We start from the raw sequence: 144179 nt of genomic DNA, 5'->3' as shown, positions 1-144179 counted from the left end.
GACTATTTTGTCTCACATTGGTACATATGCAGATTGGAATATAACATATTCTAAAAGTGAAAGACCAAGTGTTGATAGTAGAATGTAACAATCATGTAGTAGTTGAAGAGTCATGAGGGTAGGTGAAGAGTCACAAAGGGGAATGTCAAGGGTCACCCCACCCTTTGCTATTTATAAAATCTCATAACTCATTGTATGGGATTTTGGGAGCCAAGTTTCCTATAGGTGTATCTCAGAGAAAGCTTGGAGTGTATTGTAACACACCTGGCTTCTCCATAGTACAGAGCTAGTATATCTCTTTGGAGGAGCAGGCGACAGTGACTATAACGTTTCGTTGTTGGGACTAGTGGTTGGTCATAGTTGTATGTATGGGTGGAGCTTTCACTTTATTAATATAACAAAGCCAAGACATTTCATGCATATGTTGTTATTGCATTTCAACTATCTTGGCTACTCTAATGATATATGTATTTCCTATTTACTCATGTATGTATGGAATTTTCTATTTTTGTTTATATGAATATTATCAAGATGTGATGTTGGTTTAACCATCACTTTGTATCGTTGGTTGGTCTTCTTTCCAGCTTGTGATTACCTATCTCGTGTGTTCCCTTTAAAGCTGTGTGCTATCACAAGTTTCTAAGGGGCACACTCATACCCCCATTACGTGTGTTAGACCCATTCATGCACTTTCCTTGACTTGCTACGCATGTCACACCCTTGCTACCAACAGGGGCATCTTACTCACCTCTACGTGCAACCATGGTCAAAGCGATACCATACTACCCCACTGCTTGGGCTCCTACATCAAATGGTTTGAGGTCTAGTTGGGACTTCTTACAGGGGAGATCCCCTGACAAGTTGGTGGTTCCAATACCGTCAATATTTCTGGCGCTAGAAGGAGGCCAGATGACAAGATAAGTCCTCAAATCATGTTCTGAATCTTTGCATATCTATCATGCAGACCGTTAGGCTCATCCCTCTATGATGTCTATCTAATTCTGAACCTCTCGACATCACGAGGGAGTTTTTTGATCTCTTGTCAGAATTCACGTATGATGGTGAAGGCAAAGTGGCCTGCCCTGAGTACTTACAAGACTTCTTTGCATTCCTTGAGGATGTAGATGAGTTCTATGTAGAGGAGGTTAACTTGGTGCATTCACACACACTTCATGAATCCCCACAACGATGGTGTAGCATCCTGCCTCACAGTTGTGTGCGCTCACTTGACCCGTTATGTGATCTAATTGAATCTACTTTCCATGATTTTGATCATGAACCTCTTGACAAAAAATTGTTAAAACAACAGAAGACTCCACAACAATCGCCTATGGATTTTTGGCAGTGCTTCCGTGTATTGTGGTTTGAAGCTCCGAAAAACCATATGAAATTCTAATATATTTGGGTCAGATTCGAATAATGCCTTCACAAATCAGTTAATCCCAAGATGAAGTTGAAGGTAAAACCCTGCTCAACATACTTCGGTGATGGGGCTGCACAATCACAAGTGGACACTGTCGCTGTCATAAGTGATTTTCCTCCTTCCCCTCATCAAACAACTTCACCACCACAAAGTGATGTGGGAGAACATGCATACATGTTTGTACAATTTTCATATCCTCCCAGCATCACTTCTATCAATTTTTAGGTAGATTTGATTGCAAATCCCATGGGTTGTCACATGCATTTGTTACCTCAACCTCCGTCTTCATGTTCTGATGATCCTTTGGATTGCACTGTCTTGTGTTCTTTCATTCCAAACTCTACACCTATTGTGAATGAGGATCAAGCCATCGATGGAGTTGGTGTTGCACAACCAACTTGCGTTTTCATTCACGATGAGTACGACTGGGAACCTGAACATCAACTTGTGGTGAAGGATGATCTCCTTCTGTTCGCGCCTCCACTTATTTTTCCTGACATCTTTGGGATTCTGATATCTTTGATTTCCCTTACATAAATCCATCCATGTATGTATCTACTGTTAATCATTTAGAGAACAGACTCGATGCTAGTCCATCATTCAACAACGGAGAGGAAAAATTATTCATTGAAAGTCCACTTGATTTTTCATCTGCTTTTTCTGGAAAAGTAGAGGGTGAACATCTTGCTTATCATCTACCCCTCTATTTGATTTATCTGATCATGAGGATGCCAATGAAATCATCGACTTTTCTGATCGTAGTTTTCGTGATCCATTTATTCCCGTATTCGATCATGATGTTGATTCTATCATTGTTGATCTTTCAAAGCCACCTGTTTATGATGATCTATCTATAGACGAAGTTGAAACCTCGTAGACTGTCGAGGAACTTTAGCCTAAGATGATAGTTATGTCAGGACCTCACTATCCTGAGGTTGGTTTCACTTTCGATTAGGAAATTGCTGAAACACCAAAGGCTCCTCATCACTCATCTGTATGCATTGAAGATCAATCCCACACACATATTTTTCTTCCTCCACTCAAACTACATGACCCCATAGCTCATGAATTGGGGCAATCTTACATAGCAAGCACATGTGCACAACACAAGTTGTCTATGTTTCTTGCGTTTTCTTGCATGTCACAGTCAAGAGAATGCATATGTTTAACATCCACACGCAGTGTAGCACAACAACATGGTAAGTCCATGGATTGCATGTCATTCTCTTTCACTCATTTCTTTTCTGTGGATGCATTTAAACTTGGAGTGTGTTTGTCTTCATTGTTATATCTTTCATGTTTGCTAGTTCGTGCGGTTGTGGTGTCGCAAACCACGCCTTCACCAACATGGGTTGACCAACGTTCCGATGGCTACATTGGAAATATCACTTCACGTGATCAGGCCCATGCACCTTTAGCTTAGGAGTAGGAGTAGTGTTTCCCTTTGTCTTGTTTACTTGCATACATGTTCGCTTCTTGCTTTGTGTTCTTTTTTTCTTGCTCACTTTCTTTGCTTACTTGCTTTGCTTTCACATTTGCTTCTACTTCTTGTTTGTTTGTTTGTTTACTTGTTTACATTCATATGTTAGTTTTGCATGAAAACATGCACAACTCTTGAAATAAGCAGGGTAAGGTACAAGAGGAGTTGTGCAGTTATCAATACTTTTTTATCTATTGTCTAGTCTCTTTATGTGGAAGTTATTGTCTTCAGTCCATGATACACGAATGGAAAATACGTTATGTTTGAATATAACCTTGATGAAAACGCAATGTTTGCACTCTAACTAGGGTCACCTAGTGTAGTCGATTGTTTTTTGGTTAACCCTTGTCAGCTCAGTCAAGTAAAGTAAGGTGAGGGGGGAAAATTAACAAGTATGTCAGAGGTATATACAAAATACTTCTGTGAAGGAACAACCTATTTTTCTCTCAATAAGTCATGATCCCTCTTCCACCTCTGAAATGAATAAGTGTTATGCACAATTATGAAAATGAAAAAAAAAATGAAAATGTGATTTTTTTTTGGAAAATGAAAAAAGAATAATGTGAAAGAAGAGAAAGGCTTCCTGCACAGAGAGGTGATGCACGTAACTCTGTCGTGGTACTGACCAAGCTCACTGGAAGTGGAGCGATTCTTGTGTTCCTGTGTGACTCCGTCAGGTTACTGTCTAGGCCTGCTGGCAGCAGAGCAACACTAGAGATGAAACTTAAACTCGACTATCATATTGCTTGTGCACCAATATACCCCTCATCCCCAATCGAAACAACTATGTTGACTTGGCTTGGAATGTCTGCTGACCGACCAAGAGCATGGTAGGTGCTACATCTTTTAATCAAGCTAGTGTGGAAGCCAAGATGATCTCAGAACTGAACAATACTTCTGGAGGAGTTAGACTTTATTTTCATGAAACAAGGTCCATTCAGAGAGCTGGATTTCTTCTAGTGTGTCACCAAGTTTTGTAGTGGCTACAACCACCCTCCAAATTTTTGCCTTAGCTTCGTTTTGGAGCCTCCCTACCAATCATCCTTAGCAGCATGTCTTGCATTGTCCAAGTACATAGGCTTCATCTAAGTTTCAGTGGCTTACTAGCCTGTGCATGTCAACTTGTTTTCCTCCCATCCACAGGCTTTCATTCCAGACTTAGTTAATGTTCTGGCTGAGATGCTCCCCATAAAAATTGCATAATTCTGGAGGGGAACCAGCCTTCCCTCCAAAAATTGCGCAATCTTACTAGGCTCCATAAATGTGCAATCCATCTACTCGAACTTCCCTCTAAAAACTTCGTAATCCAACCCAACACTGGGCTTCAACTCAAAAATTACGCAATTCTGACTAACAGCCAGGGCTTCAGTCTAGAAATTGTGCAATGCATGAGGGACAACCAGTCTTTCTCAGCCCAAAAACTGCGCAAATGTCATCCCCAGACTTGCAGACTACTGCATGTGCTTTCATGTTGATGGTTCTCTCTAGGACTGAGAAATCCTGATTTGCATGCATGGGCTCCTTTTCCTAAAAAAGAAAAAAGAAAAAAAAGTAAAAAAGCATCCCTAGATTTTAGGGATCTATTTTTAGCAGTTGGAGGTTACATGCAAAGATCATTTAGAAACTTCCCTCCAAGTGTCACTTTTTCCTAGATTTGTAGCATGTGAGTCATAAGCCTCATCGTTATCAAACTTATTTATTCAACATTGTAGAGATCATTCTTCACATCGATCTTAGAGCTCTAACATCCAACATCGCATCTAGGAGTATTCGGCACATTCAAATTAGCTTTTTCTGGGTAAGTTTTCTTTTCATGTCATTTGTTTCTTTTCTGTCACTTTTTGTATTTTGCTTTGTATGAATGTTGTTTTCTTGGTTTTGTTGAATGCGTGTTGTCATTTTAATTCATGTTAGCCTGTAGAAGCATTGTTTCAAGTTTTTCAATGCATTTCAATACTGTCGCATGCATGTCACTATTTCTGCACTAACAGTCGTCATTAGGGAGGCTCGCTTCACACACATGCTTGCTTTCTATTTTCTAAATCCTGCACTCACTATTTGCATGCATGATCATTCACTCTTGTTTACACTTAGCTTCGCCATGCATTCAGAACTTTTCATGTTTTCAGTGGCCTGTCGGTGGGTCTGGGCTACCTTGGCCTAGACCTTGCCTTGCCCAAACAACAATGCACATTTCTGAGAGTGAAAGCTCCACCTTCCTCCTAGAAAATAGGAAAATCTGGCCAGCACTAACCACCAGGCTTGAAATTGTGCAATTTTGGGAGGCAATGCCCTGCTGGCCCCAGAAATTATGCAATGCAGTTTGTGGGTTTTCATGTCATTGCTAACTGAAACTACGCATTGTGCAGTTTAAGTCCTCAGCAGGCTAGGCTGGACTATGCATTATGCAATTCTAGTAGTCAGTTAGCCTCCTGAAATCCCAGACTATGCCTTGATCAGTTTTGGCAGTCAGCCTCCCAGCCTCATGGTAAAAATTGTGCAATATTCCCAATCAATCACCCAGGTATGTTGCATGACAGTCCTCAAATTTGTTTTAGTTTTCAACTGTTAGATAGCTTTCCATGAGTGTTGCTATCTATCCAGGTATCGCATGTGTTCATTCATCTCTCAACGATTCAGGTTCAATGGCCTCCAAGAGAGTGGGGTCAAAGGACACCATTGGAAGTGAAACTCAATATGCAGTTGAATGGGTGTTTATGAGCTTGCCCCTTTACGAAGACACCAAGTTGTTCATAGACAAGGACATCAAGATGAAATGGCATGACATCAATGACACATTGTTAGGCACATTTGAGGAAGATTTGGAAGACCGCAGGGTCTATGTCAATATCCACAAGTTTTGCTTGTACCAGATTGCATGTAGGTATCCCACGTTTCCATGCACAGACATGATCCACTGGATTATCTTGCACACTGATCCTAAGACAATGGTGTTGAGTGGTGTCAGTGGGATAGATATTGCTACCTTCAAGATGAAGGACTTTCAACAAATGTATCACTTGCCACAACTGGTGATCACAATGAGAAACCCTTAAGCAAACCTAGTAGTAGTGCAAACTCAAGAGATATCTTGAAGAGTTGGGCAAAGGAGCCAGCCAAGTTCAGGACAACACCCAACCAGGTTTACAATACAAAGGTATGCGGAAGGCATATCAATACTTGGTCATCTTTGCATACCAATTATACGGCTAAGAGAGCACATAGACCTTCCTACAGAGTTGGGTGAGTGCGTTGGACCAACTGGCCAGTGAAGGAAGACCTTACAATGAGTCTGACATGTTGGCTCTGAGGTTGAAGAAATAGGTGATAGAAGCCCAAAATCTGCCCAAAGGTTAGCAACTGGAGATATACATGTCCTCTTACATTCTGGAAGGAATCTGTGCCCATCAGCAGTTCCTAGGCTTGAGTTGGGCATTGACACCTTCAGAAACCTCTTTGCGCACTCATTGCAGATTGTTCTCTAAATGCAGCTTCCACGGAGTTATCACACAGTTGTCATACCATTTTTTCACCCCAGTGTACAAAATGATATTTGAGCAGGATCCACCCTACATGTCGCAGGTAATGATGGAGGCATTGATTGACATAGCAGATTGGTATGCCTCACCCCTTAGCACCTTCATACAGATGTACATCACGGAGAAGTCTTCATATGTTTTACCGAAGTTTTCCATGGACAATCTCGTCATGCAAGAAGTGTCATATCACATCTTGACAGGGTTGTCAGCAAGACTGCACAGGAAGAAGAAGGCACCTTGGCTCGCTCTTCCTTTGTAGATAAGGTTCTATGAGATTTAGAATCTCAAGCATTCTGAGGCTAAGACAAAGTAATTCAAGAGATTAACCTTTGGCACCAGAAGTTTTAATCCATATGACCCACATTGCTTAGTGAAGGACCACTGTGCAAGGGTGCAATGTCCTTGGATCCACGGGGCGTGCCATTAGCCTGAGGAAGACCCATGGAGATACTGTTATCACTTCTCGAGGTTCAATGAACCAGTCATCATAACTGTAGAGTGGTTAGAAAAGAAAAAGGAAGCAGCATCTCAGAGGGAAACATCGTCAACTACAGTAGAGGGTAACAAATGAACGAGTGACAAAGGAAAGAGAAAGGTTGTTGACAACGCAGAGGTAGAAAAAAAATACAAGTTCAACGCATATCCACTTGTGTTGAAAGCAACTTTGGAGATTGAAGCTAAGAGGTGACAGCACGATAGAAGGATCGAACGAAGGAAAAGAGAGAAATAGAGGATGGAGGAAACAGAAAAGGAGTTGCAGGAGTTGAAGTGGCAACTCGATAAAGAACAAGAGCTGCGCATAAGGGAGAAGGAAGCGCAATAGGAACAGGTACAGAAGGAGGTGCGACATATACATATTGATGAAACTACTCCCATACAGGCTATAAACTCATCTGAGTAGCTGGCACAAAGCAGACAGGGTGAGAAGTCGCATGAGAAGGACTTGGCTTAAGAGATCAAATAGATGCTAGAGAAGATGGACATCGATATGGTTCAGCCAGTGTCAGATCAGGACATTGACCTCATGCCTCAAGACCAAGAGGTCTCCCCATCGTCTTCACCAGATCCAGAAGTAGAGCAAGTCCGAAGCGATCAAGGAGACACAAAGATCCTTGAAGACAATCTAAAGGTGGAGATGCACAACATATCCTTCGACGAATCACAACAAAGAGTTTTGTAGTCGCGCAATATAGTGCCTACACTAGATTTCCATGTAACTCCTACAGAGTTTGAAGAATGAGTGATTGTTTTCGATGTGTGCAAGCATCCAACAACATTGACCAATGCTACCAGAGCATATTCCGAAGCCACCAGCTCGAGTGTTCAATTCTTGATAGCGAAGAATGAGCACATGGCTAAGGAGTTACAAGAAGCCAAGCAGGGAGGAGAAGAGGTTACAATATCCGCAAGAGCAGAGTTGAGGAGGGCGATACTGAATGAAGTATCGTCTCTCGAGACAGTCATGTGGACAATGTATTCCAAATTTGTCATCGTGCATAAGTCAGTTGTCCATCTCAATGGTTGGAAACAACGTTGTGCTAGGAGAGCATGCATCTTGTTAGATCTGCACACTAATTTTGATCACATGCAAACATGGACAATGAGTTACAAGGGAGCCCCATTGTATTTTCCAAAGATGATGAAGCCAAAGGCGGTAGTTGTGAAAGCATGCAGCTAGAGTCAGATCCGAACTATGAGGAACTCCCATAGTTCATCACCAGTTTGTAAGCTTCACATGCACGGGTGTTCAGGAGCATGGATGTCATTGTGTGCATGCATGCGATCCCATCCATTGGCACACTCACCGAGGCGAAGACCAAGAACCAAGTCCGACTGGACTTGGACATGTACTTTGATGAGTTGATGCACGTAGCCACCAGCGTAGACTTGGAGATGAGCGCATACACTATGCATTAATATGTTGCCGGTTTGGATGCACTCAAGACTATGATGCGCATGTTATCAGATGAGTTGGAAAGAGGTGCCAAATCAGTGTACCCAAACGCAATGAAGGCAAGAGTTCACTTTCAGTAGGATGTCACAATTAAGGATGCGGACACCATCATGGGCTACCAATCTTGGCATCATTTCACCGCCATCGATCATTGCAAGGATGTTGAAGGGTTGGTCTTCCCACAACTGCTCGAGTCTTAGTGATAGCTTGCATGGCTTGCTCAAGCCTATTTTGTCTCACATGGGTACATGTGCAAATTGCAATATAAAATCTTCTAAAAGTGAAAGACCAAGTGTTGACAGTAAAATGTAACAGTCATGTAGTAGTTGAAGAGTCATGAGGGTAGGTGAAGAGTCACAAAGGGAAATGTCAAGGGTCACCCCACCCTTTTCTATTTATAGAACCTCATAACTCATTGTACGGGCTTTTGGGAGCCAAGCTTCCTATAGGTGTATCTTAGAGAAATCTTGGAGTGTATTGTAACGAGCCTTGGCTTCTCCATAATGCAGAGCTAGTAAATCTTCTTGGAGGAGCAGGCGGTAGTGACTGTAACATTCCATTGTCAGGACTAGTGGTTGGTCATAGTTGTATGTATGATTGGAGCTTTCACTTTCTTAATATAATAGAGCCAACACATTTCATGCATATGTTGTTATTGTATTTCAACTATCTTGGTTACTCTAATGATATATGTATTTGTTGTTTACGCATGTATGTATGGACTTTTCTATATATCTTTGTATGAATCTTATCAATATGTGCTGTTGGTTTAACCATCACTTTGGATTGCTAGCTAGCCTTCTTTCAAGCTTGTGATGTATCTATCTCGTGTGTTCCCTTTCAATCCATGTGATGTCACAAGTTTCTAAGGGGTACACTCATACCCCCGTTATGTGTGTTAGACCCATTCGTGCACCTTCCTTGACTTGCTATGCATGTCACACCCTTACTACCAACAGGGGCATCTTACTCACCTCTACGCGAAATTGCGATCAAGGCAATACCGTACTACCCCACTGTTGGGACTCCTACGCCAAACGGTCTGAGGTCTAGTTGGGAATTCTTACCAAGGAGATCCCTTGACATGTTGGTGGGTCCAACATTGTCAACATGCATCTTTCCTTATAGGAGGAGGTGTGGGAAGCACTAAAGCCTCTTGATTACCTTGGTTGATTCTTGGCTGTTGGAAGTGTCGTCAGTACTTTTGGGACATGCCCCAAATACCATTCTTTAAGAATCCTCACAAGGCCCAGTTAATTTTGAGTGGAAAGGATGCATAGGTATTTTATGATTTTTTGTCATACACAAAAATATAAAACCTTTTTATTGTTTGATTGATCACATAGCATAAGTTTAAAAGGAAAACTAACCTTTTCATTTTCTCTTTGCTTTATATATGTGCTTCATTTTCTTTGATACAATTTCTCCTCTCACCATATAAAATTAACATTCACCCATAATGGGCACCATAGGGGAACCAAGGGTTACCCATCGCTCTTGTTGCATCCTAAACCTCCCTCTTTTACTGGGAGGTTTACCTCGTCTGTCGCCATCAAGGCATAGAAGAAACCATCCAACCACTGTAATCAAGTCATCCTTTATAGGAGCAACCTTGTTGGGGACACCTCCCCATCAAGGAACCCCTTTTACTACCACCATAGGAAGTCCACATTCTCCTCCGCCAATTAGCTCTGATACTTCCCAAGGGAACTTATTTCAAGCTACATCCCTAGGTCATACCACTATGGCCAACAACATAAAGATCCCATTTGTTTATTCTTTGAATCTACCAGATTTAACTAAGCTCACTAATGATCCAATTGCCCATAATCAAACTTGGACTCCTATTCAAACCAAGCTACCTTTAGATATTCCCAAATTTGAAGGTAAGAAAGGAGAAGATCTCGCTAATCACATCATGACCTATCGTTTGTTGTGCTAATCCAACAACATCATTAAGGACTCAGTTCATCTGAGGCTATTTCAACACACCCTCATTGACCCTGCCATGAAATGGTATGTAAGTAAGGCAACTGGCTCCCATTGCAGTTTTGAATCCCTAGCTCATTCATTCCTCACCTTTTTCCAACTCCTAGTATGACATGACACTGGGTTAGAACCACTGTTCCACTTTCGCCAAACGACCTACACTCATATTTCAAATCATATCCATGAGTGGAAAAAGTGTCGTAACCTATGTAAAGTCAATGTAACAAAATATCTTCACCTAGAAATATTTTTGAAATCTCTTCTGCCAATAATTGCAAAATAGGTGGTTACAACCATACCTCAAACAGAGGAAGAAGCTATCACAAAAGCTCAATAGTTTGAGCACATCTATACTCAATCAAGATACCTATACACTATCTTTCCTAATTCTCCCCATCTTCTTCCTTTCGCCCAAGACAAGCTACGAGCATCAAATTTTGTAGATGGTTTGATTGGAATCATATCCCAAAATCAACCTAGTATCAGGATCCACCAACATAGAAACATACAATGGACCATCCCATTTCCTATCCTTTAGAGTTCCACATACAACCCAAATTCCAACTAGTACGGGGTATTATTCCAATCATTTCATGCATCCCAAAAACCCTCCCATGCAGGGGAACCAATACCCTACTATAATGAGTAACAAATATCCTCCTCACACTATAGAGGCTGGGCCAACTCCCTAAACCCATTACATTAACCTAGGACAAGGAAATCCTTATCACCCTTTCCTTTCACCTCAAAAAACTAACTCCCTACTATAGAAACAAGGGTTAATTTTGCACAACATTCTTACACCCAACAACAACATCCTTTTGAAAGCCTCAACACCACCAATCTACCAAATCCAAATAAGAATAAATGAAAGAACAAATGAAAGGGAGAACCTAGGTAGGGGGGAAATAACCAACCTATGTGTGCACCATTGGGGGGTAATCCCCCCCAATTGGAACCAAACTCAAAATCAAGGTACCGAAAACCCACAAAAGCCAAATAAGAATGCTATTATTTGAACTAACCATTCATATGCTATTTGTGGGGAATATGGGCCTTACACCCATCATTGTCCTCAACTCCCAGAATTGAGAAATATGATAGAAGTTAGGGGGAAAGGGGGCACAACCTAGTAAACTGTAGTCATGTATAACCCTTTCCCCACTAGGGGCAGTAGCAATATAACATGAACCCACCTCTCACCAATACCAAAACCCTATTGGGGGCAGTTCTTAAGGCCATGAAAACCATGAAATTTTCATGGCCGAAGAGGATATTCTCCTACAAACACAAAATCGAGATTATGGAAATCCTCCAGAAACGAACCACTCCTCATCATATAACATTGTTGCTACACCACTATTAACGATACCATGACCTCCTATTGAACCCATTCCACAAATAGTCAAAGGGAAATTATGTCCTGATGCTCATAATTCAAAGGAAGCTGCTAGCTATAGTACCATTTACGATTTGGCACAATCTCCTTCAATTATGTCAGCATTGGAGGTCTTGCAAACTTGTCCAACCCAATGGAAAGACCTACTTTATGCATTAGGTGAAACCAACCCGTCTGATTCATGATTGATGGCCTTTGATTTAAATAATGCTTCACTATGATTCCCATAAATCATTTCTTTTTAGATACCGATCACTATATATAACATCACCATCCATAGATGCATTGTAGATGAGGGGGAATCCACCTATATTATGTCAAAATCAGTTTGGCAGAAACTAGGATCCCATGAAATTACTAATTCTCCCATTAAATTAAGGGCTTACAATGAACATCCTTCCATACCCATCAGACTTTTCTAAAATGTCTCGGTGGAGCTTGCTGGTAAAACGGTGATCACAGACATTAAAGTCCTCGATGCCCAGTTAGATTACAATATATTACTTGGCCACAATTACAATTATGCCATGAATGCAATAGAATCATAAATATTCTGTATCATGATGTTTCCACATGAGGGAAAGATTGTCACTGTTGATCAACTCACATACTATGAGAAATGAACATCTTCAACTCCTGATGGTGTCCTTCCACTCATAACATCCCATAATGAGTCTATCCATTTCTACAATGAAGTAGGCCCAGGGGTATTTAAAACATCATCACTCCTAGGAACGTACCTAGAAGACCCATCCCTAATCGAACCTAGACCCACAACTCTGATATGTATGATGATTTCATCAAACACTTCCTAGTCTCAGGAACCAATTCAGGATACACCCAATGATGGGACAACCAAGTCAACATTCCTACCATACACCATAACCCAAACACCTTTCTTGTATCCCCCACATAGTTTTGCATCACACAAAGTCATTGCAACACTTTCCTTTCCCAACATGGCTCTCACAATCCCTATTTGGTATTTGGTCCCATAGGCCACGACAACAAACCTAGGCATCACTTCAACTAGAGCAAGCATTCCTTTAGCCACATCTCAAGGAACCATACTTGTGGTGACACCAATAGTGACCACCAAAAAGGAGAAACAAAAAGGAAAAAAGCTAGAAACCCCAATCAATTCCTGTTCTAGGGTACCTCCACCATGAGCATTATGTGACATATCAAGGCACCCTACCAATCTATGCCGAGAGTTGGAAGAATTAAAATCCCTTATTCCGGCCCCTCGGGAACTAGTAGCCCCACCTCCAACTTCAGGGGATAAGGCCACACCAATACATATTAAGGAATTATGTAATATCCATCGATGTGCTATATGCACACATCACAGACACTACACACATCACTATCCAAAACTCCCTCGCCATCAGGATGCATTGGGAGATCTCGCCCAAACTAATGTTGTCACCCTAGTGGAAGACGATTTGTCTTAGACCATCTATTGTGTCTTTGAGGAAGAATCTTCATGCTCATATTACTCTTGAACCCATTTCCACACAACTTCCCATCATACAAGGATACAATCAAAATCAATGCCACCTCAACTGGTATACACCTACACCTTATGTGATGAATTTGGGCATTTGATTAACAAATTTTCCCATTTATGAGAAATTAAGAAGTGGCATGAGATTCCTAAAGTTTTCCCTAACACCATACATAGGCATAAGTGCCATAACTGTCGCATTTGTACACGAAACCATCATACTCGGTTGTTCCCACACCTCCCCCAATTTCGAGAGGCATGGACTTGTATCAACATAATGCTAGGACCTCGACACCTCTTCAAATAGATACTTAGCCTTAGACTAGTCAACAACATGCACCTTCCACTAGCACCCTACCAATACCATTATCAAAAACTATGAGAGATGTTGTGACACAAACAATATACCATATTAGCACCATCATTCATGAGGAAACCTTCTTTTCTCCCAGGACCCTAGTCCTTTCCCTCAACCACCCTCAGGAACCCATAAGGGAGATTCTCCCACCACCTAGTGTTGACAACACCCAACACCATATACGATTGATTTCTTCATCTGTAGGAACCTTGATTCATGTCATCTACTCATCATTTTTTGGTTTCAAGACTGCTTCTCCCATTAAGAGGTTTGAGCCACTCTTAACTGTGTAGGCTAATTTAGTCTACACATTTTCCACGTCACTAGGTTCCATGACATTGACCATTGAATCATTTTCTTGCTTATCCACTGGAATCACATGGTGCCAATCTCAGCCTCGTGACTTCTCATAGTCTCTTTCACCATTAGAAAATATTTCTCACTCAGATGAAGATATTTTGGAGGCCATGATGGAACCAAAGTGTCCTTGGGACACCATGCACCATTGTTGGGATGGGGTCCCCAAGGGCAGAATGGAATTACTTAGTCATTTTTTGTAACAAGTTTTGTAAAATATGTAAAATCTCTACGATATATGGAAGTGGAGCGCGGAGATGAATAATATTCAAAGGGGCTTAGACCCTTATTTTAAGTAAAGTTTAGAGTTGGTTTTGAGATTCACCCATGGTCCGCGGACCATGGCATTGTATGGAAAAGTCTATAAATAGTCGAGTCCTAGTGAGTCTTAGGACAAATTATCTATAATATTTGATAGAGAATTGGGTTCATTGAAATTTTTGCGAAGGAGCTAAGGTAGGAAGGCTATGCTTCTTGCGCTTAGGTAGAGAAGGGTGTTGGGTTGAGGGGGCCTGACCCAGCTTCAACATTAATTAGCCAAACAAATCGCTACACTACTGGCCCTTTTGACATCAGCGCGTGGAGCGCGGGCCGAATTCTCAGCTAAAGTAGTATGGGGGGATGCTGGAACCAAGTTTCCATACCCTGAGATGGTTGTGATGTTGTTTGAATCCTTTTATACTTGCCTTCGTGTAGGTTGCTTCAATCTAGGGCTCGCAAGACTAGCCTTCTATTCCAGCCTTCAATACCTCTGCGAAAGGGTACAATCGACCTTCGCACAACCCTACTATGCTACTCAGGTACTTCTACGTTGCTAGAGCAGTGTTCCATGCAAATTCCCCAATTAAAATACGTGATTTTCTTATCTTATCAAATAGTTATAGTTAATATCGCTTTACTAGATATTCGTAAATGCGTCCAATTAATTAATGTAATTGCAGTCTTTCGTGCATCATATAAGCACAGTAAAGGAAATTCATACATAAAATATCCAGATGTATCAACAGAACAAAGACATAAAAATTGCAGAATATCTCTCTTTATTAATATCTTCTTAGTGTTTATAGACTCTACCCACTATACGCACATAGCTGCAGGGGTTCGCGCACTTAGCTGCTGTTATAGACATGTTTGGGCACTACAACCCCAATCACATATGTCCATAAACCAAGGGCTTCTAAACCCCTAAAAGTGTTGTTTCGTACCCTAAAGGAACAAGGTCAACTGATTACATCATTTCCCAGAAGTTCTCCCTGAAAAACTACTCAGAACTGGTCAAAACTGGACCATCTCACTTGCTCCATGGTTAGGGGGTGATGCATCTCACCTATTGCACACAGGGGGTGCGATGCATACTGAAAAGCCCTTCTATAGGGTGTGATTAGTGAGAGTAGACAAATGGTAGAGGCAGTTTTCTAGGTGGAAACTCAAAGAATCTTCTCGAAACTGCTCATATGACACTTGCCTCTCTGAATTCGCCCAGGGATGAGTAAGAGATCATGAAATCTCCAAGTGGAAACAAGAAATATCAGAGAAATTACACTACTCAAAATCCCAGAAGCTGACTCACCCCCTACAAATATCTATATATGGATCCCTCATCTAGAGATCCAAAGGCTAGAATTTTGTAATTTGTAAGGAAGTGTTGTTGGTTTCTCTTTGAGACATTATATTGTTGGGTGATCTAGATTTTCATGAGGTGAAGAGGGCTTTCATGCTGGGAGGATGGCACTGGATCAGAAAACTAGATTGTAATCCTCTCTTCTACTACTTCTATCAATAAAGCTATTTGAGTTTTCCTCCATATACTTGTATATTTCTGAATCTTGTGTTTGTGTATGCATTTGTATGGTTAATGTACATTTGATTCTACATTGTTTATGGTTATAGATCTCTATGCTTTGATGGTATTTTTCTATTTTGACTCTACAGGTATTCTTTGAAGTGGGACAAGTGAGAAAAGAGTGGTGAAAGCTCTATCAAAGGAGAGAGGAAACAAGCAAGGAGCCAAGCGAAAGACTAAGGTTGGTTCTCTCTGCTTCTCTCTCATCTATCTCTCATAAAGGAAAACACAAGTAACTTTGAATTGTTTGTTTCTAAGATAGCTACCCATCTTAATGGGACTAGCAGATCTGAATAGACACTAGTTTTCCCGATAACAAAATGGAGACTCCACTAGGGAGTGAATAGTTTGATTGTTAGTCACTGTTGTTTGCTTTATAAACTACAGACGGAGCCTGAAGTTAAGCCAGCTAGCCTTCAAACTGCTTTTGCTATGCAACTGCAAAGTAGATCAATGCTGCTTTATTCAATCTCCAGGTTAGTTTATGAAGTGAACATCTGACTTGCAAACATCCTAAGTGCCCTGGTGGTAGCTCAAATAACTTCATTAGATCAGCCCCTATACTTTGTGTTTACTGTCTATCATTAGCTCATCCTAAATCCCTGAACTTAGCTGCAAAATGTGAGTGAAAACCAAGCTCAATATTTTCCCTGCACCATCGCACTGTCTCTCATTGGCAGTTTGGATGCATCGCACCTCCTGTGTGCTGTAGGTGAGATGCATCCCTATTTCCCTGTGTTACAGGTGCGATGATTGAATGAGACTGTTTCTACCTCCAGATTTTGGTTTTTTCTTCATTGTTTTCAGCTCTATTCAGTAGTTTTGCTGTCTATGATTAGTATATCACTATTGAAACCTTCTTCCTTTACATTATTCAACCTCCATTGATAAGGAATTGTGAACGTTTTTATGTATTTTTCATCATTTACAGTCCTCCTTTGCGAAAAGTAGCTTAATCGAACTGTCATCTTTCGATTTGAAAGTGTCGCAAGTGTTGTTTTCAGTCAAAGAAAAAAGTGTCATAAAGTCTTCCTCTTTTAGATAGTCGATTATACTTTTGCCATTGTATTTGATTTGAATCATCATTCCTTTGAAGTGTCGAAAGCAGTTTTCAAGTTGAAATTGAAAGTGTCGTCTAAATCTTCCTTTCCTTTTTGAAAAGAAATTGCTAAAGTGTCACTTTGAGGAAAGATAGTTCAGATCTGTACTTAGTTTTCTTTTGTCATTCTCACATTAAGGAAACTGAAAAACAAATACATGCATGTGAATTTTCATTTAGACTGCATGCAGAAATTGATTTAGGATAGTGCATCTTAGTGTGTTCTCTCTACTCTATGTTGAAAGAATTTTACTTCTCCTTCCTTAGTAGCTAGGATTTTCATTGCTAAAAGAGAGTAAACGATTGTTTATCATCTTAGATTGCATATTTAGGAATTGTATATCTACATCACGCTGTGAACCTTAAAGGAAAAGTTCTTAAGAAAGATCAACTGTAAGATAAACCTCAATGAACATAAAAACGCTTCGGAACCTAACGCACACCATCTAGAAGTTTAGGCTAGAGACTTATTCCAGCGTCGTAAAGTCTGGTAACTATCATTTTGATTGTAGGTTGGGTGATTCCTCCTATTTGATACGACAAGTGCCAGTACGGACTTGTGCTCCCATGTACCGTCAATTATATATTGGGAGACCACAATAGGCTATATCCTTTATCCTTAGGAAGCCATGTCTGCCGCCCTATCGATCGCAATGCACTGAACACAACATTCGGGAAGATTGACTGCCGTACGTAAAAAGTGTTCTGCAGTTTTGCGATTGGTTTGGTAATCCATCTATCTAGATTTCCAGAGTAGTCACTTTCATTCCTTTTCAGACTCCTTAAAAGAAAAGATCCATCTGAGCACTTGTCACTTCAGGCTCATTAAAAATCGAAGGTGACTAGAGTCATCTTTAGCTTTTTCTAGACTCTTAAAAATTGAAAAAGTAGGTCGTGTCAAAGCGTCATAAAATTTATTTTAATCGGAATAACATCATTGTTCCCTCGTTGGTCTTAGGTTGAGAAAATGGAGTACACCAATCAAGGATTTCCCCTTGGGGGGAATCCTAGTCCTTTCTCTTCTTGGGGAGATGTTGGTGCTCCACACATGGCTACATTGTCCCTTCCAGAACTCACAATTGGCCTTCCAGTATGGCTTTTCTCGACCTCTGTCATTCAAAACACTGTAATTCCTCAGCAATCAAATCAACAACTAGATGATACTGAAGTCACTCCCCCACCTTCTACTTCGTTTGTTTCTCCCTCTCCTTCTTCCTCTTCACTTGGTGAAGCTAATAACACCAAAAACCAAGTAACTAAGAAGAAGAAGAAAGGGAAGGAGAAGAAGAAGAAGAAGCCAACAATGAAAGGGGGCAACCATGCATCGTCTGGTGAAAACCCACACACTGCACCATCCAAACCTAAATCTCCATGTGTCATTTGCAAAGGAGACCACTATCATTGAGATTGTCCTTGCATCTTGTGGATCTTAAGAGACTGGTCTCCCCACTTCCACAATCCGGTGTCTTCAACCTCTGCTGATCATGTTGAGAGCACACCATCAACTAGTGAAAATGAAGTCAATGGACAGAAAGGAATATCTAAATTTCCTTGTAGACTGTGTGAAGGTGATCATGCCCTCCACCGTTGTCCTTTCTTGGACGAAGCTAAAAGAGTCTTGGATAACCGTCCTGCTTCAGCGCAGCGACTTCCTCCTGGATATAAGAAACTCTTGCTGAGTCCATCGCTAGTTGAAAATCCAACTGACACACCTTTTTTGTCAGTCGAAGCACCTATCATTGAAGATAAACCCTCTGAGTCCACACCGGACCAAAGTCAACAGGTCGAGACGGCAGTCGACCCAGTCTTGTCTTTAGAAGGTCCACCTTCAGATGATACAGTCATCAAAGAGAATGAGAACGACATTGTTCAAATTCTTTTTGTTAACACAGAATCCGATGAACATGGGGGAAATCTACCCATTCCTTTACTGTAGGAAGGAAGTTCATCAAAGATTCATCCGGCCATTTATTCGGTCCCTCCTCCAAGTAATCTAGTTGTTTCCTTCGATTGGAATCTACTAGGGAGACCCCGCCTACCATCTAATGTACCATTCTGAATCATAGTGCAAGCTTACATAATGATCATGGCTGGTACTATCATAGATGAAGGGGCTTCCATGAGTATCCTTTCCTCAACTGCTTGGAAAGCGCTTGGTTCACCATTGCTTCTGCTTGAGATTCTAAATCTGGCAGGCTTCAATAAAGGAACCAGTCGACCTTTAGGGATCCTTCCAAATTTTCCTATAACTTTGAGAAGGAAAACCATTCATATAAACGTAATGGAAGTCCAAGGGCCTCTAGATTACAATCTACTCCTTGGACGTGACTACATTTACAGCATGGGAGCTATTGTTTCCTCACTCTTTTGGGTGATGTGTTTCCCGTATGAAAGCAGAATGGTCCAGCTCGTTGACCAACTTTCATTCCCCGGTTCAAACACGGCTACTAGTCAAATGCCATCCGTAACTAGTCTTTTTGCACGAGGAATGTCTCATCAACCTCCAGTCTGCCCACTTGATGAGCGCGAGTGACTCGGTGAATGTGACTAAACCCAAGGGGCATGCGCCCTGGTCTACTTCGGTAGGAAAACCCCAGGTATAAGGTAGGTTTCCGTGTAGGATATACGACTAGTCTGACACACCCGTCCGTTTAGGAAAATGGGATTAGATTGGAAAAGGATTCCCTCATCAAAGGTTATGTGAGTGGAAGCTCCCACCATTCACCTTTGTCTATTTCGATGGAAAGAGCCAAGGAAGTGTTTTGTCTGCAAATGTGGACGAAACAACCTTGCTTTAATGCAAGAACTTCCATATGGTAACCTGGAAACTCTACTTCTCTTTATATTTGGGTGCATGCAAACCTTTTGTATGCAAGTGAAAAGCGACCAGCGTAACTCTAACCTCGTAGATTTTTACTAACTTCAATTGCTTAAGTTAGGTGATTGGTCTGATCAACCATTCACCTTTGCAAGGGCCAAATGGCACCAGCAAAGTAAAGGAAAGGTTTCCCATCGAGAAGCTATCCTACCTAACCTCAGCAGTTCTTTAACTCCGAGGACAATAGTTGGTAGTTCCTAGCTTGCATACAAAAGGCTCTGGAGCAAAGTTGCGCATGGGGCAAGATCCCTAAAAAATGAACCTACTAATGAGATACATCCTTATTATATGATTCGCACAAGCAATGTTTCCGCAAAGTTCAAGCTCGTTAAAACATAAACCTAGCTATGAGCATATGTTCCCCCAGAGTTCAAGCTCATTAAAAAATGAACCCAATTTCGATAAATAACCTTTGTGATCGAATTACTATTAGATTTTGAGCCTTGTTCGTGTTCTTGTCATCACCTCCACTTTTTAGCCGATCATATGCCTCCACTTGATTGTTTACCCTTTTGAGGAACAACTGTGACGAGTGATTCTGTTAGCCACCTTCTTTACACTGTCGTGATTGAAAAGTTCCAAACCTTACCTGGAACCAGCTACTACCTGAAAATATCACTCGTTCCTCAAAGATGAGTCTCCTTTAAACCCTTTTCAAACTCGTTAAATATGAAAATATTGTCGAGCATTCCAACTCGTTAAAGTGTTTGGAAAAAACAAGTCTATTTTAAGCTCTTTTTAGACTCATAAAATATAAAAAGATTTCCTAGCAATTGGCCTCTCCAGCTCGTTAAAGTGATTGGAAGTGCCATCCCTCCTCTATATTTTAATCTTTTTGGACCTGAGGGATCATTACAAAAAAATATCGGGCGCTTGTCTTTTTCGACTCGCTAAAGTGATCAGAAAAGTCATCCCTTTCGTATTATTTTATACTTTTTTGGACTTAAGGGATTATACTACCAAAAAGGATTACTGGAGTTTCCTTTCCATCTCTTTTCAGACTCTCTAAAATTGAAAAGGACCGAGTTATCTTTGTTGTTAAACTCGTTAAAGCAATAGCGACAAACTTGTCCATACGGACAAGAGCGAGTTTCACTATCGCTAGGCTTGCTAAAACATAGTGATAGGTTTGCTCGAAGGGAAAATTATAGAACAAGCATATGTTATCCTCCTCAAGCTTGACAAAAATAAAGAGGTACTGGTCAGCAATGACTGGGGAAAAATTGGGAAGAAAAATTGAAGAACTTCATTGGTAGCAGGTCGCTCTTGAACATGACACTTTCACTCCATAACCATGATTGAGTCGGGTTGGGTTATTCCATTCACCGGTCATATCACCATTGGTCCTCTGTACCATCCATTTTTGGGGTTAACACTACCGATCCATCACAGTGTCATTGATATGTTCAAGAGAAGTCGCTCAGACAATTCACCAACCCAGCTAACACCTCATCCGCTGCAATACCTTCACTCTCCATTTTCATGACTGCCACCCTGAACCTTGTATCATCAGATCGTTTTCACCTCCACAAAATCATTTGCTCCATTTTGTGTTGTAGATGTGGGATTCATTAAGGCCCTCCTATGCTGGGTCACTTCTTGTCAACATCAGCTCATTATCCAAGAAGTCGACTTAGGAACAACCCTTTTAGTACTTTGAAGCTTGCATGCCTCAATGGCAAGTTTCTCACTTTCGGCGACAGGTTTACATCAATGGCCTTCGACCAAAATATTTTACGTGGTGTTCATCATCAACTAATGTATTCACACCACGTGAATTGTACTACAGTACCTTGAGGGTCATTATCATTATCGGTGATTCATCTCGTGCCTATTAACAGCTTACATCATTGGCTAGTAATCAGGCGATGTCTTTCCATATTCGACATCAGAACATCTTTTCACATGGATCGACTTGTCCTTTGGGTGAAGATTGAACGAGTTTGAAGACCCCGGATCTAGTTTCATCCATCCGGGCTGTGATATATTCAGGAAAATAAAGACATCAAATGTACTCCATAGTTGCACAGATAATCATCCAAGCTAAGGGATGATGGCTCTACCAGAATCATCAGTCTGCCACACAGACAATTGTCTGTCCTATGTACATGAAAATGAATTTATAAAGTTGAGCATGGGAATGCCCGCCTCAGCTAGATCATGAAAATATTATGAAGATAATGTATTGTATTGTATCTTATTACAGGTCACCTTCCAATTTGAAAAACCTCGGATCCTCATGATAAAGCATTTCACCCGACATCAGAAGATTTATGACCTCATGCTTTAGGGGACAAATGTTATAGAAATATTTGGGCACTGCAACCCCAATCACATATGTCCATAAACCAAGGGCTTCTAAACCCCTAAAAGTGTTGTTTCATATTGTTATCACTTAAGAATTCTAATGCCAAAATTTCTCACATTAGTTTGATGGTAAAGGTTGGTGCTATTCTAAGTTTGATTTTTGTTTTCCTTAGAGTCTGAGTCTTAGGAGTCTTGAGTCAACTATGCATTCTCATTCATCACCGGTCATTCTCATTCATCACTGGTCTCATAGCCATGTGTGAGTTTTGTTCAAAAGTTACTATGTGCCACAAAGCCCTTTAGGTGATTTCGTAGCGCATGTTGTCATTCTGAATATTTTCGTAGCGCATAAATCCTTTTAGCAGTTTTGCAGTGCAACATGTCTTAGGTGATTTCGTAGCGCATAATTCAAAATTTACATTGATTGCGCTACGAAATTGGAGATTCGTACAATCCGCAGCGAATCTTTCCTAACTATCAAATCTGTCAAGTTCAGTTATGGTTGCATCATTCATTGTCAGCTTATACACTCCACATATCATGTCCAACCGCTTATCTCCATCATTACAACCGCTAGGTACATTGGTACACACAGATTGCAAGTTCCAAGAGAGGCCAGGTATTCACAGTCTTAATGCTGATTGTATTCGTTGCATGAGGAACAAGACTACAAGTTTTCAATTTGAATCCATAGTTATCAAGCGAGGCAGTTATCAAGCAAGACAGCCATTCAAGCGAGGTAGAAATTGAAGTTTAAGCAGCGCTAGCATTTCAAACCTCCATTACACTGAACCTTCATGGAGGGATCGGCAGAAAGAAAAGACCACAGATCAAGCAGGTGCTTAAGAAATAAACCTGAAGGTGTAGACATTATTTTGAAACACAAAGAAGTTGAGCATGCATTCGAGCAGGTTGGATGTTGGAATTTTTGTGAGAAACTACAGGGAGGTCATGCACAAACCACCAAGGAATTTTCTTTGAATTTCACAGAGCTGAATTCAAAGGTTGGGATGCTCAAATTGCAAGTTTCACCAGAGGTAATATCCATAGTTACTGAGATTCCAAGGGGACAAGAAACTTGGTTTAAGAATTTCAAATTTGATATGACTCCCTGCAAGGAATTTCAGAAGCCAGAATACATTGACTCAGATTTAAACAAGTTTGTGCCTAGAAATTATGTCAAAGACTCATATGCCAATCTGCTTACCTGTATACAAAGGTACCTTACCTGTGAAGGGAGATATAATAAGGTGTATTCATACCATTTCAAGCTTCTGCTACATTTTATAGGAAAGATATCCATTGATTTACCTTTTTACTTATTTCGTAGCTTAAGCAAAATGTGTGATAAGGTGCAGCTAAGAAAAGAAGCCTGTGAGACTTCATTGTTTCACCACGGTTTAATTAAGTTGATTGTTCTGCATGAACTCCAGAGAGTAGGTAGGGACTGGCCCACATTCATATTCATGTCTGGTTTCAAGAACGAGACCGGACTCAGTCCTCAAGCTGCAAAAGATCTTCCAACAACAACTGGCCATCAGGCAGAAACAAGATCCAGGAGGTTTTCAAAGTTGAAGGCTAGGAAACAAGTAAGAGAATTCACCAAGCCACTGACTATCCAGGATATACCCCAGCAGTCTCTTAAAGAGAAAGCTCAGGTCAAAGAAGCTACACATGAATCAAGCACAGGTGAAAGAGTTCAAAGAAGGACTAGGAGCCAGGCAGCTAAAGAGAAAGGCAAATCAGTGATTATTGAAGAAAGCCCTATTTCAAAGGGAGACTTAAATGACTTATTACAAGCCATTGACATTGAAGAATCTCCACTAGTTCAAGCATATTTGATAGAGTCAGGAAAAGACAAGGCTAAGAGAGTCAAAGCCTCGAAAAAACTCAATTTTGATGATCAGGTTGATCAATTTGTCTCTAAGCCCAGGAGACCCATAATGAGGAAGTTTAAACAAATACAGGAGGTATTGCCAAGAGAAGATGAAACAGGGGAGGTGACACAGCCTCATGAAAGAAAGGATAAAGGCAAAGCAGTTACCATTCAAGAAGAAGATAGTGTGGAAGACTTGAAAAGGAGATTGGAATTGGCCAACTTTGAAATTGCTAGACTGAAGAAAGCTTCCAGGAAATTTGCAATCAAGGAGGCTTATTTTAACCAAATGCAAGCTCGGTGGGAGGACAAAACATTTCAAATACCAGAGGTGGTTGATTTTAATGTTCAATTCTGTAGCTGGACTGTCCCTACGATAAAGGAAGCACAATTTATCAGAAAGGTCAATACAAACCTGAGATCTAGGATCAAAGTCATGAAGAAACAAATTGAAGACTTAAAGATAAAGTTAAGCCAGCAGAAAGAATTTCCTTAAGGCAGTCACACATCAAGTAAGGTTTTGTTTCAAATTTTGATGGTTTTCCTTGTTATAATCCTTCTTGAAGAATCATACCTTTCCATTCAGTTTTAAAAAGCTTTGGAGCAATTGAAATGGATGTTTAAATATCAAGAGGCTCAAAATGGAAAAATTTTGGTTGAAACTGTGTTTTTTGGAATTACGCAGCAGTTTCGTAGCGTGCTATGAAACTGCTGAAGATGATGACTAACGCACAGTAGTTTCATAGCGCGCTATGAAACTACTGAAGCTACATAATCTAAACTCAGTCAAATGATTTTGAAATACAAAGGGAAGTTTTTTTGAAAAGGGAATATCTTCAAGGGACCATCTAAAGATATCAACTTTCAACAAGGTCAAGACAGGTGGAGGAAACATATATTTGAATCCAACTCTAAACTTTTTGTCATAAAGTGATCACATTTACTACAGTCCAAGATATGTCAAACAGCTTGGAGGAGCTTTTGTCTTCACACATGGAAGAGGTTGACAACACATCAAGGACGTGGCATTCTGATATATTTTGTATAATCAAAGATGAAGGGCATGGTTCATTGGATTCGAACATCTTTGAGGAAAACCAAAGGCCGATAAACAGAGGTAGTTTCCTATTTTTTAGGGGCAATGGAGAAGATGTGACATTGAGGACTAGTATGGAGCTTTGAACATCCACCATAGCCAAACTAAAAAAGACCACTTGTCAAAGGACGAGAATGATTGTAATTAAGGCTATTATTAGCATAATATGGAGTTAGACTCCTATTTGATTTAGATCTCTAGAAAGTCTAGTAGCAGTTTGTTACATTTAATGGGCAGTTAAAATTTGAATAGGTGTCATTAGAAGTAGATTTCGAGTTCCCCTCATGCTTGAGGAGGAATCTCAGTTAGGTAGAAGAGCTCTATATATAGGAGAAAGAGCAATGTAAAGAGGGTTGGAAATTTATGAAAAAAAGCTCTGATATTTGGCTTATGTAAAGACTGTTTTTTTTGGTAATAAAGTACTGGCTTATGCTTCTCAAGAATCATAGAGAGTTCAATGTATGAGTTTCTTTTGTTGTCTTTTCATGTTATCTACAGTTTTATGAGTATTTGATTACTTAGAAATCGCTTACAGTGTTCTAATTTCCTTCATATACTCATAAACTGCCTTCTATGTGTTTGGTGTGTTCTACATATATTGAAATCTGAATGCCTTGACTTTTATGCAAAGCCAACCCTACTGCTAATACTGAATCATATATAACTCCATAAGCCTAATGGATACTTGTTAGTTGTGTTTCCACCATTTTCATTTTTCTTTGTTTATAATAGTTAGTCATCTTAATCATAATCAAAAACCTTTAACCCTTTGAGAGAGCCCTCTCAGGCAGGCTAAGCCTTAGCTAAAAGATAGGTTTGAAACAGTTACTTGAAGTCTTCCTCGTCTGCAGCCTTCCAGGGTTTGATTTTGAGATAACACATACCCTAAAGGAACAAGGTCAACTGATTACATCATTTTCCAGAAGTTCTCCCTGAAAAACTACTCAGAACTAGTCAAAACTTAACTATCTCACATGTTCCATGGTTAGGGTGTGATGCATCTCACCTATTGCACACGGGGGGTGCGATGCATACTGAAAATCCCTTCTATAGGGTGCGATGGGCGAGAGTAGACAAATGGCAAAGGCAGTTTGCTAGGTGGAAACTCAAACAATCTTCTAGAAACTGCTCATATGACACTTGCCTCTCTGAATTCAGCCAGGGATGAGTAAGAGATCATGAAATCTCCAAGTGGAACGAAGAACTATCAGAGAAATGACACTAATCAAAATCCCAGAAGCTGACTCACCCCACTGCAAATATCTATATATGGATCCCTCATCCTAGAGATCCAAAGGCTAGAATTTTGTAATTTGTAAGGAAGTGTTGTTGGTTTCTCTTTGAGACATTATATTGTTGGGTGATCTAGCTTTTCATGAGGTGAAGAGGGCTTTCATGCTGGGAGGATGGTGTCGGATCAGACAACTAGGTTGTAATCCTCTCTTCTACTACTTCTATCAATAAAGCTATCTGGGTTTTCCTCCATATACTTGTATATTTCTGAATCTTGTATTTGTGTATGCATTTGTATGGTTAATGTACATCTGATTCTACATTGTTTATGGTTATAGATCTCTATGCTTTGATGGTATTTTGCTGCTTTGACTCTACAGGTATTCTTTGAAGCGGGACAAGTAAGAAAAGAGTGGCGAAAGCTCTATCAAAGGAGAGAGGAAACAAGCAAGGAGCCAAGCGAAAGACTGAGGTTGGTGCTCTCTGCTTCTCTCTCATCTATCTCTCATAAAGGAAAACACAAGTAACTTAGAATTTTTTGTTTCTAAGATAGCTACCCATCTTAGTGGGACTAGTAGATCTGAATAGACACTAGTTTTCTTGATAACAGCTGCGGACTTCTACCCTAGGCCTCTGTGCACTTAGCTACAAAGCCTCTACCTACGGCATGAACCAAGACTTAGACTTCTTCTTCAGAGCTATTACTCTATTACATGATCTGCCATTGTCTCTTCTTCTTTTTAAACTACTTAGAGATTAGCTCTTTTTATACAATCCCATGGTTCGCGGACGATGGGTAGGTCTCTTACAATCGAATTTACTTTACAAAGCTAAGGGCAAATTACCCTTTTTGACACATAACACCTTCACGCTCTGTGACCACAAAATGTGGAGTATTTACAATTATGTTACAAAAATTGACTTAAACATGGGCTTTTAGCCCCAAAACTACCCTTGGGGGATCCCGCTCCCAACAAGCCCCTAACACAAACATCACGATCGCCCTCAAGTCACTCAGTAGGCACGAATATCTTTGCGCGAATCCCGTCCAGCTTGACCCAGATGACTACAACATCGGCCATGCACTGGGCTGCTGCCTACTTCACATCTTCAACTGTCTTCTTGGTTATTGTTCCTACCCTGTTAGCCTGAAGCTTTTGTTGCATCACTTGTAGAGTCACAAGCTTGCCTTCAATGTTTCCTGTGACTGGGTAAGCTTCCTCCAGCTAGGGCTTTAGTTGCGCCTTCAACACTGCTTCCTTTTGCAATGCTCCTTCCACCTGTTCCTTCAGCTACTTGGCTTCCTACAGCTTGGCTAACCTTTGTGTCAGCACGGTGGTTCGCACTATGCCCTTAACTTCGTCATAGCATTGTTGGAGTTTGTGCACTTCCATCTCTAGCCTTTGGATGTTTGGGTCCTCCTGCAAGCTGGTCAGGACCTCAAACGATTGCTTGAAAAACTGTGTGCAATCTACTACTACACTCTCCACCACTATGACTTCTTTTGTGATAGCGGTTGTATGCTATTCCTTTACCTCTGGTGGTGTTGAAGGTGTTAGGGTCCTATAATAATATGATTCATAATTTTGAATTGGCTATGATTAGTCTTGTAATATTGTACATGCTTTTTCTTTCTGCAAAATTTTTTCCCATATTAAAAATAAAAAATGTAAAGAGGGTAAGTCCTAAAAGAAAAATCAAAGGACTAAAAGAAAAGGATCAAAAATAAAATAAAATATGAACCCCACCAAAAAGAGATAAAAAATAGATTCTAAAAGTGATCCAAATTCAAATTCCACTACTTTTTACTTTACTTGTCAAAATAAGATTGTGTATAGCTTGTCAAAAATGCCACAATCCATGATGGTCAAAAAGTTTAATCTTGATCCATTCATGCTTTAAATTTCATGTTGATAGATAGAGAATAAAGATCTAGCCAAACTGTTTAATCTTGGTAGATTGGTAGTTAGGCAGAGAATAATAATGAGCTCATCAGTTTAATCTAAGCCATTAGAAGTTATAAGGTTAGAATTAGATAGTTTACTTATCAAAAGAAAAAGAAATGAAAGGTCAGCAAGCTCAAATGCACCCAATGAACAAAGAGAAAATGCTAGGGTAAATAAAGGGTAGGTAGAATAGGTTTTCGAATGCACAAGGTTACTAGATCAAATGCACCCTCATCATTCTTAAATCCTATGTTTCATGTGCAGGAGGAACTATCAAAGGAAAGAGGACATTCACAAAAGTTGTGTAGTACTTTGGGTATTTACCCTAAAACATTCTATATCCTTTTAGGCCTAAATACTAAAGCTCATTCACTAATATCCTGTCATTTCACTAAACCCCTTACATGTCTAAATTTCCCACCACTACCCCTTCATTTTACCTTTCCCCCTATTTCATCTCATTTCCCCTAGTAAACCCACTAAACCCCCTTATCCTAAGTTTAAAAGGTTAAATATATTAAGCCCCATCAAAAAATCCTCCCCGATACCCTTTTTAACTTAACCCTTACATTATTCTAACCTATAAATCGTGCTTTATATATTTAAATCCCCCACGTTATAATTCGCCAATCCTCACAAAAACATTTGAATATATTTAACCCGCCGCATTATTTATCCCTTGGCCCTGCCAACCACACCCCGATTTAGCCCTTGCAACTATGCCATGCAATAGCCCTCTGATTGCTCACCCCCAAATCCAATGGCCCATAATCATATCACGCTCTCCCATCAGCCGATCGTTAAAATCCTAATAGCACACAAGAGTCGCAGTTTTTTCCAAGCACTCTTTTGCTACGTGGCAGCCCCACGCTATATCGCATGCTCTCAAAAATACCGCCCTTCACTCAAAAGCGATGCAATATGCCAGAAAACTGCCTCCCCACATAGGATGAAATCGCCCACTGTTCATACTTTAATCCAGAGCCTAAAAGTTAACTGTTGTAGGTTAAAAGCCAAAATAGCCCCCCTTTATATCCTTTTCACTGTTATTTCATTGCAAACACCTCAGTTGACCAATTCTAAAGCCCAAAAACCCTGCGCCAATGTTTTAACCAATTTCACAACCAGAAGACGCTGCAGACTCCAATTTCAAGTAGTACATAGACAAATTGAAGCCTTAGAAGCCTCCACTACTACCATAGAACCATAATTACACACCAATTCTTTGTTTTCCAGGTATTATTGAAAGAACCAGAACGACCCTGTACTTAATCTCTGCACAATAATTATAAAAGGTTAATTAATTGAATTAATTAAAAACCTTGCCAAACTGAAGAAACCCAATGCGCATCCGAAGAAACCCTTTTTGCAAACTATATTCAGCCTTCCCATTGTTCCAGAAGTCCTGAGCTTACTCCTTAAGCCAGATAAACAATAATTCAAAAGAATAAACCAAATTATGGCTTCCCAAAGAATTATGAATGAGAAACCCCTGCAAACCCCTCACATGGATGTTAACCACCTCCCATTAGCTGACAGAGATTTCCAAATCAAAGACACAGTTTCCCCTAGCCATCTATTGAAACTCCACTGCTAGAGTAAAGACAATTTCCTGAACCAAAATGATGACATTCATCTATGGGAATCCAATTTGACCAAATATTTGTTCCCACAGGTATACTAGTTCCCTAAAATCATCCACTTATGCCAACTCTGCTATATCCCAAGCCAAAGAGCCATTCTCTCCTAACCAGTAGATTTTGTTTACAACCACTGCAGAATCAATAAACCAAATGCTGCAGATCCAGCCAAACCCAAATGAAACCCCATTTTCCATTGAAAGTTTACTTGAACTCTAATTGAAGTTGCACCTTCCCAAGATGACTCAAATCTTTTAGACTTTCATCCTAGAAGAGTATCATACTCCTACAGACAGTCCCCCATACTCTGCCACCATTTTCTTTGAGAGGGCCAGAAAAATTGTAACCATGCTCTCTTGCATTCTAGGATACACCACTGATGAGCATGTAGATGAACCTATACTTGCTTTCCTCTCTATTTTCTGCCCAGGAAAGCCTCCAGCTGCAATTTTCAATTTTTCCCAGTTCTTGGTAGACATAATCCATGATCAATTGATTAGATTGCCTAATGAAAAAGTATTCAAATACTCTTGGGTATTGTTCCACATGTTCTTATATTTCCAATCAGACAAGTTTCCAGTCAAGGTCCAAAAGTTGGACACTAAGGGCCATCCCAGATTAGTCATCTTTTGGACACCCTTCATCCAAAAGTATTCCATTGTTTTCAGCTACAAGGAGTTCATTGACTCCTTTTTTCGTCCAGTTGTAAATATGCTAAGAAGTAGTAATCAATCCAAGATCACTGATGAGATCAAGAGAGTTTTACAGTTGTCTAAAAATAGTAGAATAGGAGACTAGTATCTATACTAGGACCACACTGAAATTAGAATATATGGATTCCAGCTCACTCCCTATAATTTCCACAAATATCTCCCCATGAGGATATTTGCATTGAAGTATATCACACAGATTATAAACTCAGATGATGTAATTTTTTTATCAGCTAGGAAGAAAACACAGTTAAGGATTAAAAACCAACTTGGTCCTTTTATCTACAATAATAGGGAGGCTGGAGAAGAAGCAGAGAAGTGTTTATAGGAAATGAAGTTCAGTAGTAGTTTCATGTGGAAATATGACCCTTTAGGTGTCATAAACAAACTCAGACTCAAATTCAAATTGAGTCCTTTTATGCATGACTCTAGACCAGACATTGAAAAATATGCCAACCAATCAGAATGGTTGGAAAATACCTTGATAGATATGGAGAAACAAATGGATACTAGTTCCATTCTGAATACCCTAGCCCTACAGGACAAGAATGTAAAAAGTACCAGAGAAGAAGGTTCTTGATCAAACATAGATACAACACATGATAGATTTGAAATCATGTACAAGAAAAAGCCCAAGCCAAATCCTGTAAGTGAGCAAGAAGAGATAGTTGAGACAGTGAAGACACTTCAAATCTTGGATATAGATACAGGGGTCAGAGACAGTACAGCTCCAACAATTTCAGAGGAAACTCATCAACTGTCCACCTCTAATACCCAGAGTATTCAGAAGCAGCTAAGTATTGAGGTATCATCATCAAGCAAACCAGTGGACAAGGAAAAAGAAATAAAGGAGAAGTATAAGGATATCAAATTAAGACATGAGGCATTAAAAGCTAAAACATATGCCCAGTATTTCAAACAGACTCCTAGCAATCAGAATAGATTAATGTCAGCTTTTGAAATTAAAACTGGTAAAATGAAAATGACCTTTTTACAGCCTACAGTCCAACAACCCAAGTCACCACCAGATTACAGGAAGACAAAATTTGAAGTTTTGGCCAAGGATGTTCACCCTATTGATAAAATTGAATTTCATAAGCAGGCAGGAGAAATGATATAATCAACAATGACCAACAAGGCCATGAGTGTTCAAAAACTTCAAAATTCTCTAGACAACATCACAACACAGTTTAAGCTAGAGAAAGCATCCTCACAGGCAAAAGATAACAGAATCAAGTAACTAGAAGACTTGGTTATTGAGATTGGATATCATCCAAATGACATCAAAGCTGCAGAAAAGCTCATAAAGAAGAAAAATGAAGATATTTCTGCATTGAAGAAGTAGCTGAAGTTGCCTCCTTCTGAACATCCGCAGACCAAGGAAGTCCTAGAGAGCTAGAGCTAGAAAGATGAGATGATGGACCTCATTCTTCAGCTAAATGCTCAATTAAAAGAAATGGAGAATGAGATGGACAAGTTAGTACAAGATAAACATGCCACCATTGAAACTGCTACTACCACCGCTATCCCTATAGTTACTACAATAGTTCCTTCTTCTTTGGCAGCTTCCCCCAGAAACTCCACTAGCTACAACACTGCCAATTACATCAGCGGCTACATCAGCAACAGGGTCAATAGTAGCAGCAGCTCATCGTAGTGATGAAGCAACTAAACTGGTCAAAGCCATGGAGGATATTTCCATCCAAACCACTAAGATAATTAGACTTAAGGAACAAATGAAAAGTCTAGAGGATGAGAATAAATTGGCTCAAATCATGCATAAGAATGAAGTTCAGAAGACAAATAGGTTGAATGATAGGATAAAGAAGTTAGAGAAGGAATTAACATTGAAAGAGCCAGTAGCCCAAGCAAAAAAAAATTTATGGGCCAATATCATTGACTCAGTCAATGATATTTGGCCATCTATACAGGTGATATTTGAACAGAATGATTTGGTCAAAGAGGCTAGTGAGGCAATTCAAAGGGTTAGAGCCGAACTTGGAGATATGCCAGAAGAAGCCTAAAAAATAATCCATTTCCTTAACTCAAAGAATAAGTATGAATTGCAAGAGCTTGGAATAGCTGATAGAACTGGCACCATACTAGAGGTGAAGAAGGTAATCACCAAGAGGAACCTGATGATATAGCTTGAGGAGAAGTGCCAAACAATGGAGCTAGCAATAAAGAGGTTCATGGTCAAATTTGATGCTTTAAGGCAAAAAGGTCTGCCTAATCCATTGGTGATTAATGACAGGTTGATGCCACATGACAACTATGATAAGAGGATCAGAGAAGTGGCAAAGGAACAAGCCAATAGTTCCTCCATGAAAGGGATGCCTATAGGAAAAGTCCTTTACCAGACTTTTGAGAACCTCTTTAACCTCCAACATGAGGTAAAACATCTTTTTGTAAATAAGCCCACTTTTGCAAAATACACTGAGGCTGATGAAATCTACAGAAGAATGATAAATATTAAATTACCAGATGTAGAGGCTTGGGAAAAGTTGAATGATTTACTATGAAGATCAAAAGTAAAACAAGTAAAAGAGCAATCAAGGTAAACAGTGAATACAGATCAGTGAAGGTAAAACAACAGATCAACTAAGTCAAAGGGTATTAGATGAAAAACATAGTTTAAAGATGAAAGAATATCAGTCAAAAGGTAGAGTAAAAGGATAGCCAGCATAGACCAACAACCAAGGAGAGAAAGCATCATAATATCAAAGAAAATCCAACAACAAACAATAAAAGAGGGACAACTCACATCAGTTACATATTTGTCTCTATATTCTTGCATGAAGATATTTTATTTTCCTTGAATAATTCCTAAAATAGTTTAGGATATTTTGTAATAAATTTTTTGTATAAATACTTCATAGTTCGAAGTATAGAGGGTGGATTGCTAAACATTTCTATAGCTATTATTGATCTAAAAACCTGAGGGTTTATTGTAACATTTTCAAGTCAGGAGACTGCACTGAGTAATAAAGGCATTACATTATAGGATTCATGTGTTGGGCCACTTCAGTGAAGTATATTTCATTTGTCAAATTGTTATTTTCTTAAATATTTCATAAACATACATGTTTTTTCCAATTTGAATGAAATAACTCGAATTTTACTTCAGAATTTGTTTAAGTACAGTCTGTCTTGAACAATTAATCATTTTGATGTTTTCTTCTGATATCAAGAGTAGGGAATTCTTCACTGCTCCCTAGTTTCAATTGACCTCTTTCATTTCCTTCATTATCTAGTTTGAGGAATCCTTAATTGCTCCTTGATGCCGATTGAAAAACCAGTTCACCATCCAGCCTAAAAGATATGAATTTACTCAGCTACCTTGCCCTGTGAACACCATCTTTAGAACTTGATTCAGTCCTGTTTTCTTGACACTTGGACTCCATAGCCCATTGGTAAAAGACATTTATATATCCATCTAACTTGGTGATTCCACCACCAAATCAAATAAAAAACCAACCAAGCTTAAATAACTAGCCTAAAATCAATTATCTCAACAAAGTTAAATCATTAAGGGAGAGCCCTCTCTGAGCATTAGGAAGCCTAGATCCTGATCTCAAAAGTAGGTTTGTGGTTACCTCTATTATTTCTTTCATGACAACCCTAGGGAAATTTTGGAGAGATAACATAGTGGCAACCGTACTGGGGAAAAAAAGTTGTCAGTTTAATAAAACTTAAAGGAAATCCTAAATCTCATCTTTTCACCTTAAGGCCATTTTAGGGTTGTTAAAAGGTTTCATTAAAAAAATTTAAAATTATGGCTTCCAAAAGAACATACTATACTAGGGCACATCCATATCCAAACCCTGCTATAATTATTGATAATCCGTAAAAAGTCTTGAGAAAAAACAATAAACTAGAAAGTCAAGAAAGCATTAGTCAGCTAACTAAAGAAGATTCATTTCCTCAAGAGTTATCAAACTTAGAGGATCTTCAATTTGATTTACCATTTGAGCATTCATTGTTTCGTACCAAATCTGAAACTGCAGTCCATCCTACTATAATAGAACCTAATCTTATTCAATTTATTGAATCAAAGAAGAATACTATACATCTTGATTTAGATCAGCATGTTCTAGATTTTAGAGCCTAGATTGAGCTCAGGCTGAAGGAAGGCAATCCTAGGATAACCACAAACCAAGCTTAACCTAGTAGCGAGCCTTACTAGGTTGGGAAAGGGCTCTCTCCTTATGAATATTAGTCAAAATGATTGGATCATGAACAATATTCTATGCTAGGTATAGTAGCTCTAGGGTTTTTGATTGAATTTGTTGGTTTTTGTGCTAGATCAGATGGAGCTAGGGAATTTAGGTTTGGGAAATTAGGTTAGAATACAGGGTGTTCTATGGGACAAGGTAGGTGTAGGCTTTAGCATTGGAAATTAAGTGACATGAGATGTCTAAGACTGGTGAGGAGCTGAGGAAGGCATGTAAAGATCATGTATCCTTCTCAAACAGTAGAAAAACATAGAATACTGAATGGTTTCCCAAGGCATAGCACTATAAACAATGAATTCTACCTATCTATCTTGATATCATTCAGTTATAAGTAGTGAAATATATTGTGGCATACATAAAACATGTGAAAAATAGATAACAAAAGAAGAAACTATGCAAAAGCACCATACCACATGTATCCCATAAAAATAGCTGCAACTCCTATTAATTTCCTTACCAAACTGCTTACAATGATGTACAATATAGTTCAGAGCATCCAAGATTATCCAACCCTTACTAATGATAGAAAAAATACATAATATAGACATCAAACCACCTATGCTAGCCATCAGGGGTCGAAACCAAGAGAAGAGGAGCTGTTACAACCATTTCCAAACAGGGACCAGGAATATAGGCAGTGGCACAATTTGCCTCTATAAGCGTGGAAACTGATTCATTGACTGCAAAACCACCTCTAACTAATGAATCTACCATCTAAGATCATTCAATATTACATTTACATGCCAAGTCATTAATTACATCGTCAAAATCATCCATGAGGAGAGAGAAAGTGAATTTACAGAGAAGATAGGTGAAATTTGATTTTTCTGGCAAACTGACCAAAAGCACAGTGCCACTTTCCACCCACTTTTTGAGGCCTTCCCCTTAGCCAAATTGAGCCCAAGATAGCTCATTGGAAGGGTATTTGAGTCTAGCTTCTGGAACATCTTGAATTTCTAAATTTAGAGATCATTTCCCCCCTCAAAATTTGAATCTCCCAAGGAAGCTTCTGTGTGTCCAGAAAGAGGCTGAAAGGTCATTTTTTAGTAGTTTTTTGACCTTTTGGTGACCCAGATTTGCTCCAAAAATTCTAAAATTTTCCGTGGTGCATGTCCTTATCCTCATGAATCCAAATATATAAAATTTTCCTCCATCATATGCTCCAGTAAAAAGTGCAGCGCTGGTGGCACTGCGCTTCTAGGCCAGTTTTTTGTGTTGAAAATTGCAAAATTTGGAAAATGCAAAAAGTCATCAAGACTTACCCAATTTTGGCATGGGACACCACCATCAACTACTTTGATGGGCTAGTGAGGCTTTAGCTGATATCCTCAAGTTATCTTGCTCCTTTTTTCTCTTTAAAGCCTTCCTCAACCTAGCTTTAAGCTTCTGGATCTTCATGTTAAAGATTTTGTTGCGAGTCATGTAATGGTAGGCCATGTGGTGAAGCATCTTTTTATCCTTGTTGGCCTTCTCAATCAGCCCTTTGAGATGTATGTTGACCCTCTCAAGCCATGTTTCCCTATCATTCTCAATCTCTTGCTCAATAGAAGTCAACTTGACATGAGCCTCCTTGGCCTTTTGCCTATTTTCTTTGATCATTTGCAGCTCCATGAGGACTTGCTTGTTGCTCAATTGTTTATTTTCCTGCTCTAAATATCTGATGATGAACTTAACTCTCTCTAAGTTATCTACCAAGGGTTGTATTTTAGCTTCTTGTTCCTTTATGATAATGTCTTTGACAGTTTTCGGATCCTGAGCTTCCAAGTCAATAATGTCAACTCCATGATGAGAAAAGTGTTGCTGTGGCTCCTCATGCTCAATGAGATCAAAATCTCTTTCCTGCTCATCACCAAGATCCTCTTCTTGCACCTTTTCCTTGCCCTTACTCAACTACTCAACTTGTACCTATTTTTCCGATGATGAAGGCAAAGCCCCTTCCACACCTTGTGGAGCAAATATTTTCCTGTGGACTGATGACAAAGGCAAGGCCCCTTCCACAGCTTGTGGAGTAAGCACTTGCCTAGAAGCTACAAAAAGTATCCTTGTGCCTCTTTGATAAGTTACATACACTGGCACCTCAACAGTTTTGGTTTCCTTGGCTTCTTCCCTTGTTTCTCTATTGCTAGAAGGCCCACCTTCTTCTTGATGCACTGGTGAAGGGATCTGTGGACCTTTGAACATCTCATGAGCCATGAAAGTGTCCCATGGAATGTTAAGAAGGCTACACTAGTGTAAAACAATGATTTTAATCAAAGAGTAATGGTATATGCTATTCAACTGCAGGGGGTATGATTTCCTCTATACAATATGTGCCATTTTCTCAATGTTTCTAAACATGAAGTAAGGGAGATTCATCATCTTTACTTTAGTAAAATGCATGAGAAGTCTAATGTGATAGGCATACAACCGGCAGAACCTACCTTCACAAGTGAAGTACTTGATAATGATTTTCATCAATGGGGCATACCCGTCTTCCACTTGAAGGGGAATACTCTCTTCATTTGGTCTCTGTATCTAGCCTTGATGTAAGGCTCATAGTACTCCTTATTAATATCCTGACCTTTGTACCAATTTTCACCCACATCTAGAATTCCTGTAGCCTCTAAGATGATAGCTAGTGATATGGTGAAGGTTATTCCGGTAAGGGTTACTTCATTACTGTGAAAATGAGTCACAAATAGCCTAGCCAACTCATGATGAAACCTAACTCTTTCTATCATTTCACAAAAATGAAAGCATGCTTGGTGTTTAAAGCAAGAAATGGCCAGTGGACAAGCTTGTAACTCCCTCAAACTAGTGGGCTTTTCTCTGATAATTCTTCCTCCTTTATGTGGTTGTCTCTGCTGCTTATGTCTCTCCATGGAACTATCACTGAGTGTCTCTTCCTCATAGTCATATTCACTGTCTCTTTCCATTGTTTTTCTGTGGCTATGAACACTTATGGTTTTATATGGACAATGATCGGATAGGGTGGAGGAATGAAATGAACAGAGTGAAGACGAAGGAATATTTGAGAGTATTATGTGTGAACAGGGTTTTAGGGATGAGTAAGGTTTTAGGGAGAGTGGGTAGCGTTTGTAGGGTTGATGGAGAGTGTAAGTAGGAATTTAGGGAAAATGTATGAGGGGAATGGGATTTAGGAAATATGGTATGTGGGAATGGGGTTTAGGGAATAATTGCAAGTAGATAGGGTAAATAAAACACTAGTGAAATGAGGAAAACTAGGGTTTCACCCTAGAAGCTAGGGTTTTAAATTTAAGAATGCAAAACACCAAACTTGGCAAACAAAACCCTAAAACATAAGATATGATAAATGTACTTACTTGTAAGAGAGAGAAATTGAAGGTTTTGAGGTGAATTTGGTAGTTTTGGAATGATTTGGGCGATTTGGGGCTTGGCTAGGCAGAAGCGCAATGCCTCACACAGGTGCGCAGTGCCACTTTGAAAGCGCAACGCCTGTGTAAAATTGCACAGGGAAATGCTGCCAGGTGCACAGCGCCAACTCAAAAACGCAGTGCCCTCCTCAAAAGTGCAGTGCCACTCAAATTTTTCCAAAAACGCAGCGACTCACTTGTATTTGCCCAATAATGCTTGAAATCGATCCTTAGCTCTCCTTTTGGCACTTTGAACTTCAACACTAACATAATGAAATGATAAATAGAAGGATGGCTTTATATAGCTTTCACTTTTTGATTTTTTGTTGGTGAAAACCCACTTTTATAATGTCTATCTGCTTTTTCCAATACTCTGTTTTTTTATGCTTGGTTTCTTTGCTTTGATAGGTGGATTGATGCTCAAATTCTTTTGATTTTGTAGTGGCAGTACTTTGGCAACATCACCAGATTTCCAAGAGCAACATGGAACCATTATTACATATGAGAACATTAAAATTACATCAAATTTAAAGATAAAATACAAATGCTCTGTTTTCACCTCAAAACTAGTTTTGAGGTGAGAACTTCATTAAGCTTACAAATTAACAAATTATGACTTTTCTAATCATTATTGACCTCCTCATGTCTTTGCTGACCATTATTAGCAATAATAATTGAATTTTGACCATGGTGGAAACCCTAAGACCTAATGAGACCAAAACCCTATGTAATTGATGAAATGGACTGAAAATGAGCATGAATCATGACTAAAAAGGTATGAAAGAAGATCAGCAAGTACATATCATGAGGGAAAAACCGAAGTAAACCCTACCATCAGTAGATCCATGACCTAATGGAATGACTCAGCAATATGGGACTCCTACCATGAGATGCAAAAGAGTAAATTTTGATCACTGATCATAGTGTGAAGACACCGACACTAACACTAGAAACTTTTGACAACTTGATGCTTTGACCTCAAATTTGATAAGACACATAGATGAATCCTACTTTCAACAGTCAGTTGAATTAGCTGCCCTAATTGTTGCTACTCCTAAGCCTTCTACCATTCCTTCAGAGTCTGTAAATTCATCTTTATTTAGTACCACCTCATCTATTATTTCCACCACACCTCATTCCACAGAATCATTCATCCCCAAGCTTCCTCTTCAACCTAGATGTTTATTTCCATCTGTAAATACTTCAAGTTCAACAGTAAGCCCCTCAAGCTCATCTGTAAGCCCTTCAAATTCAGCTTCAAGCACTACCACTTTACCTCCTAGCCAAGCTAGAATCTCAGCCATGGTAGCCAGATATGCTCCTTTGACCTTACCAGCTCAAGTACATGCCATGCCCTAAGACTATTAGAGTAAAATCTTTCAGTTTAATGGTACTAGTTAATATACTACACAACAACATGTAAATAAAATGAATGGCTATTTTGAATTACACGAAATTGATGAAGAAGATGTAAAAATGAGATTATTTGGACAAACACTGGTAGGAGATGTCAAGAAATGGTTTAAAGGTTTGCATGCTGGTCATATTGTTGATTTACCTGCTTTCTAGAGATTGTTTATCAATATATGGGAAAGGAAGAAAAATCCTTTACAAATATTATCTGAATATGAAAACATTAGAAGAGCTCCTAATGAAGCTGTTCAAGACTATTGTACTAGGTTTAACAGTATTTATAATGCAATCCCTGCAAATATCAAACCTCCACCAGACTTGGAACTAATCAAATTTCCTGATGGTTTTGACACTGATATGTCTTACCAATTGAGAGAAAGAAACCTTCCAACTTTAGAACAAATGCAGAGTGATGCAGTTAGTGTAGAAGAAAACTTGTTAGCTAAAAGAGCTAGAATGAGAAATGAGAGGAGGGTTACCATTAAGGAAGAACCATCCACTTCAGATGTTAAGATAAGATACTTTGGCTAAAAGTTTAGAAAATTTAGTGGATAGATTAGAAATTATGGAAAGAAAACCACAATGGGTTAATCAACAACAAGGTCCTCAAATAAGAAATCCAAACTTTAGGAAGAATCCCAATGCTAGAAAATCTAGAGAAGGGCCACCTGATCAAAAGATTAGACCACCTTTCCAAGAAAACTATGCTGAAAGTTCTCACCAAAATGAAGAAGATCAAGACACTCAGATTAACTTAATGGGAATAAATGATGGTAATACTATTTTTCTTACCCAACAAGAACAAGAATTATGCATATTACAACAATTACAATTAGAATCTGGAGAGTCCTTTGATTATAAACCAGGTTATTAATTTTCCATTCATGAAGTTCATAAGCAATATAACCTTAGAAGTAGGAAAAACACCGAAGCCCCTACTAATAAAACTGTCCAAACTCATACTAAGAAAACTGTGGGAGCTCCTACAACCAAAGTGTTGCAAATTCTCTCAAGAGAAACCCAAAAAACTTTCACTCCAAAGATTACAGCCAATCCAAAAATTGTAGACATTACAGATACTCTAGTTAAAACTTCAGTTAATAGTCAAAAATCAGCTGCTGTTAAAACTTTGAAAGATGTCCAAAAATGAAATGATACTCAAGCTTCAAATGTTATTTAGATTTCAACTGCCTCCCAAACTATTCCAAATCAAAGAATTGAAAATAGTAAAGCAGTACACACCCAAACAGAAACTGAATTGCCCATTGAAGATAAGAAGGAAAAGACTACGCAAACTCCAATTGCCAAGGAGGAAGTCATTCAGTTAGGAAAAACATAGACTCCATTTAATATCCAAACTAAAATTGCCAAATTAAAAATATTAGTTCCTTTAACAGAATTGATAAAAAATGATTCCTACAAAGCCCAAATCACTGAAACAATGAATATAGATGAAGGAGAAGACTCTATTAATCTAAATGATGACCAACCAAAATTAATCTTTGGTCCTCAGGTAAATGGCAAACATGAAAAAGTGGTATTCCTCCATTCTACATTAGCTTGACTATCCATGATCAAATCTTACACAATGTTATGTTAGATTCAGGAGCATCTCATAATTTAATGCCAAAAGCAATCATGTAGACACTAGATTTAGATATAACTAGACCATACAAAGATCTTTTCTCTTTTGATTCTAGTAAAGTTAAATGCCTCGGCCTGATAAAAGACTTGTGTGTCACTCTAGTTCAATACCCAGGGAAGAGTATTGTCATGGATATTGTAGTTGTTGATATCCCTCCAAAGCATGGAATGATATTATCTCGCTCATGGGGAGAAAAATTGCAGGGATATCTACAACTAGACATGTCTTATGCCACAATTTTGGTATTTTGTTAGCCCAAAGAGCTTTATAGAGAAACTTTAATGAAATACATGGTCAGTAGTATAGATAACCATAGAACTATCCTATTTATTTTGTACATTCTAATATGGATTATTTCATTTTTTGTAATTCAAACATTGAAAAGGACAATAACACATTTGTAAAACAAGAACACAAAGAACCTGACAATGATAATATATTTCATGAATCTAGGTGGCACCTAGACTTTGAAGGTTCAATCAATAGATTAGGAGTAGGTGCAGGAGTTTAGATTCATAACATGGAAAATAATCATTCTGAAGGTCATGCCTTTAGATTAAACTTTAAATGCACAAACAACATGGCAGAGTATGAAGCTTTAATCTTAGGATTGAAAATTGTGAGAAATCTTGGAGCCAAGAGAGTTTCTATCATGGGAGACTCTAAATTGATCATAAAACAAATTAAAGGAGAGTATTCTGTGAATAATCCTAGACTTAGCCAATACATAGAAACTGTTCTAGATCTTACTAAAGAACTTCTTGAAATTGATTTTGTTGCTATTCCTAGGAAACAAAAAATGCAAGCCCATAGTTTGGTTACTTTTGCTAGCACTTGCAGATTACCTTTTCAGCCCAATGACCACTACACCACAGAGGTGAGACACAATCTTGTTATACCTGATAATCTGAAGTATTGGAAGATTTTTTCACAAGATTCTCAAATCTATGATTTTATGAATGCTGAGGGAGAATTCCAAAATTGTAACATAGATATTGATTGTACAATAGAAGACATCATAGATAGTGAGTTAGATATAAAAGCTGTAGATGTAAATAAACCCACTAAATTCACTAAAGTTGAAATAGATAACTTAGAAAAAGTAGAAATAGAAGAATTAGTTAATAATGAATCTGAGATTTTAAACCTTAAAAATAACTTTTTACCTAAGCGATTAGTCCCATTAGTATATTTGTTTGATTCAAATGATATAGCTAGGAAACCAAAAATGGAGCCTTTAGGATCAGACATAGAAGAATTCAACCTAGGAATAGAAGAAAAACCTAAGCTTATTAAATTATCCAAAGTATTACCTCCAGCTGAAAAGCTGAAGTACATAAGTTTGTTTAAAGAATTTCAAGATGTCTTTGCCTGGAGTTATGAAGACCTCAAGTCTTATGACACCAGCATTCTTCAACGTAAAATACCCATCAAAGAAGATCAAAAACCCTTTAAACAAAAGCTTAGGAGGATTAATCTAGTTCTTATGCCATTGATTGAAAAAGAAGTAAAAGGGATGTATGAGGCACAAATCATAGAACCTATTAGATATTCAGATTGGGTCTCTAATTTAGTCACCACTAGAAAGAAAATATGAGAAATTAGACTCTATGTTGATTTCAAAAACTTGAACAAAATATCACTAGAGGATAACTATCCCCTCCCTAAAATGGATCACATTCTCCAGAGGGTAGTAGGGTCATCCAGAATTTCATTACTTGATGGATTCTTTGGATACAACCAAATCTTAGTTCAACCACAGGATCAAGAAAAGACTGCATGTACCACTCCCTCGGGTAATTTCATGTATTTGAAAATGCCTTTTAGATTGATGAATGCTGGAGAAACATTCCAAAGAGCAATGGACATAGCTTTTGCAAAAGAAATACATGACTTTTTGGTTGTTTACCAAGATGATATCACAGTCCTTTCCAGATCAGATAATGAACATCTAGATCACATAAGAAGATTTTTTATTAAACGTAGAAAATTTGGTATTTCTTTGAATCCCAAAAAGACACTCTTTGTGCTATAAGAAGGTAAACTCTAGGAAACATAATTTCAAAACAGGGCATTAGAATTGATCCATCTAGAATAGAGGCAATCCTAAACATTGGTCACCCTATAAACATTAAAGAATTGCAATCATTCTTAGGTAAAATAAATTTTCTTAGAAGATTCATTTCTAATTTAGTAGAATTAATTAGAGAATTGAATAACATGTTAAAGAAAGATTCAAAACTTAAGTGGATAGTAGAGGCTAAGCAGTGTTTTGAGGCAATCAAAGTATCCCTTACTAAAACACCTGTCCTCATAAGTCCTGATTTCAAAAAATATTTTATAATTTTTTCTTTTGCTTCAGAATGTACCATTGTAGTAGTCTTGTTGCAAAAGAATGATCAAGGTTATGAGCAGCCTATTGCATTTTCCAGAAAATCTTTGAGAGATTCTACACTAAAGTATAATATAATGGAAAAATAAGTACTTGCTTTAGTGAAGGTTATCAAGGATTTCATAGTGTACATTTTATACTCACACATCATTGCATATGTTCCAAATTCAATAGTAAATGACATTCTAACATAGAATGGGCCTGAGGGAAAGAGAGGCAAATGGATTGCCACTATTTTGGAATATGATATTGAAATAAAGCCCACAAAACTAATCAAAGGCTAAGGTTTAGCTAAAATCATGGCTGAATTGAACTATCAGACCTTAGATATAAATTTCATTGGTGCTCTAGATGATCAGGAAGAGATGGCCACTCCACAGATCAGTGAAGCTTTTTTAGATTCACGTTGGTATACATATATCATATTTGTTTTACTAAATTTAGAAGCTCCTCCTGTTTTATCTAGAACTATAGGTAGATTCTTGAAAATGAAATCAATGAAATATTGTATCATAGACAATGCTTTATTTTGGAAAGATAATGGTGGCATTTTGTTGAATTTTTTATTAAAAGATGAAGCTGACAAAATTATGCAAGAATTTCATACAGGAGATTGTGGAGGACACCTATACTGGAAAACAACTGCTAATAAAATTTTAAGGGTAGTTTTTTATTGGCCCACCCTTTTTGCAGATGTCAAGAAATATGTGACCTCCTATCACAAATGCCAAATATTTGAAGGCAAGAAAAAGCTATTACCTTTACCCCTAAAATCCATCTCCACAGAAATCCCATTTCAGCAATGGGGTCTAGACTTCATTGGTGAAATTCACCCATCCTCCTCAGCCCAGCATAAATGGATTTTGACAGCCACTAATTACTTTACTAAATGGATAGAAGCCATCCCTTCTAGACAAGCCATAGATTTTGTCATCATCTCATTCCTTGAAAACAATATCCTTTCAAGATTTGGATGCCGACAAAAGATTTGGATGTCGACAAAATATCATTATTGATAATGCAGCTACTTTCAAATCCAAGAAAATGTTAGACTTTTGTAACAGATATCACATTACCCTTGGCCACTCCATTGCCTATTACCCTCAAGGAAATGGGCTTGAAGAATCCTCAAACAAAAGCCTTGTTAATATCATCAAGAAATTGTTAGAAGACAATAAGAAGACCTAGAACAAAAAGTTGGTCAATGCCTTGTGGACAGACAGACTAACTACCAAAAAGTCCATTGGTACATCTCCTTATCAGCTAGTATATGGAATGGATGATGTTTTTCCATCCTCTTTAGGAGTACCAGTGATGAAGATGATTCAAGAGTTGCAGATAGAATCCAATGATATCCAAAGGAGGATAAATTAGACAATACATTTGCATCAAACCAGGGAAGAAGTCTATGTCAAATCCCAAGTGATCCAAGATAAAATCAAAAATATTTTTGACAAGAAAACTAAAGCTGATGAATTTTACATAGGTGACAAAGTGCTCAAATGGGATTCGAGGAGAGAAGAAAAGGGTAAACATGGTAAATTTGATTTTTTATGGCAGGGCCCTTATATCATTTATGGTTACAGAGGTAACAATGCATTTTTCTTGAAGCAGTTAGATGGAACAAATCTACCAAGTGGACCAATCAATGGTAGAATGTTGAAGCATTACTTATCCCCAGATTGACATTAGAGCAGATCTTTACTTTGCTCATTGTATATAACATTGCAAAATTTAAATTGGATTGGCTGATAATATTTTGAGGTTGAATACTGCAGAGAAGGCCCTAAGATTTGAAAGGTGTACCATCATATGTATGAATAAAGCAGATCATAGGGAAGTAGTTACAAGGCAACCACAATCAAAGTTTAAGAGACTACTGATCTTAAAGTTCTTGAAATTTCACCAGGAAATGCCATCCCCATGTGGAGCCACTGTTAGGGTCCTATAATAATAGGATTCATAATTTTGAATTGGCTATGATTAGTCTTGTAATATTGTACATACTTTTTCTTTCTCCAAATTTTTTTCCCATATTAAAAATAAAAAATGTAAAGAGGGTAAGTCCTAAAAGAAAAATCAAAGGACTAAAACAAAATTATAAAAAAGAAAACAAAGTATGAACCCCACCAAAAAGAGATAAAAAATAGATTCTGAAAGTGATCCAAATTCAAATGCCACTACTTTTTACTTTACTTGTCAAAATAAGATTGTGTGCAGCTTGTCAAAAATGCCACAATCCATGATAGTCAAAAAGTTTAATCTTGATCCATTCATGCTTTAAATTTCATGTTGATAGATAGAGAATAAAGATCTAGCCGAACTGTTTAGTCTTGGTAGATCAGTAGTTAGGTAGAGAATAATAATGAGCTCATCAGTTTAATCTGAGCCATTGGAAGTTATAAGGTTAGAATTAGATAGTTTATTTATCAAAAGAAAAAGAAATGAAGGGTCAACAAGCTCAAATGCACCTAATGAATGAACAGAAAATGCTAGGGTAAATAAAGGATAGGTAGAAGAGGTTTTGGAATGCATAAGGTTGCTAGCTCAAATGCACCTTCATCATGCTTAAATCCTATGTTTCATGTGCAAGAGGAACTATCAAAGGAAAGAGGACATTCACAAAAGTTGTGTAGTACTTTGGGTATTTACCCTAAAACGTTCTATATGATTTTAGGCCTAAATACTAAAGCTCATTCACTAATATCCTCTCATTTCACTAAACCCCTTACATGTCTAAATTTCCCACCACTACCCCTTCATTATTTTTCATTCACTAATTTCCCCTTCTTGATTCCAAAGGACCCTTTGCTTTCATTTCCTCTTATTCTAACACATTTCCATTGTAAAAACCCTTTCCCTTTATTTTGACCCTTCCCTCTTCATTTCCCCTTGTAAAAATATCCCTATCCCTTCATTTTACCATTCTCCCTATTTCAACTCATTTCCCCTAGTAAACCCAGTAAACCCCTTATCCTAAGTTTAAAAGGTTAAATATATCGGGCCTCATCAAAAAATCCTCCCCGATACCATTTTTAACTTAACCCTTACATTATTCTAACCTATAAATCTCGCTTTGTATATTTAAACCCCCACGTTATATCGTGTGCTCTCAAAAAATACCGCCCTTCACTCAAAAGCAGTGCGATATGCCAGAAAACCACCTCCTTGCGTAGGATGAAACTGCGCACTATTCATACTTTAATCTCGTGCCTAGACGTTAACGGTTGTTGGTTAAAAGCCAAAAAAGCCCCCCTTTTTACCCTTTTCACTATTATTTTGTTGCAAACACCTCTGCTGATCAATTCTGAAGCCCAGAAACCCCGCGCCACTGTTTTAACCAATTTCACAACCAGAAGATGCTGCAAACTCAAATTTCAAGTAGCACACAAACAAATTGAAGCCTCAGAAAACTTTGCTGCTACCACAAAACCCTGACTGCAGACCAATTCTATGTTTTCTAGGTGTTCTTGAAAGAACCAAAATGTCCCTGTACTTAATCTCTACACAATAATTATAAAAGGTTAATTAATTGAATTAATTAAAAACCTTGCCAAACTAAAGAAACCCATTGTGCATCCGAAGAAACCCTTTCTGAAAACTATATTCACCCTTCCCACTATTCCAAAAGTCCTGAGCTTACTCCTTAAGCCAGATAAATAATAATTCAAAAGAATAAACCAAATTATGGCTTCCCAAAGAATTCTGAATGAGAAACCCCTACAAACCCCTCACCTGGATGTTGACCACCTCCCATTGGCTGACAAAGATTTCCAAATCAAAGACACAGTTTCCCCTAGCCATCTATTGAAACTCCACTGCTGGAGTAAAGACAAATTCCTGAACCAAAATGATGACATTCATCTATGGGAATCCAATTTTCCCAAATACTTGTTCCCACAGGTATACCAGTTCCCTGAAATCATCCACTTATGCCAACTCTGCTATATCCCAAGCCAAAGAGCCTCAAATATTTCATAATTTCATCCTAGAAGAGTATCATACTCCTACAAATAGTCCCCCATACTCTACCACCATTTTCTCTGAGAGGGCCAGACAAATTGTAACCATTCTCTCTTGCATTATAGGATACATCACTGATGAGCATGTAGATGAGCCTATGCATTCTTTCCTCTCTGTTTTCTGCCCAGGAAAGCCTCCAGCTGCAATTTTCAATTTTACCTAGTTCTTGGCAGACAAAATCCATGATCAATTGATCAGATTGCCTAATGAAAGAGTATTCAAATACTCTTCAGTATTGTTCCACATGTTCTTATATTTCCAATCAAACAAGTTTCCAGACAACATCCGAAATTTGGATAGTAAGGGCCATCCTAGATCAGTCATCTTTTGGACACCCTTAATCAAAAAGTATTCCACTGTTTTCAGCTACAAGGATTTCATTGACTCCTTTGTTCATCTAGTTGTAAATATGCTAAGTAGTAGCAATCAACCCAGGATCAGTGATGAGATCAAGAGAGTTTTGCAATTGTCTAAAAACAGTAGAATAGGAGACTGGTATCTATACCAGGAACACACTGAAATTAGAATATATGGATGTCAGCTCACTCCCTATAATTTGCACAAATATCTCCCCATGAGGATATTTGCATTAGAGTATATCAGGCAGATTATAAAACTTAGATGATGTAAATTTTTTATCAGCTAGGAAGAAAACACAGTTATGGTAAAAAAAACCTGCTTGGTCCTTTTATCTGCAATAATAGGGAGGTTGGAGAAGAGGTAGAGAAGTGCTTACAGGAAATGAAGTTCAGTAGCAATTTCATGTGGCAATATGACACTTTAGGTGTCATAAACAATCTCAGACTCAAATTCAAATTGAGTCTTTTTATGCATGACTCCAGACCAGACATTGAAAAATATGCCAAGTAGTCAGAATGGTTGGAAAATACCTTGATAGATATGGAGAAATAGATGGATACTAGTTCCATTCTGCATACCCTAGCCCTATAGGAAAGGAATGTAAAAAGGACCAGAGAAGAAGGTTCTTACTCAAACATAGATACAACACATGATATATTTGAAATCATGTACAGGGAAAAGCCCATGATAAATCCTGTAAGTGATCAAGAAGAGATAGTTGAGACAGTGAAGACACTTCAAATATTGGATACAGATACAGGGGTCAGAGAGAGTACGGCTCTAGCAGTTTCAGAGGAAACTCATCAACCTTCCACCTCTAATACCCAAAGTATTCAGAAGCAGCTAAGTATTGAGGTCTCATCATCAAGCAAACCAGTGGATAAGGAAAAAGACATAAAGGAGAAGTATAAGGATATCAAATTAAGAAATGAGGCATTAAAAGCTGAAACATATGCCTAGTATTTCAAATAGACGCTTAGCAATCAGAATAGATTAATGTCAGCTTTTGACATTAAAACTGGTAAAATGCAAATGGCATTTTTGCAGCCTACAGTCCAGCAACCTAAGTCATCACCAGATTACAGGAAGACAAAATTTTAAGTTTTGGCCAAGGATGTTCACCCTGTTGATCAAATTGAATTTCATAAGCAGGTAGGAGAAATGATATACTCAACGATGACCAACAAGGCCATGAATGTTCAGAAACTTCAAAATTCTCTAGACAACATCACAGCACAGTTTAAGCGAGAGAAAGAATCCTCATATGCAAAATATAACATGATCAAGTCACTATAAGACCTGGTTATTGAGATTGGATATAATCCAAATGACATCAAAACTGCAGAAAAGCTCATAAAGAAGAAAAATGAAGACATTTCTGCATTGAAGAAGCAGTTGAAGTTGCCTCCTTCTAAACATACACAGACCAAGGAAGTTCTAGAGAGCCAGAGCCAGAAAGATGAGATCATGGACCTCATTCTTCAGCTAAATGCTCAATTGAAAGAAATGGAGAATGAGATGGACAAGTTAGTACAAAAGAAACAAGCCACCATTGAAATAGCTACTACCACTGCTATCTCTACAATTACTACAACAATTCCTTCTACTTTGGCAACTTCATTGGCCCCAACAACTCCACTAGCTACAACACTGCCAATTTCATCAACAACTACATCAGCAACAGGGTCAACAACAGCAACAACTCATCCTAGTGATGAAGCAACTAAACTAGTCAAAGCCATGGAGGATATGTCCATCCAAACCACTAAAATAAATAGACTTAAGGAACAAATGAAAAGTCTAGAGGATGAGAAGAAATTGGCTCAAATCATGCATAAGAATGAAGTTCAGAAGACAAACAGGTTGAATGAAAGGATACAGAAGTTAGAGAAGGAATTAACACTGAAAGAGCCACTAGCCCAAGCAAAACAAATTTTATGGGCCAATATCATTGACTCAGTCAATGATATTTGGCCATCTATACAGGTGATATTTGAACAAAATGATTTGGTCAAAGAGGTTGGTGAGGAAATTCAAAGGGTTAGAGCTAAACTTGGAGATATGCCAGAAGAAGCCTAAAAAATAATCTAGTTCCTTAACTCAAAGAATAAGTATTAATTGCAGGAGCTTGGAATAGCTGACAAAAACGACACCATACTAGAGGTGAAGAAGGTAATCACCAAGAGGAACCTGATGATACAGCTTGAGGAGAAGTGCCAAATAATGGAGCTAGCCATAAAGAGGTTCATGGTCAAATATGATGCTTTATGGCAAAAAGGTCTACCTAATACATTGGTGATTAATGATAGGTTGATGCCACATGAAGACTATGATAAAAGAATCAGAGAAGTGGCAAAGAAACAAGCCAACAATTCCTCCATGAAAGGGATGCCTACAGGAAAAGTCATTTACCAGACTTTTGAGAACCTCTTTTACCTCCAACATGAGGTAAAATATCTTTTTGTAAATAAGCCCACTTTTCCAAAATACACTGAGGTTGATAAAATCTACAGAAGAATGGTAAATATTAAATTACCAGATGTAAAGGCTTGGGAAAAGTTGAATGTTTTACTATGAAGATCAAAAGTAAAATAGGTAAAATAACAATCAAGTTAAACAGTGAATACAGAGGAGTGAAGGTAAAACAACAGATCAACTAAGTCAAAGGGTATTAGATGAAAAAAAGAGTTTAAAGATGAAAGAATATCAGTCACAAGGTAGAGTAAAAGGACAGCGAGCATAGAGCAACAGCCAAGGAGAGAAAGCAGCATAGTATCAAAGAAAATCCAACAACAAACAATAAAAGAGGGACAACTTGCATCAGTTACATATCTGTCTCTATCTTCTTGCATGAAGATATTTTATTTTCCTTGATTAATTCCTAAAACAGTCTAGGATATTTTGTAATAACTTTTTTTGTATAAATACTTCATAATTCAAAGTATAGAGGGTGGATTGCTGAACATTTCTATAGCTATTAGTGATCTAAAAAGCTGAGGGTTTATTGTAACTTTTTCAAGTCAGGAGACTGGACTGAGTAAGAAAGGCATTTCATTATAGGATTCATGTGTTGGGCCACTTTAGTGAAGTATCTTTCATTTGCCAAATTGTTATTTTCTTAATTATTTCACAAACATACATGTTTTTTCCAATTTGAATGAAATAACTCAAATTTTACTTTAGAAATTGTTTAAGTACACTCTGTCTTGAACAATGATTCATTTTGATGTTTTCTTCTAATATCCAGAGTAGGGAATTCATCACTGCTCCCTAGTTTCGATTGACCTCTTTCATTTCCTTCATTATCTGGTTTGAGGAATCCTTAATTGTTCCTTGACCCCGATTGAAAAACCACTTCACCATCCAGCCTAAAAGATCTGAATTTACTCAGCTACCTTGCCCTGTGAACACTATCTTTAGAACTTGATTCAGTCCTATTTTCTTGACACTTGGAATCCATAGCCCAATGGTAAAAGACATTTATCTATCCATCTAAATCGGTGATTCCACCACCAAATCAAATCAAAAACCAACCAAGCTTAAATAACTAGCCTAAAATCAATTAACTCAACAAAGTTAAATCATTAAGAGAGAGCCCTCTCTAAGCATTAGGAAAGCTAGATCCTGATCTCAAAAGTGGGTTTGTGGTTACCTCTATTATTTCTTTCATGACAACCCTAGGGAAATTTTAGAGTGATAACAGAAGGTTGGGCCCTCAACTGGAGCTCTGTAATCTATAGGTTTAGCTCCAACTACACTCGTGCCATCTCTGTCCGAGTGTCGTTCACCCTTGTAGGCAATTTGTGGATGCGGACCTCAACTGGCTCCTCCTTTGGAATGGCCAAGTCTAGGACCATTCTACATGCCTCCTCCACAACCTGTGTGATCTTCTTGCTCTGGTTGTTTGCCTCGTCCTTAGTGGCGATGGAAGCATTTCTCTGTAGGGCCATATGTTTTTTGTTTATCCTCTGTTCGTTGATCACTTAGAGGGCACAATGCTCATGGGCCCTCAGCTCTATGATTACTCCATCCTGCAAGAGGTGGAGTGCTTCACATGAAAGTGCTTCCAAGTTCAGCCCAACTTCCTTGAAGGCACTAATAGTGGGCCTGTCAGCCTCATTCTTTGTTGTCAGTGCTCCATTCGACAACACTATCTCACTGGAAGCCTTTGTGCACAACATATCAGTAGCCTCTAATGTGCTGATAGCCAAGCTGGTAGACATCGTACCAGCTTACGATGTGCAGGTCTGCAACTCTTGCCACCTGGTTTGGATAGCCCCTAGTATGATCTGCTACCGCTTTTCAAATTGCTACAGGGCCTCCGCGGTGACGTCTCAGACTGTGTCATCGATGTCATATAAGTCGCCCTCCATCAATGTGAAAGGGTCTAGCAAGGTCTTGGTCGCTTTGGATTTCTTTCTAGACCATCCCTTCTCGAGCTCTCTCAGGCACTTAATGCAGGTAGATGTCCCCTGAGGGTCTGTGTCGTGCTACTCTATGTCCTCCTCTTTGGTCTTAGGTGAAGGTGACTGTGCACCTTTGTAAGAGCCCCACTATGTGCCACCTGTCTATTTTCCTACCCCCTTTCCTGTCTGTTTCACCTAGGCCTTCTCAGCAGTCTCCTTTTTCCTCTTTTCGACCAACTGTGTCATCTTCAGCTTGGCCTCCTCCTTCTTCTTCTCTGCAGTGGACTTGCTTCCACCCACCACCAAGTGTGTGGTGATGTGCCACTCTGAAGGCCATTTATCAAGCACCACATCGATGGCATCATTTGTGGCTAGGTATGGTAAGTCATACCACTTCTATGCAGGGTCCTTCCATGCCCTGATAGATACGCAATGGAAATCAGCTTTGAACTCGGCATAGCTCTATAGGTTAGCATATACCATGGGTGAAAATCATGGCTTGTGATTGATGGCCATCCTAATATTCATTTCCATTAGGATCCAGAAGATCTTGTTGTCTTGAACTTGCTCTGTGTCCTTGGTCTCCCATAGCGAAGCGTACTTCACAGTTTCAGGAAGTTCTGGAGCGACCAAAGGGAATTGGCTTTCCTCTAGTAGCTCCCATGCTACCAGCACAATCGACAGCAAGAGCCACGTGTAGTGGAAGGTTTTGCTTTGCTCTTATGCTTCACGGCAGTTCGCCACGAACACTTCGCGAAGGTAGTCCGACCAGTTAAACTAGACTCCTTTCACGCACTGCTGTGCGAGTGTGACAATAGGCACTGGCACCTTGTCAGCATGACATTCTGCATCACCTTCCCTGCGAGGATTTACATCACTACCTTCATAGCGGGGTCGCAGATGCTGGAGATATCATACCCGTGTGGCTTCTTTACCAGCTTGAATTTCTCCTTCATTGATTCTGTGAACGTGTGCTTTCCACCCTTGCTGCCAAGATCATAACTGGATTTTTTCTTGTAAATGGTAGGCACATTATTCAGTGGATTAACATATCTTTGATGGGTATCAGCTCCTCCAGCCACAGACACCCATCATGCACCAAGCATAGCAGCTGCTTGATGACCAAATCTATCACCGGGGTGCGGTTATAATGTGGCACCCAGAGTAGGATCAACAATCCTGCCTTCTCTACCCCCTTGAGCCACCTCCATGGCTCCAACACAGTCATTCCTATATTTGTGTCTATGATGTGGTGCATCAGCTGCTCAGTTGCCAGGTGCAGGAACTTATCGTGGTCTGCCAAGTCCCAGTCTTCAAGCTTCAGTATCGCAAGCCAAGCGCGGACCCTCGAAAGTAATTTCATCCTGTAGCAGAGAGGTTTACAGGGGAGTCTTACTCTCATCAATGTCCTTTGGGACCTGGACTTAGGCTTGCGTGGAGGGACATAATAGGGTTTGCACCCTAGGTTTCAACCTCCTCTACTTCAATCCCGACATCCTCATCATCCATTGGGATGTCTTCAATGTCCTCTTCCTCTGCCTCTAGGTTTATGGCCTTGCCCTTCTCCTATGTAGTGGGCTTTGGTGGGTTTCTCCTTGGCGACTTGCACACCGGTATGGCAGGCTGCTTTCCCTTCTTGTCCTTCACGGTTTCCTTGGTTGGGGTTGGCTTCAGTCTCAGTGTTCTTGGCGATTTAGGGACCTCCACCAATACTTCAGCCACTTCCGGAGTAGCTAATTCTGGAGCAGCTACTTCGGCCTCCATATTTATTTCCTACACATTCTCCTCGGCTGCCACTTCTTCGGTGTTCATAGCTTCTGCGCGTGTCAACATGATGCTATTCACTAGTTCCTGTGTCTCTTTTGACAATTGTTCAAATGTCGAACTTGCTACCAGATCTTGAAATAATTCACAGTTCATGTGCACCTAAGAGCACAACAACCCAATTTTCAAAATGGAAAGTGTTTTTGGCTGAACAGCCACTTGTAATTTATAGGGCATTTCGAATTCAAATCTGACCGTTCCCCCCAAAATTGGTTCATTAATGCTGGATTGGCGGAAATTTTTCAAGGATCTAAGCCATAAATTTCATCTAAAATGCCAGCTGCACACTCCATTTTGCCTCACTTCTGTCGTCTTTTCATGAACAGTGACTTTAACGGTCACTTTCTGGCCAACCTGCGTGATTTCTTCCTGGGTGGTACAACTCCCTCTGCACTACCGCGGACCCAGTGACACGTCCTTGCTTCGCACCATCTTCCAATCGTGCAGCTCCCCAACCTGGGCAGTGTAGTTTATAGTCCCGTGCCTCCTTTCAGCTGCTTGGAGTGCTAAGACTATACTACCTTCATTTAGTCACATGGCCGGACCGCCAGTGTATGGCTTCAAGTGACTTCCATTCACCTTTTTGGGAAGGGTTCGCGATTCAATTTGACCAGCTGTACCAATCTTCCATAGGTAATCTCCTTAATAACATAAGGCCCTAACCAATGCATCCTAAATTTCCTTGGAAATTTATCAAATTTACTAGCATACAGCAAAACCAAGTCATTTACCTTAAATGTGCACAGCTTTATGTGTCAATCATGACATGCCTTTTCGCGCTGCTTTTGGACTTGCTAGTGGAATCCAACCAAAAATATTTCTTCCTCCAATTCATCCAGTTGTGTGAGCCTCTCATCCAGGGCTTTGCGATCTGTCATACCTATGAGCACTGTTATGCATAGACTAGGCACAATGTATTCCATAGGTATTATCGCTTCAACACCATAAACAAGCCAAAAAGTGGTTTTTCTAGTCAACTTATTGCATGTCATTCGATAAGCCCACAATACTACAGGTACGCAAAGGTCCCAATCACTTCGATGAGAATTACAAACCTTGGTCAGCACATTTTCGAGCATTTTGTTGAACGCTTCCACTGTCCCATTAGCCCGTGGGTGATAAGGCGTACTCTTCTGATGGTATACTTGGAATTCCTTCGTCAGTGTGCTGATCATCTCATTCAAGAAGTGAGTACCGTGATCACTCATCAAGATCTTTAGACAACCAAATTGTGTTAGTACATGCTCAAAGAGGAACTTTGCAGTGGTCGTGCCTATGCAATCCTTCACAGGTTGTGCCTCTACCCAACGAGTCAAATACTCCGTCGCGATGATAATATACCTTGCTCCTGTCTTTCCTTGTGGCTGAATAGGTCCCACAAAATCTATCGCCCACTTCTCAAAGGGTTGCAATGTCATTTGTGGATTCAAAGGCATCTCATCCCTTCGCGATGGCCTGCCAATCCTTTGACACAGATTGCACGCCTTGCAATATGCTTTTGAGTCCTGATGAAGGGATGCCCACCACAACCTGATGCGTAGAATCTTTGGCGCAGTTTCTCTCCCTGCATAGTGGCCTACCGCGGCACCCCCATGAGCATCCGCGAGAATGTGACTTCTTTCGAAATCAGGTACATACCATCCCAATATCTCATTAATCCCCATCTTGTAGAGATGCCCAGAAATGACAGAGAAATCTATCGCGTGCACCACTAATTCCTTCTTTTGTTGGACAGTGTATCCTTCAGGTGCAGTTCATGTTGTTAGGAAGTGTATTAAATCCTTGAAGTGACCATCCACAATGCTCACTACAAATAGTTGTGCGTCAGGCAATCCTTCTTCCAAGTTAGTAGGTTCTTCCCTTGTTTCGATGCGTGACAGATGGTCTGGTCCCACGTTCAAGCATCTAGGCTTCACAACCACTTCAAAATCATACTCCTGGAACAGTAAGAGCCACCTGCAGATTCTCCCCCCCAACACAGGCTTATTGACCAGGTACTTCAGCACGGAGTGATTCATATACATCTTGAAATGGCCTCCCAGCAAGTAGTGCCTATACTTTTAGAGTGCATACACCATAGCTAGCCCTTTGCGCTCAACGGTGAAATAATTCTTTTTCGCTTTGGATAATCTTCGACTTGCGAATGCGATAGGGTCGTCCAAGCCTTCTTCACTAGCCTGTGTTAGTACTGCTCCCAATGCTATACATGTCGCATCAACATGCACATGAAACACCTTTTTCGAGTCTGGGAAGACTAGAATAGGTGCGGTGACCATCTTTTCTTTCAATATATCCAAGCTCTTCTTGCAGTCATCGTTCCAACATAATGTGACATTCTTCTTCAACAGTTTCTCCATAGGTGCAGTGATCTAGGCATAGCCTTTGATAAAATTTCTATAATATCCCGTATGTCCCAAGGTAGCACACAACTGCTTCACACTCCTCGGCGCTTCCAAGTTTAGTATCACTGCGATCTTTACAGGGTCTACCATCAGTCCCTGTCTCCAAACCACATGCCCCAATAGGTTACAAAAAGGAACACAAAATAGACACTTCTTGAGATTGAGCGCGATTTGGTATCTTCGACAGTTATCTAGCATCAGACGCAAGCTTGCTACATGGCATTTAACCAATCCAAATACAGTCCAATCATCAAAATATACCTCCAGGAACTTATGAATAAATTCCTTGAACACACAACAACTACGTGTGTGAAGATCGTAGGCACATTCTTCAATCCAAACGACATTACAGTGTACCGAAAACAACCCCACTCAATTGCAAAGGTTGTCTTGCTCCTATCTTCCAGCATGATTTTGATTTGGTGGTACCCAGAGAACCCATCAGTGAAGGAATATGCTTCCTGGCCACCTATATTGTCCAATAGTTCATCAGTGAATGGAGTCGGAAAAGGATCATGTACACAAGTGTCATTTAGCTTCCTGAGATCCACGCATATCCACATTTCATCCTTTTGCTTCTTTTCTTGTACCACCATTAGGCTTACCCAGTCAGATTCTTCCATAGGCTCAATGATGCCTGCCGCAAGCATATTGTCTAGCTCCAAGTGGACCTTTTCCTTGTATTTCGGATTGAGACGGTAAGGTCTTTGATTAACTGGCTTTGTGTCAGGTTTCAATGTAATCTTCATCATACCTAGGTCCCCGATTATCCCTTTCAGGTCCGTAAACTTGGTAGGGAATAAATCCTGGTATTCGTGGAGCAATTCTGCGACCTTATCCACCATCGCGTCGTCCCTGTTATCACCCCAAGAAACTCTCCTAGGTTGTATCTCAGAGATGCTCGAGAACATTACAAACTCAACAAAAAAGTTGGAAAATGGTGGATGAATGGAAGGAGTGATGCATATTCAAGCTAGATAACTACTTCTACTATGCTTAACCCCAGACATGGGTGAACACCCCCAAACTAAAAGGCTTTAGACCACCAATTACTCACAATTTAGGGAAAATGTGATGATGGAGAATACTGATCACACTAGCAGATGCACAGGACCCTGTGATGGCCAGCTACAGCCAGTTAAAAGGTCTGTAATTCTATTTCCTAATGCATAGACAGGATGACAGCTCTCTGGCATTAAAACAACAGAAACCTGCATACACATTCAATGATACTAACTAGATCTTAACACAGAGGTGGGATGACAGCCCCTCTAATGCTAAACATCAAGAGCACATGAAAAAATGCATAACAGGCACAACCTGGAACAAAGAAGAAGTGGAAAGTGAGCAATTAACAGCAAAAGAAGCTTGCATTAGCTGAAAATGAAGACCAGAAGCTGTAGGTATCACAGTAATTATAGTCTCCAGAAGTTGAACTTTACATCAAAATAACATTCATCAACCATCAACCCCCATAACATTTTCTTTCTGGGTATATATTGAGGTTGATTACAAAATCGCTTGTCTGTTCAAAGCGTGGAAGGGTCATAATGGACCACCAACCACATTTACAATCAGATATGGGTTTTTTCTACAAGGTGAGTGTTTTAATAAATCAATTTGACATTTATTGGTACTTTGATGTCCTTCTTGAGCAGGCGGAGTACAGTATGGGACAAAAACTCCATAATTGGTAAATGAATTCAACTGCTCGAGGCAGTACTCTCCTTCCCTGGCCGTGCTTGTTATTTAAATGCAGGTAGTTGAAGAGTAATGGCGCGGGGCACCAGATTCTTCTCTCCTTCTTCCTTGGAAAACATGGTAGAGGTCGAGGCACCAAGACTGTGTGGCAGATACATGGGTGCGAAGGTAAGGCAACACTGGCTATTGGATGAAGTAAACAGAGGGTGGAGATCAACTTGGAGTGGCTATCGAAAGACATATGTGGATGGAAGAGTGTGGGCCGTCGGATCATGTAATCGAATGGTGGAGGACGGCTTACAGAGGCTAACAGAAGGTAGGGGAGCAAGGAGATCGTGGACCATCAGATCGTGAGATGGACGATCAGATGGTGGACGGGTGCGGAAGCTACAGGGAAGTTAACGGGCAGGAGTCGTACAGGATGAGCGGTAAGTTGTTTCCCTACACCGCACATGGGAGGTGGTTGGTTTTCATGTGCAGAGGAGCGATCGAGTAAAATAGTGCCGCCTGGTGGATGGGATGGCAGGGAAACCACTTTCTCGGCGGGTTATTGCGTGCGCAGGTTCCAACGGCGGGAGAAGCGTCTATCATTGGATCCCGGCGGGGAATGATCGGATGGTCCAGGAATTAAAGCGTGTGCTTATTGCTTGATGTGATAGGTAAGGGTCTCAGTGGTATCACTTTTGCGTATGCGCGTAGTTATGAAGGGTTAAGACCTTAGTGCCAGGGGTTATATGACCACAGTTTGATGGGTTAACCTTGCACCCAGGACCCGAGAGAAAAGGGTTTATACGGGATATATATAAAAACTTAGAATAAAACGGAGGAAACGCATACAGCGGGGGTTTAAGTAAATACGGTTTTATGTTGAATTTCGAGGTAAAGCAGGGATAGCGAGGTTCATGGAAGTGTAGGGAAAAATGGAGGAGAAGAAAGAAAAACTATTATGAGCCCTTTGCAACCAAAACCAGTACTACCCAACCTGCTTTTATCCATCAAAAGTTGAAGAGCATGGCAGAGCTAACACTGGATCCTTTTGGGGATGAGATCCTCCCTGTGAGGTCTCAAGAACCTGCAGATCAATGTCTTCCTAAGGAAAACATATTAGCCAAAATTCCTAGTGTTCCATTGGGCATGGAGTCTACTTTGCCTGTACAAAAACCGATAAAAACACAATATTTACAACTTTTAAGGCCATATACATTAAACAACATAACTTTTCCGAAAGCGCCCATTAACTGGGCCATCAAAAATTGCTTCTCCTCCCATACTTTTCAATATGAAGGTGTTGTTCCCTTGAACCTGTGAAATGATGAAAGGCCCTGTCCAGAAAGCATCATTTTCCCATGATTTCCTTTCTTCTCCTTTAGTGCACCCCATTTCAAAACCAAGTCACCAATCTGAAAATTATTTGTTTTTGCCTTCTTGTCAAAGGCTTCCTTGATCTTTTCCTGATGTGTTGCAGCCTTTTCAACCAGTTGTTCTCTAATCTGATGTATTTCTACTAAATCAGTGATCCTCTTTGCCATGTCTTCTTCCTCATCCTACTCTTCTTGAAGGAATTTTTCACAGGGAGAGTTAGCTGACTTGGGAATACAACCTTAGTGCCATATACCAGCTTGAAAGGAGAATTTCCTATGGATTTCTTAATGGTCACTCTATCAGCCCACAGTGCATACTTGAGCTTTGAATCCCAATTCTTTTTATTGTCCTCTAACAGCTTTTTAATTATCTTGATCAGACTTTTATTAGAGGATTCTACCAGACCATTTCATTGAGGATAATATGAGGTGGAATGAACAAGTTTAATACCCATTGAATCACACATTTCCACCAACTCTTTTTCCCTGAAGGTTGTTGCATTGTCTGTGACTAATTTGTGTGGACAACCAAATCTGCTGAAGATATTCTCTGTCAAAAACTTCATGACCACTTTATGATCAACCTTCCTGGTAGGGATTGCTTCGATCCACTTGGTGAAATAATAAGTGGCTACTAATATCCACCTATGCTGGCCTCTAGAATTTGGATTGATTTCTCCAATGAAATCCAAGCCCCACTACTGAAAAGGCCCTTTTGCATGTATTAATTTTAGGGGCAAGGACTTCAACTGCTATTTTCCTTCAAATATTTGGCACCTGTCACAAGATTTAACAAAAGAGAATACATCAGAAAATAAAGTGGGCCAATAGTACCCAGCTCTTAGGATTTTATGGGCTGTGGTCTTCCAATAATGGTGCCCTCCACACATGCTGGAATGAAATTGCTGCATGACTTCTTTTGACTGTTCTTTGTCCAAACACCTCAAAAGTATTCCAGATGGATCCCTCCAGTAGAGCAGATTTTCATTGAAGCAATATTTAGCTGCCCTAAGCTTTATAGTCCTAGCTTGACGTTGAGTAAGTTCTGAAGGGATTTCTAGCTTCAACAAGAAATTAACTATTACCAAATACCAATCACATGAAGCTATATTTTCAGCCACTAATTGCTTTCTGTCTGGTTCAGATGCTTCCTCTTCTTCATCTGTTTGACCACTTTCTGCAATTGTGTACATGAAATCAATATTTAAAGATCTGCAATTTTCCTCAGCTAACAATCTAGCAAGACCCTAACCTTTGACTAGTTTAGTAGGCTTCAGTTCTATATTAAATTCTATCATCTTTGCAATCCATTTTTCCCTTCTTCCATCAACATCAGGTTGTGTTAAGACATCCTTTATTGCAGCAGAGGGTACATATGCAATTATCTTTGAATGCAAGATATAAAATCTAAAAGCTTTCAAGGATTTGATAAGAGCATATGCTTGTTTTTCAACAATATCATACCTCAGTTCAGCATCCCTCAAGTTTTTGCTAAAAAATGCCACTGGATGCTCTGAACCTTCTTTATTTGCTTGCAATAAAACTGCTGCAATGGTATCTTTAGAGGTAAATGATAATACATGGAACTCCTTGCTGTAATCTGGACTTATTAAAGTGGGAGCCTCCATAATATCTTTTTTAATGGAATCAAATGATTTTCTTGCTACATCAGTCCATCTTACCTCTGATCCTTTTCTCAACATGGAGGTAACATGCTTCACCAATTCTGCAAAATTTGGAATAAACCTCCTTACAAAATTTATTTTGCCCAAAAAGGACTGAATATCTTTCTTATATCTTGGGACAGAAAAAGTCTGTATTGATCTTACTCTTTCTGGATCAATTCGGACACCTGCAACATAAACAATATGTCCTAATAGCTTGCCTTCTTCTAAAGCAAATTGTGATTTTTTAGGATCGACTGAAATCCCAAACCTTCTGCACTTCAGAAACACTTTTTTCAAATGCTGCAAATGATTTTGATGGCTGTTGGAGTACACTGTTATGTCATCAAGGTATATAAGGACAAATTTGTCCTTCTCTCCTACAAATGCTATATCCATAGCTCTCTAAAAGGTTGCTCTAGCATTCATCAATCCAAAAGGCATCTTAGCATACATAAAAGTGCCCCAAGGAGTGGTAAATGAAGTCTTCTCTTGGTCATCTGGGTGCACAACAATTTGATTAAATCCTGAAAAACCATCCAAGAAAGACATTACTTTGGCTTCTGAGACCTTTTGCAGCAAATGCTCCATTTTTGGTAAGGGATAATTATCTTTCTTTGAGCATTCATTTAAATTTCTAAAATCAACACACAGTCGGATTTCTCCACTCTTCTTCCTCACCACTACTAGATTGGCTACCCAATTTGAGTATCTGAGAGGAACTATAATCTTGGCAGCCAATAATTTTTTAATTTCTTTTTTAATTAGAGGAAGAAGAATATGATTTATTGCTCTTAGCTTCTGTTTGAAAGGAATGGTGTCCTTTTCCAGAGGTATTTTATGTTGAATTATGTTCTTATCATACATTTTTAGATCATTATACTCCCAAGCAAACACATCAGCAAATTGCCTCAATAAATTGTAGTATTCAGCACTTTGATCAGCTGAAAAATGAGTGGACAAATTTATATATCTAGGCTGACCTGAACTTCCTATATCATGCTTACAGAATGTAGATTGGTCTTCTTTTTGGGCAGCTTTGTAAGGCACATCATTTTGGTCGAACAGTCTTTCAAGAGGAATTAGACCCTTAGGAATATGGTTGTTGGGAAGCTGGACAATGCTATTTTTACCAATTTTATTTCTAAGCTAGAATTGGGGGCTTTCTTGCAAGGCATCATTCTCTTGGTCAATTTGCATTTCAAAAAATTCATCAATGACGTGCAAGAACCTATTCAATTCATGATCATCTTCAAAGACTTTCCAATGGTGGACATTATTAGGCAAGGATGGTCTGTACTTCATTTGGACTTCATAAACTAGTCTGGCAGGCATGGGAGGTATAAATAGACTAGTAGAAATAGCAAGGGAATCAGCAAGCTGATTTTGGGCTCTAGGAATATATGAAATACAGAAATAATCAAAAGAATCTCTGATTCTCCATACCTCATCTCTATATGCTTTCTGCCTTGGGTGCTTTGCCTGAAATGTTTTATTTACTTATTGAATAATCAGATCAGCATCTCCAAACACCTTTATGTTCCTAATTCCTCTATCTTTTGCTGCATTAAGGCTCAATAGCAAAGCTTCATATTCTGCTATGTTGTTTGTGACTTGAAAAGCCATCTTAAAAGACAGCTGTGTACTTTCTTTCTCTGGAGATACTAGCACCACCCCTACTCCTGCAGTCTCCCTGGAACATGCTCCATCAAAGAACATCTCCCAAACTCGAGCTCCTTGCTCTTCTTTGGCCTGACCTGTTGGTTTCCTGATCTGCATTGAGGCCTTCTGAGATTCTTCTATTTGGAAAATACATGCTCCAAAATTAGTGTCCACAGCATATATGGGATGATTGGTAGGATTCTTCTCATCACTGATGATGTTGCCAACTGTGCTTCTCTGTACAATCTCCTACTTTCTCCTCCAAACACTGGGACTGTGGCATAAGATAGATCATTCTGTAATGTCCCACCTAGTCTCTTAATCCACCCTCTGGACAGCAGCATGCCAAACTTAGGAGGGACATCCGCAACTACAATATCCATCATCATACTCTTCATGGGCAGCTGAGTTAGGGTAATGGCCAAGTCCTTGATTAATCCTAGGCACTTTAATTTCCTTGAATCAAAAGAGAATAAATCATGATAGGGTCTAGTGATGTCAAGGCCTAACTCTTCTATGACAGCTTTAGGCATTAAATTATGGTTGGCCCCTGTGTCTAGCAGGCAATTGTGGAGGATTTTGTCATGAATGGTCAATGAGACATAAAAAGATGGAGAATTATTATCAGCAGGTTCAATCATGGGGCTAAGCACAATGGCAGGCTTGTCATCTTGCAAATTGACAGAGTCAGTGGAGGTTTGTGTGGTTTCTAGCTCAAGGGCTTCAAGGATAGGCTTTGTAAATACTTCACTCTTCACCAACTCTACTAGAGGCACAGATATTTTCAATTTATGAACTTCTGACTCAAAGCTGAAAGAAGAAGATAACTTATCATAACCTTTTACCTCTTGAACTGGAGCTTTGAGGATGACTGGATCAGCTGCTGGTCTTCTCTACCTGGTATTCTATGACTCTGTTTGGACAGTAGCTCTTTGGGCAGAATTCTCTCTGACATTTTTTACATTGGACCTCAGGTTATATCTCTATTGTTGTTCAGTTTGTAGAATAGATTCTTTGTCCCATTGTTGACTGTCTTGTTCCTACAGCAATGATTCTTCATACGCAGCCAATGTCAAAAATGCAGCACTCCCTTTATCTTCCATGCAGTGAATTTCATCCTCATCTTCAAATTGTTCCTCCTCCATGACTACATTTTGGAAAGGAGCTTTAACTTTCTGTTCTTCTTTTGATTCTTCACCCCTCTGCATTATTTGTAACTACTCATTTTCTCTTTTGAATGGATTGGAATTTCTTGGAGCAAATGTGTTCTGTTGCCTTGTTTTCCCTGAATTCTGTTCAATTTAGGCTCTAAAGATGATGCAGAAGAAGTAGAAGGATGACCTCTCTACCTCCTTCTGTCAGCTTGATTTTTTAATTTTTCTGCAGCCATAATATTGGACTCTACTTCTAGGGCTACATCTTGCATGTCTGCCAGAGTAGCACATCTCATTTCTCTCAATAGTAGGCAGAAATCAGAGTCAAAAGCATTGGCATAAGTGAGTTTGGCAAAGGTGGGAGTAGGATTTACCTTAGCTGGTATCTTACTATACATACGGTTGAATCTTTTATTAAAATCAGGCAATGATTCACCATTTTCCCTCTTCAGGTTACCAAACTTAGTATGATAATATAGCAAGTCCTTTTTATCTTCCCAGTGCTTCAAGAATGCATCATCTAAAGCTTCAATATCTATTATAGATCTCTGGGGTAATTCTCTGAACCACTTCCTGGCCTCTCCATCAAGGCTTTGGACAAAAACTCTCATCCATACATCATTTTCACTTATATCTAAATTATCAGCATAACTATAAAAATCTTCTAAGTGTTCTTCTGCTGTCACTCCCTCTGTGCCAGTGAATTTAGGCATATATTTCTGATATTCTCCCACAGGCATAGGATTTAAAGGAACAAGCAAGACCAAAGGTCCATATCTAGCAGCAACAATTCTTTCTATCTTCGTAGGTGCTTGCTGGCCTGCCATGATTAGGGTTTGTGAAAGAACACTGGAAGATTGAGTAGTAGGAAGTAATGTGATGGATGGCAGAAACAAAGGGATGTTTTGGACTGAATGGGAAGCTTTCTTTGGATTGAGATTCAAATGGGAACTAACTGAACAAGGGGCTGTAGTAATCTCTGCAGGTGTTTGTTCACTAGCAGCACTAGGCTCTAAGTCTTCAAATTGTGTATTTTCAACTAAAAATTTCTCATGCAGAGATAAATAAGATTTCTTGGGCTTACCTGTCCTGATGCCCCTTTTTGTGATGCTTTCTTCGATTTGATAGTCCTCTCAGGTTGAGGCACTAATTCAACTGGTGATTTTTGAGGATTTCTTCGAGTATGTCTCACAAACTGAGCCAGAACTTCAATGTGGAGTCACCAAAGGATGGTCTTCCCCCAATGGAGTTTCCAGATAGATTATTACAACCAAATTATGTGCCCAGACCTTGTCTATCATCAAAATCTGGAACTATGTTCTTCTCCTAGGGAAGCTGAGCTTCAATTCTCCTCTCCTCGGCAACGGTGCCAATTAATGTTATCACCCCAAGAAACTCTCCTAGGTTGTATCTCAGAGAGCGATCGAGTAAAATAGTGTCGCGTGGTGGATGGGATGGCGGGGAAACCACTTTCCCCGCAGGTTATCGCGTGCGCAGGTTCCAGGGGCGGGAGAAGCGCCTATCATTGGATCCCAACGGGGAATGATTGGATGGTCCAGGAATTAAAGCACATGCTTATTGCTTGTTATGACAGGTAAGGGTCTCGGCGGTAGCACTTTTGTGTATGCGCGTAGTTATGAAGGGTTAAGACCTTAGCGTCGGGGGTTATATGACCACAGTTTGATGGGTTAACCTTGCGCCTGGGACCCGAGGGAAAAGGGTTTATACAGGATACATATAAAAAATTAGAAGAAAACGGAGGAAACACATATAGCGGGGGTTTAAGTAAATACAGTTTTATGTTGAATTTTAGGGTAAAGCAGGGATAGCGGGGTTCATGGAAGTGTAGGGAAAAATGGAGGAGAAGAAAGAAAAACTGTTGTGAGCGCTTTAAGACCAAAACTAGTACTACCCAACTTGCTTTTATCCATCAAAAGTTGAAGAGCATGGCAGAGCTAACAGTCCTAGTAATCTCCAATCTTTGTGAATTTTGGTTCTACCTCAGTACCAATGTTTACCTGTTTCGGTTTCAACAGCGCAGTTATATCAGGGTTCTCAATCTGCGGTCCTTGAACCGTGCAATGACCCTCTATTTCTGGAATGTTAATCTTCCATGGATCCTTGTCCTCTTCTTTAGCAGTTACATTATAACATTCTAGTGCACGACTCAGCTGAGTAGCCCATTAAGGCTGAATCAGGTCTAAAGGATCATGTGGTCATCATGAATGTCATCATGAATCCTTCACGTAGGATATCCCATTCACCTGCCCCATGGTGGAGCTCTATTTCTACATACCAATTCATCGGGACCACATCCAGGGTATGACAGAACAAGTGCACCCACTTAGGTTTGGGCTTTTCTCCATAAGCCTGGGTCCATTTGGCTAAATGTGCACATGGATCATCCTATCCATCATACTTGTCTGTCAGTTGCATCTTAGGCTTCCCAAATCATGTTCTCATCATCCTCCTACATTCACACCATTCATCAAAGCTCCCCTTATGCGTACTCCATCATCTTGCGAGCATAGCGCGTAGTGCCGAGTACAATGCCTGGAAGTGTTGCTTTTATGGTACCTCCCTTTCAAATACATCCAGAAAGATATCTACCTCATTCAGACCATCATAAGTAGGCAAATTTCTTACCTCTGACGATACACAGTGCAGCGATCGGATCATCATGCTTCAATTCATCGTAGTTACTTCATGTAACCGATTCTGCCAACATTCTATTTCTTCAGCGGAGTCCGAAGTGTAGGAACTCTCACGATCCCATGTAATCCGTCCATCCACGGTGGCATTCACCCAATCTTGGTCTCGTGTTGTTATTTGATATATATAGTCTAGGTTATCATCACTCTCATAATCATGGAGGGGTACTATTATGCACAATGATTTCTTCTCAAAGATCATCTTTCACTTCTTCAGATTGATTGCCCCGTTAATATCAGTAGCTCAGTCAATTCCCAAGAGCACAAGATAGGGATTGTTGTCATCCACTATCTCTATTACTTCAAAATCAGCCAGCATGCTCACTCCCCCAATATCCATGGTCACCCCCTGCAGCCGCCCCATGGGGATGATCTTTTGCTGATTCACCATCCCTAGTTGAATCAGAGACCATTGCAGCGCAAGTCTCCCCATTCGTTCCCAAGTTTGCTTCGGTAGGACGTTCGCATCTGACCCCAGGTCCAAAATAACCTGATCCATTTCATACTCTCCTATCTGCATGGTCAGTCTCATCTCCCATCTCGTCCTTATTTTAGTCTTTCCAATATCTTGTACTACGGGTGGCTAACCTGGCATGGTTCCAGCACATCTATTGATGAGATCTTATAACCCTTTTACAGCCTTACTATCACGCAATAACTTCATACAGGTCTTCAGGAAAGTTATGAGCATAGACGGGTGCATCTACTGCTCAGGCTTATCCTTGCTTCCTGAGGTGGAGGCCTCAGCAAAGCTCTTTTTAGCTTCCATGAAGGTTTCACATGCACACTCCAAATCAAACTCAACCTCTTTCACCAGAGCTTTGAAACCCATGTACTATCCTCTGGTTGTTTCCCCTTGTCATATCCTATTGTGATTCCACTTCTAAGCACTATATTTACATTTAGATCTTCCTTGCGCGGCTCAAACCTCATCATCTATAGGCTCTGAGTTGGCGGAGGTGGTAGCGCCCCTTTGTCACATATTCTAGCTATCAGCGTAGGACAATCTTCCATTTCCTGATCAAACAACATGCAATATTTGCATAATGGACGCATTGGATTAGTGCAATTGCAGGCATAGTGTCCTGGTCCTCTGCAATTGTACCAAATCAACTGTCCTTGACCTCTTCTAGGTCCTCCTCCGCCTCGGCCTCGTATGTGCCCTTGAAATCTTGTCCATGCCATCCCTGTGCTCTGGTCAAGGGGTCGTGTTTTGGCCTAGACCCTATAGGCGGGAGTTCTATCCATCATCAATTCATAGCTCCTGTAAGTACACTCATCATGTCCTATTGACCTACAAAAGTTGCAGAACAGTTGTTGCAGTGCTTGTACATACTTCTATAGCAAGTTACAGTTATCCGTGGCATGTTTTCTAGCTACCTGACAAATAGCGCACCATAATGCAGGCCTCGTGCTAGGTCCCACTTGAGCTTATGGTCTTAAAGGCATCGATCCTCCTCCTGCAATGTAGTTTGCAAAGACTGGGCAATGGTCTTTGTCATGACCCTGACTCTTGCATTTCAAGTACCATACCTCCTCAAGCACCTCTGGTCGAATCATCTTACCCTGCTTCAGACTTTGCATCTGAAGGCATAGGTTCTTTAGCTGTGCATGGATCTGATGAACTCCCAGATTTGGATCTTGCATCGGGGTTTAATGTAGCCTCATGGCAATCTCCAAAGCCTTTTCCTGAGTTGTTATCTTATGCTACGATAATGCACTCCTTAAGTGTGGTAGCAACAAATCTACAAACCATTCACGATGCTATCCATCTGTCATATTCATGTTGGCTTCATGGATTGTACACTTCAACCTCTGATCTAGTTCCCAAGGTGTCTCACCTAGTTGCATTGTGATTTCTTTGAATCCCACAATCAACTACGCCTCATATTTAGGCCTACTAAATTATCTATTCAGTGTTGCCTGGATGTCTGCCACTCCAACATTCAGGTTATCATTAGAGTACTTAATATACTAGGCTAGCGCGCCATCTTGCAGAGCACTAACTAGTGTCACCTTCTTTATATGATCATCTGTAATACCTTGAGCTTCCCATACAACCCTCACAACGAACCAGAATTGGTCCGGATCTTCATTTCCCAAGCCTTTGAACAAAGGTAGCTTCACTGTATTTGTCATACTGAATTGCAGTGAAGGTGGAGGTGGTACAAGTGAAGTTGGAGGTGGCGTGGGTGGAGGTGGTATTCGCGAGAATCCTTGTCTTATTAACTGAATAGCACTTTGTGGAGAAACATTCGCTATCCCTTCTTCATCACCCCACAGAGGTGAAATCAAGGAACTATACTCCAGACCCTTTTTTCCGTCGTTCCTGTAAGTTTTTCCGCTTCGCGTAGCCCTAAACATCAAGGTAGCTGCATAACCTATTTTTTCACACAATAGCATTTTAATCCAGGTATTCAAATATTTTACGTACTTACCTCGTGGTCCTTTGAAAAAGCGCCACTTTGCTTCGCTGTAGCTAACTAAGGTGTCGACTACAAATTTAGTCACAAATCCTCCTATGATGTGATCGAGCCAATGATCGACAACGCAGGTGATCTTATCCTCTGATGCTTCCAACCTTTGCACTAGATTGGGGGTCCACACTATAGGACCATCAAGTTTCCACCTTCCTTGGCTATCTGCTAGCTTCGTGATCCACTCGTATAGCTCAATAGGGAAGGAGTAGAAAAAGATCTCGTGGATATCTGTATACAGGTAACTATCCAACCACTGTTCCTTTGTCAATCGCGGCTTCCTGTTCTCCTGTGCTGCGAAATCGTGGATCTTCCTATCCAACCAGTCTCCAATCTCCTTATTAGTTGGATTCTAGCGATACGACATCACACATATCTTATGCAGATTCTGATCCTGGCAACGAAACCATTTTTTGGCTTGAGGGGGCCTGACCTAAGTTTAGTGTTAATTAGCCAAACAAATCCTTACACTACTAGCCCTTTCGGCATCAACCGATGGAGCGCAGACCAAAGTCTCTGTTACACAGTAATTTGTCACTGTCTCCCTGTCAGTCACCCTACTGTGTCAAGAATTCACAATAATCAAGTTCATGCCTTCTGAACTGGCCCAAAACCCACTTTTCCAAAGTTTTCCTCATCAGCGCGTCTGTTTCTAAAATATCTGCGCTGACTGGCGGCTCTCAGTGTATTCAGTGCGCTGCCAGCGTGGAAGCACATCACTTTTCCGCGCTGGTCGCATTTTATGAGCCAGCGCACCTCTCCTTTGTATTGGGTCGCGCTGACATGACTTTCTCATTTATTGAGGTGCGACGTCAGCGCGTCAGTCTCCTTATAATCCGCGCTGATCCTGTTTGGGCGAATTTGTTCCAACAGCCAGCCTTCCAGATAACTCCAGGTGTGGTTGTTGGCTTTGTGAGTATCGACTCCCTTCTATGGCATGTCTGTTCGACCCTTTGTAACCATTTCCCTCAAAGATAAGCTCATCCTTCCACCCTTTTAGGAGGCTCCTTCTCCTATATAAACTTCCACCATTACCATGAGCAGCTAGTTTGGAATAGCTTGGATTGTATAGGGCTTAGAATGCTCAGATTGCTGCTACTATAGGTATTTGGTGTGCTAGGTGTGGAAGCGATTGATAGCTTAGGGAAGGTTGCTTTGTGTTGCTTGTGTGAGAGAGAGTTTCTTGTCTTGGGAGAATCATTTCCAAAGGTGAATGCTTGAGACGCTTGCTGACTGGCCCCTCCTGAGAAGGTTACCGACGTCAGAACATTTGGTTGTACTCTTCTCGGTTTGATTAATAATAGATGACTGCTATTATTGTTCCATTCTCATTTGTACATGCAATGGTTAAATGTGAATTACATCTTTTCTGACCGATGTATAGTTGCTTTTATCAGATTTTACGCTTGTGTTTGTTCCCTCTTCGTGTGTGCAGGTATCTATTCGCGGGGATCGCGGAGGATTGTGACCAGCCAAAGCGAAGGAGCGAAGACAGCATCTCTTCGTCAAACAACAGCGCTAGAATCCAAGTAGGTGCTCTTTACCTCTTGTTTAATTGTAATTAGGAACATGCATAGCAGCATTGTTTGATTGTTGCTAGACCCTTGCTGGGCTAGTAGGGATCGCCTCTATCCGTAGAGGGGATTTACCTCTCCAACAATTTGGCGACTCCGCTGGGGACCAGCCTTTTTTGTCTCTTGAGTCCACTTTTGTGTCTGAATTTGATTGTTCTCTCTTTTCGAGACTTTGGGATTGCTTCTTTGCTTATAAACTTTCTGGGTGCATCTGGGAAGTGTTTTAACTGTTAAAAGGTCTTTACCTTTGGTTTGGGAAGTTTTTTGCTTTGGCTTCACTTGTTTTACCCTCAGCGCGCTTTAATTCAAAACAGACGCGCTGACGTCGCGTCCCTTCTTTTGTGTTGTCCTTGTCATCGCGCCTGTACCATCAATAGTCGCGCTGACGAGACAGCGCGCTTTATCCGTGTGCTTCCGCGCTGACGTCGCACACTTGCTTCTTTGTCCTCCCTGTCATCGCGTCTTTGTGATTAATAGTCGCGCTGACCTCGTTTTTTCTGAGACAGCGCGCTTTATCCGTGTATTTCCGTGCTGACGTCGCAAAGTTGCTACGGGACACCCCCTGTCAGCGCCGAGTTGCTGAAGGTCACCCGCGCTGATCCTGTAAAACTTGATTTTGTCCAGATCAGCCTCCTGAACCTGTTGCTTTAGCTTTCCCCTCTTCTCTCCACTTGGTTTGCGACTTGTTTTTCACTATCTGAACTCTGAGCTGCTTGCTTGCGAAGTCTTGTTCCACAGGGCTTCGTTTTGCTCATTTTTCGATACCTTCCTCTTTGCTTTCGCTGCTTGGTTTGTGTTTTCGCCATCACTTTCACAGTTGCTGAATTATGTTGAGTCTCTAATTGACTGGTTGTAACTCTCATCCTTCGGGTGTTTGCTTTTCTCCATTGATTTCGCACTCTAGCCCTAGGGCATCTAGTGGCCGTGTGTGTGTCAAGCCTTCCGTAGGGATCTTGTTTGCTTGTTCGACCGGCCAACTTCAGATTTGTGTTTGCACTTGTTCAGTGATTGTTGAAGTGTTTTGGGTTGTGTTTCCGAGTGATTTTCGCTTCCTCCTTGATTGCAATCCTTGCTTGTCTTGCCGAGCTTAGATCACATAGCTCGTGCACAACTTAGTTTTCCTTTTGACTTGGGAATCTTTGTTGGATGTTTTGGGAACTTTGTGTGCTTTCATTAAGTGATTTGCTTGGTGTTCCGGTTCCTCCAAATTCATTTAGATGCTTTGTGTCATTAAAAAAAAAAATCAAACTAGTAGCTTTGCTTTTGGAAATTGAAAAGGAAAAGAACATTTCATTGATTTGCATTTTCAAAAGAAAAAGTTTCCTTTCCTTGCTTTTAGTTGCATTAGGTTGTTGGTTTGCTTGTATTCGTTTTGTTTGATCGAAATTCTTTACCTTCTCATAGCTAGAGTTCATCGAACAAAATGAAATTCTTTGGCATCTAGTTTGCATCTAGGTAATTGTGAGAGAACATACGATAGAGCCTGAAATCGAAACTTAATTTCAAGATCAACTATAAAATGAACCGAATGAATCTAAAAACGCATTGGAACTAAACGCAAACATCTAGAGGTCTAGGGTAGAGACGTGTTCCGGCGTCTTTAAACATAGTCACTGTTGTTTCACATTAGGTTGGGTGATTCCTCCTTCTGTGACTCGATAGTGGTCTAACACGGACTGCGCTCCCACGTACCGTCGCGTATATAGGGAGACCCCACTAGGCTTTTATCCTTTATCCATAGGAAGCCGAGTCTGCCGCCTTGTGAACCGTAACGCACTGAACACAGCATTCGGGAAGATTGACTGTAGTACGGACAGTCCTTGGCTCTCATACGATTGCTGAGGTGTATAAGCAGTTTTACGGGTCGCTTGGTAAACCCTATACCTAGAGTCTCCAGAGCAGTCACTTTTGATCCTTTTCGGACTCCCTAAATGAAAAGGTGCCTGTGAGCATCTTGTCACTTCATGCTCATTAAACATTCGAAGGAGACTGGAGTCATCTTTTCGTCTTTTTCTCGACTCCTGAAACATGAAAAGGTCAAGTTTGGTTCTTGTGTCTTAAAATTAATTCGGCCACGATAACACCACCTGGTTAGATCTTGTGCGCGTTAGCTTGAGTAGGTTTCATTTTCGTTTCCTATGGCAACTTTTCCAGGGTTCACTAACCCAGGTTCCCCCTCTGGTGGGGATCCAGGACAATTCCCTCCTCTTGGGAATGTTGGTGCTCCGTATATGGCGACGTTGTCCCTCCCAGGGTTAACTGTCGGGTTGCCTGTGTGGTTGTTTTCAACCTCTTTGGTCCCTACCGTATCGGCTGTTAGTTCATCAGTCCCTCCACCTAAACAACATCATGTTGATCCTAAGGTGGACCTCTCCCCTTCGACGCCTACTTCTACATCCTCCTCTTGTGCTTCGCCTGGTGAAATTCCCGATGTAAGTAACCAGGTGGCTAAGAAGAAGAAGAGAAAGACCAAGAAGAAGAAGTCCCCTAAGGGAGAGCCTACACACACAGTCCCCCTCTCAAGTCCAACTATCCACTCTAGTACACCTGAAGTCGGGTCACCTTCTGCTCCTCCGCGGAAGGTTAAGTTTCCTTGTCAATTATGCAGGGAGGACCATCTGCTTCGTGATTGTCCTGGCATCCCCAGGGTATTAGAAGTTTGGTCTCACGATCCGGCCCGCCCTCCATCGTCCACTGATGATCATGGCGATGCTACCTCATCAGTTGGGAATGGTAAGGAGAAAGGGAAGCTTCGAATCCCCTGTCGACTTTGTGAAGGCAAACATCCCCTTCACCTTTGTCCACTCATGGATAAAACCTCTGCTGTGTTGGAAAGTCTTGCTGCTCCTCCGAATCCATTTCCCGCTGGTTATCAACGTCTTTCTACAACTGCAGATCGCGCCCCTGTTCACAAAGAGATCACTTCAGATTCCCCTTTTGTCCAGGCCCCTCTTCCCGAACCTGGCTGTTCCCAGCCTGTTCCAGACCCGCCGTTGGTCGGAAAGGGTGCTGATTCGAGTTCACCTCCTCTCAACCACTCTGTTTCGGAAGAGCAAAATTCTCATGTTCTTCTCGTCTCCTCGGATTCTCCTGAGCTTGATAAAGGTTCTCCTGAAACCTCTCCGGAGAATTTAGATTCGGTTCTTTTCGAGCAGGGGGGCAACCATATGGTTCCCCCACCAAGTAGTTCGGTCATCTCCTTTGATTGGAGTCGTTTGACTGCCCCTCCCCTTCCGTCCCATGTGCCTTTCTGGGTCACTGCCTATGCTTGCAATAAGGCGCTGCCCGGCACTGTGTTAGACGAAGGAGCATCGGTTAGTCTCATGCCCATTACTACTTGGCGAGCTTTGGGCTCCCCATCGCTTGTACCTGTCGCACCGCATCTCACCGCATTTGACGGAGGAACGAGTCAGCCATTAGGGATCCTCTCGAAGTTCCCTATTACTTTGGGGGGCAAGACTGTCTATATAGACATCTCAGTTACCCAAGGTTCTTTAGACTTCAGTCTTCTCCTTGGTCGTGATTATGTGTATGCCATGGGAGCCCTTGTTTCTTCACTTTTCTGTGTGGTTTGTTTTCCACACGATGGAAGAATCGTGACGTTCGATCAATTATCGTTCGTTCGTCCACAAGCCCCTCCGGCGCACTCGTCCTTCCCTCCTGGCTTTCATCCACAAGTTGCATCTGCCTCGCCGCAAATCAACTACGTGGCCGCCCACCCCGTGCCCGTACCCAGTGATGACACCATCGTCCATAGTGTCCTGGGGGCATTAGGTCCTGATTTCCGAGATGTTGGCCTTCCCTCTGGAGCCACTTTCTTGGACGTCTCCACTTCCCATTCATTATGATGAAGTCTGCATGGAGCACAGTTCCTTGTCTTGTGTCAAGCTCGCTAAAAAATGAAACACGGCGTTCCGAGGACAGTTCTTTTACCTGTGTCAACCTCGTTAAAACAATGAAACATAAGCTCGTGCAATTCGAGCGCAATAACCATTTTGTCAACCTTCAACCCATTTTCAATGGCTTGAAGCTTGGGGGGCATGTACCTCGAATTGAGACACGATGCTGGGGGCATGCCCGTTCCTTTCCCATCAAGCATAGTTTGCATGTATATACGTGCCTTTAAGCTTGCATCAAAAATAAAATCCATTGTTCAAAGCATAGTTTGCATACGTGATTATCATGTGTGTTTTCAAGCTTTCATAAAAATAAAATATGTGCATATTTCACGATGGGTCGCTTGTCATGGAAGTAGATACATCAGATCACATGTGTGTCGAACAGTCGCATGGCATATAAAACACATCATCATATGTAAAAGATCCATCTAAGAATAAGCATAGGTAAATATTTTCTCAAGCATAGTTTGCATGCGTGCTGTGTGTGCTTTTAAGCTTGCATTAAAAAACATTAAAATATATGGGTCATGTGTTGTGCAATTCATACATAAGATCACATTTGTACTTGAACATTTGCATGACATAAACATCATCACATGAAACAAGATCCATCCAAAAAACCGGTATGTATATATATATATATCGTGTGGCGCACTGAGGCGCTCAAAAATAAGTGTATGTGTCAAAAATAAAGAGTCACTGTTCTCCATACATTCGAGACATATGTCTCTCAAAACGTCAAAAAGAAACCTAGGCGACTACTGTGCTGGGTTGCGCTCTCTGTAGCACACAGCCGCTCATGCCACCCGCCTCAACAGGCGGTGCACCCTGGGTGCCACCCCCACTGTATGGATCTGGTGCTCTATGGGAACCTCCTCGACTCCCTGATAGTCTGGCATGCCCTCTAGCAACCCCTCAAGGTTGCGAGCTATGGTCTCTGAAGTATCAACTCCTGGAGGGACCAAGGCAAGGACATTGGCTCCTTGCCCCTCTCTCCGTGCCTCTGGGGCTAAACCAATGGGTCTAACAGGTCCCACATCTGCACACAGCGACATCTGTTAAGACATATGCATTTAAAATCAAAAAAAATTTAAAAAGAAAAATTTCAGGAAAAAATCAAGTGTCATACCTCCATCATCCCAGTGATCTCCAGCGGGCAGCGGCATGTCGGGATCGTTGCAGAAATCCATACCTGTGTACGGCCAATCCTCAACAAAAACGATCTGCTGCTCCAACCACTCTCGAAAGACCACTCCCCAAGTAGCTGGCCGGTCACCACCCCCGCGTGGCATGATGCGAGCCCATCGAGTGGCCCTCATCTCCCGGGGACTTCTAGGAGGATCCACAGCTATAGTCTGCAGCCGCATGACTGGTACCCGCTCCAGAATGAGTGGGAGTAAGAGCGACCCATAGCCAAACTGTTTCGACTCTCCGCGTCGACAGTTGTTGAGTTGCCTCTTCATGCTGTTGGTAACTGCAGTGGCCCAATCAAACACTGTAGGCTGTAGACAATCAAGAGCTATTAGCAGGTGGGTCTTCGAGGCCTCGTGATTGGCCAAGCATCCCGCTGCCCAGGTCACCATAAAAAGGATGGTGCGGAGGACTATATCTCTCACCGTGGGAATTGACACCTTCCCACTCCGCGTTTTCTCCGCCTCTGGACATACTCGAGCCATGAGTTGATCGAGAGTCTCGCCGCTGGGCCGCTGCCCCTCCAGAATGGGCCTCGCACCCCGGCACGACCATCCAGTCAAGAAATATATGTCCATATAGTTGAACTCAATGTCTTTACCGCGGATGGTAAATTTGCCGTCTATTGGGTTCCATGACCGGATCAGGAACTCAAGTAAGTCATGATGAGCTCTCAAGCGTGGAGTCAGGAAGAATTTTAGGAATCCGCACGCCTGCATGGCATCTCGGCAATCTGCTCTTTCAAAAGCAGCTATATCCTCGACATCGTGAGCCCTCTCTTGCCACTGGAAGGCCATTCCATCCTGCATGAGCATTGAAAACAATTAGAATGCTGCCTAATAAAAATTTCACGTTCAAATTATAAAAATTGAAATTTAACTGCGTCAGCGCGGCTGTTTTTAAAACAGTCGCGCTGACCATGGCGGACCTTTTGTATTTTCTCCAGGTCAGCACGGAAAAACATGGGTTTTCCGCGCTGACCTGAAATCTGGTACGTGTAATTTTCATCGGTCAGCGTGGTCCCGAGCGGGAAACCCGCGCTGACCGAGAGCGCACCAATGGCTCAAAAAATCGCCCGATTGGGCCAATCCCACCGTCAAAATACTTACAAAAAGACTCAAAAAAGGGCGCATGGCAAGAGGAACCTACCTGGAGCAAACCGTTCGCCGAATGGTGTCCGCACGAGGAAGAATTGGCTCCGTCAACTTCACAGCTTCACAACGTTCTCAAAGGCTCAATTTGGTAACAATGGTGAAAATGACTATTTACCTTTCTATTTATAGTAAAAATGGCTTAATTAATTATAATTTTTACGAATGTGGGTTTATGGTCATACTTTTACCATGGATTTAGCGCTTTTGTCGATATTTTATACATGTTTTAATATGTTTTTAACATGTCGAACGGATTTATGCGGGTATTTTCATTGTGCAGGTCTTTCGAAACGGTGGAAATCATAATGATCCTAAAATCACTTGGTCGCAAAAAATGTCGTCTTTGAGCTCTTTTCTGACATAAAACAAGAAAAGATGGCTGAGCTTCCTTTCAGCTCATTAAAAGGAACGAGAGGCGGTCGTTTTAAGCTCTTTTTCCGACCGCATAACTTAAAAAGATTGCCGGGTGTTTGTCGTTTCGCACTCGTTATCGGCTCTAAAACGACGTGTTTCCGACCGCTTTTTTACTTTTTCGGGTCAAAAGGCACTATTTACGAAAAGTACTCCTCGATCGTAATGGTCGGGCGGTTCTTTCGGGCATTGTTTTATACTTTTTCAGGCTCGAGAGACACAACTGTATGAAAAAGGACCCCCCTGGAGTCTCCTTTTCCGCTGTCTTTTCAAACTCTCTAAACAAGAAAAGACGCCGAGTTTTTCCTTTGTCAGGCTCGTTAAACACTTGATGACATCAGGCATTGTCGAAATGACACTCTTCAAGCATATGCTATCCCCGTCAAGCTTGTCATCCAAAAATAACCGGGGTACCTGCCAGAAATGGTGGGGAAAATGGAACCGTAATCATAGTTGCGTCGGCAGTATGTCGCTCTTGAACATGGCACTCTTCTGCTTCGTGTCTGGGTGGGCCCATCTCATCTTGTTTTTCACTGGCCTCCGTGGGTTTGGGTTATCCTATTTGGCCTCTCGTCTGCTCGTTGCCATCATCACCATACCCTTTGCTCATTCGATGTCAAATACTGCCAAATCCGTTATGGTGCCGCCGATATGTTCAAGAGAAGTTGACCTCTGCAATAGTACAACCTCATCTGCTGTCTCACACAAACCATTTTGTCCTCTGTCTCGTGTCGATGATGTGGGAATCGTTATGGCCCACCTTCGATCAAGGTCACTTCCTGTCGACTTCAGCTCATTATCCAGGAAGGTGACTTAGAGACTCCCTTCAGGTGCCTTAGAGCCTGCATGCCCTAATGGCAGGTTCTTCGTGTTCGACGTGAGGTTTACATCATTGGCCTCCGATCGAATGATTCCGTGGGTGTTCGACACCAGCTCATTGATTCACATGCCGCGGATTGTACCTATAGTACCTTGAGGGCCATTGTCATTATTGGTGGTACCTCTCGCGTCTGTTAACAGTTCTCATCATTGACTGGTAATCAGACGATGTTCATGCGTGTTCGACTTCAACTCATGTATTCACATGCTTGAACTTGTACTTTGTTCGGATCGGGACGGAGCGCAAGACCCTGGATCCTTGTCTATTATGGTCCAGGCTGCGATTTTGTGGATAATCATTACATGACTCATTGATGGATGGCTGCGCCCATACCTGAGTCTTCATGGATGGCTGCGACCATACCTTATCATTATTTTGGTCTCTTTAGCTGGATGGCTGCGTCCATTCCACAGACCTTTTCGCATGTCTTTTGGATGGCTGCGCCCATGCCTAGACTGCATGTACTTGATTATCAGAGATATTCGGTCCTTCCTGGTGGTGTTCCAGTTCGGCAAAGCGTTGTAAAGCATTTCACCCCTCCCACTCTCTCGGTCTTCATGCTTTAGGGGGCATCTGTTACACAGTAATTTGTCACTGTCTCCCTGTCAGTCACCCTACTGTGTCAAGAATTCACAATAATCAAGTTCATGCCTTCTGAACTGGCCCAAAACCCACTTTTCCAAAGTTTTCCTCATCAGCGCGTCTGTTTCTAAAATATCCGCGCTGACTGGCGGCTCTCAGTGTATTCAGTGCGCTGCCAGCGCGGAAGCACATCACTTTTCCGCGCTGGTCGCATTTTATGAGCCAGCGCACCTCTCCTTTGTATTGGGTCGCGCTGACATGACTTTCTCAGTTATTGAGGCGCGACGTCAGCGTGTCAGTCTCCTTATAATCCGCGTTGATCCTGTTTGGGCGAATTTGTTCCAACAACCAGCCTTCCAGATAACTCCAAGTGTGGTTGTTGGCTTTGTGAGTATCGACTCCCTTCTATGGCATGTCTGTTCGACCCTTTGTAACCATTTCCCTCAAAGATAAGCTCATCCTTCCACCCTTTTAGGAGGCTTCTTCTCCTATATAAACTTCCACCATTACCATGAGCAGCTAGTTTGGAATAGCTTGGATTGTATAGGGCTTAGAATGCTCAGATTGCTGCTACTATAGGTATTTGGTGTGCTAGGTGTGGAAGCGATTGATAGCTTAGGGAAGGTTGCTTTGTGTTGCTTGTGTGAGAGAGAGTTTCTTGTCTTGGGAGAATCATTTCCAAAGGTGAATGCTTGAGACGCTTGCTGACTGGCCCCTCCTGAGAAGGTTACCGACGTCAGAACATTTGGTTGTACTCTTCTCGGTTTGATTAATAATAGATGACTGCTATTATTGTTCCATTCTCATTTGTACATGCAATGGTTAAATGTGAATTACATCTTTTCTGACCGATGTATAGTTGCTTTTATCAGATTTTACGCTTGTGTTTGTTCCCTCTTCGTGTGTGCAGGTATCTATTCGCAGGGATCGTGGAGGATTGTGACCAGCCAAAGCGAAGGAGCGAAGACAGCATCTCTTCGTCAAACAACAGCGCTGGAATCCAAGTAGGTGCTCTTTACCTCTTGTTTAATTGTAATTAGGAACATGCATAGCAGCATTGTTTGATTGTTGCTAGACCCTTGCTGGGCTAGTAGGGATCGCCTCTATCCGTAGAGGGGATTTACCTCTCCAACAGTCTCACCCGAAACACTATGGGGGGATGCTAGAACCAAGCTTTCACACGTTGAGATGGTTGTGATGTCATTTGAATCCTTCTATCCCTACCTTCGCACAGGTCGCTTCGCTCTAGGGCTTGCAAGAATAGCCTTCTATTCCAACCTTCAATACCTCCATGAAAGGGTATGATCGACCTTCGCGCAGCCCTACTCTGTTAATGAGGTATTTCCGTGCTGCTAGAGCAGCGTGATGTACAAATTCCCTTATTAATAGAAGTGATTTTCTTATCTTATCAAACAATTATAGTTAATACCGCGTAACTAGATATTTGTAAATGTGTCCAATTAATTAATGTAATTGCGGTCTTTCATGCATCATAAAAGCATGGTAAAAAAAATTCATACATAAAATTTCCAGATGTATCAACAGAACAAAGACACGGAAATTGTATAATATCTCTCTTTATTAATATCTTCCTAGTGTTTACAAACTCTACCCACCCTACGCACACAATTGCAGGGGTCCGTGCACTCAGCTACATACTTCTACCCTAGGCCTCTGCGCACTCAGCTGCAGAGCCTCTACCTACGCCATGACCCAAGACTTAGAGTTCTTCTTCAGAGCTATTACTCTATTACATGATCTGCCATTGTCTCTTATTCTTTTTAAACTACTTAGAGCTTAGCTCTTTTTATACAATTCCATGGTCTGCGGATAATGGGTAGGTCTCTTACAACCAACTTTACTTTACAAAACTAAGGGTGGAATACCCTTTTTGACACATAACACCTTTGCACTCCATGACCATAAAATGTGGAGTCTTTACAATTATATTACAAAAATTGACTTAAACATGGGCTTTTAGCCCCAAAATTGCCCTTGGGGGATCCTACTCCCAACAAATGGAAGGCTCCGCAGCCGAGTTCACGGAGGCCTAGGTAGAGTCCTCAACGGAGTGTTTGGACCCCTGCAGCTATGTGCACAGGGTAGTTGAGTCTGTAATCAATCATTGAAGATCAACAAAGACAATTTTCCAAAGAGTTACTAAGTATTTCTATTTTCATCTATTTATGTTATATGCTACTGATGAATGACATGTTTTATGAAATAATGATTAAATGCTACGAGAATTTATTGAATCTATCTTACTAATGTATGAAATGAATTCTTAGCCACTTCCATGAAGATTCAGATCATTCCTCTTATGTTTTATGACGAATAAAGTAGGTCTACACGAACTCTAATATAGGGTTACTTTTTGATGCACGTAAATAGGTAAATCAATTGTTAAGGTCCACAAGGACTAATCATGGACCTTCACAAAGGTATGAAGGCAAATTAACTAAGTTGTAGTGACGTGCCCTAGAAATTTATCGATCTGCATGAAGGTAGATCCAAGACATTGGAAGACATCACACTAGTCTCTGGGTGTAGAAACATGGTTCTTGCATCCCCCCATACTGCTTCGGGTGAGACTGTAGTCTGCGCTACATGGGTTGTTGCCGAAAGCGCCAGTAGTGTAGGGTTTTGTTTGTTGGCACAACTAACTCTGAACCTGGGTCAGGACCCCCTAAGCCAACAAATGGTTCTATTGTCAGGAACGCGATTTGCTTAAAAGAGATGTGTGATGCTGCATCATTGGAACCCAACCAAGAAGGAACTTAAAAAGTGGTTGAATCGAAAGATTCACGAGTTCGTAGTGCAAGAAAATAGGAATCCCCTCTTATCAAAGGAATATTGGTTGAATAGATATTTGTATACAGAGATACACAAAATCTTCTTCTGCACCTTCCCAATTTAATTTTATGAGTGTTTAGCTAAAGTGACAGACAGTCAAGGAAGGTGGAAGCTTGATATTCCCATAGTGTGGACTCCAGAATTAGTGCGATGACTAGCAGCCTCTGAAAATAAGATTGTGCGGGCTATCGATCATTGGCTTGATCAAATTCAGGGAGTATTTTTCACATAATTTGTAGTTGATACCTCAGTAAGCTATAGTGAAGCTGAGCGAAGATTCTTCAAACGACCACGAGGTAAGTATTTAAGATCATTGAATACTTGGATTAAAATTCTATTATGTGAAAAATGCGTAATTACATTAACTTGATGTTTGGAGCTACGAGAAGTGGAATATTCTTTATAAATCGTGCAGGATTAGGACCAAAGTATAGCCCAATGGTTGGACCTCCCTCAAGGAACGACGAATGGGTGCCGCAGACTACGCCATGAAGTGTTGTTCAACTAATAACTCAGGGTATTCCTAGGACAAATCATCTAGCCACTACACCTCCACCACATACACCTTCACCCACACCTCCACCGCCACCGCCACTGCCACCATTCAACATGGCAAACGCAATGAAGATGTCGATCTTCAAGGGCATAGGAAGTGAAGATCCAGAGCAGTTCTGGTTTGTTGCGAAATCTGTGTGGACTATGCAGAAAATCACCGATGATAATATAAAGAAGGCTCAACTCGTTATCGCCTTGCAGGATTGCACACTAACCTGGTGCAACAAGTATTGTACTGACAATCCTCGTGCATCACTAGCAGAAACTCAGACAGACTTGAACAAAGAGTTTAGTAAAACCAAATATGACTCACTTTTGGTGATTGAATTTAAAGAGATCATGATGAAGATTGAGGATATTCCTTGGGACTTTGATCAAAGATTGAAGTGCTAGATCAGACAAGCTAACATGCAAATCTCAGATACTCAGCATCGTGACTGGTTTATCGCATTACTTTTGCCCCATTTGAGAATTTCTCTATCACAACAGAAGATAGATACACAGGTAGAAGCCTTGGAGATTACGATGAGGCTGCACGCATCCCTTATTCAGTACACAAACCTAGGGTGCAGTAGATCTACTCACAATTAGCAAGCCTACACCTAGAATTATAGATTTTGTAGAAAGACAAGGAGACTAAGCCTCACATTCGTGTAGAAGTTTGGTGTTTGAAGTGTAAGGGCCACGGGAATGATAAGGATCATTGTCATGTGTTCATGAATTATATTACAAGGGGGGACCAATTCCCCTGAAGCCAGAATCCCCAGTAGAGCCAAGAATGGGGGCCACGCTATGGTGTGCCATTTGTCAAGTTATTGGGCAACATGCGACGTATAACTGCCACTTGCTTCAAAAGTTTATTCAAACAACTCAACAGTTGTTCTGTAATTTATGTAAATCTGTGGGCCATGATGAGCGTCATTGCCGAAGCTATGAGATGATGATGGAAAGAACCCCTACTTACCATATGCAAGCAAAGACTCAACCTCCATATCAAGGTGCTGGAGGAACGCATGGAGGTTTTCAGGGCCAAGGACATGGGTCGAGGAGGAGGACTTGGTAGAAATCAGGGTTAGATTATCTACTACAATTGTGGACAACTGGGGCACTATGTGCACGATTTCCAGAATCCTACATATTCATCATGTCAATATTGCTGATAGTTTGACCATACCATAGAAGAATGCCCGATGTTAATAACTAAGATGCAAGAAAATAAAACACAACCTCAGCAGCCTACGCAGAATTTACAAATGATGAGGGCTGAGCCCCGCAAGGAAGATCAAAGCGTTAATATTGTGCTGAGAAGTGGAATGACGACTGGCGCTGATAAAGGTAAGCAACCTGAAGAAGATGGATGGGTCCACAAAGCTCTAAAGAAGGAAGTCGATTTTTATATGAATCATGCTAAGGAAACATTTATGGAAGCCAAGAAGAGCTTCGTTGAGGCCTCCACCTTAGGAAGCCAGGACAAGATGCAAGAAATCAGTGTACTAGCAGAAGTTGACCTGTCTATACTCACTATGCTTTTGGAGACCTGCATGAAGCTATTGTGCGATAGCAAGGCTGTGGAAGGACTACAAAAATTAATAAATAAATGTGTCGGTAAAGAAAAGGCCCCTAATGGACACTGCGTGGTTAGAAATATCGGTAAGCATAAGGCACGAACAAGGCGAGAGATGCGACTAACAACGCATATAGGTGATTATGAAATGGACCAGGTCACCTTGGATATGGGGTCTAATGAAAATGTTCTACCGAAATAGACATGGGAAAGGATGGGGAGACCTGCACTGTAGTGGTCTCCGATTCAGCTTAGGATGGCGAACCAACAGAAAATCATCCCCATGGGATGGTTATATGGAGTAACAATTGATATTGAAGGTGCGAGTGTAGTAGTAGACTTTGAAGTTATAGAAATTGTCGATGACAGTAATCCTTACCCCGCGCTCCTGGGAATTGATTAGGCTATTGATATGAATGGGGTCATTAATTTGAAGAAAAGGACAATGTCGTTTGAAAGAAAATCACTTCAGGTTATAGTGTCGTTGGATCCTGCAGAAGGAGTGCGCTATACTGAACCAGTCCGCGACTATGAAGAAAGTGACGACGAGTTGGATCAAATCTACAAGATAAAAACGCAAGATCGTGACCAAATCAATCCAACGATAGGTGGATGGATTGCATGGGACTGGGAGAGTTCTTGCACCTCAGATTTAGATGAGGAATTAGAGAAATGGCATAATCGCTTACATAAAGTTTCTATATTGCGATGCAATATGATAACAAAGTCGTTGTGTTGTGTTTCGTCGGAGGTGAGAAAGCTACCTTATTATAATGGTTTAATTGACGTAGATTTGTTTTTAGATGATTTTGAGCACAAATTCCTAGAGGACCACCACTTCTAAGCATTGGAGTTGGCGCTACACCTGCACGATGCTGGGGTACGCATAAGGATAGTTTTGCTGGATGACAAGATTACAATAGAATGATGAAGCTACGGTTTGGGCATGCTAATACCAGAATGATTGAAAAGTATAATGGAAAGGATGATTCACGCAATCACCTGGAAAAATGGACTAAGGCATGGGGGACAGAACCGCAGCCAAAATGGGTACACATATTTTATCATACCTTGGATACAATCTGCATGAAGTGGTATCTTGAAACAGAGCTCCACTATGGCACTGCGGAATGGGATGTATTGAGGGAAGGTTTCTTATTGACTTTTAGCTTTGAAGACGGATTCGCAAGAATTGATGAAGTGCTACAAGAGATTAAAGAGGACATCTTTAGAACACCGAATGGACCTATGGAATGGATCCAACTAGACTGGAGCACCCAGTTGCACCACACATTGGAATGCTATAATGTGACCGCTGAAGAAGAGGAATAACTGAGGAATATCAATATTTCGGAGGTAGAAGGGCATTACAAATTCGAAGGCCCACAAATAGATAACCTGAACATCTCCACACCCTTAAAAATGAAGCAAGTAAACATTAGTACTGAGGTAGAACCAAAGTTCGGGAAAATTGCAAATTATTGGGATGACGATACAGTAGATAAAGTTACTGAATTACTTCACGAATACCAGGATATCTTCCCCACTAGGTTTTCTAATTTAAAGGGCATAATTGATGATTTGGGTGTTATGAAGATCACATTGATGCTGGATGTGAAGCCTGTTAAACAGAGGCATTATCGCCTTAACCCTAAGTATAAGGAAAAGGTTCGCCAAGAGCTGGATAAAATGTTGGAAGCAGGTATCATAGAACCTGTTGAAGAATCCGATTGGGTGAGCTCGATGGTGGTCCAAGAGAAGAAACAAAAGGGAAAAATAAGGATTTGTGTCAATCTGTGGAAGCTTAATGATGGATATGTTCATGATCCATTTCCAACACCATTTACGGACGGAGTGTTAAAAAGTGCTAGAGGGAAGGAGGCCTATTCCTTTACTAATGGGTTTTCCGGGTATCATCAGATCAAGATTGCCCTAGAAGTTAGAAGCAAGACTACCTTCGTAACCGAGTGGGGTTTCTTTTAGTACACTGTTATGTCATTTGGATTAAAGACCGCACCTCTGATATTTTCCTGCGTAGTCATAGCAACGTTCAAGGAATTCATTCATAAGTTCATGGAAGTGTACTTTGATGATTGGACAATGTTTGGCTTAGTGAAGCGCCATGTAGCAAGTCAGTGCCTTGTGTTGGATACATCTCGCAGATACTAGATAGCACTAAATTTGAAAAAATGCATATTTTGTGTTCCTTTTGCGATCTTGCTGGTTCATGTTGTGTGTAAGCAAGGATTGATGGTGGAACCTACAAAGATTGTAGTAATTGTGAACTCGGTGGCCCCTAGGAACGTCAAGCAACTGCGCGCGATGCTGAGACATACATGATACTATAGAAAATTTATCAGAGCTTATGATCAAATTACCGCACCCATGGAAAAACTGCTAAAGAATGATGCAACATTCTGTTGGGATGAAGAATGTCAACGCAGTTTAGATGTGTTAAAATAAAATATGGTAACTGCACCAATATTGGTATTTCCCGATTAGAAAAAGGAGTTTCATGTACGTGTGGATGCCTCTTGCATTGCACTGGGTGTAGTGCTCACACAAGTCGGTGAAGGTGAAATGGACCATCCTATAGCCTTCGCAAGTAGGAAGTTATCAAAGGCCGAGAAAAATTATTCCACGAATGAGCACAAAGGGTTGGCCATGGTCTACACGCTGCAAAATTTCAGGCATTATCTATTAGGAGGTCATTTTAAGATGTATAAAGATCCTTCTGCCTTAAAATACCCAGTCAAAAAGCCTATGTTGTGGGGGTGGGGGGGGGGGGTGGGGAATTTCCATATGGTTGTTATTATTTCATGAATATGAATTTGAAGTCATTTTGAATCCAGGGAGGTTGAATGCGGGACTTGACCATCTGTCGCAAACTGAAACAGGGGAAGAACCCAGTAACTTGGAGGAAGGGTTGTCAGATGCACAACTCTTTTTGGTGTGTGTAGCAGATGACCATTATGCAGACATTATTCACTTATTAACTACATGGATGGTGCCGAAAAGATATACAAGTCAGCAGAAGAAGGAATTAGTAGTGTGCGCAACTGACTTTTCAGTCATTGCGGGACATTTGTACAAAATGGGTGCCGATGAAATATTATGAAGATATGTGCCAAAATTTGAGCGTGATATCATCCTTGTCAAAGCTCATGAGGGAGTTGCAGGAGGCCATTATGTAGGCATCACACTATGCAAAATATTTTGCATGCAGGTCTATGGTGGCCAACATTGCATAAGGATTCCAAGGCATACTGTAAGGTGTGCGATACATGTCAAAGACCTGGAAAAATGTCACGAAGGGATGAGCTACCAATACATCCTCAGGTATCTTTCTAGGCATTTGAGAAGTGGGTGATTGATTTTATTGGTCCAATTCAGTCCCCTGGAAAGAAAACGGGTGCACGCTACATTAACACTGCGACAGAATATCTAACCAAATGGGCAGAAGCACAGCCCGTAAAGGATTGTACAGAGTCTATGGTGGCAAAATTCTTGCTTGAATATGTCTTATCAAGGTTTGGATGCCAAAAAGTGTTGATGAGTGACAAGGTTACACACTTTTTGAATGAAACGATCAACGTGTTGACTGATGAATTCTAGGTCTACCATCAGAAGAGTACACCATATCACCCATAGGAAAATAGAATTGTTGAAGCTTTTAACAAAATTTTGGAGAACTCACTAACAAAGATTTGTAACACGCAGTGGAATGATTGGGATATACACGTACCTGTAGTGCTATGGGCTTATAGGACTACTTGTAAGAAGCTGACAGGACAAACACCATTCAGATTAGTATATGGGGTCGAAGCCGTAATGCCGATGGAATACATTGTGCCTAGTCTACGCATAGCATCTTTAACGGATATGGTGGATTGCGAGGCCTTGGAAGAACGGCTCATGTAGCTCATGGAGCTCAAAGAAGACCAATTTTTGGCATGATTCCATCAACAAGTACAAAAGAAATGCAAAAAAGAATGGCATGATCACCATATCAAGCTTCGCACATTCAAGGTAAACGATCTTGTATTGTTATATGATAGTAAGTTCACTAAATTTCTAGGTAAATTCCATATGCATTGGTTAGGGCCATATATTGTCAAGGAAATTACAGATGGTGGCGTAGTTCAGCTAATGAAGCTGAATGGGGAACCCTTCCCGAGAAAAGTGAATGGAAGCAGGTTGAAGCTGTATATGGGGGATCCTGTGCAATGAATATATGGCAACAAGATAGTCTTAGTGCTCCAGGAAGTTGTAAGGGAGAGTGAGACTATAAACTACACTGCTCGGTTTAGAGAACAAGGCAGCAACTTGGATATTTGAAAAGTGACAAGCATGTGACAAATAAAGCTACACTCAGGAAGTTGTGCCATGGAGGAATGTACCACACAACCCAGCAGGAAAATGACCATTGGAGTTACTATTCATGATTTTATAGCCAGAAAGAATTTAAGAGGAGCGAGGTGGCGACAATTAAGGTGAAAATATTTGAAGATATTCCACCAAAACAACATTTATTATTAGAAATTGGGGGGAACGGTCAGATTTGAATTCAAATCCCCCTATAAATTACGCGTACTGGTCAAATAGAGAATACTTTTCATTCTGAGTGCTGGAGCCTTTTATTGTCTGACGCATATGAGTTAAGCATTCTGGGAAGAATTTCTGTCACTCACAAATTGTTCCTCGGAAGCCTAAGAGTTATTTATGGAGAGAGTGATTGCCACTAACCATGACGAAGCCCTGAGTTTGGAAGAAATTGTGTCTGATGTGCCAGGAATGGACGTGTCTAGTACGGAGGCTACGCCTGTTGTTCCCACAGTGCCAAGGTCACCTATGCTGAAACAAACTATGGCTAAAGAAAAGAAGCTTGCTAGCAAGGAAAAATCGAAGAAGCTAGTGCCGGTGCATGCGTTAGCAAGGAAGCATACTGAGACACAGGCAAAGTAAAAAAAGGATAAGCAGCCAGAAAAAGTAGTGGACCTAGAAGAGGAAGAATTCCAAGGTATCGAGGATGTTGATGCTGAAGGGGTGGAGCCTATGATGAGGCTGCCTGAGTATATCCCTTTGTGGAAGGGAAAAACTAAAGTCACGAAGGATCCCAATATAGGGAAATTTTCAGTTTCGACACCTTTGCTGCCTGAGCAGGTTGTGTTCGAGGGTCCTAGGCTGGCGCACATTCTATTGCTTAAAATGGAAGATTGGGACCTCGCAGACCATACAAAGTTTTCACACTTGGTGACTCACAAGTATATGAAGAAAATATGATATGATGACAAGAGGGATATAATTTTGGAGCCTATGAAGTGGGCCTGTGGTGTTGAGCAGTCAGGTTTTCTCAATCTATTGTTAGTGCCGCATTATCATTTCTTCCCCATTAATACGATCTGTGTGCACCATCTCCTCATGCTGGTACATGATGGGTTCCTATGGCTAGGAGAGCCTATCCCTATCACCGACATGTTGATCCATAGGATCACTAAGTTACCTTACAAAGGGGCGAACCCTGCCAAAGAGTTTGGAGGAAAAAACAGAGAAAAAGAGTTGGTAGATAAGATGAATAAGGAGTTTGGTCTGGTAAAAAAGTTGCAAGGGTACTCTATCACATCCATATCAGACCCCTAAGTATAGTTGTCTGCCCATATTCTAGTAGGCAAAGTAATGAGAAAATGCTGCACAGATGAAGTTCTGGCGTCAGTCATATTGCTCACATCTCAATGCACAAAGGGGATTCAATACAACTGGGCTAAGTATCTATGTCAGGAGTTTCTCATGAACTATAGAGAGGACCAAGAGGAGAGCAGGCCATTTCATTAACCTTGGCTATTATTGTCGATTATTGTGGTTGCTTGGAGGTTACAGGAGGATAACTAGTTTCCTTTGCACAAAAAAGAACTTCCCGAGGCAACGCGGTTTGCCTCGTTATGGGCCTCAAAAGATATAGAGCATGTTAAGGAGACGAAGATATTTTGGGTTTTGATGGATATGGTCATACAAATGGTGGTTAACCAACAACCAAGGTTTTCTCCCACCTTGTATGCATAGCTATTAGCCTATGAAGAATTCAAAGCCAATTTTCATAGGGTCTCAATCAAAGCGTGCAAAGACCCTAAGAAAAAATGGCACTCGTTGCCTTATATGGTGACATATATAGATATCTAGGAAGTTGTGGGGCTTTGGCCACGTGAATGGCGCACGCCTACGGAGTTAGATGCAAGAACCAGCACAGGCGTAGAAAGCTGTACTGCGTAGAAGTAGAAGGACACTGCTCAAAAAGCTATGCGACTTTGGATGTGCAAAAGAAGAAGGAGGCTGCTACGACAGCTGCAATGAAGGCCCATATGTAGGAGGCACATGCTGCGAAAGTGCAGGTAGAGCAAGAATAGAAGGATGCAGAGGAAAGCAAGAAGTTTGCTTCCCACCACACTGATGAGCAAGAGCTGTCATAGCAAAGAGGAGGTGGCGATGAGGGAAAAACCACTCCTTTCATCCTGAAGAAGCATCCGTAGGACCAGAAATGTGGGTAGAAAAAGAAACAAAAGTCTGATAAGTAGACGCATGTTGATCCCATGTTGCTGATAGAGGACGATCTCGATGAGATCAGTGACAAAATTTAGTACACGATGATAAAGGTGTTGCAACAATTCAAGCAACAATACATGCAGACTCTCAGGAGCATCTAGAAGGATCTGCAACAACTATAGATCCAGACGAACAAAATTCAGGAGGATGTCGATAAGGAGAGTTGCATGTAAGTAAGCCTAACATAGGGAAGGAGTGCAATATTAGAGATTGACTAGCCTCAATACATCAAATTCTTTCCTTTACCTGAAGGGTCAGTCTGCGTGGAATCGAATGAGCACCGCGCAGTCCTTCACGCAGTAAATGACATGGGCTTGAACCTTACTGTGCTATTGCTTGAGTCTCTTCATATGCTACATCAGGGGGTCACTAATGGCCTAAATATTAGAGAAAAATGCACACTTAATGCCTTCAGTGAGTTCAAAGTCAACAACCAACAACTTTTCGTAGAAAAGACTCAAGCCCTGAAGGAGTAGGAGGAGTTGCGGACACAACATCAGAACCTGGTTATAATGATTGAGTAGACCTACCAATCTGTACCCGATTTGGGTATACTTGATGATGCAGAGGCTTCAACCAAGGTAAGGAAATTGGTTGCTACAATGCATGCTTCAAAGGAGAATATCGACAAGGCAACTTTCAACCTTCGAATGAAAATAACTGAGTTGTAGTTGAAGTTGCAACTGGCCACACCGCTGGAGGTTCGGGAATAAAGAGGTGCAGCGATTAAATAATCCATGGATCAACTGGATGTTGAAGTTCAAGGGCACGACAAGCTCTTCACCCAGGCACTAAGCCACTAGGATGCACTGCAGGAGGATCCTACGTTGAAACAATTGAGAACATAACTCAGAGAAGCGTAGCAGCAGCACGATGAGATTAGTCAGAAGAAATAGACATTGGCACCAGTCTAGTGTTTCATGTGCTTACAGGAAGGAAAAGCCAAATTTCTGTAGATACAGGAATTACAGAAGAAGAAGTCTATGCTCAGAGCACGACTTGAGCCTTGAACAGAGGAAGCCAGCCAGTGTTCACAGACCATTCTTGAGAAGCTCAAGGCTATGCAACAGACATAGAGGGCTACATAGTTGGAAATAGAGGGGCCAACCACAGAGAAACTAGTCCAGGAGGTGCAACAAGTAGCAAAACAAAGTACCATAGATCTACAAGCATTGACCAAGGCATTCAATGAACTCTGCCAGAAAGTAGAACAACTGGCTGAGTGACTCGAGGGCAAGTCACGATCTTTGTGTTGGGGGCCTATTGGGATGGGGTCCCCAAGGGTAGAATGGAATTAATTAGTCATTTTTTGTATAAAAAAAAAATTAAAGATGTAAATTCTTCACGATATATGGAAGTGGAGTGTGTAGATGAATAAGAGTCAAAGGGGCTTATCCCCTTGTTTTAAGTAAAGTTTTGAGTCAGTTTTGAGATTCACCCATGGTCCATGAACCATGGCATTGTATGAAAAAGTCTATAAATAGTCGAGTCCTAGCGAGTCTTAGGAAATATTAACTAGAAGTTTTGATAGAGAATTGGGTTCATTGAAAAGTTTGCGAAGGAGCTAAGGAAGGAAGACTCTGCTTCCTGTGCTTAGGTAGAGAAGGGAAGGCTCCGTAGCTGAGTGCGTAGAGGCTTGGGTAGAGTCTGCAGTTGAGTGCACGGACCCTTGTAGCTGTGTGCGCAGGGTAGCTAAGTCTATAATCAGTCATTGAAGATCAATAAAGAAAGTTTTCCAAAGAATTACTCAGTATTTATGTTTGCATATGTTTATGTTATATGCTACTGATGAATAACATGTTTTATTAAATAATGATTAAATTCTATGCGAATTTATTGAACCTGTCTTAATAAGTTATGAAATGAATGCTTAGCCACTTCCACAAAGATTCAGATCGTCCCTCTTATGTTTTCTGACGAATAAAGTAGGTCTACACAAACTCCAATATAGGATTACTTTTGGATGTGTGTAAATAGGTAAATCGAATGTTAAGGGCCCGCAAGGACTCATCGTGGACCTTCGCGAAGGTCTGAAGGCCACTTTAATTGAGTTGCAGTGACATGCCCTAGAAGTGTATCGATCTGCGTAGAGGTATATCCAAGACACTGGAAGACATCACACTAGTCTCTGGGTGCAGAAAGTTGGTTGTTGCATCCCCCCATACTGCTTTGGGTGAGACTGCAGCCTGCACTATGCAGGTTGTTGCCGAAAGGGCTAGTAGTGTAGGGATTTTTTGGTTGGCACAACTAACTCTGAACCTGGGTCAGGTCCCCCTAAGCCAACAACCATCGCTCTTTCTTTTCACTAGAACGAGCCTTCACATATACTAAAGAACCATCACATAACATTTGTTTAGTAGGTACAAAATACTTTTTTCCACCGGGATAGGTCGACTAGTTTACGAATCCCATCCCCATGGAAGATGTGTTTGTGGAGGGAAATATGCTTGATATCTCACATACCATTAAGGTAAACATATCCACCAAACTAGGCATCATCGAAGAAATATCACTGGGGGCAACATGTTCCACAAAATAAATTTCCTCCTACAAAGCCTTGTTACAAGAGTATATGGACATTTTTGGCCAGTTATATTCTGAGATGTCGAGTATCAAACCTTTAATCATTGTTAAACATACTTACATGTTGCTTGATGCTTACCCAGTTAAGAAAAAGAAACGTCAGCTCTAGCTATTCAAAGAACCCATCAAGTGTGGCTTCCTGTTTTTTTGTTACATCTTTCTTTCCAGTTTGCATATTTTATAGATGGATGTTTTCACTTGGGGTATTGGATTTTGAAGTTGTAGGATCTAAATACCTTCACAACAAGCCCATTCCCTTGGTGGCAATCGATAGTTAAGGTATTATTCTTCACCCAACATGATTGTCTTCCTCCAAATATTTAGATATCCTGCCATCATTTCTCTGAAATAAACCATATGGTTCACCATCTCGACCATGTTTACCATCACCTTCAACCTACACATGATAAATGTCCATGTTGGTCAATAGAACCTCACCCACATGCATTACCAAAGTTCATATTACCATTCATACTATCAATATCCATGACCATTCTTTCAGGCTCGGGTGCCATTTGCACTCGCATGTCTAGGAAGACCAGCCTCATACTTCTCTTCTTTACTCATTACTTACCACCATCACTCCTAGGTTGCCCCTCATGTTTAATTATTGGATCAAATCAATTGCACCTCTGCATTATGCACTTGTGTCATTCCATATGCCTCATCAACCCCACACTAAGACAAGCCAATGGGTCCCCCACCCAAATCTATAAGCCCACCTATAACATCACATAGGTTAACATTTTCTTAGGGCACCTGCCTCCATTTTTATACGTCCCAAGCTAATTTTTAAATTCTTTTGGAAAGTGTAAAAAATATTTTTAAGGAACATAATGCTCACCCATATTTTTGTGTCAGTTACCTGGTGGAAATACTGAGATTCCCTTGGTTAGATCTTGTTTTTTCCCATCTCATATCTCTTTTCATGATCATCATTTTCTCACACCATACCATGAAATTCAGAACAATCATTTAACCCCCCTGGATTCCCTATTGGCTCTAAGCGCACTTACTTCAGCACTATTGTTTTGACTTCCACCGCTTGCATCAATAATTCAACCTTGGGAAGGCTTTCCATATCCCTTGCATATCGTCAATTCTTGCCATCATGTCTATGGACCCTCCTAATAAAAAATGTCTATACAAATCTCAAAAATATTTCCTGGAAACATCTTTTGGGTGGTTTGTGGTTCATTCTATCGATACTAGCACTCTTCTTTCAGAAATGAAGCAGTACCTTGGTTACTCCCATCTTATAAGGATAATCTCGAGTGGCATAGTGGGAACCATCATTTGCTCACTAATGTCATAGATATCCCTGACATTTGACCTCAGCATAATTTTTATGTCAGGGTAGTATTGTACATGAGGTTGTTGCATTTTATCTCATTTAGTTGAAGACCCATGCATATCACCACACCCCCATTCAGCGGTGTCATACATCATATGCATGGGGGAATCTAGATCATATTGTTTGTTGGAAGATCCCCTGAGGGTGAAAGTAGTCATCTTAATTATCTATCAACATGTTAGCTACTTCATCATTGTATTCAAATAGTTTTTTTCTCGCATATTTGTATTATGTTAGTCCTATTCATCATCATGAGCATGGGACATGCCTGCCTCATATAGACACTTTTGTATCATGATTTCTTTAGAGACATGGTTATCTGTGAGTTCTCAGTTAAGGACATCTCCCCAATCATCTTCGTAGTAATCTTATGTCTCTAAAAAAATCATGTCAAACCCATCATGAGAACAAAAAATCATGATGTATTTCAACTATACATGTGCTCCTAACCTCATACATTAGGGGGAAACTGTTAATATGGAAAAATCATACACACATTTTTACAAGTCATATGACACCCAAAGTCAAATAGAAACATGTACAAGTGAAGCTCTTCCAGCTGAAGACATCATAAAACCAAAAAAATCAAAATTTTTCCAAGGTTCAAGTTAGAAAATCAACCTGTAAGGACTCCCCAAAGGAAAAAAATAACAATTGTGTGGTTTTTTCTTTGATAGTCGCGCAGTTCAACCAATGTATGAGTTAGCAGTCTAGGAACACTTCACACAAATTGAATTGGGATTCCCTAACATGTACCACCCAGGGAAAAGTGATTTTGAGTTGACTTGGAGATATTCATCCCCTAAGGGAATCCTCGTGTCCTATCAATTCATTTTCTCATTAATGAGCTAAGGGAGGGAAAGAGGACTTCAAAATTCTATGTAAACAAAACATTAAAAGACTAAAGAGAAGGAAATTTTATGTTGGAAAAATTTCTCCCAAATAATGTTGCATTCCATTGTTGAGAAAAAGAAGTTAGCAATGTTATGCTAGCAAAAGTGTCCCAAGGCAATCCTGCATTCCATTGTTGAGAGAGTTCCCCCATGATTGAGAGTTATCTTAGCTTGTTTATGAGAGAGTGATCTTGAATAGCACATGGAAGAAAGGATTTCCTTGATAAGAGCTCTTGAGAACCATTTCTCAATAATTTCTCTTCAAGTGTTTTGATATCTCATTTGTAGCTCTTCTACCAACAATCAATAAATGACATTTTGTTCCTATGTATTTGTTGATGTTTTTATGCTTCATCTAAACACTGTTTCATGTTATTTGTTTTAGTTTTGTTTAATATTGTTCATTTATTGTCAATAACTCATTCATTCTTTGTTGGTTCTTATTCAAGCACTAACATCATCCAATTGTTTGTATGCTCATTTTAGGTGACAACCAAACTACAAGGAAAGGTGTTTTTGGGACCCTTGCTCAACAAAACACCAAATACAGGGAATATGAAAGGTAAGCCATCCTCCATTACTGGATTGCTTTCCTAAAGTCATAACTACCACTGGAATTGTTCGTTTACCTTTATCCTGACCTTAACGGGAAGAGCCATAACAAGCCAGTAAGCAAGTATAAAGTAGGTAGAAGAGCAAGTAGAAAGCTAGTAGTAGAGCCACTAGTTCTTATTCAAGCACTAACATCATCCAATTGTTTGTATGCTCTTTGTAGGTGACAACCAAACTACAAGGAAAGGTGTTTTGGGACCCTTTCTCAACAAAACACCAAATACAGGGAATATGAAAGGTAATTCCTCTTGTTATAAAAGAAACTTGATAACTCAAGAAAATGTGTTTTTGGAGGCTTTACCTTTGGAGAGCTAGCCTTGAGTTCTCTATCTTGGCATAGGAGAGAAGATCATCCTTTGGAGAAGCAACGAGTGACATAATGTTAAACTATTAGAACTAGTGACTTGCCATTGTAACTGTGTACTTGGATCTATCACCTAATAATCAGAAGCTCGCTGAGGCAACACATTTTCATGCATGTATCATGAATATTTTAAGACTATTCTCTAGATGTTTGTGGTATTTTTTTTTTTTCATATGTACTAAGGAAATTGAACTACTTCATTGGCTTTGGTACTTATCTTGTTGAATGTGTGTTGTATTTTCTTTAATGTTCGTTTTCTATGTGAACTATTTTGCTAGATAACTAACGAATATTTATTTTCTCTCATGTGCCTCTCTTAGGATAGTACTATTAATTTCCTTCTAGAGACTCACTCTTATTTCCCTTGTGAAGGCCTCCTTTTACACATTACAATTGGTGTTTCATAGTGTCAACCTACTTGCTGATTTCAAAGGTTATGTGCATACTCTCTTATATTATCCATTGCAGCTAAGGAAAACCCTAGAGTTATGATAATAGGACTGATACTATGGGACTTGACATTGGGGATACCTCCTTGGTCGAAAAATTTCTAGCACCATCAATAGGACCGTCATGACTTGAATTGACCCTTATATTTCTCTCTTCTACTAGCTTCCAACGATATCCCATGGAGCATATCGATAATTTTTTATGTTACTTTATGTTACTCATTTTTGTTAATGTCTTATGCACACTGTTATACTATTGTTTCCCCTCACTTCCCTTACCACCACCATAGTCACATTTAACCCCTTACTGTTTACATCATTATTTTCCTTCGCTTGGTGACATCTTGGAGAGACTGTTGTGATGAGTGGCCCTATCATGTATCCTTTAATCTATCTCACATTAAAATTGAAATAAAAATATGCTTCAAGCATACTTGCTTTCGCTTTCATGCTTGTTATTCTATGAATGAGATATAAAAAGTAGGGGGTGGGGGAATTTCTTTTGGAGTTCACTTAACAAAGATGAGGGCATCAATATTCTCCCTTGAGCATAAAAATTGTTTGTCTCATTCTTCTACAATTCAGTTATATTTTACATAGGAGTTGTACTAAGAAAATTTGTCTTTTACTCCTCCAAGTGGTTACTCTTCTAGTCATTATGTAGTGTGCTTCAATGCCTCTTGTGTGTTTCATGATATCATGTGGTGCTCATTAATAAATGATTCGAATTCACTCTTATGTCATGTTGTTATATGTTTAATAAAATTATAGGCCTCAGTTAGCCATCCATAGTCCTTATTGACCTTTTTATGTGAGCCATCCCTATGTCAGTTGTACTTGAATTCATCTATTCACATCATCTCTTAGTATTTTTTATGCCAAGTGATGAGGGATGCATGAAGGCCCTCCTTCTATGAATCTACTCCTATCTCCATAAACTTATTATATAGGAGTGGGGTTTAGAACCAATAGTACTAGGGAGCTTGTAGCCCTTAGTGGAAAGTTTCCTCACAATCAACAATGGGTTTTTTGTCATTGATCCCTACTTGATCAAGTCCATGAGTGTTTGAAATATACTCTTTATTCACACATAATGGATTGTGCTAGGTAACTTGGGGTCCATCTTTGTCATTGGTGGGACCCCTCATGTCTGTTAGTGATATACCTCAATGGCCATTATTTAGATGGTTTCTACCATGCTTGCCATGAATGCATCTTTTTGCATGATGTATACTTGTACCATTAGGGTTGGGACAAATAAATTGGCCTTAGGGGCATCACACTCCTATATGTAACCCCTCCTAAGTTGCAAAGGAGTATCATACCATATTATGCACTCTAAGGACCAATTAGGGGAACTCTCCTTCTATGTGCTCAACGTCCTAATTATGTGTACTGTGATATAGATCTACATTGTATCTGATGGTGCATGTGACCTCTTTATTGATTTCATGGATCTAAGGTGTATTCTTTTGTGGCCATGTACTTAGCATTTCATGTCATGGATCCATAATGTATAGGTTTGGTGGCCATGCTTAATTACTTATAATACCAAGCATGGGTATTGCCACTTCCAAGGTGATCTATACATGATTGAGAATTTAGTGTTTGATAGGTCCTAATTGATTCCTTGGTTTTTAGAATCCTTCTTTATACCTTTTATTGAACCATCATATTGTAATTTATTTCAGCCATAAATTTCTCTTCTAACCTCATGAATTAGGGGGCATATATTATAAAATTATTTGTCACCCTTAGGATGGAGGAGATACCTTACCTTAACTCACATTAGTTGGAGGCTAATATAACATTCTCACATCCCTATATAGACACACTTTAATGCCACATTGCTCCATATTCTTTGAAAAATAGAGATGCATCGCTTTGTATCAATTAACAAGGGGAAATGGAGATGTCCTCATCATTAGTTTCCTTAAACGAGGGGGTGATGATAGGTTAATGCTTCTAGAGTTTGGTTTTCTAAGATGATGAATTTTAACTAGGATAAGATGACTTAGCATGGAATCAATGATTGAAGTCTTAGCCTAAATTATCTAGGACATAGGTGTTTAGATTAATCCTCCAATATCTAATAGAAACCTATATAATGAGACCCTTCTAGGGGAAATAAAAATATAGAGACATAGGTTAATATGCTTATGCTAGTGTATTTGTCAATATTACTTCCCTACATTACTGTGGTGAGATTTGATTGGAGCAAGTGAGTGAAGGAGGAGAAGGGACCAAGTTGACTAGGAGAGAATTTATTTGCATCAAAGGTATAATTGTAAGTGCTTTTTATCTTTATTAACGTAAACTACATGCTATTTTCCCCCCTAAATTCTATTATTTTGTGCTTTGGACCTAGATATATTTGTATGTTTTAGATTAGTTCTATATTTGTACACTAACAAATATTCATTTGGAGGTAAGGTATTCATTGTATGGTTATGGTGTTTGAAGTTTATAAGGATTTCCAGCAGGAGTAGTATATCTGGAGCTAGAGTAGGGTCATCCATGGTTGGTCCAATGAGAAAGAAACACCAATGTGATAAGTGTGAAGGTATGTCCATTGTTAACTCTCACGTGAAGAGATGTATGTGTAATATCTAGGGAAAAAACAATAAGTATTTTACCATCATTGTGTGATAGATATAGGGAAAGATATACAAAGCAAAATATTCTTTGCTAATAAGGAACTTTATTCAAACAATTTTCAAATTCAACCCAAGTGCAACATGAAGTGTGATTGTTTTTACAAACAACTATGAAAAGATATAGGGAGTTACAGCGGGTCAACTCATTTACAAAATTGAAAGGACAAATAGTTTAGGAAACATGGCTAGGGAATTTCAATTCAGTGAAGGAATAATAGTTCAACATTAGAACCGAACTATCCTTATTTTTACAAGGAATAAGCACATTAAAAGAGTTCAATGAGAAGGTGATGAAGGTTGTCCCAAAATTTTCCTCTTCATTTGAAGTGGGAAAAGATCAAGACAACTAAAGTTTACTTGGGGATGGGTCAATATGTGTGGTAAGGGATTGTTGGTGCCTTTTTTTTTATTTAAGAAATGGTGGTTCCATCTCAATATGCCACAAAATATAGGTTGTTCCACTTAGACAAAGGATCATTAGAAGGAATGAAGAAGATCAAAGGTGTAAAAGCTAAAATCCTTGATGTTAGGTGGAGATTGTTATCACTGTAAAACTTCCTTAAAAAATTTGGACAACTTACATGGTTTCTCAATTCTTGTATCAGTCATAGTCAAGTCATGGTCAAGTCATTTTTATGTTTTAGATTCTAAGTCATAGGGTTAGAGTCTCATGTACATCTTCAAATAAAGTTTGACAGCCTCATTCCATGTCCTAGAAGCCTCACCATGTGTTTAGAGGTCATATCTCACATCATTTTGGAGAAATTTTGAAACTAGCTACGAATCCACATTTTCGTAGCACAGACAGTGTAAAAATCCTATTTTGCGCTATGAAATTAGTGTTTTCGTAGCGCGCTACGAAACCCCTGAAAAAGCATGTTTTAGCACAAAAGTCTCTGTTTTCGGCTTTTACTAGTCAACTTCCAGAAGGGTTCCTGAGGAGCTGAGAACTCAATTTTGAAAACTGAAGGAGTATTTTCTTCCTAACATTCCAAACTACAAAAAAATCCTTCAGTTTATTCAAATTCGTTCTGAGGTGGGAGGAATTTATGGTTAAACTTGCGCTACGAAACTGCTGAAAGTCAAGCTTGGTCTTCTGGTTTTAGCAGTATTTTTCAAGATCAGTTTCTGGTTACAGGAAAACGTATTGTAGAATTATGAGGGAGGTTTCTCTTCATAAAATCTCCATATACAATAACCTATCTCACTTTCTTCATAAGTGTTTTCAATTTGGAGATACTAAGCTTTAATTGAGACCCTAATTTCAGAAAATGGTTTTTTCCTGTTTGACACGTGTTTTCCAAGGACAGATTCTAGATATCTGGAGGAATTTTTTTAAAAACCATGAGAGGTTTTTGTTCTAGAAACCATGGGCTACAAAAACCTCTTTCAGTTTTGTAAAATGTGTCATGGGTGAGGAGATAAAGGCTCTGTCCCACGTGCCAATTTTCAAGGATCTAAACCTAAAAACAGGGAAACATGTTCCCTAATTTCTAGGGTTTGTCATCAGCAGTTGGGTGACCACGTGGGAGGCTTCATCAAATTTGACTTCATGAGGTTGCGGCTGTCAAAGAATGCATTTAAATTTTTAGATAAGGTTGTTGTAATCATAATAAGGAGTTACACTCCTAGTTGTATTAGGTCTCTAGGACTGCTAGTTAGTTGTCAAATGCATTTAAAGGTTTGTTTTATGGTTAGAATAGGTGTCACTGATGGAAAATTAGAATTATCTTGATGAGGAATGATGGAATACTAATTGTAAATGCTATATATAGAGCAATAGGTCGAATTAGCAAATGGTTGGAGACTTTTTGGCTCAGCTGCTGCTCTATGTGCAGACTGTGTATATTTTTAACCTAATGCAGATTTCTACTTAGACAACTCAAGATTCATGAAGAGTTCTTGTATGTTCTTGTTATAATGGCATCTTCCAATACTTACATTGAAGTGGTGTTTAGTTATGATACTCAGAACTCATCAATGATGCACTGACTTCCTTCATAGATAAACTAACTATGTTTCACTGTTTTGTATTTTCATTTCTGCACTTGAACTCTATAATGCCTTGACTTCCATGCTAGGTAGAATGCTTTGGCTTCACTATTCAGGATTCAAAGAGAGTTTTTAATGTCATATTGTCTCATGGCTTTCCTCTTTCACTCACTTGCAGTGGTATGAATACATGTTACTTAGAACTCATCAATCATACTCTAACTTCCTTCATGTATTTATAAACTATGTTTCCTTGCATTGTATCTTTGTTTTATTGATGCATAAAAACTCTCTATGCCCTGACTTCAAGTTAAGTTGATCTTGATGTGGTACTGAAACATACTTTGACTCCATAGCCCAATGGTAGCCAGCCTTCATCTTTCAACCTATAAACATATACAATTACAAACCATAGAGTTAGCCATCTATTCATATCTTTAATCTAAATCATTAACCCTTAGAGAGAGCCCTCTTAGGCTGAGGAGGCTAAGCCTTAGCTAAAAGATTGGTTTGAAATAGTTACATCGAGATAGTTTGATCAGCAGCCTATCAGGCTCCTATTTTGGTGATAATAGAGATGTTGATGGTGTGCCAAGAAATGTTCATGAGATAAGGATTTGTTACTAATATAGGTGGATATTGGTGGCCACCCACCTATTCCACTTGGATCCCCACCATTTTTTCCTTTTTTTTCTTAATTGTTACATAATTTACTATTTTGGCAGTTTTTTGGGTCATAAACTTCCAGAGCCGTTTTGAGGCCCTAAACGATGTATTTTTTGAAAATGGGAAAACTCAAAAGATATGTTATTGGTTTGAAGTCAAAAGTTTTATTCCCTAGATATATATTTATAATGAGGCATCGTACACATCAAACTAAGATCGTATGCTAAAGTTAGGACCCTGGGAAGTTGATGTACCAATTTACCCCAACGAGGCCCATATGCTTTTGGCTCTTTAGCTCCTAGGGTTAGGTTTTTGGACGTTAAGGGTTTTAAACTATTTATCAATAATAAATAGGCTTTCAAGCCTCATTGTAACATGTTTCAAAAGGCATATATCTTCCACATATCTTCTTAGACATAATATACGATCACCTAAGCTAGTTCATATCCAATTTGAATGTAAACAATTTTTAGTACTTTTTTATTAATGAATTGGAGTTTGTTTTTGTTGTATCTATGTGCTTTTGTTTATATTTGTATTTCATTTCATTCCTTCATAAAATATGGACTAGTTACTCCATGGATATTTCCCTATATCCACCAAACAACTTGTAGCATAGCGTACAAATTTCCAAGATATAAAGTAGGCACAACCATAAAAATTCTATTTAATTAGCCTTAGAATTTATACTTGATCCATCATAGGCTAGTGAAGATTGTGGAATTTGAAGATGATGTTGGATATGTTGATTCTAATCAAAGATCTTTCTCCTAGCCGCTTCAATCCAAGACTTGATACATAAGAATCAATAAACAAACAATGTTTTTGCCCCCATGGAGAGAAGATCAACACGTACAAACCATAGTCAAATCGACATATATTTGAAAATACATTAAACATATGAAGGGAAATTCATAAATGCTCTTACTAATAAATTTATACCTTATTGTATAGTTTCTCTCCTCCTCAATCCTTGGTATGGATCCTCCCTTGACTTACTACAAGATTGGGCTCACCTCACAAGGAAAGGAAGCTCAGGTAGAAAAAGACCAACATAATTGAGCTCTCTCTTTTATTCTCACACTATGTCTCTAACTCTTTTCCTCTTTATATGATCATATTATATGTGCTCATTCTATCCTCTAGGATAATGTATATAGAAACTAAGGGGCTTGAGAAGTTACAAAACGTCTACAATAATGGACCCCTAGCCAACTCATACACAAGTAGGTCAAGTTGATCTCCTTGGGAATGTGTTGATGGTGTTGGACCCACCAACATGTCAGGGGATCTCCCCAGTAAGAAGTCCCAACTAGACCTCAGACCGTTTGGTGTAGGAGTGCCAGCAGTGGGTCGTACGGTATCGCCTTGACCGTGGTTACGCGCAGAGGAGAGTAGGATACCCATGTTGGTAGCAAGGGTGTGACATGTGCAAAAAGCCAAGGAAGGTGTATGAACGGTTCTATCACACTCAGAGCGAGGTGAGTGCGCCCCTTGGAAACCTGTGTAAACACGCAGCTTGAAAGGGAACACACAAGAAAACATGCATCACAAGATGGAACGAAGGTGAACCAATAATCCAAAGTGATGGTTAAACCAACAACAAATTTCAATAAGATTCATACATACATATATAGAAAGAGTCCATACATACATGCATAAGAAAACAAATACATATATAATTAAAGTAAACAAGTTAACTAAAATACAATAATAAAATATGCATGAAACATGTTGGCTCTGTTATATTAAGAAGTGAAAGTTCCAATCATACAATATAACCATGACCGACCACTAGTCCTGACAGAAAAATGTTACAGTCGCTGCTGCCTGCTCCTACAAAGAGATGTACTAGCTCTGCACTGTACAGAAGCCAAGGCTCATTACAATACTCTCCAAGCTTTCTCTAAGATACTCCTATCGGAAGCTTGGATGACCAAAAGTCTCTATAATGAGTTATGACGGACTACATATAGAAAAGGGTGAGGTAACCCTTGAGATTCCCTTTGGTGACTGTTCATCTACCCTGATGACTCGTCAACTACTTTATGACTGTTACATTCAACTATTAATACTTGAACTTCCACTTGACAAGACATTACATACAATCTACACATATATCCATGTGAGACAAAATAGGCTCAAGAAAGCCATGCAAGACATCACTATGACTCGGTCAACTGTGGGAAGATCAACACTTTGACATCCTCATGATGGTTGACAGTAGCAAATTGATGCCAAGCTTAGTAGTCCACAATGGTGTCTGTGTACTCTGTGGTGATATATTTATGGAAATGAACTCTTGCCTCTGTTGCATTTAGGTACACTACTCTAGCTCCTCTGTCCAACTCATCTAATAACATGTGCATCATTTTCTTGAGTGCAGTTGGACCAAAGACATACTGATGCATGGTGTCTGCACTAATCGCCAAGTCTATGCCAGTGGCTACGCGCATCAGCTCATCAAAGTACAAGTCAAGCTCCAATCAGACTTGTGCCTTTGTCTTTACCTCGGTGAGTGTCCCAATAGATGGGATCACATGTGCGTTCACAACAACATCCATGCTTCTGAATACCCATGCATGGGAAGCCTGCAAACTAGTGATGAGCTACGAGAGTTCTTCATAGTTTCGGATCTAACTCCTGATATGTGCCTTCAGCTTGACCGCTCTGGGGTTCATCATCATGGGAAAGTGTAATAGGGATCCATTGTATCTCATTTTCCATGTTTGCGTGTGGTTAATAGTAGTATGCAAGTTTGACAACATACGTGCTCTCCTAGCACATTGCTACTGCCAACCGTTGAGATGGAAAATTGCCTTATGCACGGTACCAAGTCTGGAGTACAACACCCACATGACTATCTAAAGGGACGATACTTCATCCAGTATCACCTTCATCAACTCTACTTAGGAAGATGCTGTAACTAGCTCTCCTCCCTGCTTGGTCATCTGTAACTCCTTATCCATTCGCTCATTCTCTGCTATCAAGAAGCAAACACTCAAGCTAGTGGATTCAGCATATGCTCTGGTAGCATCAGCCAATGTTGTTGGATGCTTGTGAATGTTAGATACAATCACTCGTTCCTCAAAATGTTTAGGAGATGTGTGGTCATCTGGAGTAGACACTGCGTGATTGCACAACTCTATGTTGTGAGTCGTCGAATGATATGTTGTGCATCTCTTCTTCCGGATTGCTCCAACGATCTCAGTGTCTCCTTGGTTGCTTTGGACTTGCTCTGCTTCCAGATCTAGTGAAGTTGGTGGGTTGACCTCTTGGTGGTAAGGCATGAGTTCGATGTCTAGCTCTAATTCTGGTTGCTCCATCTCTGTATCCATCTGCTCAAGTGATCATTCAATCTCTTGAGCGAAGTCCTACTCCTGCGACTGCTCACCCTGCCTTGTTGGTGCCAACTGTTCGGATGAGTCGAATACCTGTACGGGCATAGTTTCATCTATCTATACATGGTGTGCCCCCTTCTGTACCTTTCCTTGTTGTGCTTCCTTCTCTTTTCTATGCATCTCCTGTTCCTTCCAGAGTTGTTGTTGAGCACCAAAACTGCCCTTTCCTTATCAACTTTTCTCATCCCTCCTTCTTTGTTTTTCAATGAAGAAATGAATTACTATCATCAATAAGCATTATACATTGCCTCAAGGTGAACATTTTAGTGCTTTACATGTTATAATTTTATGTTTGCTATTTCAATAAGTTTTTGTCTTTTAGCTACGGAACGCGGCCACATTATGTAGCTAATTGGCGTTCCGCAGCTACTTCCACACTTTTACAGGCTCCAAGTGTCAAGAGGGGAAAATGACTACATGGGTAGCTTGGAAAACATCATCGCATGGATCGTGTCCTATTCACATAGCCCAGGTCGACAAGGAAGACTCTGGTCAAAGGTAAGTCAAACGAAGAGACCTAAGGCAAACAGGACTCTGTTTTGTACACATTTCTCAGTGATGGGATCCGAAGTAGTTTCCTGAGCCCACGGACTTCATCAACCACCTGTGTAAACTGAATCCAATAGCCATTACCTTAGATTTATGTCTCCAGCAACCGATGAAGAGAATTTCGTATGCTTGTCTACCTACGTGTTTTTGCTGTAGCTCATTTTTCTCCTTAACACAGTTGTATAATTTCTCTATAAATACTTGTGTGAAGAACGCATAACAAGTTCGAATTTTCTCAGGTGTTAAGTTTAGATTACCTCTTTGTAATTTTGAGAAATAATTCTCTGTTTTTAGTATGAACACTGTGTGTTTCATGGATACCTGAAAGCGTTTGTTGGAGTGTTGATTAAGTACATTTAACCTGAGCAGTTACAAAGGGCCCCTGCATTGGCTAAGGTTACATTTCATTTTTGTTTTGTCTTTCATAGTTGAACTATAAATTCAGTGTGTTTTTTCCATAATGTTTATAATCATTTTCTAACCTTGTTCATAATGCAATTTTTGTTATCTTCTTACTAACGCAAAATAGCTTATTTTAGTACAGAATAGTTCTTTTATTTCATTTCTTTCTAGTCTTTATCAGTAGCTTGAAGTTGAGTTCAGTAGTGTAGAGTAATTTATTTCATTTTTTGTTTATTAGTCTTTAAGTTTTTAGTTAAAACTGATCAGTGCCTTTACTATCTTGCCATTTTATTATTAGTTGAGTGACTCATATTATTGTAAGTGAATGTTTCTAAAAAGCCCTTCTGGTTGATGGTTCATCTTAAACCAAGTGGTTGAATATTTTATTTACGTAATGAGTCTTTTTCTAAATTTTTGTATTTATTTTCTCTTAGAACAATGAAGTACGAAATTCCTCAGAATGTTATCACAAGGAGGTTGTTCTCCCAAAATTGTGTAGTAGAGTAACAAAGCACTTCATTTAGTTTTTATAATAGATTAGTTGCAATTTCATTTTCAGTCTTAAGTTTTTCATTTAGCTTTGTTGCAATTTCATTTTCAGTTTTTCATTAAGTTTTGATTCTGCAATAGACTAAACAGTAGTTGTAATCTCATTTTCAGTATTTCATTTTAGTTGTATTTCCATCATATATAGTTGCAATATCATTTTCAGTTTTAATATTTCATTTAGCTTTGGTTTTTTATTAGATAGTAGTTGTAATTTCACTCTTAAGTTCTTTTAGTTCATGATTTGGAATCAATAATAAATAGCAGAAATAGAAACTCTGTTTTCCTTTTCTTGATTAAGTTTTACTTCCAAATCTGGCTTGAAGCACTCTTAGTCATCGTTTCATTTATTTATCAGAAGTAGATTTAAGATTTTTTTTAAGTGCATTGTAAATCATTAGGAATTAAAGGATCAAAACCCCAAAACAACATAAAACTCAAAAACACTGAAGTAAGAAGGGTCATCTAGCACATATAGTGCACTACACTTCATCAGTTTACAATACCCGGATTGATAATTTATGTAGAGCAATTTAGGACACTAAATTGACAAAACATTTTGGCGTCGTTGCCGGGGAAGTTTAACTAGGTAGCCTTACCTCTTACATTCATAAACAAAAAACAAAAACAACAAAATAAAACAATGACATGCATAGAGAAAGAGACTCTAGGGGTAGATTTATAGCTAGGGGTAGAAGTTCGATTCCTACAACTCCACCTACTCCACCAAGAGTTAGAAAGGACACACCTCCATCCCAAACTCATACTCCCAGCCATAGGATTCTTGGAATTCAAGGGGTAGAAACTCAATCAGAAGATTCTCCTACATCATCTACCAAAACAGTCCTAGGAGAGAAAATGTTTGAAATTCCAACAACAGGGATAACCTTTTTCACCTCCACAGGGGAGCCTATTGTAGTTGAAGAACTAGGAATACCTGGTGAGGAAGAAAAAGTAGAAACTCCCTCTCATAGTCCATTAATAGAAGAACTAGAGGAAGAGGGAATAACCTTGTAGGTTGAGCCCTATATTGACTCTGAAGAAACTATAATGGCAGAAGAAGAACAAGATGGAGAATTCTCACTATTTGGAGGAGGGGGTAGAGGAAGAGGTAGAGGAAACAATGGAGGAGGTAGAGGAAATAATGGAGGAGGTAGAGGAAATAGGGAAGTAGATAACTCATTTGGGTTCCCTATAGTGGATGAGGAAACACATACCACAATGAAAAACATTTCACCATCTGCCCTCCCAAGCTTTTATGGGTTGAGAAGTGAGGACCCTGAAACATTTTTGTTTGAGTTTGAAGTCTTATGTAGAACCTATGACTATCTAGAAGACTCTCAAAAACTCAAATTGTTCCCTTCAACACTAAAAGGGGCTGCTTTAAAATGGTTCATGGGATTAGTCACTCAATCGATTAGAACGTGGAATGACATGAAAAAGGCATTTTTGGATAGATACTTGGATTATTGTATGCTTACCAATCATAAAGATGAGGTGTTCAAAATGATGCAAAAAGAAGATGAAAACTTAGAGGATTTGCTTGAGAGATTCAACTATAATTTGAAAAGAGCAAAGATGAACAATTTAGATGAAGAAACTTTGAAAGCTCTTTTGTTAAAGGCCATTAGAGATGAGTGGATAGATATCCTTAACATGATGGGGAAGGGAGATATCTCTCAACTTCCATTGAGTGACATAGCAGAACTATGTATTCATCTCTCAAGAGGGAAATCTAAAATAGGAAAAGGGGCAAGAGATCCTTCTCTTGTTAGAGCAAACAAATCTACAACTGGATCTGTAAGTAGGGTAGAAATTGGAAATCTGCTTGATGAGTTTAAAACTAACATTTTAGGGAGCCTTAGTGAGAAACTAGACACCCTTAAAATTCAAAACAAGGAGAAAACAGAGGCTGATGCTTTAGCCATTTTTTGTCCAAAATGCCAAAAGAACAATGCTCTAAGGTAATGTACTCTAGATGCAAAAATTGTAGGAACTTGTATGATTTGTTCAGAAAGTCATGAGACCAAGGGTTGTCCCTCAATCCTGGGTCTTAAGGCTGTCTTTCAAGAGAAAATAGTCCCAAATTCTGTAGAACCTGTTTTTTTTGTTGCAAGAAGACCTTGGCAGGGGCCACCAAATCAAGGATTTAACAATCCAATGTATCTTCAGCCCTCACCAAATTGGAATTCTTGGCAGCAACCTTGGCCTCAACCTCAAACACAGTATCAATCTCAACCGTGGGCACAAGGGGTACAAAATCCTTATGGGATATTTGCTCAATATTATCAATACCCTCCATCCTACCAGAATTATCCTCCTCCACAAAATCAGCAGCAAAATTAGCAACCACAACTTCAAAATAAGAATCCTCAACTTTCATTGCCATTTCCACAACAACCTCCACAACAAAGTCAAAATCCTCAACTCTTACTGCCTTTTCAGCAGAAACAAAATCAGCTACCTGCCCAACCATTACCAAACCCCAATAATAAAAACCCTCAGAATGCTTATGTGGTAGAAGGACAATAATTTCCAACTTACATGATTACTCCTCTAGATCTTAATGATGTTCAACTTAGATCTAGTAGGATATTAGAAAAGGAAAAACCTTCTATAGTCATTCAAGAGCAAGATAACTCTAAGACTCTCTAAAATTCAACAAAATTTTCGAGGGAACATCCATCCAAAACCAAAACATTGAAAAATAAAAACAAAAAGAGTCAATAAACACAACTCCTATCATTGAGCAACCGACATCTACTTCTACACCTCCTTTTCCTGAGGGACTACAAATTGATAAAGAGGTAGAAAAACATATCTTGTTGCCCAATTATGATTTTCTAGATGAATTGAAGAATGTCTGTATCAAAATTCCTTTGTTACAAGCCATTAGAGAAATTCCAATTCTAGCCAAGACAATAAAGGAGTTGAACATTAAAAGACTAGGAAGAAAACCAAGAGAAACAAAAAGAATTCCCCTGGTAGGAAAGATAGCAGACATCATGATGGGAAAGATTGCCATGGAGAAATATGTGGATTTATGAAGTCCAATTGTCAAAACACATATAAATGGAATTGAAATTCCAAACACATTGATTGACTTAGGGGCAGCAATAAACATTATGAGTAGACAAACTATGGAGCAGCTTAAACTTCCTAATATTCTTTACACACCTACCTTACTACAACTTGCAGATAGATCAGTAATCAAACCAGATGGTGTACTAGAAGATATTTCAATCTACTTAGATTCTTGGGAATATCCTGTTCATTTCATGATTTTAACTCCCAAGAATAATCTAGGAGGACACCCACTCATATTAGGAAGACCTTGGCTGGCCACAGTTGATGCTTTTATTAGTTGTAGATCTGGTGACATGTATATTTTTGATGGTAATTCAAAAAATAAATTTACTTTGTATCCCCCAACAAAAGAAATAATAGAAATAGATGATAACAAATGGATTGATGATGAAGATGATATTCAGCCTCTCTTTACTATGTCAAAAATTAGTGAAGATAGTCAAATTTTGAACACATTGGAAAATTTTGAAACATCTTTAGAATATGATCATGCACAATTTCAAGAAAAATATAATGTTGGATACGTGTCATCTAGACAGATGACTCTCTACTCTATGGAAGAGTTTGGTAGCTCTACAATTGAAATTTTTCCACGTAGGACATTGAACATAAACAAAAACTTCGAGAAACTACAACAAGAAGAGCTAACCAAAACATTATGCTACATTTGCATGGGAGTACATCGACATGAAAAGTATTGATCCTAAGACTTGTATCCATCATATCTATATTGAGGAAAATAATAGACCAATCAGACAACCTCAAAGAAGGATGAATACAAATCTTAGGGAAATTGAGAAAGAAGAGCTCCAAAAATTACTCAATGTAAACTTCATTTACCCAATTTCAGATAGCCAATGGGTTTCTCCTTTGGTAATTGTGCCTAAAAAGAATGGTAAATGGAGGGTGTGCATTGACTACTGGGAATTGAATAAAGCAACCCTAAAAGATCACTTTCCTTTGCCCTTTATAGATCAAGTGTTAGATACATTAGCAGGTAAGAAATATTTCTCATTCTTGGATGGTTTTAGTGGTTATAATCAAATTCAGGTAGCACCTGAGGATCAGGATAAAACCACATTTACTTGTCCATGGAGAACTTTTTCCCACCGAGTACTTCCTTTTGGGTTATGTAATGCACCTGCAACATTCCAAAGAGCAGTACTAGGAATTTTTTCTGATCGAATACATGATTGTGTAGAGGTATATATGGATGATTTTACAGTCTATGGAAACACATTTAAAGAAGCTTTGGAAAATTTGGAAAATGTCCTTAAAAGATGTAAAGAAACAAACCTTTCACTAAGCCATGAAAAATGCTTTATGATGTTTACAGAAGTTTTTGTTTTAGGACATCACATTTCAGGAGATGGGATTAAAGTTGAAAAATCTAAAGTTGAAGTCATCTCTAAGTTATCAATTCCAAGTTGCGAAAAGGATGTTAGAAGTTTTCTAGGATTTACAGGATACTATAGACGATTTATAAAAAACTTCACTAAAATAGCATATCCACTCTTCAAATTTCTTACAAAAGAATGTGAACTCAATTGGAATCCTAATTGCCAACTAGCATTTGAAACCTTGAAAGTAAAAATATCTGAAGCACCTATTTTAAGAGGACCAAATTGGAAACTTCCTTTCCATATTCCTACAGATGCTTTAGATACAGCTTTGGGAGCTGTATTGGGACAAAAATATTTGATTCCTTATGCCATTTACTATACAAGTAAGAATTTGACTCCCACTGAGTTGAATTATACTGTGACTGAAAAAGAATTCTTAGCTATTGTTCATGCAATTAACAAGTTCAAACACTATATAATAGGCTATGAAACCTTTGTTCATACAGATCACTCTGCAATTAGATATTTGATGAATAAACCTATTACTAATGGCAGAGTTACAAGATGGCTTTTACTTTTGAAAGAATTCAACATTACTGTGCTAGATAGACCTGGAAAACAAAACACAGTTGCTGATTTCTTGTCCATGATTTAGAATATCAAAGAAGACTCTCCGGTTGAAGATAAGTTTCCCGATGAATATCTCTTTGTAGTAACTACTCAAACTCCTTGGTTTGTAGATGTTGCTAATTATTTGGTTACAGGGAAGTTACCTTCACATTTGTTTCCTAGAGAGAAAAGAAAGATTATTCAAGAAAGTGCAAGATATTCATGGATCACTAACGAATTGTATAAAACAAGGCCAGATCTTATGATCAGAAGGTGTGTTAGGTAAGATGAGATGCCTGATATTCTCAAAGCATGTCATGATGAGTCGTGTGGTGGACACTTTGCTGACAAGAGGACAACCTATAAAATCCTTTCTTTAGGATATTATTGGCCATCCATCTTCAAAGATGCTAAAGAATATGTCAGAAGGTGCGATAGCTGCCAAAGGGTAGGGAAACCTGTTCCCTCAAATGAAATGCCATTACAAACTCAGGTACTTATCGAACCCTTTGGAAAATGGGCTTTAGATTTTATTGGACCTATTAATCCTCCATCCAAGCAGAAAAAGTATATATTGGTATGCACTGATTATGTCACCAAATTGGTAGAAGCCAAAGCATTACTTTTTGCTAACGAAAAATATGTAGTTAGTCTTATTTTTGAGGATATTTTTACTCGCTTTGGTGTTCCAAGAGAAATTGTGACAGATCAGAGATCTCAATTCACATCCAACATGATAAAAAGGCTTATGGAGGAGTAAAAGATCAAGCATAGGAAATCTACTCCCTATCATCCACAAGAAAATGGTCAAATGGAATCTACAAATAAAGTGATTGAAGGAATTCTCACCAAGACTGTGCATCTACATAGAGAATATTGGGCAGAAAGGCTTCCTAAAGCCTTATGGGCCTATAGAACTACATGGAGGAACAGAACGGGACATACACCCTATGAACTTGTTTATGGGAAACAAGTCTTGTTCCCTATAGAGTTCCAAGTCAAAACTTTCAAGATGGCAGTTCAGTTGGGGATGGATTTATCAGAAGCTCAAAGACATAGACTAGAGCAATTAAATGAACTTGATGAAATTAGACAAGAGGCAATTCAAAGGGCTGGTCTAGTCCAACAATAGAGGGCTAAATGGCATGACAAATACATCAAGGACAAAAAGTTTCAAGAAGGAGATTGGGCATTGTTATTTGATTCAAAGTTTAAAGATTTCCAAGGGAAGTTTCAAACTCATTGGCTTGGTCCATATGAGATTGAAAAAGTTTTCAGTAATGGAGAAATAAGGATAAAAAAAAATAGATGAAATTCAAACTCCTCTCCTTGTGAATGGTCATAGATTGAAAATTTATCAAAAATCAATCTAAAAGGAGGAGTTCATCAAGATCTTTTAGAACAATTCTGAAATGAAGTTGGTGGAGAAGAAGGAAGAATCCTTCTTCTCCACCAACTTAGTCCTTGTTTTTCTCATCTAAAAAAAAATGTATAAGGTTGAAAACCAATCACTGATTGGCATGCTTATACAGAAAATAAAGGGTGAAAATCAGAAGCCTCTGACACCCTATATTTTCCATTTATTTTCTGAAAAATGGTGACTCATTATGCATTCTACAAAATTCATTGTCTCATCTCATTTCACTCTATTTTACTTTTACAATTTCACCTCATTCCATTGCCATATTTCACCAATAAATTTTTCTTTTCTAACATTTCTTTCATCTCCATTTTCATTTATCATCTTGTCATATTTTCACTCATACAACCATTTCCATTTCATTCATTCATAAGCCATATTTTACTCTCTGTTTTACATTCTGCAGTTGTTTCCACGTTCTGCAGCTGGTCCCGTTCCGTAGCTAATCCTGTTCTGCAGCCAATCTGATTCTGCAGCAACAGTTTGATTATCAGTCCAAGCACAAAATGGCCAGTTCATAATAAAATCTTATATGCAGATAATTGAAGAGAAGACAACTTTGAAGACCAAACATGCCTAAAGCACCTATGGTAGCAAACATCAAGATATTAGCAAGTGGAAGGTAAGGTTCCAAAGGTAAAAATAATAACTTATTTCAAAAAGCAATACAAAAACATAAGTTTGTATAACTTGTATGGTCACATGTCTCCTTGATTAATCATTATGTGATTTGACTGCCACAATGACTCCGCCACACCTTCCGTCTTCAATGCCAAATGGTCCAATGATGCCTTCATAACTAATCTCCATTTTAAACTCCATGAATTGTACTTAACCGGACTTCTACAGTCACACCTGTTAACAATTAGATTAACAACATGACCTATCTGTATACAACTCTTCAAAACCCTGATTGTTCATTTATTACACTAAGTTTTTTCTCTCATACTTCCACAACCTTTTTGTGCACAGTCACTCTATTTTCATATACCTAGTGCACATAGTCACTCTATTTTCCACACAGTTTACATATATAGCTACTCTGTTTCCATGTATATAGTCGTTTTATTTTATATTCACAGTCAACCTGCTTCCATATATTCTGTCATCCCATTTCCATATCCATAGTCATTTTGTTTCTACATACCAGTTGCTCCATTTTCGTATACACAGTCATCTTTACATAGTCACTCCATTTTTCAGACAGTGAGGGGAATGCTGAAGAGTAGTCGATAATAGAGGTAATGAGACTCATTGTTAGAACTAAACCCATATGGGTGAAGTACATGGAGGGTTATCCGCAGCTGAAGGGAATGTTACAGAAAGCTGGTTGGGTTTGTTTCATTGAAAAATTCAATGGTTACCATAAGGAAATCACCAAATCCTTTGCCAGGGCATTTGATGGAATGGACGTGGAAATAGGTGACATCAAATTTTCAATTACCAAGTCCTCTATTGCTGAAGCAACAAAACTCTCAAGGCTAGGAGAAAGGTGGTTTAAGAACAAAGAGTTTCATGATGAATCCTGGAAGGTCATTCTTAAAAATCCAGGTATGGACACTTCAATTTTTAGAAAAGGGATTCCAATCTCTACCCTTAAAAACAAATGGAGTAGCATGTTGTTAATTTTGTAAAAGTTTATTACATGAGAAGGGAGGTTTGATTCTATGTATGTGTATCATATACAACTGTTAATGAATTTTCTAGAGAATGGAACCCTCAATCTCCCATTTTGCATGTTGAATAGTTTGAGAAGAATGGCAACTAATGTTCAAAAGAAAGTTGAGTCAATAGAAACCACTCTATATCACCATGGACTAGTGAATATTTTAGTTGAATTTCATTTGAGAAGTGTAGGGGACACATGGGAGGACTTTTTGGTAAGGAACTTGTTCCAAGATGCTCCAGAATTGCCTGAGGGAAGTCCTATAAAAAGAAGTAGGAGAAGGAAGACCAGTCTCACCATTCAAAGCACCCCTGAAACTTCAACACAGAAAAATGATGAAGAAGAACCAATCTTTGAGAAATTAACAGAGATCAGAAAGCAGACTAAGCAGAGGAGAAAAATGAAAGAAAAGGTTGAAGAAATCCACAAGGATATTCCTGAACCTTCATCACCTAAAGAGGATGAACAACTGCTTTCTGAGAGATTAATCAAAATCAGGGAACAGATCAAGAAAGATAAGGAGAAAGGAAAGAGGAAAAAGGATACAGAGGAAGAGATCATAGGCTCCCAAAATTTGAGGAGGAGTTCTAGACTCAGGGGAAAAGTGAAGAAAGTGAAATCAAAAGAGACCCAGTTTATAGATTTAGAGGGAGAAACTCCAACTCAGTCCCCTGACAATATTCCATATGAACAAAGCCCACAGAACTCTCCTCCACAAAACTTTGAGGGTAGCCCAAGAAGAGTTTCTCCAGGCATTGATCCAATCCAATAGCAAATTTATGACTACATAGAGTCATTGGCGAAAAAGAATACATCAGTAGACCCAAGGACTTCAGCTAATCTAGAGTCGCCTACCACCTCACAAGAAATTTTAACTAGCTCCCTTAAGCAGGAGATCTATGAGCTAGAAGTTCTGAACAGGCACATCCAAAGAGAAAGTGAAGCCTTAAAAGAACAGAATAAGTTGGATAAGATTATCCATGACAACACTATGATTCACTTAGGTTTATGGCACAAGAAGAATAGAAATATAAAAAGGAAGAATAAGAAGCTAAACAGGGCACTTATTAACCTCAAGTACAGATTTCTCAAGAGGAAGCCAAGGATGGCAATTTGTACAAAGAAAAGCAAGAAGAGGAAGTTGGATGTTTTGGCTGAAGTATCAGAACAAATGCAGTATGAGGAGGAAGTTCACAATTTTGATTGCATGGTGACATGTAATAGTCTTGCAGTGGGGATATGTTGAGCTCCAAAACTGCCCTTTCCTTAGCAAATTTTCTCATCCCTCCTTTGTTTTTCCATGAAGAAATGCATTCCTATCATCAATAACCATTATACATTTCCTCAAGGAGAAAATTTTAGTGATTTACATGTTATACTTTTATGTTTTCTATTTGAATAAGTTTTTGCCTTTTAGCTATGTAATGTAGCCACATTCTGCAGCTAATCGGTTGTTCCACAGCTACTTCCACGCTTTTACAGGTTCTAGGTGTCAAGAGGGGAAAATGAATACATGGGCAGCTTGGAAAACATCATGGCATGGATCGTGTCCTATTCACCTATCCCAGGTCGACAAGGAAGACTCTGGTCAAAGGGAAGTCAAGCGAAGAGACCTAAGGTAAACAAGACTCTGTTTTGTACATGTTTCTTAGTGATGGGATCTGAAGCAATTTCCTGAGCCCACGGACTTCATCATCCACCTGTGAAAACTGAATCCAATAGTCATTACCTTAGATTTATGAAACTAGCAACCGAGGAAGAGAATTTTGTATGCTTGTCTACCTACATGTTTTTTTTGTAGCTCATTTTTCTCCTTAAAATAGTTGTATAATTTCTCTATAAATCCCTGTGTGAAGAACGCAGAACAAGTTCGAATTTTCTCAGGTGTTAAGTTCAGATTATCATTTTGTAATTTTGAGAACTCATTCTCTATTTTTAATATGAAGACTGTGTGTTTCATGGATACCTGAAAGCATTTGTTGGAGTGTTGATTAAGTACATTTAACCTGAGCAGTTGCAGAGGGCCCCTGCGCTGGCTAAGGTTACATTTCATTTTTGTTTTGTCTTTCATAGTTGAACTGTAAATTCACTGTGTTTTTTCCATAATGTTTATAATCATTTTCTAACCTTGTTCATAATGCAATTTTTGTCATCTTCTTACTAACGCAGAATAGCTTATTTCAGTACAGAATAGTTCTTTTGTTTCATTTCTTTCTAGTTTCTTATCAGTAGCTTGAAGTTGAGTTTAATAGTGTAGAGTAATTTATTTCATTTGTTGTTCATTAGTCTTTAAGTTTTTAGTTAAAACTGATCAGTGCCTTTACTATCTTGCCATTTTATTATTAGTTTAGTGACTCATATTGTAAGTGAATGTTTCTAAAAAGCCCTTCTGGTTGATGGTTCATCTTAAACCAAGTGGTTGAATATTTCATTTATGTAATGAGTCTTTTTCTACATTTTTGTATTTATTTTCTCTTAGAACAATGAAGTACGGAATTCCTCATAATGTTATCACAAGGAGGTTGTTCTCCCAAAATTATGTAGCAGAGTAACAAAGCACTTCATTTAGTTTTTATAATAGATTAGTTGCAATTTCATTTTCAGTCTTAAGTTTTTCATTTAGCTTTGTTGCAATTTCATTTTCATTTTTTCATTAAGTTTTGATTCTGCAATAGACTAAACAGTAGTTGTAATCTCATTTTTAGTATTTCATTTTAGTTTTATTTCCATCATAGATAGTTGCAATCTCATTTTCAGTTTTAATATTTCATTTAGATTTGGTTTTTTATTACATGATAGTTGTAATTTCACTCTTAAGTTCTTTTAGTTCATGATTTGGAATCAATAATAAATAGTAGAAATAGAAACTCTATTTTCCTTTTCTTGATTAAGTTTTACTTCCAAATCTAGCTTGAAGCACTCTTAGTTGTCATTTCATTTCTTTAGCAGAAGTAGATTTAAGATTTTTGTTAAGTGCATTGTAAATCATTAGGAATTAAAGGATCAAAACCCCAAAACAACATAAAACTCAAAAACACTGAAGTAAGAAGGGTCATCTAGCACATATAGTGCACTACACTTCATCAGTTTACGATACCTGGATTGATAATTTATGTAGAGCAATTTAGGACACTAAATTAACAAAACAGTTGCTCCTTCAACACATTAAACTCCTTCATTGTTTCCTCCATCCTTTGTTTCTCTCTCTATCTTTACGCATTCCTCCTATTGCGCTGTTGCCTCTTTGCCTCTATTGCCAAAGCATCTTTCTACACAAGTGGGTCTGCTCTAAACTTGTAGCTTTGCTCTGCCTCTACACTGGTGACAATCTTTCTCTTGCCTTTGTCCTGCACTGGTATGTTTACCTTTGATGTTGCTGTTGGTAGTGCTCTCCTGGATACTGCTTCATGTTGCTTTACTAACCATTCCACAGCGACGCCGACCGGTTTATTGGGAAAGGAGAAGTTGTGAAAATATATCCATGGGTCTTCCTTAGCCCAATGAAATGCTCCATGGATCCATGAAAATTGTACTCTCATGCAATGGTTATTCACAAAACAATGTGGATCATACGGATTGTAGCTTCGGGTGTCGAAAGGATATTTCTTGCATTCTTCTGCTTCAGGATCCGCATGCTCGAGATTTTATATCTCGTACAACCAGATCCATAATGACATAGGAAAAACTCACCTAAAGGCAATTTCCCTGATTTTCACAATAACCTTATGTGGCCTTGTGGGTTATGTCCACCTATACAAATTTGAAGCGTTTACATTGGTGGTTTTAAACAAAAACCTGACCAATCACCAAACAGCGCTTTAACACATAATCCGCCAACGAGTGTCGGTCCCACCTGAATGCACAAGACTAGACTCCAAATAAAATATACCCATGTCTATAAACTTCTCGGCTTCGCTCAGGCCCAAGTCATATCGGCTTCAATCTCCACTGTTGATCAAAGCCCACTTGATCCAACGGTCAGCAACGATATCACACGGGCTACTTGCACGACGTTTAACCACCCTTATAAAGTCGATAAGGAATATAATCCTTGGTCTATAAAAGTTCAGGTCCGACTTTGAAGTTAAAGTCTAATCACTTTATGGCCCGATATCATTGGATAAAAGAGGCCAGCAAATCCTATGGCTTGCGGTTCTTCAACTAGCACACAAATTACCAAACAACTTAGCCCCGCAATTGACTATGATGTAAGCGTTCGAAAATGAGATCGACGGCTAGGAGTGAGTGCGGGTCTCCAACCACAATAAATAATTCCGCACTCTCCTATCCCCGCGATCTATTCCTCTGCCATTCTTCTTCTTCCATTAATATCATGTGCCTCTCTGCTCTTGACACGATGACTTTGACAACATTATTCTCCAAGCACGTTTCCCATGACAATGAATTCAACATTTGATTTCCTTCCTCTGACCCTGTTTTGACCCAAGCTATGAAACTAAGGATCCCAACACGCAATTCTGGATACCTTCTAACATTGTTCTATATTCCTTCAACTTACAACTCCAATCCAATCCTCAGTTACACATTTCACTTTGGCTTGTTTCACTTTGGCTCCAATTCCTCAGGAACCAGACTTCCATGATAAATCTTCATGCTGGTTTCTAACATTCCAACTCCACACATGCAAATCTTCCCATCTATTATTCCAACAAATTATAACATAATTTCTACTTTCCTTTGGCTCTCAGATTAAATTCAATGTGGATCGTTGAATGTTACTCCACTCCACCTTGTAATCAGACTTCATCTACGAGTTTGCTACAAAGAGCATTTAATTATGATGATCCACACAACATCACGCTCTTTCCCTCTTATCGATACCATATACAGGTCTAGTGTAAGGTCAATGCTACCCTTTGACTTCTTTATCAGTGTATCTACACCCTCCATAATCATGTAATTATCTCCAACATTACTGGAACATTTCACTGTGATCATAATTTGATCTCCACTTGGCCATATCTTCTCTTCTTATCTGTGCTTAGGTCCTCTATCAATTTTCCTCGAATTCATAAAGGAATTCTCCTTAGCCTTTCTGTCTTTGGTTCACTTATTCTGTGTGACTCTTCTCTTGAGTTATTCTTCTGCGTGCTTCTTTAAAACTACTACTTCTGAGCTTTGCGTTGATTTCTTTAATCGGATTCATACATTCCAACCACTATCCTCCTCTGTATTCCTTCTCTGCACTCGTTCTCTGCTCAAAATTCTCATGCATATATATATTAAATAGAGTTCTCCACTACACACATAATTTATCTATTAATTTCTTAATACACACTGTATAACTCAGAAAACGAATCTCTATATTCATAAACAAATGTATATACAAAAGAGTCTTTATCTCGCTGCCTAATTTTCTAATCAATGGCCTTTCTCTTCTCACAGCCCATAGGCTACAATCCAAACCCTATCTATTTTCTATCTAAGGATTATTCTTCATTCTGCCCTTTTTCCATTATGCCTTTGAGGTTTACATTTATATAAAAGGATTCTGTTTCCAATTTTGGTTCAGATCCTCAATCTTCTCAACTAAATCCTAAGAATCCTCTATGTCCTCAATTAGTTCCTAAAATATCTTCTTTATCCCTTGAGGATCTCAACTTTCAACTAATCCTAAGGATCCTCCATAAATCATGAACTACTTTCTAAGATTTACAATATCTCAATCCATACTAATTACTCATCATCACTCATGTTCTCCCACATTCGAGAACATTTACAAATATCCTCACAATATTTAATTAACTCCTATTCTAAATGTCTCACCTAAATCACTCAAAATATTTAAAATTACATTAATTATATACTTAGGAAAACCACTCTTTTGAAAACACAAGACCACCTAGATTCTACTAAATGTACACATTTTCGGAACCATGATGCTCTTGCATCAGACTCCCAAAGTAGAAAATAATCATGATCTCTAGATCATGTGCTTCTAATCTTTGTCCTCCTGGATCCCAGATTTTGTTTTGTAATTTATCTTTGCCTATTTCTTTTCCTTTCAGCTGTTCTATTGTTGCTGTTGTCTGCTGCTATTTTCCAGGTTTCCATACCTTATTCTGCAATTTCCCACTTTCTATGCTCTCACATTCTTCTGTTGTCTTCCTCTTACTGCTGTATCTTTGCTTTCCTGTTGCTATCCTCTTCTAAGACACCTTTATCATTATCCTTCTTATCAATTCAATCTCTCTTTCTAGTACATCCTCTATTTGTTCATTGCCTTCAACTCTTAATTGTTGAATTTTAATTACTTTCGCCCTTACATCCTTACCCTCTTGTTCACTATTGTCTTGCACCTTTTCAGCTACTGCCATATTTTCCTTCAAGAAAATTTTCTACTTCTGTTTATTGTACCTGTCAACTTCTTCTTGACTGTCATTTATGACAATTTCTTTGTCATCCTTCATTAGCAATTTACTCTTGATATTTATCCTCTGTTGTTCTAGCTTTCTCCTTTGAAGGTCTAACTTTCTATGTAACTCAATAATTTTAATTGGAATAGAATTTGGAAATTTTACACAATTTTCAATGCTTTCATTTGTTGTTGACCAATCGTCAAATGGTACTTCTTCCCCTGCTAAATCTAACTCATCATGCTTAAGTATTCCAAACTCATTAGGCATAGTAATTACCTTTTCTTAATCTTCATGTCTTAACTCATATATGTTATTCCAATCTTTACTGTTACCAGCTCCAATATTCTATTGCATATTTCCATGAGACATTTCTATCTCCTTTCATTTCTGAGATCTTGCTATCTCAATCTTAATCTGAACAGATTTCAGATTCTGCTCCTTCTTCTTAACAAACTCTAAAGTTTTTTCATCACCCCGTGTTGTACCTACAATCATACATAAATCATTAGTTTTAAAAATATAAGACCTTTCAGTCTTAGTTAATGCTTCATACATCAGGTCTTCTTTCCCCTCTGAATCCTTCATATGATTCAGTTCCTCAGTAGATTTTCCTTCTATCTCTTCATTACTTTAAGAAATCAATGGACCATGTTCTAGTTCACATACCAAAAATTCCTTCACATACTCATTTAATCTGAGTAACTCTTCCTTTAATTGAGCATTCATTATATGCTCCCACTTCACTTGTAATTTATGCCATTGGACTTTCCTTTTCATAATCCAACCTTGCCTTTGGTCTTCATTCTCTTTCTCTTGTAGCCATCCTTGTAGTATCTCCAACTGTACTCTCATCACTGCAAGATTTCTCTCTCACACCTCATTACTCATCTTACCTATATGGCATTCTCTAGAACCTCTTCTATGACCCTCCATGGCCATCTTCCCTTATGAGCTCATCTATGCCCGATTGGTGATCTGCAACATAGCCTTTTCTTGTAGCATTATTCTCTTGCTACTCAATACCCTATCAAGCTTCCTCTCTAAGCTTGATCTCTTCCTAGGTATTCTCTCTCTCTTGGTTCACTCTTGAACCTTTTAGAGCCTCACTGCTCCTCTAGTTGCTGCACTTAGTCGCCTTTCTCCTTTCTTCCAACCTCTAGTTGGATAGGTTCGTTCCCGTCATCATCAAAAGCTCTACTTGTTCTTCGCTACAATTATCAAACATCTTCATAGCATTTTTCAATCAATAATTCATCACTAATTAACTGAAACCATGAAGACCATACCTCACTGTCCAATTTTATGAACACATGTTGCTGTTGTAGTTTTTCACTATCGCTTCATAAAAAATTTTCTTAATTTGTCCTTTCAATAATCTGATCTACTTTCTCCCAAAGTAGATTTTTTCTTCTATCTTTTTACTATTCTGTCAAAAATCAATTTAACAATCACCAATTTCAAAATCAAATAAGAATATCAATTTATTTTTTTTTACCTCAATTAGATTTAGATCTAATTCTTCTCTTCACTTCTACTGCGTTACTCTAGTTTCTTAAAAATTCCTCCCGTTCTGTACTTTTCAAAGAAAACTTTTCAAACTCTATTCTCTGTTCACAAGGTTAAATATGAAATAAAATAATTCCATAAGTTCTGAATTATTTTCAAAATACAAACCCACTCTGATTTCTCTTCTGTAGAGTATACCCGCTCTAATTTTCTCCCAAAAGAGCTTTTTTCCAGCTCTGATACCACTTTGACACAGGAAAAACCTGCCTAAAGGCAATTACCCTAATTTTCACAGTAACCTTATGTGGCCCTATGGGTTATGGCCACCTATACAAATCAGAAGCATTTACATTGGTGGTTTTAAACAAAAACCCAACTAATCACCAAGTAGCGTTTTAATACATAATCCGCCAACGAACACCAGTCCCACCTGAATGCACAAGACCGGACTCCAAATAAAATATATCCATGTCCATAAACTTGTCGGGTTCACTTAGTCCCAAGTCCTATCGTCTTCAATCTTCATCGTTGATCAAAGCCCACTTGATCCAACGGCCAGCAGCGATATCGCACAGGATACTTGCACGACGTTCAACTGCCCTTACGGAGTCGATAAGGAATATAATCCTTGGCCTATAAAAGTTCGGGTATGACTTTGAATTTAAAATCCAATCACTTTATGGCCCAATATCCGTTGGATAACAGAGGCCATCAAATCCTATGGCTTGCGGTTCTTCAACTAGAACACAGATTACCAAACAACTTAGCCCCACAGTTGACTGTGATGTAAGCGTTTGAAAATGAGATCGATGGCTAGGAGTGAGTGCGGGTCTCCAACCACGATCAAAAACTTCTGCGCTCTCCTATGCTCGCAGTTTATTCCTCCGCCATTAATATCCTATGCCTCTTTGCTCTTGACACGATGACATTGACAACATTCTTCTCCAAGCACATTTCCCATGACAATGAATTCAACATTCGATTTCCTTCCTCTGACAGTGTTCTGACCCAAGCTATGAATCTAAGGATCCCAACACACAATTCTGGATACCTTCTAACATTGTTCTGTATTCCTTCAACTTACAGCTCCAATCCAATCCTCAATTACACATTTCACTTTGGTTTGTTTCACTTTGGCTCCAATTCCTCAGGAACCATACTTCCATGATAAATCTTCATGTCGGTTTATAACATTCCAACTCCACACACACAAATCTTCCCATCTATTATTCCAGCAGATTATAACACAATTTCTGCTTTCCTTTAGCACTCAAATTAAATTCAACATGGATCGTTGAATGTTACTCCACTCCACCTTGCAATCAGACTTCATCTCCGGGTTTACTACTCAAAGCATTTAATTCTTATGATCCACACAACATCGCGCTCTTTCCCTCTTATTAATACCATATACAGGTCTAGTGTAAGGTCAATGCTACCCTTTGACTTCTTTATCAGTGTATCTACACCATCCATAATCATGCGATTATCTCCAACAGTACTGGAATGTTTCACTGTGATCATAATTTGATCTCCACTTGACCATATCTTCTCTTCTTATATGTACTTAGGTCCTCTGTCAATTCTCCTCGAATTCATAAAGGAATTCTTCTCGGCCTTTCTGTCTTTGGTTCCCTTATTCTGCGTGACTCCTATTGAGTTATTCTTCCACATGCTTCTTTAAAAGTACTACTTCTAAGCTTTGCACTGATTTCTTTATTTGGATTCATACAATCAGACCACTATCCTCCTCTATATTCCTTCTCTGCAATCATTCTCTGCTCGAAATTCTCATGCATATATATATTAAACAGAGTTCTCCACTACACACATAATTTATCAATTAATTTCTTAATGCACACTATATAACTCAGAAAATGAATCTCTATATTCAAAAACAAAAGTATATACAAAAGAGTGTTTCTCTCACTGCCTGATTTTCTAATCAATGGCCTTTCTCTTCTCACAACCCATAGGCTACAATCCAAACCCTATCTATTTTCTATCTAAGGATTATTCTTCATTTTGCCCTTTTTCATTATGCCTTTGAGGTTTACATTTATACAAAAGGATTATGTTTCCAATTCTGGCTCAGATCCTCAATCTTCTCAACTAAATCCTATGAATCCTCTAAGTCCTCAATTAGTTCCTAAAATATCTTCTTTATGCCTTGAGGATCTCTACTTTCAACTAATCCTAAGGATCCTCCATAATTCATGAACTACTTTCTAAGATTTACAATATCTCAATCCATACTAATTACTCATCATCACTCATGTTCTCCAACATTTGAGAACATTTACAAATATCCTCACAATATTTAATTAGCTCCTATTCTAAATGTCTCACCTAAATCAATCAAAATATTTAAAATTACATTAATTATATACTTAGGAAAACCACTCTTTTGAAAACATAAGACCACCTAGATTCTACTAAATGTACACATTTTCGTAACCATGATGCTCTTGCATCAGACTCTCAAAGTAGAAAATAATCATGATCTCTAGATCATGTGCTTCTAACCTTTGTCCTCATGGATCCCAGATTTGTTTTGTAATTTATCTTTGCTTATTTATTTTCCTTTCAACTATTCTGTTGTTGTTGTTGTCTCCTGCTGTTTTCCAAGTTTCCATACCTTAATGTGAAATTTCCCACTTTCTATGCTCTCATATTCTTCTGCTGTCTTCCTCTTACTACTACTTCTTTGCTTTCCTGCTGTTGTCTTCTTCTAAGACACCTTTATCATTATCCTTCTTATTAGTTCAATCTCTCTGTCTAGTATATCCTTTGTTTGTTGATTGCCTTCAACTCTTAATTGCTGAATTTTCATTACTGCCACCCTTACATCCTTACCCTCTTGTTCATTATGTCTCGTAGCTGCTGCCATATTGTCCTTCAAGACAATTTTCTACTTCTGTTTACTGTACCTGTCAACTTCTTCTTGACTATCATTTATGACAATTTCTTTGTCATCCTTCATTAGCAATTTACTCTGGATATTTATACTCTGTTGTTCTAGCTTTCTCCTTTGAAAGTCTAACTTTCTATATAACTCAATAATTTTAATTGGAATAGAATTTGGAAATTTTACACAATTTTCAATTGTTTCATTTGTTGTTTACCAATCGTCAAATGGTCCTTCTACTCCTGCTAAATCTAACTCATCATGATTAAGTATTCCAAACTCATTAGGCATAGTAATTACCTTTTCTTCATCTTCATGTCTTAACTCAAATATGCTATTCCAATCTTTACTGTTACTAGCTCCAATATTCTGCTACATATTTCCATGAGACCTTTCTGTCTCCTTTCGTTTATGAGATCTTGCTATCTCAGTCTTAATCTGAATATATTTCAGATTCTACTCCTTCTGCTTAACAACTCTAAAGTTTGTTCATCGCCCTGTGTTGTACCTGCAATCATACACAAATCATTAGTTTTTAAAATATAAGACCTTTCGGTCTCGGTTGATGCTTCAGACATCAGGTCTTCTTGCTGCTCTGAATCCTTCATATGATTCAGTTCCTCAGTAGATTTTCCCTCTATCTCTTCATTACTTTTAGAAATCAGTGGACCATGTTTTGGTTCACATACCAAAACTTTCTTCATATACTCATTTAATCTGAGTAACTCTTCATTTAATTGAGCATTCACTCTATGCTCCCACTTCACTTGTAATTTATGCCTTTGGACTTCCCTTTTCATAATCCAACCTTGCCTATGGTATTCATTCTCTTTCTCTTGTAGCCATCCTTGTAATATCTCCAACTATACTCTCATCACTACAAGATTTCTCTCTCGCTCCTCATTACTCATCTTACCTATATGGCATTCTGTAGAACATATTCTATGACCCTCCATGGCCATCTTCCCTCATAAGCTCATCCATGCCCAATTGGTGATTTGCAACATAGCCTTTTCTTGTAGCATTATTCTCTTGCTACTCAATACCCTATCAAGCTTCCTCTCTGAGCTTGATCTCTTCCTACGTATTCTCTCTCTCTTGGTTCACTCTCTTGAACCTTTTAGGGCCTCACTGCTCCTCTGGCTATTGCACTCAGTCACCTTTCTCCTTTCTTCCAACCTCTAGTTGGATAGGTTCATTGCCATCATCATCAAAATCTCTGCTTGTACTTTGCTACAATTATCAAACATCTTCATAGCATTCTTCAATCAATAATTCATCATTAATTAACTGAAACCATGAAGACCATACCTCACTATCGAATTTTCTGAACACATGTTGTTGCAGTTTTTCATTATCCCTTCATAAACAATTTTCTCAATTTGTCCTTTTAATAATCTGATCTACTTTCTCCCAAAGTAGATTTTTTCTTCTATCTTTTTACTGTTCTTTCAAAAATCAATTTATCAATCATCAATTTCAAAATCAAATAAGAAAATCAATTTTTTTTTACCTCAATCATATTCAGATCTGGTTCTTCTCTTCACTTCTACTGTGCCACTATAGTTTCTTGAAAATTCTTCCCATTCTATCCTTTTCAAAGAAAACTTTTCAAAATCTATTCTCTGTTCACAAGGTTAATTATGAAATAAAATAATTCCATAAGTTCTGAATTATTTCCAAAAGACAAACCCACTCTGATTTCTCTTCTGTAGAGCATACCCGCTCTAATTTTCTCCCAAAAGAGCTTTTTTCCAACTCTGATAGCACTTTGATGTAGGAAAAACATGCCTAAAGGAAATTTCCCTGATTTTCACAATAACCTTACGTGGCCCTGTGGGTTATGGCCACCTATACAAATTGGAAGCATTTACATTGGTGGTTTTAAACAAAAACCTAACCAATCACCAAGCAGCACTTTAACACATAATCCACCAACGAACGCCGGTCCCACCTGAATGTACAAGACCGAACTCCAAATAAAATATACCCATGTCCATAAACTTCTCGGGTTTGCTCAGGCCCAAGTCCTATCGGCTTCAATCTCCGCTGTTGATCAAAGCCCACTTGATGCAACGGTCAGCAACGATATCGCACAGGCTACTTGCACGACGTTTAATCACCCTTGCGGAGCCGATAAGGAATATAATCCTTGGTCTATAAAAGTTCGGGTCTGACTTTGAAGTTAAAGTCCGATCACTTTAGAGCTCGATATGCGTTGGATAATAGAGGCCATCAAATCCTACGACATGTGGTTCTTCAACTAGCACACAGATTACCAAATAGCTTAGCCCCTCAGTTGACTATGATGTAAGCATTTGAAAATGAGATCGATGGCTAGGAGTGAGTGTGGGTCTCCAACCACGATAAAAACTTTTGCGCTCTCCTATCCTCACAGTCTATTCCTCTGCCATTCTTCTTCCACCATTAACATCTTGTGCCTCTCTGCTCTTGACATGATGACTTTAACAACATTATTCTCCAAGCACATTTCCCATGACAATGAATTCAACATTCAATTTCGTTCCTTTGACCCAAGCTATGAAACTAAGGATCCCAACACGCAATTCTGGATACCTTCTAACATTGTTCTGTATTCCTTCAGCTTACAGCTCCAATCCAATCCTTAGTTACGCATTTCCCCTTTGCTTGTTTCACTTTGGCTCCAATTCCTCGGGAACCAGACTTCCATGATAAATCTTCATGTCGGTTTATAACATTCCAACTCCACACACGCAGATCTTCCCATCTATTGTTCCAATAGATTATAATGCAATTTTTGCTTTCCTTTGGCACTCAGATTAAATTTAACGTGGATCGTTGAATGTTACTCCACTCCACCTTGCAATCAGACTTCATCTCCGGGTTTGCTACACAGAGCATTTAATTCTGATGATCCACACAACATCACACTATTTCCCTCTTATTGATACCATATACAGGTCTAACGTAAGGTCAATGCTACCCTTTGACTTCTTTATCAGTGTATCTACACCCTCCATAATCATGCGATTATCTCCAATAGTACTGGAATGTTTCACCCTGATCATAATTTGATCTCCACTTGGTCATTTCTTCTCTTCTTATCTATGCTTAGGTCCTCTGTCAATTCTCCTCGAATTCATAAAGGCATTCTTCTCGGCCTTTCTATCTTTGGTTCACTTATTCTGTGTGACTCTTCTTTTGAGTTATTCTTCCTCATGCTTCTTTAAGAATACTACTTCTGTGCTTTGCGCTAATTTCCTTAATCGGATTCATACAGTTCGACCACTATCCTCCTTTGTATTCCTTCTCTGCACTCGTTCTCTGCTTGAAATTCTCATGCATATATATATATATTAAACAGAGTTCTCCACTACACTCATAATTTATCAATTAATTTCTTAATACACACTATATAACTCAAAAAACGAATCTTTGTATTCAAAAACAAATGTATATACAAAAGAGTCTTTCTCTCGCTGCCTGATTTTCTAATCAATGGCCTTTCTCTTCTCACAGCCCATATGCTACAATCCAAACACTATCTATTTTCTATCTAAGGATTATTCTTCATTTTTCCCTTTTTTCATTATGCCTTTGAGGTTTACATTTATACAAAAGGATTATGTTTCCAATTCTAGTTCAGATCCTCAATCTTCTCAACTAAATCCTAAGAATCCTCTATGTCCTCAATTAGTTCCTAAAATATCTTCTTTATCCCTTGAGGATCTCAACTTTCAACTAATCCTAAGGATCCTCCATAAATCATGAACTACTTTTTAAGATTTACAATATCTCAATCCATACTAATTACTCATCGTCACTCATGTTCTCCCACATTCGAGATCATTTACAAATATCCTCACAATATTTAATTAACTCCTATTCGAAATGTCTCACCTAAATCAATCAAAATATTTAAAATTACATTAATTATATACTTAGGAAAACCACTCTTTTGAAAACACAAGACCACCTAGATTCTACTCAATGTACACATTTTCGGAACCATGATGCTCCTATATCAGACTCCCAAAGTAGAAAATAATCATGATCTCCAGATCATGTGCTTCTAATCTTTGTCCTCTTGCATCCAAGATTTTGTTTTGTAATTTATCTTTGCCTATTTGTTTCCTTTTAGCTGATCTATTGTTGCTGTTGTCTACTGCTGTTTTCTAGGTTTCCATACCTCCTTCTGCAATTTCCCACTTACTATGCTCTCACTTTCTTTTGTTGTCTTCCTCTTACTACTGCTTCTTTGCTTTCCTACTACTGTCTTCTTCTGAGACACCTTTATCATTATCCTTCTTATCAGTTCAATCTCTCTGTCCAATATATCCTCTGTTTGTTGATTGCCTTCAACTCTTAATTGTTGAATTTTCATTATTGCTACCCTTACATCCTTACCCTCTTGCTCACTATTGTCTTGCACCTTTTCAGCTACTACCATATTGTCCTTCAAGACAATTTTCTGCTTCTATTTACTGTACCTGTAAACTTCTTCTTAACTGTCATTTATGACAATTTCTTTGTCATCCTTCATCAGCAATTTACTCTGGATATTTATCCTCTGTTGTTCTATCTTTCTCCTTTTAAGGTCTAACTTTCTATATAACTCAATAATTTTAATTGGAATAGAATTTGGAAATTTTACACAATTTTCAATGCTTTCATTTGTTGTTGACCAATCGTCAAATGGTCCTTCTTCCCCTACTAAATCTAACTCATCATGCTTAATTATTCAAAACTCATTAGGCATAGTAATTACCTTTTCTTCATCTTCATGTCTTAACTCATACTTGTTATTCAAATCTTTACTGTTACCAGCTCCAATATTCTGCTACATATTTCCATGAGACCTTTCTATCTCCTTTCGTTTATGAGATCTTGCTATCTTAGTCTTAATTTGAACAGATTTCAGATTCTACTCCTTCTTAACAAACTCTAAAGTTTGTTCATCACCCTGTGTTGTACCTGTAATCATACACAAATCATTTATTTTAAAAATATAAGACCTTTCGGTCTTGGTTGATGCTTCAGACATCAGGTCTTCTTGCTGCTCTGAATCCTTCATATAATTCAGTTCCTCAGTATATTTTCCCTCTATCTCTTCATTACTTTTAGAAATCAATGGACCATGTTCTGGTTCACATACCAAAACTTCCTTCATATACTCATTTAATTTGAGTAACTATTCCTTTAATTGAGCATTCACTCTATGCTCCCACTTCACTTGTAATTTATGCCATTGGACTTTCCTTTTCATAATCCAACCATGCCATTGGTCTTAATTCTCTTTCTCTTGTAGCCATCCTTGTAGTATCTCCAATTGTACTCTCATCACTACAACATTTCTCTCTCACTCCTCATTACTCATCTTACCTATATGGCATTCTCTAGAACCTCCTCTATGACCCTCCATGGCCATCTTCCCTCATGAACTCATCCATGCCCGATTGGTGATATTCAACATAGCCTTTTCTTGTAGCATTATTCTCTTACTACTCAATACCCTATCAAGCTTCCTCTCTAAGCTTGATCTCTTCCTATGTATTCTCTCTCTCTTGGTTCACTCTCTTGAACCTTTTAGAGCCTCACTGCTCCTATGGTTGCTACACTCAGTCACCTTTCTACATTCTTCCAACCTCTAGTTGGATAGGTTCATTGCCATCATCATCAAAAACTCTGCTTGTTCTTCAGTACAATTATCAAACATCTTCATAGCATTTTTCAATCAATAATTCATCATTAATTAACTTAAACCATGAAGACCATACCTTACTGTCCAATTTTCTGAACACATGTTGTTGTTTCAGTTTTTCACTATCCCTTCATGAAAAAAATTCTCAATTTGTCCTTTCAATAATCTGATCTACTTTCTCCCAAATTAGATTTTTTCTTATATATTTTTATTGTTCTTTCAAAAATCAATTTATAAATCACCAATTTCAAAATCAAATAAGAAAATAAATTTGTTTTTTTTACCTCAATCAGATTCATATCTGATTCTTCTCTTCGCTTCTACTGCGCCACTCTAGTCTCTTGAAAATTCTTCCCATTTTGTCCCTTTCAAAGAAAACTCTTCAAAATTTGTTCTATGTTCACAAGGTTAATTATGAAATAAAATAATTCCATAAGTTCTGAATTATTTCCAAAAGAAAAACCCACTCTAATTTCTCTTCTTTAGAGCATACTTGCTCTAATTTTCTCCCAAAAGAGAATTTTTCCAGCTCTGATACCACTTTGACGTAGGAAAAACCTGCCTAAAGGAAATTTCCCTGATTTTCACAATAACCTTATGTGTCCCTATGGGTTATGGCCACCTATACAAATCAGAAGTGTTTACATTGGTGGTTTTAACAAAAACCCGACCAATCACCAAGCAAAGCTTTAACACATAATCTGCCAATGAATACCGATCCCACCTGAATGCACAAGACCGGACTCCAAATAAAATATACCCATGTCCATAAACTTCTCCGGTCTGCTCAAGCCCAAGTCCTATCGGCTTTAATCTCCACCATTGATCAAAGCCCACTTAATCCAACGGTCAACAACGATATCGCATGGGCTACTTGCACGACGTTTAATCGCCCTTACGGAGCCAATAAGGAATATAATCCTTGGTTTATAAAAGTTCAGGTTCGACTTTGAAGTTAAAGTCCAGTCAATTTATGGCCTGATATCCATTGGATAACAAAGGCCATCAAATCCAATGGCTTGTGGTTCTTCAACTAGCACACTGATTACCAAACTGCTTAACCCTGCATTTGACTGTGACATAAGCGTTTGAAAATGAGATCGACGACTAGGAGTGAGTGCGGGCCTCCAACCACGATAAAAAACTTTCGCACTCTCCTATCCCTACAGTCTATTCCTCTGCCATTCTTCTTCCGCTAATAATATCCTCTGCCTCTCTGCTCCTGACACAATGACATTGCCAACATTCTTCTCCAAGCACATTTCCCATGACAACGAATTCAACATTCGATTTCCTTCCTCTATCCCTGTTCTAACCCAAGCTATGAAACTAAGGATCCCAACACGCAATTTTGGATACCTTCTAACATTGTTCCATATTCCTTCAACTTACAGCTCCAATCCAATCTTCAGTTACGGATTTCACCTTGGCTTGTTTCACTTTGGCTCCAATTCCTCAGGAACCAGACTTCCATGATAAATCTTCATGCCGATTTATAACATTCCAACTCCACACACGCAAATATTCCCATTTGTTGTTCCAGCAGATTATAACACAATTTCTGCTTTCCTTTAGCACTCAAATTAAATTCAACGTGGATCGTTGAATGTTACTCCACTCCACCTTGCAATCAAACTTCATCTCCGGGTTTGCTACACAGAGCATTTAATTCTGATGATCCACACAACATCATGCTCTTTCCCTCTTATTGATACCATATACAGGTCTAGCATAAGGTCAATGCTACCCTTTGACTTCTTTATCAGTGTATCTACACCCTCCATAATCATGCGATTATCTCCAATAGTACTAGAACATTTCACCGTGATCATAATTTGATCTCCACTTGGCCATATATTCTCTCCTTATCTATGCTTAGGTCCTCTATCAATTCTCCTCAAATTCATAAAGGAATTCTTCTTGGCCTTTCTGTCTTTGGTTCCCTTATTCTGTGTGACTCTTCTCTTGTGTTATTCTTCCTCGTGCTTCTTTAAAACTACTACTTCTGAGCTTTGCACTGATTTCTTTAATTAGATTCATACAGTCCGACCACTATCCTCCTCTATATTCCTTCTCTGTACTCGTTCTCTGCTCAAAATTCTCATGCATATATATATTAAACAGAGTTCTCCACTACACACATAATTTATCAATTAATTTCTTAATATACACTATATAACTCAGAAAACGAATCTCTGTATTAAAAAACAAATGTATATACAAAAGAGTCTTTCTCTCGCTGCCTAATTTTCTAATCAATGGCCTTTCTCTTCTCACAGCCCATAGGCTACAATCCAAACCCTATCTATTTCCTATCTAAGGATTATTCTTCATTCTGCCCTTTTTTCATTATGCCTTTGAGGTTTACATTTATATAAAAGGATTATGTTTCCAATTGTGGTTCAGATCCTCAATCTTCTCAACTAAATCCTAAGAATCCTCTAAGTCCTCAATTAGTTCCTAAAATATCTTCTTTATCCCTTGAGGATCTCTACTTTCAACTAATCCTAAGGATCCTCGATAAATCATGAACTACTTTCTAAGATTTACAATATCTCAATCCATACTAATTACTCATCATCACTCATGTTCTCCCACATTTGAGAACATTTACAAATACCTCACAATATTTAATTAGCTCCTATTCTAAATGTCTCACCTAAATCACTCAAAATATTTAAAATTACATTAATTATATACTTAGGAAAACCACTCTTTTGAAAACACAAGACCACCTAGATTCTACTAAATGTACACATTTTCGGAACCATGATGCTCTTGCATCACATAACAGAATAGTGGGCTAAGGTGCCTTCTTCTTCTAGTGCAGCCTAGCTGACAGTCTTGTCGAGATGTGGTACGATACTTCTTGCATGATGAGCTTGTCCATGGCAAACTTCGACAAAACATGCAGAGGATTCTTCACATTGTACATTCATATGAAGGTGCCAGATGGTGAGGCATACTAATTGGCTATGTCTATGAGTGCCTCCATTGTTCCCTTCAAAATGCAAGGTGGATCCTACTCAAATATCATCTTGTACAATGGGGTGACAAAATGATCTGACAACTGTGTGATGACTCCTTGGAAGCTGCATTCAGAATTTTTTTTACAATAAGTATTGAAAGAGGTTTCTGCTGATGTCCATGCCCACTTCAAGCTCAGGAACTCCTAATGGGTACAGATTGCATCCAAGATGTATGCGGACATGTAGATTTACGCTCATTAACCTTTGGGGGGATGCCGAGCTCCTGTTACCTATTCCTTCAACATGTTAGCCAACATGTCGGACCAGTTGCATGCTTTGCCTTCACTGGCTAGTTAGTCCAACACAATTACCCAACTCTGAGGGAAGGTTTCCGTGCTCTCTTGGCCATACAAGTGACATGAAAATATTACCAAGTATTGATACACCTTCTGTAGTACCTTTATCTTGTAAATCTAGTTGGGTGTCATCCTGAATTTGGTTGGCTCCTTCATCCAGTTCTTCAAGATATATCTGGAGTTGTTATTGTTACTAGGTATGTTGAAGGGTGTCTCCATGGTGATCACTAACTTTGGCAAGTGGTACATATGTTGATAATCATGTGCCCTGAAGGTAGCAATCTTTGTCCCATTGACACTTCTCAATGTCATCGTCTCGGGATCAGTGTGTGAGATGATCCAATGTATCATAGCCACACATTGGAATGCGGGATACCTACATGCAATCCGGTACAAGGCAGACTTGTGAATGTTCACATAGAATTGGCGGTCTTCAAGGTTTTCCCCAAATGTGCCTGAGAATGCATCATTGACCTCTTGCCATTTCAGCTTGATATCTTTGTCTATGATCAGATTGGTGTCTTCGTATATCAGCAAAGTCATAGACACTCGCTCAATTGTTGCTCCAGTTTCACTTTCGTCGATGTCCTTTGACCCTACTCTCTTGGAGGCCATTGATCCTAAACTACTGAGAGACAGATGAAAACCTGCTATATATGGAGATATGGCGACATGCATGGAAAGAAATCTGTCAGATAAAATCAAAGCAAACTTGAGGGATGACATGTAACATACCTGGGGAACTACTGGAAAGGATTACACAATTTTCTCTAGGAGGTCAGGAGACTGACTACCGGAACTGCGCAAAAGGCAGTCCAGACTATCGAGAGTCTAGTTGACTACTGGAATTATGCAATGCACAATCCAAATTAGCCTATTGGGTGTTGTTATTATGCAATGCACAATTTCATCTAGAAAGGGATGTAGGCCGAGGGACTACATTGTGCAATTTTCTAGGCTAGCAGTCATTGCCTCTCAGAATTGTGCAAGGCAAGATAGGAGGACATTGATTGGCCATATTTGTGCATTTTTTTGGAGGAAGGTAGAGCGTTCCCTCTCAGAATTGGAAAATGTTGTTTGGGTGAGGTAGATTCTTGGCCAAAGTTGCCCAGACTTGCCGACAGGAAACTGAAAGCATATGAAGATGTGAATGCATGGAAATGCTGAGTGTAAGTAGGAGTGAATGACCATTCATGCAAACAACGAATGTAAGATTCAGAAAATGGAACAACATGCATGTGTGTGAAACAAGTCGCCGAATCGGCCACCATTCGTGCAAAATAGTGTCATGCACGTGACATCAGTGAGATGCTAACGAAAAATGAAACGGTGCTTGTATAGGCTAACATGCATGAAAATGACAGCAATTGTTCATAGAAATCCAGTAGACAACACTCACACAAGACAAAACACAAAAAGCAAAGAAATGTTGCAAAAGGAAATTAAAGTGGACTTACCTGGAAATAGTTGAGTTGGATGTGCCGAAGACTCCCAGATGTACTATGGTATGTCAGAGCTCCAAGATCAATGTGAATAATGAGCTTTGAAGCGTTGAATAAATAAGTTTGAGGCTCATGACATGCATGCCACAAATATAGGAGAAAGCGACACTTGGAGGAAATTTTCTAAAACAATCTTTGCATGTAATCTCCAGCTGCTAAAAATAGCTCCCTAAAATCTAGGGATGCTTTTTTCATCTTTCTTTTTGCTATTTCAAGAAAAAGCAGCCCATGCATGCAAGTCAAGTTTTCTCGGTCCCAGAGGGAACTGGTCGACTTGAAGGCACATGAAATAGGCTACTTGAGTGAGAGGGATTTTTGCGCAAATTTTGGGAGGAAGCTAGGCTGGATGTCCAGAGGGATTGCACAATTTTTGGGAGGAGCAACTCACTGTTGCCCAGAATTGCACAATTTTTGGGCTGAGATGCACTGTTGGGCCAGACAGCGCAGTTTCTAGAGGGAAGGATGGTTGATGGAATTGTGCAGTTCTGGGCCCAACAAGCTACTAGAGAGATTTGCACAACTTCTAGGGAAGATTGGCTCCCTTCTAGAGTTGTGCAATTTCTTGAGGGAGCTGCTCAACCAGCAACTAGCCCAAATCCGGGGTGGTAGCCTGTGAGGGGAGTGAAGCAAGCTATCATTCATATGCTGGCAAGCTACTAAAAAACCAATGAAGCTCATGTACTTGACAGTGCAAGACATACTGCTAAGGATGGTTGGTAGGGAGGCTCCAAAACGAAGATAAGGCAAAATTTTGGAGGGTGGTTGTAGCCACTATAACACTTGGTGACACACTGGTAGAACTCCAGCTCTCTAAATGGACCTTGTTCATGAAAAGCAAGTATAACACCTTCGGAAGTATTGTTCAGTTCTTTGTTTGTCTTGGTTTCCACACTTACCTGATTGTAAGAGGTATTATCTACCAAGCTCTTGGTCAATTGATACACATTCCAAGCCAAGCCAACACAATTGTTTCGATTGGGGATGAGGGGTATATTGGTGCACAAGAAGTATGGTCATCAGAGTTTTAATTTCATCTCTGGTGTTGCTCCGCTGCTAGCAAGCTTGGATAGTACCCCGGCGGAGTCACACAGGAACATAAGCATCGCTCTACTACCACCAAGCCTGGTCAGTACCCCGGTGGAGTTACTTGCATCACCTCTCTGCATAGGAAGCCTTTCTCTTCTTTCACCTTATTCATTTTTCATTTTTTTCGAAAATTTTCACTTTTTCATTTTTTCATTTTTCATTTTCATAACTGTTCATAACACTTATTCATTTCAGAGGTGAAAGAGGGATCCCGACTTATTGAGAGCAGAAAAGGTTGTTCCTTCAGAGAAGTAGCTTATATATACCTCTAACATGCTTGTTAAGGTTTTCCACCTCACCTTACTCTAATTGACTGAGCTGACAAGGATTAACCCAAAAAAAAAGACTAGAGTAGGTGACACTAGTTAGCGTGCAAGCATTGTGTTTCAACCAAGGTTCACTTCAAACCATACATATTTTCCATCAACGTATCATGGACTAAAGATAACAAGTTCTTCATACAGAGGCAAGACGATAGATAGTTTCAAGAGTCACACAAAGTTTCATGCGAAACTAACCTATGAATGTAAAACAAGTGAACAAACAACAAAACAAAGCAAGAGCAAAAGTAAAAGCATAAAAAAAGCAAGTAAGCAAACAAGCAAGCAAAAAAACAAACATGAAAAGTAAGAAGAAAACATGCATGTAAGAGAACAAATGAAAAGAAAAAACTACTCCTACTCTTAAGCTAATGGTGCATGGGTATGATCACATGAAGTGATACTTCTAATGCAGCCACCGACGCGTTGGTCGACCCATGTTGATGAAGGCATGGTTCGCGAACAACACAGCTATGCCAACCATCAAACATGAAAGATATAACAATGAAGACAAACACACTCTGATTTTATATGTGTCCACAGAACATAAGTGAGTGCAAGTGCATGACATGCAATCTGTGGACTTACCATGGTGTTGTTTGACACTGCGTGCAGCTGTTAAGCATATGCATACTCTTGACTATGACATGTAAGAAAATGAAAGAAACAAAGACAACTTGCATCACACACATGTGCTTGCTATGTAAGATTCCTCCAATGCATGAGCAATGGGATCGTGTAGTTCGAGTGGAGGATGTATAATCTATGTGTGAGATTGATCTTCAATACATATAGATGAGTGATGAGGAGCCTAGGGTGTTTCAATAGTTTCCTGATCAGAAGTGAAACCAACCTCAGGACAGCGGGGGCCTGACATAACCATCAGCTCAGGCTGAAGTGCCTCAACAGTCTGTGGAGTTTCATCTTCTTTGACAGATAGATCATCATAAACAGGTGGCTTATAAAAATCAATTGCGATAGAATCATCATCGTGATTGAGTATGGGAGTAAATAGACCACGACAGCCACAATCAGAAAAATCAATGATTTCATTGGCATCCTCATGATCTGATGAATCAAATAGAGTGGTAGATGAGAAGCAGAAAAATTCACCATCTGTGTTTCTGAAAAAAGCAAATGAAAATTCAAGTGGATTTTCAATGAATAACTTGTCCTCTCCATTGTCAGATGATGGGCTGACATCTGGTGTGTTCTGTGAATGATCAAAAATGGGTGCATCCATAGACAGAGATACACATGTGAAATCATGGATGGCAGGATCACCAAAGATGTCAGGAAATAACAAAGGAGGCTCAGATAGAAGGGAGTCATTCTTCGCCAAGGGTTGATGCTCAAGCTCCCAATCATACTCTTCATGAATGATGGCACAGGTTGGTTGTGCAACACCAACTCCGTTGATACCTTGATCCTCATTCACAACAAGTGTAGAATCTGGAATGGAAGAACACAAGACAGTGCAATCCAGAGAATCAACAGAACATGAAGATGGAAGTTGAGGTAAAACAAACATGTGACAAACCACGGGGTTCACAACCAAATCTCCATGAAAATTGAGTGAAGTGATGTTGGGAGGATGTGACAGTTGAACGTATGTGTGTGTATGTTATTCCACATCACTCTGTGGTAGTGTAGCTATTTGATGAGGGGATGACGGACAATCACTTTTGAAAGAGACCGTGTCCATATGTGATTGTGCACCTCCATCACCAAAGTATGCTGAGCAGGGCATGGGCATCAACTTTATTTTAGGATTAACAGATTTTTTAAGACAATACTCAAATTTGTCCATGAGATACTAGAATTTCCTCTGAATTTTCGGAGCTTGAAACTACAACACATGGAAACGGTCCCAAATTTCCATAGGCGATTCATGCGGGGCCTTCTGTTGTTGTAACAATTTTTTTTCAAGAGGTTCTGGATCAAAATGATGGAAAGTAGATTCAATGAGATCAAAGAACTGCTCAAGTGAGTGCACGTTTCCAGGAGGTAGACTCCAACACCACCATTGTGGGGATTCTTGAAGTGTGTATGCAAGAAGCAAACTGATCTCTTTTGCATAGAACTCATCCGCATCATCAAGGAATTCATAGAAGTATTCTAAGTACTCATGTTAGGCTACTTCGCCTTCACCATCATACGTGAATTCAAAAAAGAGATCAAAAAAATCCCTCGTGATGTTGAGAGGTTCGATGTGCAAAAGACATGGTGGAGGGATGAGTATGATAAAATCCATGGTAGATGTGTAAAGGTTCAAAATAGGATGAGAGGACACAACTTGTCATCTGGCCCTCCTTCTAGTGCCAGAAATGTTGACGTGCTAGACCCACCAACATGTCAGGGAATCTCCCCAATAAGAAGTCCCAACTAGACCTCAGACTATTTGGTGTAGAAATCCTAGCAGTGGGTCATACGGTATCACCTTGACCATGGTTGCATGCAGAGGCAAGTAGGATACCCCTGTTGGTAGCAAGGGTGTGACATGCGCAACAAGCCAAGGAAGGTGTATGAATGGTTCTATCACACTCAAAGTGAGGTGAGTGGCCCCTTGGAAACCTGTGTAAACATGCAACTTGAAAGGGAACACACGAGAAAAGATGGATCACAAGCTAGAAGGAAGCTGAACCAAAAATCCAAAGTGATGGCTAAACTAACAACACATTTCAGTAAGATTCACATATATAGAAAGAGTCCATACATACATGCGTAAGCAAATAGATACATATATCATTAGAGTAAAAAGTTTAACTAAAATGCAATAACAACATATGCATGAAATGTGTTGGATCTATTATATTAAGAAGTGAAAGGTCCAATCATACAGTACAACCATGACTGACCACTAGCCCCAACAATGGAACGTTATAGTCACTACCGCCTGCTCCTCCAAAGAGATGTACTAGCTCTGCATTGTGGAGAAGCCAAGGCTCATTACAATACTCTCCAAGATTTCTCTAAGATACTCCTATCAGAAACTTGGCTAACCAAAAGCCTCTACAATGAGTTATGAGGGACTATATATAGAAAAGGGTGGGGAAACCCTTGGCATTCCCCTTTGTGACTGTCCATCTACCCTGATGACTCTTCAACTACTCTATGACTGTTACATTCAGCTATTGATACTTGAACTTCCACTTGACAAGACGTTACATACAATCTGCACATGTACCCATGTGAGACAAAATAAGCTCGAGCAAGCCATGCAAGACATCAGTATGACTTGGAAAATTGTGAGAAGACCAGCTCTTCGACCTCCTCACAATGGTCGACAATAGCAAACTCATGCCAAGCTCGGTAGTCCGTGATGGTGTCTGTGTACTCTATGCTGACATATTTCTAGAAACGAACTCTTGCCTCTATTGCATCTGAGTACACTTCTCTAGCTCCTCTATCCAACTCGTCTAATAACATGCACACCATTTTCTTAAGTGCGGCGAGACCAACGACATACTAATGCATGGTGTCTACACTGATTGCCAAGTCTACGCTAGTGGCTATATACATCAACTCATCAAAGTACATGTCAAGCTCCAGTCAGACTTGTGCCTTTGTCTTTTCTTCGATGAGTGTCCCAATAGATGGGATCACATGTGCGCGCTCAACAACAACCATGCTTCTGAATACCCGTGCATGGGAAGCCTACAAACTAGTGATGAGCTGCGGGAGTTCTTCATAGCTCTGGATATGACTCCGGATACGTGTATTCAGCTCGACCGCTCTGGGCTTCATCATCTTGGGCAAGTGTAATGAGGCTCCCTTGTATCTCATTGTCCATGTTTGGATGTGGTCAACAATAGTATGCAAGTTTGACAAGATACATGCTCTCCTAGCACATCACTGCTACCAACCGTTGAGATGGAAAATTGCCTTATGCATGATACCAAGTCTGGAGTACAATGCCCGCATGACTGTCTCAAGGGACGATACTTCATCCAGTATTGCCTTATTCAACTTTGCTTGGGCAGATGTTGTAACCAATTCTCCTCTTTGCATGGTCATCTGTAACTCCTTAACCATTCGCTCATTCTCTGCTATCAAGAAGCGAACACTCGAGCTAGTGGCTTCGCCGTATGCTCTGGTAGCATCGAAAAATGTTGCTGGATGCTTGTGCACATTAGATACAATCACTCGTTCCTCAAACTGTACAGGAGATGTGTGGTCATCCAGAGTAGACACTCTACATGAATGCACAACTCTATGTTGTGACTCGTTGAATGATATGTTATGCATCTCTTCTTCTTGATTGTCTCCAAGGATCTTAGTGTCTTGTTGGTCGCTCAGGACTTTCTCTGCTTCCAGATCCAGTGAAGCTGGTGGGTCAACCTCTTGGTGGTAAGACATGATGTCAATGTCTTTCTCTAATTCTAGTTGCTCCATCTCTGTATCCATCTGCTCAAGTGCTCGTTCAATCTCTTGAGCGAAGTCCTGCTCCTACGACTGCTCACCCTACCTACTTGGTGCCAGTTGTTCAAATGAGTCAAATACCTATATGGGCACAGTTTCATCCTTCTGTACATGTTTTACCCCATGCTATACCTATCCTTGTTGCGCTTCCTTCTCCTGTCTACACAACTCCTGTTCCTTCCAGATTTTCTCCTTCAACTCATGCAAATCCTTCACTATTTCCTCCATCCTCAATTTTTCTCTCTGCCTTTGCACGTTCCTCCTGTCGCGCTGTTGCCTCTTTGCCTCTATTGCCAAAGATGCTTTATGCACAATTGAGTCTTCTCTAAACTTGTAGCGTTTCTCTGCCTCCGTGTTGTCCACAATCTTTCTCTTTCCTTTGTCGTGCGCTAATATGTTTACCTCTATTGCTATTGCTACTGGTACTTTCTTGGATACTGCTTCACATTGCTTTGCTAACTGTTCCATAGCGATGCTGACCAGTTCATTGGGCCTAGAGAAGCTATGAAAATATCTCCATGGGTCTTTCTGAGCCCAATAAGACGCCCCGTGGCACCACGGAAACTATACTCTCACGCACTAATCCTTCCCAAAACAATGTGGGTCATACAGATTGTAGCTTTGGGTGTCAAAAGGATATTTCTTGCATTCTTCTGCTTCGACATCCGCATGCTTGAGATTTTGTATCTCGTATAAACCGATCTGCAAAGGAAGAGTGGACCAAGGTGCCTTCTTCTTCTAGTGTAGCCTAACTGACCATCCTATCGAGATGTGGTATGATACTTCTTGCATGACACACTTGTCCATGGAAAACTTCGACAAAACATGCAGAGGCTTCTCCACGTTTTACATCTGTATGAAGGTGCCAGATGGTGAGGCATACCAATAAACCATGTTGATCAATGCCTCCATTGTCGCCTTCGACATGTAAGGTGGATCCTGCACAAATATCATCTTGTACACTTGGGTCACAAAATGATCTGATAGCTATGTGATGACCCCTCAAAATATGCATTCGAAAAAAAGTTTACAATAAGTATTGACATAGGTTTCCACTGATGTCGATACCCACTTCAAGTTTGGGAACTCCTGACGGGCACATATTGGATCCAAGATGTATGTGGACATGTATATTTCTGCTTTCTGACCTTTCGGCGGCTGATGAGATCATGTTACCTGTTCCTTTAGCCTGTGAGCCAACATGTCGGGTCAGTTGCATGCTTTTCCTTCACTAGCTAGTTGGTCCAACGTGATCACCCAACTCTGTGGGAAGGTCTTTGTGCTCTCTTGGCCATACAAGTGACATGCAAAGATGACCAAGTACTGATACGTCTTTCACAATATCTTCGTCTTGTAAATCTATTTGGGTGTCATCCTAAATTTGGTTGGCTCCTTCACCCAGTTCTTCAAGATATCTCTGGAGTTGGATTACTGCAGAGTACGCTGAAGGGTGTCTCCATGGTGATTAATGGCTTCGAAAAGTGGTACATCTGTTGATAATCCTATGCCCTGAAGGTATAAATCTTCACCCTGGTGACATTTCTCAGTGTCATTGTCTTGGGGTTAGTGTGCGAGACGATCCAATGTATCATGTCCACGCATGGGAACGCAAAATACTTGCATGCAATCCGGTACAAGTTGGACTTGTGAATGTTCACATAGACTTGACGGTCTTCAAGAGTTCCCCAAATTTTCCTAAGAATGAATCATTGACCTCTTTCCATTTTAACTTGATATCTTTGTCTACGATCAACTT

This window comes from Pinus tabuliformis, chromosome 4_1 (genome assembly GCF_031772625.1).
Source record: "Pinus tabuliformis cultivar Carrire ecotype Pingquan chromosome 4_1, CPIR1, whole genome shotgun sequence".
Classification (NCBI taxonomy): domain Eukaryota; kingdom Viridiplantae; phylum Streptophyta; class Pinopsida; order Pinales; family Pinaceae; genus Pinus; species Pinus tabuliformis.
This window is presented reverse-complemented; position numbering follows the sequence as displayed.